Source organism: Schistocerca americana, chromosome 6 (assembly GCF_021461395.2).
Source record: "Schistocerca americana isolate TAMUIC-IGC-003095 chromosome 6, iqSchAmer2.1, whole genome shotgun sequence".
NCBI classification, from domain to species: Eukaryota; Metazoa; Arthropoda; class Insecta; order Orthoptera; family Acrididae; genus Schistocerca; species Schistocerca americana.
This window is the reverse complement of record NC_060124.1, coordinates 487,302,630-487,446,808: the sequence shown is the minus strand read 5'-3', so window position 1 is coordinate 487,446,808 and position 144,179 is coordinate 487,302,630. Positions and strand designations below refer to the sequence as shown.

The 144,179-nt window shown below is 44.4% G+C and overlaps 1 protein-coding gene across 1 annotated transcript; it reads right to left on the bottom strand.

Annotated features, from left to right (window-relative positions):
- Positions 1–24,565: 24,565 nt before the first annotated feature.
- On the bottom strand, positions 24,566–134,688 carry LOC124620239 (putative odorant receptor 85d). The gene is made up of 8 exons (XM_047146907.1): positions 134,425–134,688; positions 100,246–100,386; positions 71,519–71,840; positions 71,311–71,395; positions 47,825–47,924; positions 40,125–40,238; positions 31,396–31,551; positions 24,566–24,665 (listed from the first exon to the last, which is right to left on the bottom strand). The coding sequence occupies exons 1-8, from the start codon at positions 134,686–134,688 to the stop codon at positions 24,609–24,611; spliced, it is 1,239 nt and encodes a 412-aa protein (XP_047002863.1). The 3' UTR covers positions 24,566–24,608.
- Positions 134,689–144,179: the final 9,491 nt, after the last annotated feature.

Genomic DNA, 144,179 nt, shown 5'->3' with positions numbered 1-144,179 from the left:
AGCAGTTAATTCCATAAATTATCTGGGAGTAGGCATTAAAAGTGATTTAAAATGGAATGACCATATAAAATTAATCGTCGGTAAGGCAGATGCCAGACTGAGATTCATTGGAAGAATCCTAAGGAAATGCAGTCCGAAAACAAAGGAAGTAGGTTATAGTATACTTGTTCGCCCACTGCTTGAATACTGCTCACCATTGTGGGATCCGTATCAGATGGGGTTGATGAAGGAGATAGAGAAGATGCAACGGAGAGCAGCGCGCTTCGTTACAGGATCATTTAGTAATCGCGAAAGCGTTACGGAGATGATAGATAAACTCCAGTGGAAGACTCTGCAAGAGAGACGCTCAGTACGGGCTTTTGTTGAAGTTTCGAGAACATACCTTCACCGAAGAGTCAAGCAGTATATCGCTTCCTCCTACGTATATCTCGCGAAGAGACCATGAGGATAAGATCAGAGAGATTAGAGCCCACACAGAGGCATACCGACAATCTTTCTTTCCACGAACAATACGAGACTGGAACAGAAGGGAGAACCGGTAGAGGTACTCAAGGTACCCTCCGCCATACACCGTCAGGTGGCTTACGGAGTATGGATGACGATGTAGATGAATGATTCCTTCCATGATTTCGTACGATTTTACGCAACCACATTCCACTTAAGTCGATAGTCCCTGTCCGTCAGAAGCTGACGTCTGTCTCATCTTGTTTTACATGTGGTTGCTCGTTCATATTTCCACTTCACCATCACATCACCAACAGTCGACTAGGGATTTGTTACTCAGTGGACGTCCCATGGCTAGTCCACCTTCCAATTCCTGAGCTCTCCCGACTGACTCATGTTCCTGTTACTGCTTCTCTACTGACAACACAATACTCCCCGCCTGGTTTTGTACTGGTGGACACGCTTTTCATGACATCTTGTGGTCAGTTCCGCACTACATAAGGGTCTTCGGGCACTTTCGATCATATAGTGTGTGAGTATTTAAATGTAGAATGTACGAATGTGAAACCTACCCGTCTCTTCAGTATCTCTATTGTTACGCAACCTTCCCTTCTAAAATAACCTATGAAACCTTCCCTTAGGATTTCTGTCTCTTGCTTAATAATAACAAACGAAATTTTCCCTTTGAAATCAATTCTCTTTCTCAATAATTGTTGTTGTTGTTGTGGTCTTCAGTCCTGAGACTGGTTTGATGCAGCTCTCCATGCTACTCTATCCTGTGCAAGCTTCTTCATCTCCCAGTACCTACAGCAGCCTACATACTTCTGAATCTGCTTAGTGTATTCATCTCTTGGTCTCCCTCTACAATTTTTACCCTCCACGCTGCCCTCCAGTATTAAACTGGTGATCCCTTGATGCCTCGGAACATGTCCTACCAACCGATCCCTTCTTCTAGTCAAGTTGTGCCACAAACTCCTCTTCTCCCCAATTCTATTCAGTACCTCCTCATTAGTTATGTGATCTACCCATCTAATCTTCAGCATTCTTTTGTAGCACCACAATTCGAAAGCTTATATTCGCTTCTTGTCTAAACTATTTATCGTCCATATTTCACTTCCATACATGGCTACACTCCATACAAATACTTTCAGAACCGACTTCCTGAAACTTAAATCAATACTCGATGTTAACAAATTTCTCTTCTTCAGAAACGCTTTCCTTGCCATTGCCAGTCTACATTTTATATCCTTTTTGCTTTGACCATCATCAGTTATTTTGCGTCTCAAACAGCGAAACTCATTTACTACTTTAAGTGTGTCATTTCCTAATGTAATTCCCTGAGCATCACTCGACTTAATTCGACTACATTCCATTATCCTCGTTTTGCTTTTGTTGATGTGCATCTTATACCCTCCTTTCAAGACACTGTCCATTCCGTTCAACTGCTCTTCCAAGTCCTTTGCTGTCTCTGACAGAATTACAATGTCATCGGCGAACCTCAAAGTTTTTATTTCTTCTCCGTGCATTTTAATACCTACTCCGAATTTTTCTTTTGTTTCCTTTACTGCTTGCTCAATATACAGATTGAGTAGCATCGGGGAGAGGCTACAATCCTGTCTCACTCCCTTCCCAACCACTGCTTTCCTTTCATACCCCTCTACTCTTATAACTGCCATCTGGTTTCTGTACAAATTGTAAATAGCCTTTCGCTCCCTGTATTTTACCCCTGCCACCTTCAGAATTTGAAAGAGAGAATTCCAGTCAACATTGTCAAAAGCTTACTCTAAGTCTACAAATGCTAGAAACGTAGGTTTGCCTTTCCTTAATCTTTCTCAGTATTGCCTCACGTGTTCCAACATTTCTACGGAATTCAAACTGATCTTCCCCGAGGTCGGCTTCTACCACTTTTTGCATTCGTCTGTAAAGAATTCACGTTAGTATTTTGCAGCTGTGACTTATTAAACTGATACTTCCGTGATTTTTTATTATATTCTTCTTGAAGTCTGAGGGAATTTCGCCTGTCTAATACATCTTGCTCACCAGATGATATAGTTTTGTTAGTCCTGGCTCTCTCAAGGCTGTCAGTAGTTCTAATGGAATGTTGTCTACTCCCGGGGCCTTGTTTCGACTTAGGTCTTCCAGTGCTCTGTCAAACTCTTCTCAATAATAATAAGTGCAATCTTCGCATACAAATTTAAATGCTGCTTATTAAAAGTGATTTTCTGATTATTTCGACGAAACGTAGAATGTGTCGTCGTCGTGGCCCTCAGTCGTTACCTGCAATAACCCAAAACTGTTCCCTACCTTTTTTACTGTTATTGGATCGCCATCTGACTGCTACATCGAACTGCGACATGAATATACTTACTCTGTTTTACTGTACTCTATTAGATGCTGGTGGGCTGTCATAATAAGTGGCTGTATTTATTACCAAAGCTGACGTTGTTGTTTAATAGCAAAGCTGACGTTATTCTTTAATTAATTTGACTGAAGTTACGTAATTCATAGTTAAACTTTTTCTTGACAGCAATAAAATTTTGCAAAGTTTTACGTTGATGGTTTTTGGGATGGTTTATAATCAGTAATGCAATATTGCTGACAAAAATTAATTATATTCTGAAATCGATTCTTCAAATATTTACTGTTGGTAATGAAATGATTTTACAAACGTTCAAATGGGACTTACTTTTTACAATAATCTTACAACTAGCATTGCGGAAACATACCTTCAGAAGTCTTGAGTTTCTCAAAAAACATAATTCGATAATATTAGTTCCTCTTATGATAATAGTTACCTGATGTCTCTGTACATCCGTTTGTTATCTGGCCGGCCGGAGTGGCCGAGCGGTTCTAGGCGCTACAGTCTGGACCCGCGCGACCGCTGCGGACGCAGGTTCGAATCCTGCCTCGGGCATAGATGTGTGTGATGTCCTTGGGCTAGTTAGGTTTAAGTAGTTCTAAGTTCTAGGGGACTGATGACCTCTGAAGTTAAGTCCCATAGTGCCCAGAGCCATTTGAACAATTTTTTTATTTTTGTTTATAATCTCTTGTAAATCATAGCTGGTGGCTGGCAGGCACACCACTCCTCTCAGCCTCTCGCTCCAGACCTGCTACCGACTCGCTTCACATCTCGCTTACTACTGACTTCCTACGAACGCTAAAGTGCGGTCTCTCCCGCCAACAATGCTTTATGGTGCAGACAATCCCTGCTACCACAATTATTTCCAAAATGACAAGCATTAATTATTCCTACTTAATCCTATTAATAAAATATAAACATCTTTCATAAATTGTGGTTTGACAATAGACAATAGAAATATATACGTCTTACGAATGTCAATACAGAAGTGTATTCTGCACTATGTTTAATTGTTTAAAACCTATTCAAGTACCTACCTGTACCACCCCTTCAATCAGAATTGTTGTATACGATTTTGTCTCTGATGTAAGCAGTTCTCAAAGGCAAGAACGTGGCTGCCAAACGCCTCCTTGCCCTTGGTCGATAAATGATTTTTCAGGTGCGAAATGGTATTATGTGCTACGTGGCAGTGCCTTTGTGACAGAGGGCATATATTAAAGGTGGATCAGAGCGACCACCAAGCAGAAAATGTTCTACGTAAGTATCAGTGACGTATCGATTTAGATGCTACTTTCAGCTCCTTGCCTTATTCTCCGTTTCGTAGCAGTCGGCAAAATGTTCTCACGCCATTTACGTTGTCAGTCATCCAGAGCAGAGAGTTCGTGACATTCTGAATTGTGAAAATTAAATGTTTCACTCTGTGTCACATTTAGCCGTCATCTTCTTTTGTACGCTTCTCAATTGAATCACGCCAACTTCACATCTCAAATGAAATTTATTTCACTTTATACCGTCAATAGTTCATTCTTGGCAGCTACCGTTTCCTACTTCAACACGTTTTTGATATACAAGTATTGATCAATTTTGCATTTCGCTCTCCGATAAGAACTTGTAGCTTGTCTCGTAGCCGTTACGGTAGCTGTAATGAAGCTGCAAAAATCTTAGTGGATGTCGGAAGACTTCTATTCAATAGCGTACACAATTCAACAGTTTTATTTTCACCGATTAACACTTTTATTCGTCATGAGCAGAGTTCGTTGAGTCGATGATCAGTTTACAGGATGTGTAAAGAATATTAGTGCACCCCTCAGGATAGTCCTTACAATACCAAACAGTTACACTGACGAAGTTGGATGTTTTATTGTGGCATAAACAATGTTCATATGTGTTGTTGTTGTGGTCTTCAGTCCTGAGACTGGTTCAAATGGCTCTGAGCACTATGGGACTTAACTACTGAGGTCATCAGTCCCCTAGAACTTAGAACTACTTAAACCTAACTAACCTAAGGACATCACAAACATCCATGCCCGAGGCAGGATTCGAACCTGCGACCGTAGCGGTCGAGCGGTTCCAGACTGCAGCACCTAGAACCGCTCGGCCACCCCGACCGGCAGTCCTGAGACTGGTTTGATGCAGCTCTCCATGCTACTCTATCCTGTGCAAGCTGCTTCATCTCCCAGTACGTACTGCAGCCTACATCCTTCTGAATCTGCTTAGTGTATTCATCTCTTGGTCTCCCTCTACGATTTTTACCCTCCACGCTGCCCTCCAATACTAAATTGACGATCCCTTGATGCCTCAGAATATGTCCTACCAACCGATCCCTTCTTCTAGTCAAGTTGTGCCACAAACTCCTCTTCTCCCCAATTCTATTCAATACCTCCTCATTAGGCATGTTCATATATATACACGAAAATGTCACAGTTTGTACTTATCATTGCAGTGTAGTATTTTATTGAAGAAGATCACACTGTGATAATTCAGGTCTCGAGCTTTGCGTTTGTCGGTGCTCGTAATTTTGCGTACAGTAGATGTGTAATTCCGGCTCTTACTCATGTCGGCATAATAATAAACCATACTTCATAAATCACAAAAAAAATGTTCAAATGTGTGTGAAATCCTATGGGACTTAACAGCTAAGGTCGTCGGTCCATAAGCTTACACACTACTTATCCTAAATTATCGTAAGGACAAACACACACACACACGCCCGAGGGAGGACTCGAACCTCCGCCGGGACCAGCCGCACAGTCCATGACTGCAACGCCTTTTAGGCTTTGAAAATCGGTTGGGCTAAATTTTACTTTAGGTGAACTACAATAACTAGTGTGATTTTAGCTTAGAGAAAAATTTTGCTGGTCAGAAATTAAAAAAAATACATAGTCACTACTGTCCTTACGCAATGCGGATCCCTTACTTCATGTATGAGCGCCATACTGCAAATATTGATAAATTACATGAAATTATTAGCTAGTGAATTTATGAGTCAATGTTCTATGTTATTTTGTACAGAAAAATTAAGATAAAAAAGAATGTAGTCAGAATGCAGAATCTGACAGGGTTACGTCGAAATCTGCAATGAAAACCGGCAGTGGCTCTGAACTTCAATTTTAATTATTTCGGAAGATAATTAGTTTTAGGTAATTTACAGTGCTTTATAAGAAAATCAGAATTCTTAACTTTCTGTTGGTGTGGATCATTATGTGGAATTGTGTTCATTAGCCCCCAAAACTTTTCATTTATTGAACTTTTAATTAACCTGCTCTATAGTCAAACTAACGATATCTATGGGGTCAGTACAATGAAAATAAGATTTGAACAATAAATACCAGTAAAATTAAGTGTAAATTAGAACTTGAGACTTTTATGTAAATTTTATATATCAATGGGATAAATGCATTGAAAATAATATAAAAACCAGCGAAAAAATTGGTTATTTGTGAGAGTAGAAAAAACAGATCGTGAAAATCCGTCTGCTACATCACAACCTCGAAGTAACGTTTTAGAGAGATGTTTGAATGATACAACTGTTGTGAAGATATGGTACTGAATTATTTATTGCTCATCGATTAGAGTTCGAAACTCGATGTGTTTTCATAAGAAGATTTGAAGAAGAAAAACCATACTCTTTGACATCTCTGAAATTTTGTTGAAAACTGTGCTTTGGATCACATTTCTGTTACTCATTAAAGTAAACTAATAAACCAATTGGTCTCTCTAATGTAATGATATTTATGTAAAAGAAATGAACTTTAAGCTCATACCTGAGTAAACGACCGTTATATGATACTTGGGTCACTGACATCTTCGATACTTGGCACAAAAGCCAATTTCGTGACCACCGAATCTAGTGTTACCATCATGTACACTTAGAGGATTAGTTCAGTGTCCTCCGTAGAGCATTTACGGCACCTCACTTGCTTCTGTTACCAGTTACAGACTCGTTTGTACGAGGGCAGTTCAATAAGTAATGCAACACATTTTTTTTCTCGGCCAATTTTGGTTGAAAAAACCGGAAATTTCTTGTGGAATATTTTCAAACATTCCCGCTTCGTCTCGTATAGTTTCATTGACTTCCGACAGGTGCCAGCGCTGTACAGAGCTGTTAAAATGGCGTCTGTAACGGATGTGCGTTGCAAACAACGGGCAGTGATCGAGTTTCTTTTGGCGGAAAACCAGGGCATCTCAGATATTCATAGGCGCTTGCAGAGTGTCTACGGTGATCTGGCAGTGGACAAAAGCACGGTGAGTCGTTGGGCAAAGCGTGTGTCATCATCGCCGCAAGGTCAAGCAAGACTGTCTGATCTCCCGCGTGCGGGCCGGCTGTGCACAGCTGTGACTCCTGCAATGGCGGAGCGTGCGAACACACTCGTTCGAGATGATCGACGGATCACCATCAAACAACTCAGTGCTCAACTTGACATCTCTGTTGGTAGTGCTGTCACAATTGTTCACCAGTTGGGATATTCAAAGGTTTGTTCCCGCTGGGTCCCTCGTTGTCTAACCGAACACCATAAAGAGCAAAGGAGAACCATCTGTGCGGAATTGCTTGCTCGTCATGTGGCTGAGGGTGACAATTTCTTGTCAAAGATTGTTACAGGCGATGAAACATGGGTTCATCACTTCGAACCTGAAACAAAACGGCAATCAATGGAGTGGCGCCACACCCACTCCCCTGCCAAGAAAAAGTTTAAAGCCATACCCTCAGCCGGTAAAGTCATGGTTACAGTCTTCTGGGACGCTGAAGGGGTTATTCTGTTCGATGTCCTTCCCCATGGTCAAACGATCAACTCTGAAGTGTATTGTGCTACTCCTCAGAAATTGAAGAAACGACTTCAGCGTGTTCGTAGGCACAAAAATTTGAACGAACTTCTCCTTCTTCATGACAACGCAAGACCTCACACAAGTCTTCGCACCGAAGAGGAGCTCACAAAACTTCAGTGGACTGTTCTTCCTCATGCCCCCTACAGCCCCGATCTCGCACCGTCGGATTTCCATATGTTTGGCCCAATGAAGGACGCAATCCGTGGGAGGCACTACGCGGATGATGAAGAAGTTATTGATGCAGTACGACGTTGGCTCCGACATCGACCACTGGAATGGTACCATGCAGGCATACAGGCCCTCATTTCAAGGTGGCGTAAGGCCGTAGCATTGAATGGAGATTACGTTGAAAAATAGTGTTGTGTAGCTAAATGATGGGGAATAACCTGGTGTATTTCAATGCTGAATAAAACAACCCCTGTTTCAGAAAAAAATGTGTTGCATTACTTATTGAACTGCCCTCGTAGTACTGTTACACGCTACTGGAAGGTGCAGTCTAATACCATTGCATGTCACTAATTGATCCAATAGTCACAGTGCGTTTCCGTGACTCTAGACAAGGAAAATGTCAATTTAAGTGGTTCACAAATAAAAAAATGAACAGTTAGGAGAGTAAATTAGTTAACTTAGAACAGGGTGTTCACACACTGCCCCATAGCGTGCAGGCACTGCCAGACATGCCTCGCTCACCTTGCAGACGCAGCTAGTACAGGCAACCCGCAAGGCAGGCGCAGCTGTTATAGGCAACCTGCAAGGAGTCCCTATTACACACAGTCTGCAAATGCCCTAACCACATGGCAACTCTGCGCTCAGTTGTTGCACAACTCTTGCATAGGTTCTGGCCTGGCTTCTTGACTGCCCGAATGTCAGGCTTTTGCCCACCCCTGCTTATCTGTGCCGGTGGGTGTCCAGTTGCCTGCTGGTGGGCACATGAGCTTGAACAGCCTAATTTAACATTTATCTACTAAAGAAATGCGGTTTAGCAATACAATCTTTTTTTCTTTTTTTATTTCTTTTTACTGTCCATACTTGTTTTGGAGAAGTTTCTCCATCTTCAGTGGGTTTTATTTATTATCTGTTGAACAAGGTACAAAGAATTTATGCATTATGATATTTATCAGGTTTCTGAGACTACAGTATTTACATTACTATAAGCACTGTCAGAAATATTAACATGAAGAATAAATACATACCTTATCATTACATGTTGGTATTCACATGTCAGTTACATATTTGCCGCACAGATACAATTATTGGCTTCCAGTATGTCATCTGCAATTCTTAAGCACTTATTATATCTTGTTACATAATTTCTCAAAAAAATTTTAAGGCATTTTCTTCATCCTGTAGCGCTACTGCCGTTATATTACATTTTTTTGTAAACAAAGATTCGCTACTTCACTCTTTGACAGGCATTTTTACGTGTTACAGCACCATTTCTCTAAAAATGTGTTGAAATGTATGTTGATTGTAATTAGGATTTATGAAATGCTGATTAGGGTGGGGTAACTGACTAGGTACATAAATGCATATACTCGTTTTTGTGGAACTCGCTTTTTCGTGCTTCTACAGGGTGTTCGATTGGAGCTTCCTACACACACTCTTTCGCTGTTTGCATGATGTTCCATTTTTCCGCCCTCTTTATCTTTGGGTAGGAATTTTGAATTTTGTAGTGACATTAGGCTGTGTGGATGTGTGTCTCTGTGTGTCTGTGTGTGGTATGGTGTGGTGTGTTGTGGTGTGGTGTGCTGTGGTATGGTGTGTATGTTTTATATGTCTTGGTTTTCTCACAATTGCTTTAGAACTGAGAACAAGGTTCCATTACACAGTGCTGGGTATGCACTCATCATTGCTTTTCCTTTCACTATGGCTTTTTGTGTATGGTAATTTTCTTCCATTATAAGTTTCTGTGCATTTAAGAATTTTTAAGTTTGTGTTTATGGCTATTGATCCCTGTATCTTGTCCTCGAGATGATCGGCGAGTGTGGAATGACTGCTGTTACTCTTAAGTCCCCTTCTATGTTCATTGTATCTGACGTTGAAATTTCTTCTTGTTTGTTGAATATACATTGAGTTGCAGTCTTGACACATGAGTTGGTAGATTCCAGATGGGTTGCGTTTTTCTGTGTTAGTATTAGCTGGCCTCTGTTGCTTTTATAGATTGTTGTCTGTTCTGCAGGCAGTTTTCAGTCCTTGTTTTTATAAATATTGTTGTTGTGAGTGTGTGCCATGTTTTTGTTGTTGCAGATGCTTCTTTTTCTGGATATACACTTGGTTCTATGTGTTTCTGTTCTGTGTGTCTGTGGTTCTATATTTGTGTTGATCTGTTTGGTTCTATGTGTTGAGTGTACTTTTCATTTTTGTTTTAATTTTTTGACTTGGTTTGTCTATCACGTTTGTTTTGTGTCTATTTTCAACTGCTGTTTGTTTATTTGTAGCTAATTTTTGTAACTGTCCACACGGAGAGGAGTTTCATGCAATCCATGTAGCATGTGTTGCAACCCAGCTTCCTTGTAGGTAATGGGATGGGTTGATTGTACAAGTATTGTTGTGCCAGTGCAGGGCACCACGGCAAAATCAAGCATAGCGAGGCAGTTCAGAAACTTTAAAGGGACAGACTGGGGCAAAGACAACCCCCAAAGCGGAAGTCCCTTTGTGTCTCAAGTAGGAGTTGAGAGAGTCCAAGCTACATTTCAGAGTAGCCCCATAAGTCAATTCGTCGTACATAATGTGAATCGCAGGAAACTAAATCAATTGTCCGTAAAATGTTACATATTGTGGCGTCCCCACACTGCAACCGCGTGCTGATATTGTCGAAGCCGTAGAGCTGCTACTGCCACAGCTCTCGCAGTGGAGTTGAGACACGATGTGCGATGACGTAGGTCCCCGTTGGTGAACGGGGGAGGATGTGCTGAAGACACATATCCTGAGAGGGACTTGATATCACGCCATCAGACTTGTTTTTGGGAGTTACGCCAAGAATCGCGAGTACACGATACCAGTCGGGTTGGGTTGTTTGTGGAAGGAGACCAGACAGCGAGGTCATCGGTCTCATCGAATTAGGGAAGGACGAGGAAGGAAGCCGGCCGTGCCCTTTCAAAGGAACCATGCCGGCATTTGCCTGGAGCTATTTAGGGAAATCACGGAAAACCTAAATCAGGATGGCCGGACGTGGGACTAAACCGTCGTCCTCCCGAATGGGAGCACCAGTCGGTGATACAGCTACCCTTCATGCACGAATCAGTGCACAACCCAGAACTGTTGATGCTGCAATCTTGACCCGTACATGGGCAGAACTCGAATATTGGCTTGATGTTCTACGAGCAACAATGGGGCACACTTAGATCTTCTCGCATAAAAAAATTGAGATCTAGTAAATGTTTTGTAATAAACCGATGATTCTTTTAAATGATATCGAGATTTCATTGACACTTTGCGTACAGGTTGTTTACGTAAGAGCGTGCAAAAATTTAACAGGACGTACAGGATGCTCCCCTCAATAATTTGAGGTAGGGAACCTGGGATCGGAGAAGCCAGCTTAAGGAGATGTTGTTGTTGTTGTTGTGGTCTTCAGTCCTGAGACTGGTTTGATGCAGCTCTCCATGCTACTCTATCCTGTGCAAGCTTCTTCAACTCCCAGTACCTACTGCAACCTACATCCTTCTGAATCTGCTTAGTGTATTCATCTCTTGGCCTCCCTCTACGAGTTTTACCCTCCACGCTGCCCTCCAGTGCTAAATTGGTGATCCCTTGATGCCTCAGAACATGTCCTACCAACCGATCCCTTCTTCTGGTCAAGTTATGCCACAAACTTCTCTTCTCCCCAATCCTATTCAATACTTCCTCATTGGTTATGTGATCTACCCATCTAATCTTCAGCATTCTTCCGTAGCACCACATTTCGAAAGCTTCTATTCTCTCCTTGTCCAAACTATTTATCGTCCATGTTTCACTTCCATACATGGCTACACTCCATACAAATACTTTCAGAAAAGACTTCCTGACACTTAAATCTATACTCGATGTTAACAAATTTCTCTTCTTCTGAAACGCTTTCCTTGCCATTGCCAGTCTACATTTTATATCCTCTCTGCTTCGACCATCATCAGTTATTTTGCTCCCCAAATAGCAAAACTCCTTTACTACTTTAAGTGTCTCATTTCCTAATCTAATTCCCTCAGCATCACCCGACTTAATTCTACTTCATTCCATTATCCTCGTTTTGCTTTTGTTGATGTTCATCTTATATACTCCTCTCAAGACACTGTCCATTCCATTAAATTGCTCTTCCAAGTCCTTTGCTGTCTCTGACAACCTCAAAGTTTTTATTTCTTCTCCATGGATTTTAATACCTACACCGAATTTTTCTTTTGTTTCCTTTACTGTTTGCTAAATATACAGATTGAATAACATCGGGGAGAGGCTACAACCCTATCTTACTCCCTTCCCAACCACTGCTTCCCTTTCACGCCCCTCGACCCTTATAACTGCTATCTGGTTTCTGTACAAATTGTAAATAGCCTTTCGCTCCGTGTATTTTACCCCTGCCACCTTTAGAATTTGAAAGAGGGTATTCCAGTCAACATTGTCAAAAGCTTTCTCTAAGTCTACAAATGCTAGAAACGTAGGTTTGCCTTTTCTTAATCTTTCTTCTAAGATAAGTCGTAAGGTCAGTATTGCCTCACGTGTTCCAGTATTTCTACGAAATCCAAACTGATCTTCCCCGAGGTCGGCTTCTACTAGTTTTTCCATTCGTCTGTAAAGAATTCGTGCTAGTATTTTGCAGCTGTGGCTTATTAAACTGATTGTTCGGTAATTTTCACATCTGTCAACACCTGCTTTCTTTGGGATTGGAATTATTATATTCTTCTTGAAGTCTGAGGGTATATCAGGAACAAAATCATGTTAGTGACGTAATGAACGTACCATATGTACTGTATCTTACAAAATGTCCTGAAACTGACAGCTATCAAACTCAATGCAAGCATGACATCGGTGAATAATATTCTGGCTCACCCTGACAAATATCCCTGGTGTGTTTCGAGTTACACCACAAGCAGCTACAATTCTGGCAACTACTTCCACCTTCGTAACCACTGGGGCCTCATACACAAGTGACTTTAAATATCCCAATTTGAAATAATCAAGGGGATTCAGGTCAGCGACCAGGAAATGCAGCATTGAGATGGTTGCGGACATCCACACTGAAGTCAGGCGCTGCACCATCGTGTTGTATCCACGTCCTCTCACGAACAGCCAAGAGTACGTTCTCCAACAACCCAAGTGGAACTCTCCACGAACCTCATGTGGCCATTCAGACGGCCAAGTACAAGATACGGCTCATTGAGATCATTGCCTGCAAAGTTGGCCCAGATATTCACAGCGCAACGTACTGATGGTGTCACTACTACAGAGTGACAGTCTTCCTTACCCCACACCTGGCTGTTCGAAATGCCATCACGATCAAATGAGGCCCCGTCAGTAAATAGCTCGATTTGGCGGAAATCCATTGCTGGAGCAACAACTGACGCCATGCGTCCCTTGGTGCAACTCAGTCACAAGTATTGCATGGACTCATTGTGGGTGTAATTGTACAGGGCTATTACAAATGATTGAAGCGATTTCATAAATTCACTGTAGCTCAATTCATTGACATATGGTCACGACACACTACAGATACGTAGAAAAACTCGTAAAGTTTTGTTCGGCTGAAGCCACACTTCAGGTTTCTGCCGCCAGAGCGCTCGAGAGCGCAGTGAGACAAAATGGCGACAGGAGCCGAGAAAGCGTATGTCGTGCCTGAAATGCACTCACATCAGTCAGTCATAACAGTGCAACGACACTTCAGGACGAAGTTCAACAAAGATCCACCAACTGCTAACTCCATTCGGCGATGGTATGCGCAGTTTAAAGCTTCTGGATGCCTCACGGTTTAAAGTTTACGGCCCCTTTTTCTTCTGCGAAAAAAATGTTACAGGACACGTGTATCTGGACATGCTGGAAAATTGGCGCATGCCACAACTGGAGACCGACAGCGCCGACTTCATCTTTCAACAGGATGGTGTTCCACCGCACTTCCATCATGATGTTCGGCATTTCTTAAACAGGAGATTGGAAAACCGATGGATCGGTCGTGGTGGAGATCATGATCAGCAATTCGTATCATGGCCTCCACGCTCTCCCGACTTAACCCCATGCGATTTCTTTTTGTGAGGTTATGTGAAAGATTCGGTGTTTAAACCTCCTCTACCAAGAAACGTGCCAGAACTGCGAGCTCGCATCAACGATGCTTTCGAACTCATTGATGGGGACATGCTGCGCCGAGTGTGGGAGGAACTTGATTATCGGCTTGATGTCTGCCGAATCACTAAAGGGGCACATATCGAGCATTTGTGAATGCTTAAAAAAACTTTTTGAGTTTTTGTATGTGTGTGCAAAGCATTGTGAAAATATCTCAAATAATAAAGTTATTGTAGAGCTGTGAAACCGCTTCAATCATTTGTAATAACCCTATAGTTCGTGGAGTACTCGGCACAAGCTAGTATGTGCAGTACCCATTTCACGTGCAATACGGCGAGTATTTGTAGTGGGATCCGTTGAAACACGTTGCAGCACCTCCTCTTCAAGATCGGGTGTGCGAGTGATCCTCATGTTGCCAGGTCCCTCGTATCTTCTTTCCAATGAAATAAAGACTCGTCTCGACGGATGATGTCTGTTAGGAAATCGTTCCCTGTACAGCCTTTCAGCAGCAACAGCATTGCAATATACTTCCTCATACACAAGGTACATGCCAGTGAGTTCTGCGAAACTGTCCCGGTACTACGCCATCGTATTGCACTGAAGGTCTCTGAATTGCACTGAGTAATGGATGGTCTGTCATGGGAAAATGTAAATACGAAACAATAGTGCCACCTTATGGACGAGTAAAGGAAACAAAACCTGCATCATGACTTCCTAGTAATCAGCCTCTTCCCCCTTGTTTCCTTACGGGAAATAGTGTGAATGTAAATAAACAGTACACTTGCCCGCGAAAGGCAAAGGTCCCAAGTTCGAGTCTCGGCCCGGCACACAGTTTTAATTTGCCAGGAACTTTCATATCAGTGCACATTCCGCCGCAGAGCGAAAATCTCATTCTGGCTGTGGCTAAGCCATGTCTCCGCAATATCTTTCTTCCTGGAGTGCTACTTCTCCTAGGTTCGCAGGAGATCTGCGAAGTCTGGAAGGTAGGATACGAGATACTGGCAGAAGTGAAGCTGTGAGGACGGGGCGTGAGTCGGGCTTGGGTAGCTCAGATGGACGCCGGCACGGTAGCTCAGCGTGTTCGGTCAGAGAGCCGGTTGGCCTCTGTAACAAAAAACTGAGTGGAAGGATCAACAAACGAACGGAAGTCATGTGACGTCCGCAACGACTAAACACAACGATCAACAACGAACAAAAAAAGAGGAGCACGGTGGTGTAGTGGTTATGATACTAAACTGTTCCGTGAAGGGTCGTGAGTTCCAAACTCACCTGGACTGTACGATTTGCCGCCACGGTAGCTTAGCGTGTTCAGAGGGCTAGCTACCCTCTGTAATAAAAAAAAATGAGTGAACTGATCAAGGAACAACCTGAACGGGTGTCGTGGGACGTCCGCCCTGAACGAATACAACGAACAATTTAGAACAAAATGAGATCAACGAAGAATTAAAAAAAAATTGTAGAGCACTTGCCCGCAAAAGCAAACGTCCCGAGTTCGAGTCTTGCTTCGGCGCACAGTTTTAATCTGCCAGGAAGTTTCATATCAGCGCACACGCCGCTGCAGAGTGAAAATCTCATTCTGGAAACAGTACACTACATGTAAACTTGTACACATGTTAGTTGTAAACAAGCTGGAAAACAGTCCTGCTAGACAAAGCGGTAGACAAGTTTACTTCCATATCTTCTTCTCCGACCCTAGGTTCCCTACCTCAAATTGTTCAGTGGAGCATCGTCTATGACCTGTTAAATTTTTGCACGCTCTTACGGAAACACCCTGTATAACTCAATCTACAGAAACGAACTCGGTGTCATACATAGGCAGGTATAAACGTAAAAATTATTACTTACGTCATTAAGTTTTCCACATTGTCCACTACAGCTCAGCAAAGGGGAGGAGAAAACGAAATGGAACATATCGAGTTGAGAGGGTAAGTTATTTCAGTGATAACAGAATCCGACCTAATTTATAAAGAAACTGGTAGTAGGAGCCGACCTATCTGTAAGACGTTGCAACCCACTCTGATTTGGATGTACTCACTGATTCTGATGGGAACGGTTCATAAAGCCATTGCACATTCTCCTCAGGCAGGCTAGCCCACAACTGTTGCAACAGATCCTTGATATCATGGGTATTGGGACTGGCATGGTTTGGACGTCCTGGATGGTCCCACACATGTTCTATCGGGGACAGATCTAGGCTATTGCTGGCCACAGGAGTACCTCAGCATCAAACAGGCAGTTCGCAGAAGGAAGCAGCACGTGGGAAAGCGCATTTTCCTGTTGAAATGAGGCGCCATGAGAAGCAACAACTGAGGACGCAAGAATCCGTCAAGAAATCGTTTTGCAACTAGACACAAACCTACACCTATAAATATTTCTGGTTCCATATATTAAACAAATTATCATAAAACAAGATACAGCTCTACAGCCAATCCTGACTCCCATCACTTGGTGTTAGTTAAAAGGAATAAACCTCTTACCCCTTCAACAAATTTTCATATTACGGACAAACTATAATTACTAGCACTATTAGCAAGAGACAAAAACTTCCGTTTAAAAGACAAAAGAAAAACAATGCAATCAAGAGCTCACAGGTTCGTTGTGCGTGGCCGGTTATGACAGCGCAAGCCGCTTAGCAAACCTTCTCACACAACCTAACTTAAGATTTCGGTCAATCCTTTCAGCAAACGAGGGCTGAGAGTTATAAGGCGTAGTGGTGATATGTGTTCTTCACCGGCCAAAACAAAACTTCCTAAACTCCTTGTAGGGAAAGGCTGGGGCGTTGTCACTTACTACGACCTTGGGAGGACCGAAGCTAGTGAAGACCTGCTCAAAGTGCTTACACTGACAGCCGCCGTGGTACTATTGCTAGGAATAAACCATAAGAATCTGGTGAACGTTTCATCACAGCCAAAATATAGCGATTTCCTCTCTGTGTATGGGACGATGGATCTGGATAGTCGATAAAATTTTGTCCGTAGGTCAGCGTTCGCAGGTGGACTTCCGCGAACCTCGATTAGGGCCAGTATCAGGTTTCGTAAATGGCTCACATACCGCTACCAATCTGCGAATATCGCCATCCGTACCCTTCCCAGTCAGTTGTTCCCTCGTTATGAGCTGTGTTTTATTATACCCCAAATGCCCTCTACACACAGACTGACGGAAGTACTTTAACACACCGGGGATTAAACTACTGGGTACACACAGCTTAGGTCTCTTGCTACCATGGAGTGAAAACATAGCAAGCCCTTCTGCTCGGAGTAGCCTAACTTGCCATGGATGTATTGTAATTCTTGATCATGTCGGTGCTCCCCCTTGAGATTGACAGACAAGGATGGTATTTCTGTTATACGCTTATAGTACACTTCGCTTCCCCTGGAGACTGGCTCTTGCTCGGCCTCAGCTTCTTGAAACATGTGGCTTGAGACATCGGAAACTTGATTTTCGTCACCTCTGATATGGAAGACATCAAACTGAAAGGAGAAAATCCTCTCCGCCACCGCTCTATCCATCAGGTCTTACAAGGGCGGACCAACACCCTACTCAAGGCCTGGTTGTCCGTTTCGAGGCGAAACTTGTGATATTCCCAATAAAATTTGTACCTTTCCAGGGCCGAAAGGACAGGCCATGGTTGTAACTCATATACAGAATATTTAGACTCAGCACCCAATAACGCCCTGAACACATACGCAAGAGGCCGTCTCTCGCCATTCTGTTCTTGTAATAGCACAGCTGCCAGCCCTACGTTGGACGCAGGCGCACTTAAGGCCAGCTTCAGTGTTTCGAACGCTATCTGTTGTGACCCTCCTCAGATAAACTTGACGCCCTTCCTACGCAGCTGGTTAATCGGTGCCACCAACTGGACGAAATAGGGTACAAACTTTCGAACAAAATTACCATACCGACAAAACAGCAATGGCTTCTTTATTCTAGGGCATGGGTAACTGTGGGATATCCGTAGTCCAAATCTGATTCAAAGTGACTCCCTTTTGCTAGACAATGTGTCCTAAGAAGGAAATCTCGCTATGAACCAAGGTCATTTTGGTAGGTTTTACCGTCAAATCAGCTTCTCTAAGCCGTTCTAAAACTTGGCGTAAGTGACCAAGGTGCTGCTCAAAATTGCCGCTGTACGTAACCACATCATCCAAATAGTTTTACAGGAACTTAAACTTGATGTCGCTTAGAAAAGGATCTAAAAGACGCCACAAAACGGTCGCACCGGTGGCCACTCAAAAGAGGGCTCTGTTAAGTTCAAGAAAATTATAATCTGTTCAAAGTATCGTAACCGATTTAGACTGTTCCAAGAGGGGAATCTGGTTGCAAATCTGATTTAAATCCTGGACCGAGAAACCTTTGGCTTCCGCAAACCAGGTAAAACAATTACGTATCTCCTGTAGCGGAACAAATTCCAAAACAATCTTCTGGTTTAGGGCATGGTAATCAACCACAGGCCTAACTTCTTCACCATGAGACTTAGAGACGAAGAAAATTTGGGTTGCGTAGGACGAAACTGATGGTCGAATCACATGTCTGCCAGCAACTGATTAATAATTCCGTACAGTTTCTCCATTTCAAGCGGAGACAACCGATACAGCATCTGGCACACGGGGTTCTGATCACTAAGTCTTATGTGACACTTAATTTTATTGGTCACCCCTAAGCGATTCGTAAATACTTCTGGAAACTCACCCAACAAATCAATCAACTGGGAGACTTGGCCTTCTGGCAAATGACAAATGTCGACCCTAGCAGCCTGAACGCCCACTTTACACGCCTTGATTTCTGCCCATGGGGACACATTTTAAAACTTTCCCCAGTCCTGAACTTAAAGGAAAACTGACTACTTAGCGTAGTCCACCAAACACTTAGTCACCTGCAAAAAATGGCAACCTAGAATAAGGTTAGCCGACAAACTCTGGACAACCCAGCACTTGAAGGGCCATGTAAAAATCAGAATTTTAAACTTAAATGCGAGCCTGACCTACTACGTCGAGAGGCCACCCATAAGCAGCGATACAAAGTTGATTCTCCAATTTTATCCCCGGCAAAAATTTTTACGACTCTTAACACTAATCTCACAGAAATAAATACGTACCTAAAACACAATAAGAAAGCACACTCACTTTCCTTTCTATATTCTTAGCGCTTTGTTTGGAACACTCACAACTAGTGGTGGGCTGGAAATCGCGTATCTGTTAGAAATCGCAGTGACTGAGAAGTCACAGATATCACAGTAGCAACTTTACAGAATCTAACTGCGATTTCAGTCACAGTTAGCAGTCGTAAGTAGTATTTCACATTCACAGACGTGAGCCATCTATTGGTCGAATTTAGCACTGCTTTCTGCGATTTCAGTGACAAGTCGCAACTAAGAGTCGCAAGTAGCAACTAAAAAGCGCGGTTAACAGTGGCATCTGTTGGCCAAAGTTCGTACTACGTCCATCTCTGCGGTATGCTATGGAGTCTAACTGCGATTTCCGTGACAAGTCGCAACTAAGAGTCGCAAGTAGCAACTAAAAAGCGCGGTTAACAGTGGCATCTGTTGGCCGAAGTTCGTACTACGTCCATCTCTGCGGTACGCTATGGAGTCTAACTGCGATTTCCGTGACAAGTCGCAACTAACAGTCGCAAGTAGCAACTAGAAAGCGCGGTTAACAGTGCCATCTGTGGGTCAAAGTTCGTACTACGCCCATCTCTGCGATACGCTATGGAGTCGAACTGCGATTTCCGTGACAAGTCGCAACTAAGAGTCGCAAGTAGCAACTAATAAGCGCAGTTAGCACTGCCATCTGTTGAGCAAAGTTCATACTACGCTATTCGCTACCGAGTCAAACTGCGATTTCTGTGACAAATCGCAACTAAGAGTCGCAAGTAGCAACTAAAAAGCGCAGTTAACATACTTTTCCTAGTGTCATCTGTTGCCCGACGTACGTACTTCGTTATGAGAGCCTTGTGCCTCACGAGATCGATGTGCTGTGTGTGCAGATGAAGGGCTTATTTCAATAGTGGTACAAGTCCATTTTTGTTCATTTTGAGATATAGAGTCGTAAAGTTAAATGAGTGCTGAAAAATCTGCAGTTGAGATACCAGAAATATTCAAGCATATGGCTTCTTGCTAGAGATGAACCTTTATTTATGTTTGTTTGGATCACTAATTTCAGAAGCATTATAGACAGAAAAGTGTAGGTAATGGACTTGTACCACTATTGAAATAAGCCCTTCATATTATATGACGACATGCACATTCAGCATCAGTTATGGTTGGTCAAATACTGCTGTGACTCTGAATGTATTATATTAATAAGAAGCAACATTGCCTTTTTCTCCTGAAAATGTCAAGTAACGTAACAAATGTGTTTGATTCTGCTTCCAATATGACAGTTTTGGTTAATACTCCACATGCCTACAGGACTTTGCAATGTTAACACAGCAGAACTCAGACATCTGTATAAGTGTAGAGAAATGAAAACAGTCATATGAATGCCTCACTTTTCTTCCGACACAGTTCAAGACTCGGGAGAAAAGTTTTACACCTGGTGTTCTACATGGCAACTTCACACACAAGAACTTTTTGCCGACACTACTACCACCTACATAAGTAAGCTTTTCCTGTGTCACTTTCAAGTAATGCACTTAAGCTATTCCTGATTTAACTGGAAGATCTGTACTTCCCACTTTCATATCAACAGCCTCAAAATGCATATTGTAGACTTCGGGATATGTTACAGGTCAGTGTCACACCAAGATTGTGGAGAAAGGGGGGGGGGGGGGGGGGGGGCGGCAAGTCACTCTCCAACAAGTGTTTACCAATAAATAAGTGGCGGAAAATTACGGGTATAGGACGGCTTAACATGTGGAAAATGAGATTTTTATTATTCACTCAATGTATTTAACATTTATTATTCCTTTAAAATCGCACAACAACTTCAATAAAACACTTTAATCAGTCACACACTTATTTCATAATTATTTCACTTTTAAACTTCAAATCCTCTAAGAGCTGTCTTGAATCTTCACGAGTCTCTCTCAACAGCCTTGATGTGGATAGATATGTACAGCAACCAGTAATCAGTCAGAACTGCGTCTGCAAAAACACAAGGATTATTAAACAATTTTTGCTGTCACTAATTACTAGCAATATAATTGACAGAGTAGATTGCTAATATTTGCTATATCACATTTGCTAATATTTGCTATATCACATTCGCAAGAACGATCTCACTGAAGTAATTAAGTCCATCAAAACGCTTAGAAACTAACCTTTCGTCTGACGAAAACGGTCTAAAGACTGGCAATTTCTTCAGATCTGTTGACAATGATATTTTGAATTATCACTTTACTGAGTGACTGAAATGTAGTTCAGGTACCTATGAACATAACAATATGTTAAAATTCATTTTCTAAACACGAACTATTACGGTACTGTGCGGCTACTTACATATTAATTACACTATTAATATTTTCACAGTTGTTTCTTTAATACAAAATTAAGGCCAACGGAAGAATAAACGTAAAACATACTTACCAATGACAGGTTTGTTGAGATGCAATTTTCTGTGTGGACAGATGTAACTTTTTCATACGGTGGTACGTCGCAGAAATCGCAGGAATCACAGAAATCGCAGAAGTAGCAGAAGTCACAGAAATCGCAGAAGTAGCAGAAATCGCAGAAGTAGCAGAAATCGCAGAAGTAGCAGAAGTCGCAGAAATCGCGGAAGTAGCAGAAATAGCAGTGGCGGAGGGATACGCGACTTAGGTTCCTTAACTGCGACAAATCACAGTTAAGAATAACAGATACTGAAAAGTAGCATTCACAGAAATCACTGATATCGGAAAATCGCAGTTTAGCCCATCACTACTCACAACCAAACAACGAGCACGGATCAGGCTCCAAATCGATACGACTATTAATGCTGGATACAACGGCCTTAACACCCTAACAGCGTAGAGCACGACCCCACTACGTCGTCAGATGTGGAGCATTAAATGCGGCTCGCTGTTTAATATCCATTCGAGCAGCGCAGCAAGACAACAACCGCACCTCCTACACCGAACCTGTGGGCACAAACAAACACCGAGAGCCCTTGTTAGCAACCACGTCTGCTAAAGGCCTCCAGCCAAACCAGTTCCGTTATCAGGAAGACGCCACGCCAAGATGCACCACAGAACGATGCCGCCAAACTAACCGCCATGCCACTCTCTGCCCAATGCTCGGTACCTGCCCTCATCGCCAGCCGCGGCGGCCCTCTCTTTAAGCCGCTGCCAGCCAACCGCAGCGGCTCCGAGCAAACATCTACAGTCTCGCAGATAAACCAGCGCAAACCAAGGATATCGGCTCACAGTGTTCACTCTACATCAGACGTCCGCAGCTCGTGGTCTCGCGGTCGCGTTCTCGCTTCCCGAGCACCGGGATAGATTCCCGGGCGGTCAGGGAGCCTCGAGATGACTAGGTGTTTGTGATGTCCTCATCATTTCATCATCATTCACGAAAGTGGCGAGACTGCGATTCCCCACCGTCACCCTTTTTACTTTACATGCAGTTTATATGGAATAATATTTTAATTAATTTTATAGTGTTTATTGTTGCGAGCACGACAGATAAAATACGATTTTCACTATTAGTTTCTGCAGTTGAAAATATTTTAACTTTATGCACTTTGACGTATTGTGTGGGGATACGCACAACACTGAAAGATTTCCTGCTGTGGAAGTACGATCTTTAATTTGCAAACTACTTTTATATAACACTGATCTGGCTTGTTAGATATGGAACATGTTATGATTACTGTAACTAATCACGGAATAAAAAAATGCCCTTCGCTACTTTCATCTCTTGAATGCACAGAAAATTACTCTTATTACCTGTACGGAAGTTACAGTATTTTATGTTCACTAAACGTAAAAGCTGCAGTGGAAATTTTTTAAGTATATGAAGACTATTATCTGCCACGACTAACATGAGAGCATGAAACAAAAAAAAAATGAAATTTAATGATTATGTTATTAGCCAGAACAGGTTTTGCACAGCAGTCTTTGATCACCCACAAGTAAAATTTTATCACTCATGAATTATTTACGTAACTGATAACATAATAGCAGCTGCCCATGTCCACCTGAAAATGACATAATAAAATCCACAATTTCCCTCTGCAGTCTCCAGGAAGCTGAAAGAGATAATTTTAATGTACCGTTACCTACCCGCTATATTACCTGCTTTCATTCAATTTAATTTGAATTTGCCGCGGCAGCGGTTCCACAATCGCCGCCCGGCTCTGCGTCATGAAAAATTCCTAATATGCTGAAAACTGCTAAGAATATGGAATGAAATCTTGGGCAAGCTAGCAATAAATTATTACAGGTAATAATTTCAACAATTTCTATATTCAAAAAATCAGCATAAATTGAAAGTACACACCTTTTACAAATATTAACCTCCAATGGCGTCTTTCTCTATCAAAGGGCAAACGAAGGCTACCTACGCGTTCAAGCTCAACAGATCTCTTACAACTTTAACGGCTACAAGAAGACAGAGAGTGTAATATTTTAATCTCCACTATTAATAGGCAATTTAATAAGCATCTTTGTAATTATTTTTCATTATTTGCTTTGATACATACATTCGCCGACCGCAGACGTTATTTGTGAAATGTAGATACATAAATATTGCACAAACATAAAAAATGAAAAATTATTTCCTTTTATACATAACCTACAACCATTCATATAGTAATGAAATAATAATAATATAGATAAATGTTTATTTTTATTATTTTTTATAGTCTTCCGATTTCGTAAATGTCTTGCCAGGAGACGTCACACTGAGCAAAGATTGGGAATTTGTACAGACGCTGATAACCGCGCAGTTGAGCGCCCCACAAACCAAACATCATCATCATCTCCATCAGACGCTGTTCTCGCCTCTTACATAGTCTCCAGGTCTGGTAACAGCATTAAACAAGACTAATAGTTATCCATTCTGCCGGTCGTTCTACCTGTCACAGAGAACTGCAACTATCATTTAGATACCCTCCGATGGCATATACGACTATGATGTTACATTGACATCCGGTCATGTCTTCCGGTGGGCTTCACTTTTTCGTCAAGAAGTGTATTAGGTGATTACTGAGGTATAATTAAGTTCTCCTTATTGGATCTCTGGCTTGGAATGTCATTATCTTTGTTTTCTGAGTTGAAATACCCAAAACGCTTTCTTTACTAGTCTGTAACAACTGGTAACAAGTTCTTTGTGGGTTATCATATTAATATACAACACAGTAATTTAGCGCACAATCGATAGATAGTCGAGAGATGTTTTAATTTTTTTAATAACTAAGTGTATGTTCGTTTCATGGATGGGACACAGTGTTTGGTACAGAGGTGGGACGTAATATGCCAACTTAAGCTGAAGTATTAAATGCTGAATCAAATCATTTATTTTTAATACAGAGTGTAACACAGAATTCTTTTTAAAGTAGTATGAAATATAGTATCGTAAGTATCACTTAGAACTTTAAGGAAGAATGGAAATGTTTAATTTGCCTAATGTTTGACGTGCAGGTGAAACAGTGTGCAAAGCACTTACAGCAAAGCGTTTTTGTCTAGGTGAGAAGGATACTCCAAAGTGCAGTGTCGTGCAGCCACGACAGTAGTACCCGTCGATATTCCACTGCAAAATCCGTTGAAGAGAGAAGCTGTTCGTCGGAAACGGTAATACTGCCGAGCATGATCGACCGTTGTTCCACTCCTAGCTGCTCTGCAATTGGTACACCAAGTTGAAGAGCTGGTACGATAACTTCATCAGCTGCAAAAAAACCACACATTTGATGCCAATGAAAAGTTCCATTGAATCAGTGCAAAGAAGCATTTTAAAGATTAGTTATACATTTCCTCGACCTGTAGGGTTGATCCAACTTTGCAATAATAATTATCTCCTCCAGAGTGAAGTATGTCATGTGACCTGCTTTATAGCGCGATTAGTCGCAGTGAATTGTGAATTATGGTATCTAAATTGAATGCTGTTGTCTTGTTTTTTTTTTCCTTTATTGAATTTCGATTCCCCCGAAGGGGGCGGGCTGGCAGCAGCTTAGTACGCTGCTTGTCAGCCTACAGAATTTTTAAAACATCTGAAGATAAGAAACAATAAAAGCAGGCGATAAAACGGTGGCTTAAACTGTGAAACGGCGGAAAATTGTGGAAAGTTAAAACATAAAACAAAGGGTGGGCGATGCTAATAAAATACACAGGAAGCAGACAGGTAAAATAGTAGACAGACAATTAAAAAACACGGGGACAGTCTGGTTTCTGTTCGCAAGAGATATAAAAATCACACCAAGTGACTGTATGATGTCCGTTCGCAACTCTTCGGAAAAGACGCACAACACTTAACAATCACTGGAAACACTGCACTAAAAAGTCGGCACGAAGATGACACACCACAGCCAAGGGCAGATGGGGAGGGGGGGGGGGACCTGGACAGATGGGGGGAAGAAAAAGGGGGGAGGAGAGGAAAAACGAAAGGGGGGGAACCGACGGAGGGAAAGGACTCAAAAGGGGGGGGGGGGGTTCTTGTTTGCCTGCCTTTCCTTTATATAGGAAAGACAGACAAAATATACTATATATATATACTACGTAAAGTTAAGGTGGATTGGGGGGGGGGGGGGAGGGCAGGAAAAGAAAGGACTTATGAGATCAGCTACATCGGGATTTTATGCGGAATCAGCGGCGACGAGTGAAACTCTGTGCCGGATCAGGACTCCGGCTTACGAAGCAGTTGCGTTATCCAGCGCGCAACCCAGCTACAGTGTTTATCGCAATTGCGCGAAATATCTCGGCACGCTCCCCGGCCTATTCACACTCCTACCTAGCGCCACCTGCTCGCAGTCCCCGTCTATGCCATCCGTGCTCGCTAATTTTAGATTACCGCTGGAGGACGACGCAAATCTGCATCTGCACTGATGTTTGTGAATTCATATGCCATCAAGGCGTATCAGTTACATTATGTGATCAAAAGTATCCGGACAATTCCAAAAACATACGTTTTTCATATTAGGTGCATTATGCTGCCACCTACTGCCAGGTACTCCATATCAGCGACCTCAGTTGTCATTAGACATCGTGAGAGACCAGAATGGGGCGCTCCGAGCAACTCAAGGACTTCGAACGTGGTCAGGTGATTAGGTGTCACTTCTCATATGTCTGTACGCGAGATTTCCACACTCCGTACCTTGTAACGGCCTGCGCGGCTTCCCCCGTCGGAGGTTCGAGTCCTCCCTCGGGCATGGGTGTGTGTATTGTAAGCTAGTTTAAGTTGGATTAAGCAGTGCGTAAGCTTAGGGATCGATGACCTCAGCACTTTGGTCCCACAAGACCTTACCACAAATTTCGAAATTTTCCACACTCCTAAACATCCCCAGGTCCACTGTTTCCGATTTGATAGTGAAGTGGAAACGTGGAGGGACACGTACAGCGCAAAAGCGTACAAGCCAACCTCGTCTGCTGACTGACTGAGAGCGCCGACAGTTGAAGAGGGTCGTAATGTGTAACAGGCAGACATCTATCCAGACCATCACACAGGAATTCCAAACTGCATCAGGATACACTTAAAGTACTACGACAGTTAGGCGGGAGGCGAGAAAATTTGAGGGCCGGCCGAAGTGGCCGTGCGGTTAAAGGCGCTGCAGTCTGGAACCGCAAGACCGCTACGGTCGCAGGTTCGAATCCTGCCTCGGGCATGGATGTTTGTGATATCCTTAGGTTAGTTAGGTTTAACTAGTTCTAAGTTCTAGGGGACTAATGACCTCAGAAGTTGAGTCCCGTAGTGCTCAGAGCCATTTGAACCATTTTTTTTTTTTTTTTTTTTTGAGAAAATTTGAATTTCATGCTCGAGCGGCTGCTCGTAAGCCACACACCATGCTGGTAAATGCCGTACGACGCCTCGCTTGGTGTAAGGAGTGTAAACATTGGACGATTGAGCAGTGGAAAAAAGTTGTGTGGAGAGACGAATCACGGTACACAATGTGGCGATCCAATGTCAGGGTCTGGGTATGACGAATGCCCGATGAACGTCATATGCCAGCGTGTGTAGTGCCAACAGTAAAATTAAGAGGAGGTAGTGTTATGATGTGGTTGTGTTTTTCTTGGAGGGGGCTTGCACCCCATGTTGTTTTGCGTGGCACTATCATAGCACAGGCCTACACTGACGTCTTAAGCACCTCATTTCTTCCCACTGTTGAAGACCAATTCGGGGAAGGCGATTGCATCTTTCAACTCGATCGAACACCTGTTTATAATGCACGGCGTGTGGCGGAGTGGTTAGACGATAGAAACAACGCCGTGCTGGATCCCAACGGTCTCGTATCACTAGCAGTCGAGATGGCGGGCATTTTATCCGCATGGCTGTAACGGATCGTGCAGCCACGACTCGATTGCTGAGTCAACAGATGGGGGCGTTTGCAAGACAACTACCATCTGCACGAACAGTTCGACGACGTTTGCAGCAGCATGGACTATCAGCTCTGAGACCATAGCTGCGGTTACCGTTGACGCTGCATCGCAGACAGGAGCGCCTGCGATGGTGTACTCAACGACGAACCTGGGTGCACGACTGGCAAAACGTCATTTTTCGGATGAATCCAGGTTCTGTTTACAGCATCATGATGGTCGCATCCGTGTTTGGCGACATCGCGGTGAACGCACATTGGAAGCGTGTATTCGTCATCGCCATACTGGCGTATCATCCGGCGTGATGTTTTGGGGTGCCATAGGTTACACGTCTCGGTCACCTCTTGTTCGCATTGACGGCACTTTGTACAGTGGACGTTACATTTCAGATGTGTGACGACCCGTGGCTCTACCCCTCATTCGATCTCTGTGAAACCCTACATTTCAGCAGGATAATGCACGACCGCATGTTGCAGGTTCTGTACGGGCCTTTCTGGATACAGAAAATTTTCGACTGCTGTCCTGGCCAGCACATTCTCCAGATCTCTCACCAATTGAAAACGTCTGGTCAATGGTAGCCGAGCAACTAGCTCCTCACAATACGCCAGTCACTACTCTTGATGAACTATGGTATCGTGTTGAAGTTGCATGGGCAGCTGTACCTGTACACGCCATCCAAGCTCTGTTTGACTCAATGCCTAGGCGTATCAAAGCCGTTATTACGGCCAGACGTGGTTGTTCTGGGTACTGATTTCTCAGGATCTATGCACCTAAGTTGCGTGAAAATGTAATCACATGTCAGTTATAGTATAATGTATTTGTCCAATGAATACCTGTTTATCATCTGCATTTATTCTTGGTGTAGCAATGTTAATGGCCAGTAGTGTACGTGAGATATTTTAATACTGGCGACCTCACTCGTCCAAACCTATATGGAACTTCCTGTTTGCCTACAATCATGAAATTTGGCAAAAAGGAGGGTTTCACGGTACAACCAACGCCAAAAATGCGAAAACCCTTTAATAATAATTTTTGTCATTTCTTATTTGACTCTATTTGTCCGTTCGTCTGTTTTTTTTCTCAGGAATGGGTTGACGTATCAAGTTGAAATTTATGTCACATGCCAAGGTCTATAGGTTCATGACGGTGTAATAAATACAAGCTTCTAAGTCACTGCAACCAAAAGCTAGGACCACTTAGGTCATTAAAACCTACAATGTGCTTCCCGTTAGCCTAGAATCATGAAATTTAGCAGGAAGCAAGGTACTGCAATAAAAGTAAAGGGAAAAAAATCCGAAAACTGTTAATTTATCTATAGGAAGAATGTTTCTTTTTTTATTTGTTATCCGATGTCTAACTTGAAATTAAAACAATCAGTAGTTCTGCATTCAAGCTGGCTGGATCGCAATGATAAAAGTCAAACATCAGGTTAGGAATGACGTTATTGCTGACATGGTGCGTTGTGAAATTTATCCATCACCAGATATCCAGGAGTGATTACTTCACGTAGATATGGCGTTTCAACTTGTATATGAAACAAACATTCGCAGATCAGTCTGCGAATGTTAATTTCATCCATCATCAGACATCAAGGAGCGATGCAGAACTGTTGATTGTGATAATAATGGTCGCCTGCCTCCTGCATGACTTTTTTTACATTTATAGTTCTAAAATTAAAACATTCTCAAAATCTTCACATCCCTGGGACTGATATCTTGCCAGTATCAATGTTGATAACAGGTAAAAACGGTCGAGATTCTCTATTTCCAGAATGGGTAAACTATGTACACGTAATTAAGTTCGTGCGGACCCCCCAGTGCATGAGTCCTACTCATGCATGGCCAGTTTCTTTTTATTTTTTTATATGTCCCTTTTTCATTTACCTGTTCCTTACACGTTCCATGGCTCGTTAAATATTCTACTTCGGATTTCATACAGCTCTCGGGAACGTTTTTAATTCTCCGTCCCATAGTCTGGGTCTCGGCCCCATGATCTGGGTCTTCCCCCCACGCACATCCACCTTTCCCCTTTCCCTTGCAAGTGATGAAGCATCTGTGTGGTAAACAACTGAAGAGTGGTAGTGAGATGTAGATGGTTTTCACACATTGGCTCCAACACAGTGCAGAATACGTTTGTTAGAAAAAAAAATGCGAATCTTTATCTGCCTAAAGGAAAAGTGACCCAGTTCCAGTGGGGAACATGTCGAGATGTACCTCAGTGATTACTGTAACAGTCGCTGTACGTTTTCCCAAGGTTCCTGTTCTCTCTACAACGCAGGTGAAAACCAGCTTCTACAAGGGGCGTTCAAGATGTAATGCAATACTTTTTTTCTGAAACCAGGTTGCTTTTATTCAGGATTACAACACACTGTATTAATCCTCATTCTTTTCGCTACAAAATCCTTTTTGTCAACATAATCTCCGTTCAATGCGACGGCCTTACGCCACCTTCGTGGGAGTACTGAATGCCCGCATAGTACCACCTTACTGGTAGTCGTCGGAGCCGACATATTGCAGCATCAGTGACCTCCCCACCATCCACAACATACTGCGTCCTGCGGAATGCATCTCTCATTGGACGAAACATATGTAAGTCGGACGAGGCGAGATGGTGGGTGTAGGGTGGATGAGAAAGAACAGTCCAATGAAGTTTTTTGAGCGCCTCTCGGTGCGCGCACTATTGTGAGGCCTTGCGTTGTCATGGAGAAGTTCGTTTCCATTTTTGTGGTGACAAACACACTGAAGTTCTTTCTTCAATTTCCTCAGGATAGCATAACACAATTCAGAGTTGATCGTTGCATCATGAGGGAGCACATCAATAACCCCTTCAGAGTCCCAGAAGACCTTCGCCATGACTCTATTGGCTGAGAGTGTCGCTTTGAATTTTTTCTTCGTAGGAGATTCTCGTTTTGTTTCCGGTTCAAACTGATGTTTCGCCTGCGATGATGACAAAACATTGTGCACGATGAGTCTCATAAAGCGCAACCAACGTCGCACGCACTGTCCCTTGTTGCTCTTTACGGTCTTCTGTTATGCGGCGAGGAAGACAACACGCACATACCTTTGAGTAGCCTATCCCAGCAATGGACGTGTGTGTCACCACTACCAACAGAGACGTCCAGTTGTGCAGCGAGGTGTTTGATTGTAATGGTTCAAATGTCTCTGAGCACTATGGGACTTGCTGAGGTCATCAGTCCCCTAGAACTTAAAAGTACTTAAACCTAACTAACCTAAGGACATCACACACATCCATGCCAGAGGCAGGATTCGAACCTGCGACCGTAGCGGTCGCGCGGTTCCAGACTGTAGCGCCTAAAAACGCTCGGCCACTCCGGCCGGCTTGATTGTAATCATTTGATCTCATCGAATGAGAGTGTCCACACGTTCCAACACTGCAACAGTTACAGATTCGAGAGGCTTGCCGGCACGTGCAACCTTGTTGCGATGATGACAGGCACTTTGTTTTTGTTGACTGCCAGGTCTCCGTAGACGTTCTGCAAGCGCCTATGAATATCAGGGATGCTCTGATTTTCCTCCTATAGAAACGCAATGACATCTTTCTGTTTGGAACGCACCTCCTTTAACAGACGCCACTTTGACGTCTACGATGGCGCCTCTACCAATCGGAACTTCATGAAACTAGAGGGGTTGAAGCGGGAATATTCCACGATATCCCACAACAAATGTTGCATTTATTTAACCGAAACTGGCCGAGAAAAGAATGTGTTGGTTTACTTATTTAACGCCCCACGTAGTTAACACTCGGAGAATGTGTTTGTGTCTGTGTGCCGGCCGGGGTGGGCGAGCGGTTCTAGGCGCTACAGTCTGGAGCCGCGCGACTGCTACGGTCGCAGGTTCGAATCCTGCCTCTGGCGTGGATGTGTTTGATGTCCTTAGGTTAGTTAGGTTTAAGTAGTTCTAAGTTCTAGGGGACTGATGACCTCAGCAAGTCCCATAGTGCTCAGAGCCATTTGAACCATTTTGTCTCTCTCTCTCTCTCTCTCTCTCTCTCTCTCTCTCTGTGTGTGTGTGTGTGTGTGTGTGTGTGTGTGTGTGTGTGTGTGTGTCTGTGTCTGCGTGTGTGGAACTGACCTCCTGGTAAGTCTCCCTGGAGATGGTGATGAGCTTCCCCACCCTGAGGCGGAGGGGCTGTCCTGCACGTACCATGAAGATGAGTAGCGAGCTCTTGAAGCGGCCGTCGGCGTCTGGCCAGTGGCAGCTGTATGCCGAGTGCACGAGTCGCTCACTCTGCAACAGACCAAGATAGCTCAGGAAATCATATGAGCACATGAATGAGCAGTGTAATTGTGGGACATTCTTCTCTTACGTGCCTTGAAATCTTGTTTTTGTTTAGGTCTTAAGCTACAAGTAAGGTTCTTTACAATTATTTTTATTTAAGTACACTACTCGCCATTAAAAATGCTACACCAAGAAGAAATGCAGATGATAAACGGGTATTCATTGGACAAATATATTATACTAGAACTAACATGTGATTACATTTTCACGCAATTTGGGTGCATAGATCCTGAGAAATCAGTACCCAGAACAACCACCTCTGGCCGTAATAACGGCCTTGATACGCCTAGGCATTGAGTCAAACAGAGCTTGGGTGGAGTATACAGGTACAGCTGTCCATGCAGCTTTAACACGATACCACAGTTCATCAAGAGTAGTGACTGGCGTATTGTGACGAGCCAGTTGCTCGGCCACCATTGACCAGACGTTTTCAATTGGTGAGACATCTGGAGAATGTGCTGGGCAGGGCAGCAGTCGAACATTTTCTGTATCCAGAAAGGCCCGTACAGGACCTGCAACATGCGGTCGTGCATTATCCTGCTGAAATGTAGGGATTCGCAGGGATCGAATGAGGGGTAGAGCCACAGGTCTAAACCTGAAATGTAACGTCCAGTGTTCAAGGTGCCCTGAATGTGAACAAGAGGTGACCGAGACGTGTAACCAATGGCACCCCATACCATCACGCCGGGTGACACCAGTATAGCCATCACGAATACACGCTTCCTATGTGCGTTCACCACGATGTCGCCAAACACGGATGCGACCATCATCACGCTGTAAACAGAACCTGGATTCATCTGAAAAAATGACGATTTGCCATTCGTGCACCCAGGTTCGTCGTTGAGTACACCATCGCAGGCGCTCCTGTCTGTGATGCAGCGTCACGGGTAACCGCAGCCATGGTTTCCGAGCTGATAGTTCATGCTGCTGCAAACGTCGTCGAACGGTTCGTCCAGATGGTTGTTGTCTTGCAAATGACCCCATCTGTTGACTCAGGGATCGAGGCGTGGCTGCACGATCCGCCATTCGGATAAAATCCCTGTCACCTCGACTGCTAGTGATACGAGGCCGTTGGGATCCAGCACGGAGTTCCTTATTACCATCCTGAACCCACCGATTACATATTCTGCTAACAGTCATTGGATCTCGACCAACGCGAGCAGCAATGTCGCGATACGATAAACCGCAATCGCGATAGGCTACAATCCGACCTTTATCAAAGTGGGAAACGTGATGGTACGCATTTCTCCTCTTTACACGAGGCATCACAACAACGTTTCACCAGGCAACGCCGGTCAACTGGTGTTTATGTATGAAAAATCGGTTGGAAACTTTCCCCATGTCCGCACATTGTAGGTGTCGCCACCGGCGCCAATCTTGTGTGAATGCTATGAAAAGCTAATCATTTGCATATCACAGCATCTTCTTCCTGACGGTTATATTTCGCGTCTGTAGCACGTCATCTTCGTGGTGTAGCAATTTTAATGGCCAGTAGTGTAACTGTCCGTGACTAAACACTGACCATGGACCTCGTCGAGGAATGGGGCTTGCGTGTCTCAATAACACAGGCAGCCGTACAGTACGTGCAACCACATCAGAGGAGTACCTACGAAGAGTGTGGGACAGCTAGTGTGGCTGACAACACTGTGAGAGATCTGGCAACGCGGTGTTGTTCTACCTGTGTAGAACGGTGTGTTCATTCATTCCAGTTGCTCAATCCAAGTTTCAGCCCAAGTTTCAGCTCTACAGCCATCACGTAATTATTGAGTGCCTCTTCAATAAAGCTGTGTTCTTATTGTGTGTTACGAAAATGAAGCAAAGGAATTCAGAGCAATGAACGTTATGCCATAAGGTTTTGTGTTAAGTTGGGGAATCCGCAAGTGTGTCCTTTGAAAAGTTGAAACAGGCTTATGGGGAACATTCCTTATCAAGAGCAAAAGTTTTTCGCTGGCGCAAATCATTCTTGGAGAGGCTGAGAACACAATGAAGATGAACCTCTCTAATGGAGACCTTCAACTTCAAAAACCGTTGAAAATGTCGTACGTGTGCGTCCTCTTATGGGATCAGAGCAGTTCTTAACAATAAGGATAATGGATAACCTAAAAAATTTAAACGCTTTCACCGTACTTCAAATGTTGACCGAAGTTTTGCACATGTGGAAGTTTCGTGCCAAAAAATTATGCCGAAAAACCTCACAGCTGAGCTGAAGGAGAATCGAAGAAACGTGTGCATTTATCTTCTTGAGATGACTGCCAGTGACAACGAATAGTTGTCGTTATCACAGGTGAAGAATCTTGGATTTAGTAAGATCCTGAGGCAAAGTGGCAAAGTGAGGATTGGCACCTGAGACATCTCGACCAAAGTAGGGACATCGTTGCATAAAGAATTTGTTCCTCCAGGACGAACTGTAGATCAAGTTTTTTTAGAAAAATGTCCTTGAAAGCCTCGCGAAAAGGGTGCATCGAGAGAAACTGGACATTGCAAACAAGTGGATGCTGCATCATGACAACGCTCTATTTCCCACGGCCACTTCCAACACGGAATTTTTGACCTCAAAAGGCATTTCTGTTGTTCCACAGCCCCCCTGTTCTACGTCCATGTGACTTTTTTCTTTTGCCGATATTGAAAAATGTATTGAAAGGACTTCATTTTGGGACTCTGAAAATCATTCAAAAGAATCTCACCGACATGATAAAGACTCTACCGTTACAGCACTGCTACCAAGACTGGGTAGCAACGATTCGTCGGTATGTAGCTGTCGAAGGTAACTGCTTTGAAGGAGACAATATTGTTGTTTGAAAAAATATATATAATAATTTCACAGATAAAAAATCGGTCTCATTACTTTCCTCATATACCTCATATGAAGAGTCCAGATTGACGTGTGTTTCCTGAAGGGGGTTTAAGCCTTTTTCGTAGTTTCTAGAGCAATAGTCTGGATGACGGAAAGAAACCATCATGTAACATTAGTCAACATGACCTTGCAGTGTTGGTACTCCAAACGGATGAAAACAAGGAGAATCTACAGCAGTTATTTTTCCTGTGGTCGAACAGGTCTACTGTACCGCTGGCCTAATAATGACAGTATCCTCTTCGGTAAAATATTACCAAGGCAAAACATTTCCCCAAATGGATCTGAGGACAGGGGCTAGTCGGGAGGATGTTGTAATAAAAACAAAAAATCTGCCATTCCACGAATCAGAGCATATAAAAGTACCGGGTGATCAAAAAGTCAGTATGAATTTGAAATCTGAATAAATCACGGAATAATGTAGATAGAGAGGTAAAAATTGACACACATGCTTGGAATGACATGGGGTTTTATTAGAACCAAAAAAATACAAACGTTCAAAAAATGTCCGACAGATGGCGCTTCATCTGACCAGAATAGCAATAATTAGCATAACAAAGTAAGAAAAAGCAAAGATGATGTTATTTACAGGAAATTCTCAATATCTCCACCATCATTCCTCAAAAATAGCTGTAGTCGAGGAATAATGTTGTGAACAGCACTGTAAAGCATGTCCGGAGTTATTGTGAGGCATTGGCGTCGGATGTCGTCTTTCAGCATCCCTAGAGATGTCGGTCGATCACAATGCACTTGCGGCTTCAGGTAACCCCAAAGCCAATAATCGCACGGACAGAGGTCTGGGGACCTGGGAGGCCAGGCATGACGAAAGTGGTGGCTGAGCACACTATCATCAGCAAACGACGTGCGCAAAAGATCTTTCGCGCGTCTAGCAATACTTTTTTTGTTGTTGTAATAAAACCCCATGTCATTCCAAGCATGTGTGTCAATTTTTACCTCTCTATCTACATTATTCCGTGGTTTACTAAGTTTTCAAATTTATACTGACTTTTTGATCACCCCGTAGATTCCTTAATCGCGTAGGTAAGTTACAGAATTTGAAGAGAGAAATGTATGAGTTGAAGTTAGATATGGAAATAGTGAAGTGCAATGGCAGGAAGGATACAGTATTTTCAGTAAAAAAAAATCAGATTGGTGTAATGCAAGAATAGGTCTAATAGTGAACAACAATACAGGGTGTCACAGGGAAAATGGTCAATAATCAGGGCTATGACAGGACAGACCACTCCAAGCAAAAAGCTTACTAGACTTCGGACTCTAAAATGAATACCTTATGGGCAATGAGCACTTCTTCATCTTCGAGCAAGCTCTTTACTTTCCATAATTTGGAAGGAAGAAGTACGGTACCAAAATAAAAAAAGTCTAGTGAACATGGGCTCCAAAAACCATACCTGAAGAGCTATGAGAACTTGTTCACCAGAAGAGATGTGTTTCACAGTAGCGATGACCAAGAAGTGCTTATAGCTCTTAGGGTAAGCACTTTAGAGTCCATGTTCACTGGACCTTTTCCCTTGTTTTGGTCCACACTAGCCCCTCTCAAAACATGGAAATCAAAGAGCTTGCAGTGGAAGAGATTTGTTTCACATTATCGAAGATAAAAATTCGCTCAAAACTCCTAAAGTGTGGACTTTGGAGCTCATGTTTACTATATTTTCTTTGCTTCGAATGATCGTTCCTGTCATATCCTTGAATATTTAGTATTCCTACTGAAATACCCTGTATATAAACATCGAGTGAACTACAATGTAGAGCATAGTCAACGAATAATCATAGGCAAGATAGGCACAAAACCACGACCCTTTACTATTGTACATCACAGTTTTCTTCTGGGTGGACAACACTGTCTTTGATAAATTTGAAGAAAGACATTCCACGGGCCAGTATTTCAAAAGTGCACTTCATTCAGCACTACTAATGTCGGGCATGGCCCGTTTCCAAGTGCATCTAAAACCATAATCATACACCATAATGAAAAGAAAGTTACAACATCAAAGCGATTGTAATTAACTATAACAAGTGTTGATATGTCGTCCTCGTCTCGTCATGCAAGAATCACGTGCTTTGCGTAAGCGTGCATAGCATTGACATCCGAATACATGGTCTAAAATAAAAAAATGATAATGGCTTCAAGAATTGCAGCATTAACACATTATTAAAACGCCACATCTAATGAGTAACGACAAGAAGACAAATCTCTTGATGCATAGGTACGAAACACGCCTACACACAGCTCTTTGTAGTACTGACACATGGCTACAAATGTGCACAGGAAAATTGTAACTGTCAGTCAAAGAGTGTAAATATAAAGGAACTTACAGAGCTGTCGATATACAGTTTCAGCACATCTTATGCTTTATACTGTAACATGGAAGAAGGTAGGACATATCATAATAATATTTACTGAACACCGATAATATTTACTGAACACCGATACAGAAATATTTATATACGTATCAGGACGTAATTCTTAAACGGATAGTAGATATATACAGCATATAAATTCATCACAATTTCACTAAGTGCCAATAGTACAGTACACCGTTGTACTGAGGAGAAATTAAGTGCTGGTAAAATAATGTTTTCTTAGCTATCACAAATAACAGTATGTCAGTATACAGATAAATTTAGATAATATTATAGCAGCGGAACAAGAGAGAAAGTAAAAACGCTAAGAGGCCAGTATGTAGAAGATACATAGCATTATACAGCATAAAAATGTGTTTATAGGTATCGTGACTGTACTCGGTCGTTAATAGTACAGTAAATACATCATATATGATTTAACCTTTGTTTATAAAACTGTTAATGATTTAAAATCAAGTTCTCCTTGCAAAGGCATAAAATTAGACATTGTTTAAGAAGTTGCCCATCTGGAAAATACATTCGAGTCAAGGAATTAAATTTTATATCGTTCAGCATAAAGTAAATATACATGCCTACCAGCTCGTCAGAGGATAAAAAGATTGAATGAATGTATGGTGAGATAAAAGAAATCGTTCGAAACGTTAAGGGAAACGATAATTTCATTTTGATGGGGACGTGGGGGGCGGAATACGATAGTAGGAAAAGGAAAAATATAGGAACCGACTGCAGGGGAAAGGAATGAAAGGGGGAGCATCCTATAAATTTTTGCACAAAGCAGTTTAATTACTGATAACACTTGGTTTAAGAATCATGAAAGAAGGTTACGTACGTGGAAAAGAAGTCCCAATGTTTCATTAGATTATATAATGGTAAGACGGAGATTTAGAAACCAGATTTTAAACAGCGAAACATCTCCAAGTGTAATTGTGAACTCTGATCACAATTTATTAGTTACGAATATGAAATGCAGATGAAAGCTGAAGAAACTGCAGAAAGGTAGAAAATAAAGGATATTGGATCCAGATAAGTCGAAACAACCAGATGTTCTTGTGAGTTTCCAAATGGTTATTAGGCAACGACTGACTGAAATTGTTCAGGTGGTGGCAAATACTAACATTACCGTACCACCAGTCTGATAAGTCATAGTTGCAAAATACTGTAAAATATCACCAGAGGATGAAACGACTGATAGAAGCCTACCTGAAAATGGATTACTTAGAGCTCTGAAAAAGAGTAGGAAAACGAAAAAGTGTAATGACCCTACGAATTCTCTTAGACGATAGGTTGAAGAAAGACAAATCCTCATTTATTGCACCGTTAGCTTTAGAAAAAAAACTTCTGACAACGTTAACTGGAACACATTATTTGAAATTCTATACTTATCAAGAATAAAATACAAGGGGGGGGGGGGGCAATGGCTATCTGTAACTTGTACGAAAATCAAATTGCAGTTGTAAATCGAACACTAACAAAATTAAAACAGGAGCAATGGAATGTAGACGGATTAAGAGACGATATCCTGAGAGAATTTGATTATGAAATGAGATACTGAAAGCAGTAAGTGGTTATGCTATTTAGGATGCAAACTAAACGACGTAGCAGAATACAGTGTGTACAGAATGTGTACAGGAAATAGCAAGAAAAGCTTTAGAGATGAATTCTTTATTTAATTTGTCAGGCTTGCACGTAATTTACATGACAGGTGCATTCAACACATGAAACAGCCCTGAATCAGTGCAGTTGCATCTGTTGAATGTATCACGCATGTAATAAGATCACTCCACATCTGTCGTATGCCTGTTTGTTATGTGGACGCCACCTAAGTATTTCAGTGGAATTTTGCTTTGATAAACAATTTCAGTGCAGGCCTGATTCGAAAATGAACATCTACGTTCGAAACTACTCGCCAGTATAAATTATCTGCAACGGTCACAGAATTATCGCATCAGTGTTGGTGATCGTTCCCAACAAAATGTTGGAACTACATTTTCAGGTAAAGGTACGTATTTTAACATATAAAAAGTATTTTCCTTTTTGAAACGTGCATTGAAGCACTGTATTAGACATTTTTCTTCCAGATTAACATCATTATCTTCCTCTGTCATATTTCTCCTAAATTCTTCCATCTCATACAGGTTTTGTTGTATTCTTTCAATCAGCCAGTTCTCCATTTGTATGTAACAATACACTATTATCTGCATATCCCACATACTGACACTGCATTTAGTACCCTACATGCTGTAGTTTCTTCTTCAGTATAATCAAGTTTTCTTGGTAGCCTTTCTATTTTGAATTTCGTTTTATTTGTCTTTATTTTCTCCTATTTGCTAAACGATGTTCCTACCATAGAAGTTTGTATATATTGTCTTTATATCAATAATTCAATGATTTGGTTTGTTTCTTCGCTTTCGGATTCTTTACCTTAGTTTTCACGAACTTCCAGTCATTTCCTTGTCCTTTGTTACACTTAGTTTTTTTTCTGCATGGTAGTCATTCTTTTGGTTTACTCTTTTTGAATCTAAGCCTACTTTTCATCATTACTAAGTAAATTCCATTGTGTATGTTTGCATCAATGGCTATTTAACAGTCGAATATTTAATTTCTAGATGCTGCTCTGGTGATGTAGTACCTTTCGTTCCGTCAACTGTGAACATAACAGAGTTTATTACAAGATGGGAGTCCATCCTCATCACACATCAGTTTTTTACTAATATAAAAAATTTTATATGATAAATCTGAAATGTTAAGTCGTAATAGCTCCTGTCTAATCACTATCTTTCTTATTCACGTTCCACAATAATTTCTATAAACTATGCCATTACTAAAACATTTTCTCCCTCTTTTAATGTTTTATCGATTTCCCAATTTTCTATTACCTTTTGTCACATCACAGTTCTGATGTTAGCTGAATCTGTATTATAACGAATATCAGGAACTCAATTTCAAACTTGTAAATAATAATTTTTTATTGCTATTCAATTTAACGCTTTTCGTACCTTGTTTTCTCGCCCATAATTATTCCACAATGTGATGTCGCTGTAACACTGTAGTTAACTGGCTAGAATTCTCTTTTCTCTCTCTATTTTATCCAAACAGACGCAAAATTTTACTATTCTAGAAATACCACGGAAACAAATACAGTTTTTGGAAACCTAACTCGTTACAATCCTTCATTTCGTTAGTCAAACGTCTGTAGTTCATTTAGCAAAATTTAGTATTTTGTGTTTATACTATAACAGTCATCCAAAGGTACATACTTAGTGTTAACCATTTGTGGAGATATACTAACCTGATCTATTATCATCTGTCCTGGAAGGCAGTATATTGCAGTCTCGATCACAAATCCCAGACAGCCGACCAACGATTTGACTACAGTAGATGCACGTGGGTCTTTCTCCAACAACTGTGTTAATAAAAGAAATAGATATTGAATTTAGAAAATCAGAAACTAGATTCAGTGAATGAAGGTAGAAATTAAAATAGGTTAGATATAAGAAAAAATGGAAATGTAAGACAGATGTACAGGTCATCGAATTCAGTGAGGTTTTCTACACAAGATTGACCAGCATGACTAGTCAACACCATTGATGCTTTTATTCGTCGTAAAGCATTTCTTTAAATACTCTTTGATCTCAGACACAAGATAAGATGCTAAACTTCCTTTTGGCTTCTATCTCAGGTTCTTCAGCCGACGTTTGTGTGATGATTTTTCTGACGTTTAGCCAGCACCAGTGGCCGGCATTGTCAAAACTTCACTCTCCATTGATGGTGGTCGACTGGAGTCGAGCTAACGACCTCATATCATATGTACCTGGCGCGTCAGCTTCTAAAGGCTTTTCCGTGGTCGTTACCGGTGCGATTCTCCCCTTGCTACCAGCAACGGTCGTTCGGTGCAGCACGGGAATCCAGGAACCATTCTTCTCGAGGCTTTCTTCTTTGCTGTTGAACCTACTGCCGTCTTTGTGTGTTTCTACAGCTTCCTGAACAAGCGGGTGTGATATCTCTTCTCTAAGCAAGAATTTCCGTAGCGGCGAATTTTACTATGTGGTCGGTCTCACACAGCACGTGCTCCGCTACGGCCGATTTCCCCACCTGTCCCAACCTGCAATGCCGCTTATGTTCGGTGATCCTGGTGTTGACTGATCGTTAAGTCATTCCAACGCAGATTGTTCTACATGTATATGGTATTTGGTATGTTGAAAGTCTGCTGCCGGATCCTAAAATAAACTCCATTCAATATTTCGGCGATCCAACTGTTCGCCATCTTCAGGAAAACACTGCAGCTGCTACTGCTAAGTCCCACTTGGAACTGATGCCAAGGCTGCAAATCGATGTCTTATATAGGACTCCGCACCGTATCCGACGCCGCCCCCCACAGTTGCTACCCTCCAAAACTGGGCAGATTGCAGCGCCCTTAACAAAACACAGGCGGCAACGATATAACGACTCAGAGACTATTTTCGAACACTCGGACTGGCCGCACCAAAGAACGTTCTGTTTTGATGCAGGATAGCACAGAGCTCCAAGTCCTGCTACGAGGAAACTCATTGTCTCTATTAATTTCTCTAAGCACGTCCGACGTTACCTGGATGACACCATTCCAAAACGTTGGATTAGAGAGGAGGAGCAGGTCTCCAGACCTCACACCTTGTGACGTTTACTGTGGGGTTACGTAAAAGACCCCTATGCCTGACACTCTTAAAAGTCTGCGACATCACACTGTTGAAGCTGTGAATTCGATAACGAAAGACCAGCTGTTTCGTGTGTGGCAGGAAATGAGCCGCTGTTTTGATATTTGTCGTGTAACACATAGTGCTCACATTGAATGCACACAAATTTCAACTTTTCTCTTTCCAGAAACGATGGAACTGTTTTCCTACTTTTTGTAGTCTGGGAGCAATTAATGTCTAAAGCCTGTTCCTTCTTTTTGTATAACCCTCTACTGCCGATTCTGTCCGTCACTCAGGAATGGTTGTCAAAAAGGCAGTACCCGACATTTATTTTTCCGATGTGTCACGTTGCCGAATGGTTGATTCTGTGACACTTCTTATGCAACTGATGGAGTACCCAGTACTCCTCAGAAAACTTTCTAGGTGTTTCACTTCGCGTCTGAGGTGCTGCGGCTAACATATTCGTCTTGATCGCGTTGCGAGCGTATTGATCACACCAGTTTTCTGGCTCGGGCGGTGATCTGAAAGTTTGTGCATGTATCGGTCAGGGTGTGTCGGTTTTCGATATACGCCGTACCCCATGTTTTAACCATCTCTCGTGGCACCAGCACATCTAGAAAGGGTAACTGTTGGTCCTTTTCTACCTCCGTGATAAATTTTACTTTGACTGTTCAGGTGTCTCAAGAAGTCATCGACTGTTCTTCACAATGGCCCCACACAACGGAGGTATCGTCGACGTATCTGTACCACACCTTAAGTTCAGGTGCGAAGTCCTTCTCCTGTGCTTCAACATTTTACGTTAAGAAGTTGGCCATAGCTGTACTAAGTCGACTACCCAAGGCTACGCCGTCCAGATATTCTCAGAAGTTGCCATTCCACGTGAAATAACTCGTAGTGAGACAGTCTTGAAACAGCTCGGTGCTGTCTTGCAGGAAAATAGAACAGGTATACTCCGGAGAATCACTGAGAGGCACTTTGTAAACAAAGAAACAACATCAACGCTGACAAGGGTGTCGTTTGGTCCAAGTTCTATTTTCTTCAGTTTCTTAATGAAATGTCCTCGAAAACCGACAAACACGGACCGATACCTCCACCACCCGAGCCAGAAAAGGGGAATGATTAATACGCTAGTAACTTGAGCAAGACGAATATGTGAGCCTTAGCACCTGAGATATGAGATGTAACACCTAGATAGCTTTCTGAGGAGCAGAGGGTAGTCCACCAGTTACGTAAGAAGTGTCACAGAATCGAAAATTCGGTGAAGTGACAGATCGGAGAAAGAATGTCGAGTACGACCTTTTTGATAACCATTTCCAGAGTGACGGACAAAATTGGCAGTATATAGTGCAGTCACGGCGTAGAGACAATATATAAACCGACAAAGAAGATCAAAAAGTATCTCAGATCGGAAAAGGTGAAGAGGGATCCAGTTGCAATGTCGGAAGTATACTGCATACCATACACATGTGGAAAAATCAATGTTGGAATCAATCAACAAAAGGATCATGCAAGGATAATGTAACATATTAACTAGTAGGTGGAAATGAATGAAATTGCAGCAATATGTTTCCGGAGGCTTCCCACTCGTGCATGGAAAAGTGGACATCACATGGCATGAGGCCAACGTGACCGTAGCGCCAAATGGGGCTGCCAGTCGAAGGAATAGGAAAAGACAGTGTGCGCCAATCAGTGAGCAGTTACGGTGCACTGTGGTGGTGCTCTCCATTACCACGTAGCCCAGAGACAGTATCTGGATGTCTCCACGCGGAGAAGAATCATCGGGAAACTGGATGAAGGACGAAGTATGACGAGTGTAGCCCAGAAGTTTGGTTTTGCTCACAGCACTGTTTCTCGTGAATGGGGAGCGTTCCGAACGACAGGCACTGCTGCCCGGAGGAGAGGAGGTGGTCGACCACAGACAACTACAGCAGTCGATGACCACTCCATTATGCAACAGGTAATAAGGGACCCATGTCAAATAGCGGATGCAATTGCAACCACATTTAACAGGACTGCAATGCACGCAATCTCATGCTCCACTGTGGCACGTATACTGCACAGGTAGAGGTCTCTTTGTTCGACGATCAGTACGTTGTGCTCCGCTGAAACTAGCACATCGGCGGCACCCTTTGTGATGGTGTCAAGAGCATAGCGATTAGAGCAACGGGAAAGTGGCGTCGTGTGATCTTCTCGGATAAGAGCAGATTCGGTATGAGTAGTGATTCTGCACGTAGAGAGACTGGGACACGTAAGTCGCCCAAAAATATTGTCGAACAAGTTACTTTTTTGTGGTCGAGTTGTTAAGGTGTTATGGTGCGGGGAGGGGGGGGGGGGGTGATATCCAAATCTTTGAACACGACACTCACTGGTCAACATTATTTTGACACTGCGATCCCTCATGTGCTTCTTTTTCTCTTAAGGATACATTCGGCTCTGACTTCTATTTTATGGATGACAATGCGCAACTGGATCGAAGAGAGCAGGTGGGGGAGCTCTTGGAACGCGAGGATCTTCAGCGAATGGACTGACCACCTCATTCCCCCCAATTAAATCCCGTAGAGCAAGTGGGTGACGCATTGGATTGACGTAATGTAGAATGTCCAGATGCACTATCGACCCTCCGGCAGTTGTCAACCGGGGCGCCCTACCACAGCAACTCCTTACCAACCCTGTGGCCAGTATAGGAGCAAGTTGCAGAGCATGCATTGGTGTCCGTGGTCACCACACGCCATAGTAAGAACCATTTCACGCTTTAATGGCCAAGGGACCACCATGAATCTCGATGACTTATTGTCATTGAATAAAAGTTCGTCTTTCGGTTGCCCTATATACTACAGCAGTTCTTTCTACGTACGCTACCTTTCTTCGAGTTATGTTACTTGGCAGTGACACATCATACGAAAGCAACTGCCGTCGTTAAGTTTTAGACACCATTGTATTATCCTTAGATGCTTTACTATGTGACTGCGTCTAGAAGTGTACCATTGATTTCGCAGTAGGATGTTACCCCGTTCTGTCTCCTCGTTGCGAGTATTACTTTGCATCTAAGAGGGGCGTTCAGTAAGTAAGGCAGCATTTTTTTCACACCAATTTCGACTGAAAAAATGCAGACTTTGTTGTGGGACATCGTGGAATATTCCCGCTTCTGCCCTTATAGTTTCATAAAGTTCCGGTAGGTGGTGGTGCTTCTTGTAACCTTCAAAATACACTACCGGCTATTAAAATTGCTACACCAAGAAGAAATGCAGATAATAAACGGGTATTCATTAGACAAATATATTATACTAGAACTGACATATGATTACATTTTCACACAATTTAGGTGCATAGATCCTGAGAAATCAGTACCCAGAACAACCACCTCTGGCCGTAATAACGGCCTTGATACGCCTGGGCATTGAATCAAACAGAGCTTGGATGGCGCGTACAGGTACAGCTGCCCATGCAGCCTCAACACGATACCACAGTTCATCACGGGTAGTGACTGGCGTATTGTGACGACCCAGTCGCTCAGCCACCATTGACCAGACGTTTCCAGTTGGTGAGAGGTCTATAGAATTTGCTGGCCAGGGCAGCAGTCGAACATTTGCTGCATCCAGAAAGGTCCGTACAGGACCTGCAACATGCGGTCGTGCATTATCCTGCTGAAATGTAGGGTTTCGTAGGGATCGAATGAAGGGTAGAACCACGGGTTGCAACACATCTGAAATGTAACGTCCACTGTTCAAAGTGCCGTCAATGCGAACAAGAGGTGACCGAGACGTGTAACCAATGGCACCCCATACCATCACGCCGGGTGATACGCCAGTGTGGCGATGACGAATACACGCTTTCAATGTGCGTTCGCCGCGATGTCGCCAAACACGGATGCGACCATCATGATGCTGTAAACAGAACCTGGATTCATTCGAAAACATGACGTTCTGCCATTCGTGCACCCAGGTTCGTCGTTGAGTACACCATCGCAGGCGCTCCTGTCTGTGATGCAGCGTCAAGGGTAACCGCAGCCGTGGTCTCCGAGCTGATAGTCCATGCTGGTGCAAGCGTCGTCGAACTGTTCGTGCAGATGGTAGTTGTCTTGCAAACGTCCCCATCTGTTGACTCAGGGATCGAGACGTGGCTGCACGATCCGTTACAGCCATGCGGATGCCTCTCATCTCGACTGCTAGTGATACGAGGCCGTTGGGATCCAGCACGGCGTGCAGCATTGCTCTCCTGAACCCACCGATACCATATTCTGCTAACAGTCATTGGATGTCGACCAACGCGAGCAGCAATGTCGCGATACGATCGATGAACCGCAATCGCGGTAGGCTACAATCCGACCTATATCAATGTCGGATACGTGTTGGTACGCATTTCTCCTCCTTACACGAGGCATCACTAAAACGTTTCACCAGGCAACGCCGGTCAACTGCTGTTTGTGTATGAGAAATCGGTTGGAAACTTTCCTCATGTCAGCACGTTGTAGGAGTCGCCAGCGGCGCCAACCTTGTGTGATGCTCTGAAAAGCTAATCTTTTGCATATCAAAGCATCTTCTTCCTGTCGGTTAAATTTCAGGTCTGTGCGGAATCGCTTGGGCACTACGAGGCTGATCCTGAGAATTTCTTGTCGAAGAACGGGCACAGGCGACAGTTCATCACCGGAAACAAACGGGAAACCTGGAACAAAGTGGCAGCCCATGGAGTGGCGCCAAAACACCTCTTCTCCGACGTAAAAGTCCAAAGTCGCATCCCCAGCCGATAAACTCATGGTGAGGATCTTCTGAAACTCCGAATGGCTTATTCTGTTTGATGTCCTCCCTCAACGTAAAACGACCAAATCTGAAATGTTTCAAATGGCTCTAAGCACTAAGGGACTTAACATCCGACCACCAAATCTGAAGTGTACCGTGTTACCCTCAGGAAATGGAAGAAACGTCTTCAGCGTGTTCGTCGCCCAAAAATGCAAACGAACTTCTTCTCCATGATAACGCAAGGCCTCACACAAGTCCGCGCACCCAAGGGGAACTCACAAAACTTCATCGGACTGTTCTTCCTCATCCACACTGCAGCCCCAACTTCGCACCCGATTTCCATCCGTTTGGTCCAAGCAACTCGCGTGAAGCAGTACTTGGATCTTGGTGACGTTGTTGATGGAACAAGAACTTGGCTCCGACGTCGACAAGTAGAGTGATACCATGCGAGCATAATGGCCCTCCCAGTAAGATGCGTTAGGCCATCGCATTGAACGGAGATTATATTGAAAAGTCGGGTATTGTAGCCAAAATAGTGGGAAATATTATAGTATTAGGTTAGGTTAGGTTAGGTTAGGTTAGGTTAGGTTAGGTAATGCGCTGCTTCCTGGACTCGGGTAGGCGCACCGACCCCGTATCGAGTCCGCCCGGCGGATTACCGTCGTCGGTCGGTGTGCCGGCCAGCCTGGATGTGGTTTTTAGGCAGTTTTCCACATCCCGCTAGGTGAATACCGGGCTGGTCCCCATGTTCCGCCTCGGTTACACGACTCGCAGACATTTGAACACGCTCGCGCTATTCCATGAATTACACTCGCCATAGACAGCAGGGGTACACTAATTCCATCCCGGGGTGTATGGGGTGGCGGCAGGAAGGGCATCTGGTTACCCCTTTCCACTAACCTTGCAAATCCGTTCCTAACAATGCCGACCCTGCGTCAGCGCGGGAGATGGCACCTGTGAAAGAAAGAATGAAAGAGTTAGAATGCTGAATAAAACCAACCTGCTTTCAGAAAAAAAGTGTTGCATTACGTATTTAACGCCCCACGTAATTTTAAACAGCGCTCCGGTCAGTACACTAAGTCGTTCTTCCTTTCCTTACTGTCATCTGACGATGGTACTTGTAGACCACAGCGACCTCAGTGGACAAATCCGAAATGCTGCTAACGTTGTCTAGTAGATGGTCTACGTCCTGTTAGACTTCCTTGGCGCCGGCCGAAGTGGCCGTGCGGTTAAAGGCGCTGCAGTCTGAAACCGCAAGACCGCTACGGTCGCAGGTTCGAATCCTGCCTCGGGCATGGATGTTTGTGATGTCCTTAGGTTAGTTAGGTTTAACTAGTTCTAAGTTCTAGGGGACTAATGACCTCAGCAGTTGAGTCCCATAGTGCTCAGAGCCATTTGAACCATTTTTTTTAACTTCCTTGGCACACAGTCAGTGTTACCTTCAGTTCTAACAATTTCTTATACCTGTCAATATATTTATTAGTTGAGATTTGACATTTGAAACCATGACGTTTCATGACAGCAGAAACAACTATTAGAATTAGTTACGTCTATAAACGTTATGTCTCCCGTATTATACTTACCGCTGCTAGAGAGATGATGTTCGAGCACAGATTCAAAACATTAATGGCAACTACAAACAGGACTGGTGTCCCAGTAGCCTTCTGGAACTCGTTGACACACCTGCAACGATATGAAACATTCCACATGAAGGTTTTGTTGATTACACTTCTATTATCTTTTGTCATACGATCAAACATATACACGTTTCCATGGATCTAGAAAAAATTTTGAAAAAACAGCTGGAACAAGTTATTGTCGTATGTGATGGTGTTGGCCAAAGCCAGAACACAGTTTTCTTCAAAGAATATAAATTCGAAATCAGAAATTCTGTGAAAGATTCCAAGTAGGTGTGTCACTTGAGTATGACGTCAAATGACGCCAATACGACGTAACTTACATCGTAGCTACAATACTGCCACACATCACAAGTAATTCACATTACACGGTTTTGGGTTTGTAAAACTTTAGCTTGGGTTGATAAGTTACCCCAAGATATGATAACTTATAATATTGTGGAACGAAAGAAAGCCAGCTTTCCTGTGTCTGACCTGTACAAATGACCAAGTACCGAATCACAATGGGGAGAAAATAAGCACTGAAAGGGATATCTGATTTTCCTCTTCATCCGGGCACAGTTTATTTGCTATTTTTAACATTGTATTGGATCGATGCAGCTACGCTATCTTTAACAGCGATGAGTAACAAGGCGGTTCCCGCGATGGGTACACCGAGAGCGATACTGACATTGTCGTATTACGGTGCTCAAAATACGCCACTGGATGCGGAGCTTGAAGAAGGCATGAGAGCCGACGTAACTAGGCGACCTTAAACGAAGGGCAACCACAGACATTTAGGTGTGAAACTAAGACCTTCCTATATCAGATATTAACTGTCAGAGTCAACTTTGGCGAGCGGGATGGCCGCTCGGTCTAGGCACCTTGCCTCGGTTCGCGTGGCTCCCCCCGTCGGCGGTTCGAGTCCTCCCTCGAGCATGGGTGTGTGTGTTGTCCTAGGGACCGATGACTTCAGCAGTTTGGTCCCATAAGAACTTGCTACAGACTACCAACTGTTAGAGTCAACTTTCGAGATTAGAAATGCTGGGTGGGAGCCTAAGTGTCATTAAAGGTGTGTTGCCATAATTCCACTATCCTATTCACTTTTGTCTGTGCGTTATGGAATACGAGGACTAGCTCACAATTTATTCACCTCTTACTTTAAGAACAGACAGCAAAAGGTTATTCTCCACAGTAATGAGAGTGGCGATGATATAGGGTCTGTGTGGGGCACAGTTAATTGGAGGGTGCCCCAGGGGTCAGTCCTGGAGCCACTCCTGTTTCTCATTTATATAAGTGGTAAGCCTTCTAGTATTACAGATGATTCTAAAATATTTCTGTTTGCTGATGACAATAGATTGGTAGTACAAGATGTTGTGTGCAACACTGGCACTGTTTAAAATAGCGCAGTTGAAGACATAAGCTCATGGCTTCTAGAAAACAAACTAACTCTAAATCAGTAAGACTCTTTTACATATCAACAAAACCTGACGTTCTTTTTACACAGAATGGATGATTAGTGGGACTGAACAGTTCAGATTTATAGTGTTCAGATTGATAGTAAACTTTCGTGCAACGCCCATGTTCAGAATCTAGTCCAAAGACTGAATGCAGCCAGTTTTACTCTTAGAACAATATTTGCTTATTTTCATTCGCTTATGACGTATGGCAGTATATTTTGAGGTTACTCTTCCCATTCTCAAAGCGTATTTTAGGCTCAAAAACTGGATGTTCTGGCAATAAGTGGTGTAAGTTCGCGAACCACTTCTCGACCCCTGTTCATTATTCTGGGTATTCTGACATTGGCCTCTAAATATATGTATCCTTTAATCGCGTTTCTTGTTAACAGTATCAGCTTATTCCCAAGTATTATCAGTTTTCACTCACTTAATACTAGGCACAAATCCAATCTGCATTTGTATCGCATCTCCTTGACTGTTGTGCAGACAGGCGTGCAATATTCTTCTCCATCCATTTTCAGTAAGCTGCCATCAGAGTTCAAAAATCTTATCAGTAACCCAAGCGCTTTCAAATCTAAGCTGAAGAGTTTCCTCATGGGTCACTCTTACTTTTCTGTCAAAGACTTGTCAAAAATTAATCTAATGCCCGCGTTACATTGTTGATTGCGTTATGTAAATGCTTGTCGTTCTTTTATGATTCATAAACATTTCATTTTATCTGTTATTACTTTTCTGTTACAATTTCATGTACTGACACGTTTCATGATCATGGACATTTGCCCTTCAGTTTCGTCCTACGGAACTAGACGTGTGATATAAAAAAAGTATACTGAAACTTCCTGGCAGATTAAAACTGTGTCCCGGACCGAGAATCGAACTCAGGACCTTTGCCTTTCGCGGGCAAGTGCTCTACCAACTGAGCTACCCAAGCACGACTCACGCCGCGTCCTCACAGCTTTACTTCTGCTAGTACCTCATCTCCTACCTTACAACTTTACAGAAGCTCTCCTGCGAACCTTGCAGAACTAGCACTCCTGAAAGAAAGGATACTGCGGAGACATGGCTTAGCCACAACCTGGGGGATGTTTCCAGAACGAGATTTTCACTCTGCAGCGGAGTGTGCGCTGATATGAAACTTCCTGGCAGATTAAAACTGTGTGCCGGACCGAGACTCGAACTCGGGACCTTTGCCTTTCGCGGGCAAGTGCTCTACCAACTGAGCTACCCAAGCACTGGCGGAAGTAAAGCTGTGAGGACGGGTCGTGAGTCGTGCTTGGGTAGCTCAGTTGGTAGAGCACTTGCCCGCAAAAGTCTAAGGTTCCGAGTTCGAGTCTCGGTGCGGCACACAGTTTTAATCTGCCAGGAAGTTTCATATCAGCGTACACTCCGCTGCAGAGTGAAAATCTCATTCTGAAAAGTATACTGTTTACATCAAGGAACAAATGACGATTAATATTTTGCTGACAGCGCAGGTATCGTTCTGGTGTTACACGGAGCATGCTAGAGATTTTTGCTCCAAGGTAGGTGCTGCAATCAGCGTTATGATGCACTTCAGATCTGAACTCTCTGTTGCACACGCCCTCACTTTTCCGCAATCTTTGGAATTAATTGTTTTAAACTTAGGAATTTTGATTAATTTTTAGTGTTTATTAATAAATGCATTATAACGGCGTCCCGGAATTTTATTTAAAGTAGATTAGATACCGATCTATCCAGTCATAAAAACGTAGTTAAACTCGTAGCAGCTCTAAACGATTCCAATATGCTACAAGATCTGCTATGAGGGTTTAGGTCAGTAAGAGTAAAGCACAGAGCAGACTGGACAGGTAATAGGAGTTTCTAAGCACCGATTCCCAAAGGTAATACAAAGCAGTAAGGAACAACAAGTTTTACTACATCTCTACTGTACCACTTTCTACGGGCTTGTGGCAAGGCTGAGAAATATTTATCGAGGTTTACAACCGAAACCGATCTTGCAATATGGCAGCCCTTGAGCGGACTAAGTTCTCTCTGCCACCTCCCCCAACCCTCATTCTCTGTCCATATCCTCCTCTCCTTTCCTTGTCCATCGCCGTCCGCTGTGGCCTAGTGGTTCTAGGCGCTTCAGTCTGGAACCGCGCGACCGTTACGGTCGCAGGTTGGAATTCTGCCTCGGGCATGGATGTGTGTGATGTCCTTAGGTTAGTTAGGTTTAGGTAGTTCTAAGTCTAGGGGACTTATGACCTCAGATGTTAAGTCCCATAGTGCTCAGAGCCATTTGATTTGAACCTTGTCCATCTACTCCTGCCCCATCTCCATCTCCACTCTCTCTGTCCATCTCCTCTTCTACATTTCTCCCTTCCCCTCTCTCTGTGTGTCTCCTCCTCACCACTATCTGTGATCTGTGTCCTTCTCCTCCTCGCCCCTCCCCCTCTCAGTCTGTCCGTAACATTCTCCCCCTTCTCTACCCACACTATCACCCCCGTGGTTCCTGGCTCTTGCCCCCACAATACTTGTTTCCAGATAATAAGCAATATGTGTACAGGTTTTGGTTTAAATTGATCCATTGGTTTAGCAGCAGCTTATTACCCGCAGCTTTGCCTGCGAACGCACTTGTCACATACGTTCACATCCATTTGACATATTTCACTCTTACTTGTACACATGTATTTGTATCTCTAGCTAATTTCGCCCTGCAGTTTCGTTTTCATGCAGCTCTATGTTTGTGACGTCGTATCTTATGTACTACATTCATGTTCAGAAGATTGGTTCAAATGGCTCTGAGCACTATGGGACTTAATATCTGAGGTCATCAGTCCCCTAGAACTCAGAACTACTTAAAGCTAACTAACCTAAGGACATCACACACATCCATGCCCGAGGCAGGATTCGAACCTGCGACCGTAGCGGTCGCGCGGTTCCTGACTGAAGCGCCTAGAACCGCTCGGTCACAGAGCTTGGCTGTTCAGAAGAAACAGAACACCTTGAACACCTAGAGATAGGACGTTCATATTCACAGGACATGAATATAAGTATATTCTGCAGAAATGACTATAATTTCAGTCACCTCGGTTCAGCACGTGTCATGTTGCTTAGCAGGCACAGGGTCCGCCGTCGGCCCTCATAACTTGTTCCACGCGTAATTGCATCCGCGGGAATGGCGTCCTGTTGTATAGCCGACCATGCTGCACTCACTTGGTTCCAAAGTTCATCTGTAATGACTGACATTGGGTCACAGCACTGCACCTGTCGTTTCACCACATTCCACAGATTTTCAATTGGCGACAAGTCTGGTGATCTGGGGGCTAGGGCAAAAGGCTGACATACTGTGACACCAAGAAGGCACGAATTTGTGCTGCAACATATGGCTGTGCATTGTCTTGCTGAAAATGGCGTCTATAGTGCTGTGCAAAAAGGGTACGGCTACGGGTCGCAGGATGTCATTCAAGTAGTTCACACTGTTCACAGTGTCCTGGACATGCACCATCTGTGATTTGTAGTTGCATACAGTAGCATCCCACACCGTAAGACCTCGCGCGGGCGCTATGTGTCTTGAGCAGATGCAGTCAGTGTGATGCAACTCTCCCTGCCTGCGGCGAACCTAAATGCAGCCATCATTTTCAAACAAACAGAACCTGGATTCGTCGGGAACCACTATCTGATACCATTCCTTTCCCCAGTAACGTCATTCCACACACCATCGCCGTCTAGCATGTTTCCGCACATTCGTCAAAGGTAGGCGGAGAAGTGGACATCGCGTACGTAACCCATGCTGCAATAAACGGCGACGGACTGTTATCCCCGAGAGTGTACGATGTGTTACACTGTTCCACGGTTGCGCCAGAGCCGAGGACGACGCATGTCTGTCCTACAATGCCATTTGGATGAGATGTTGATCATCTCGAGGGAGTGGTCTGGGTGGCGCGACATACAGGATGGTCGGAAATTCCCGTTACAAACTTCTAGGACTTGTAGAGGGGAGTGAGTACGTAATATTTTGAATAGGAATACATGTCCGCAAACGTACCGTTTTCGTACCGTTTGAAGACATGTTTGCTAGGTAGGTTTGCAACAGGATAGTCATTGCGATGGGTGCTTACGTCAGATCGGCCGATGTCATTTGACATCCTACCCTACCTCACTGACCTGGTTGAGCCTAATTCACGCGTCTGTCGGCGTTGGAGCAACATGGTTGAGCACAAGTTTGCAGAGAACACCGACATGATCTTCCTGAATGGCGAAGCTCACGGCAATGGAAGAGCTGCTCGTCGTCTTTATCAAGATAGTTCTCCACAACTTCGAACTACATCGCGTACCCTTTTCGCCACAATCACGCAGCGGCTTCGAGAGACGGTGTCTTCACCAGCAGCAGGCGTGACTGTGGCGCTCCAGGGAGGCCCCACACGCCCGAACTGGAAGAGGCGTTAGTGCATCACGTTGATGAGAATCTGTCAACAAGTAGTCATTGTCTATTAATGAGTGGAACTATAGAACACGTGATTTATTGGATCACACCCAGTCAACTACTTGTAAAAATGGTCGCATTAGTAACACGTTTTCAAATGGTTGTTGCACGGAAATGGTACCTTTCTGAACATGGGTTCCTATTCAAAATATTATGTACTCACTCCCCACTACAAGTCCTACGGCCTTCAGTGAACCATCCTGCGCTACCGAAACATTTCGTCCCACACGAGCAACGGTTTCCCGGATGGATGCATCACATTCTCTCATGGCAATAATGCGCCCTCTTTCAAACTCGACGGTACGGTTTTGCGCATACGTCTGCGAGGCATCCTGCATGTCTGGTCAAGTCACACTGACGCATTACCTTCAGTTTACGACGACAACGAGAACGGCAGGCACATTTTGCCGGTAGGTGGTCTTGCGCCGCGATATTGATGTTGACCCTGAACCCACAGGCCGACATGGTTCAAATGCTAATCAGTTCTGCAGAACACATAATGTACATGTCCTGTGAATATGGACGTCCTATCTTAATCGTTAAAGTGTTCCGTTTTTTTCTGAACATAAGTTTATGTATAATACAATGACACAGTTTTGCAGCTACATCCAGTGGCATATGTGGATACCGTCTGCAAAATGTGTTGGTAATAAAGAAGCAGTAAATTAAAACTTCATGCTTGTTGCAGCAGTTTTACTACATGAACAGCTAAACTGTATTACGCGAAAATCTTTTTACCTTTCGTCATTTTATGGGGGATGACAGCGAAATAGAGTCTCATAAGGATTTGGAATTATGTGTCAAGTTTGTTGCAAGTCACTAAGTGCTCTCGTTCTCACACACTGGATGAATATAATCCGGCTATTTAGGGGTCGTGAGCTACGGTAATTTTTGCCCCCACTCTTTTGAGAGGGAGATGGTTCTTTCCCTCGCAGTGTTTTTTCCCAGACAGTAAATGATACGTGTACCAAGTTCGATTGAAAACCACCCAGTTGTTTAGGAGGAGATGTGGAACGTACATACATACACATTTGTAATATGTTTGGATAATGCCTCGAAACCAGAAAGAAAGCGCGTAATACGCTATGTCTGCCGCTTCCTTTAATCCGTGGCAACTGTTATGGACAACACGTTCACACGCCCTTTGGCTTCTTTAACAGTAAGTTTGAAGTCTGAAAACAATAGGACTTCATGAAGGGTACAGGAACATACACTGAAGAGCCAGAGAAACTGGTACACCTTTCTAATATCGTGCAGGGCCCCCGCCAGCACGCAGAAGAGCCGCAACACGAGGTGGCATGGACTCGGCTAATGTCTAAAGTAGTACTTGAGGAAACAGACACCATGAATCCTGCAGGGCTGTCCATAAATCCGTAAGAGTACGAGGGAGTGGAGATCTCTTCTGAACAGCACGTTGCAAGGCATCCCAGATACGCTCAATAATGTTCATGACTGGGGAGTCTGGTGGTCAGCGGAAGTGTTTAAACTCAGAAGAGTGTTCCTGAAGCCGCTCTGTGCCAATTCTGGACGTGTAGGGTATCGCATTTTCCTGCTGGAAGTGCCCAAGTCCCTCGGAAAGCTTAATAGACATGAATGGATACAGGTGACCAGGCAGAGAGCTTACGTGCGTGTCACCCGTCAAGAGTCGTATCTAGACGTATAACGGGTCCCATTACCTGTCAGAGTCGTATCTAGACGTATCACGGGTCCCATATCACACGAACTGTACACGCCCCACACCATTACAGAGTATCCACCAGCTTGAACAGTCCCCTGCCTACATGCAGAATCCATGGATTCACGAGGCTGTTTCCATATTCGTAAACGTCCATCCGCTTGATACAATTTGAAACGAGACTCGTCCGACCAAGCAACATGTTTCCAGTCATCAACAGTCCAATGTCGGTGTTGACGGGGCCAGGCGAGGCGTAAAGCTTCGTGTCGTGCGGTCATCAAGGCTACACGAGTGGGGCTTCGGCTCCGAAAGCCCTTATCGATAATGTTTCGTTGAATGGGACGCACGCTGACATTTGTTGATGGCCAAGCACTGAAATCTGCAGCAATTTGCGGAAGGGTTGCACTTCTCTCACTCTGAACTATTCTCTTCAGTCGTCGTTGATCCCCTTCTTGCTAGATCTTTTTCCGGCAGCAGCAATGTCGAAGATTTGACGTTTTACCAGATTGCTGATATTCACGGTACACTTGTGAAATGGTCCTACGGGAAAATCCCCACACCACCGCTACCCTGGTGATGCTGCGTCCCATCGCTCGCACGCCGACTGTAGCAACACGTTCAAACTCACTTAAATCTTGATATCCTGCCTTGTAGCAGCAGTAACCGATCTAAGAACAGCGCCAGACACTTGTTGTCTTATAAAGGCGTTGCCGACTGTAGCACCGTATTCTGGCTGTTTGCATATCTCTGTATTTGAATATGCATGCCTATACCAATTCATTTGGCGTTTCAGTGTATAACGAAAGCCTACAGAATTATGCGTGACCTTGTCACCGCACAGCACAGTATTGTTCTACTACTCATTAGCTGATTACACGTCGTTTCCCGGTTACTTATTGATCCCAATCTTATACTGGGGTGAAAGTATCACCCCAGTATCATCTGTCAGCCTAATGACCTCTACAATTGTTAATTTGACACTAATGTCCGTTATTTTCAGTTTGTCGAAATATTTTTTGTCTCTTAAGACCACTGTACGCTATTCAGTATAGGAGTGGCAGGAGTAGCCTCTAACCTTACCTTTGGCAACCGCAAAGTTGCGCAAATGATTCGAAGAAATCGTCATTATTTAGAGACCAATAGTTAACATTCACGAAAAACATTTACTGTTTCTATTTTAAAACTACCCTCACTGATCAATGCTGTATTACACAACAAGAAATATGAAGTTACTTTCATAATGTGCTTTTTCCATTATTCATTTTTGCTCTGTGAACTTGAAAGATGGTTGCTAAACGGCGCTTTCAGTTTATTCACAGCTTTGTTTTCTTTGGCTCGCGAAATAGTCTTCAAAAACTTTTTTTGCAAAGATATCCTGTAATCGGTAGTCGAGTGCAAACTGTTTCAGTTGTCTCTCTGTGAGACACTGCTGTAGTGACGTGTTTCACTTCCAGCGAGTTCCACTTGCTTCCAGCCAGTGGGAGTAACGGTCAAGTAGGCCACGTGGCCGAGAGTGTTCGTATTCGCACTCCGTTATGGACACTGAAGCATGGAAGTTGGAGCAGTTCGGAGGTAGCGGCTAAAGTTTTGGAGACTTTTTGGTGAGGCCGTTTCAGTTATTTGCGGCGGCTTAGTTGGCAACGATTAATACGTTTGAACCGTGGTGATATTCTTGTTGTTTTCTGTATTGGTGAAGACTAGTGAACATGACCTGGTACTTAAGCTTCAGGTGTTGCAGGTGGACAGACGTAGTTTGTGTTTCTTAAGTTGGTAACTGATGGCAGGATCGTGTCTTAGTGACCCAGTCCTGTGAATTACGCTCTCACGTTTATCATTCCTCTTGCATTTCAATCTATTCAATGCATTACTGAAAGCCGTGTGTAGAAGACTTGTATTTTCGTGATTGCTAGACATCTGATTCATCTTCAAGTGGATTGTGATTCCCACGTAGTGTATGTCATTTTTCGTCAGTTTGAAGTTAATACAGAGTATCTATTTAGTACCACTGTCATTCGGTTCCGTTCTCCCGGCTCACTTATTTAACGTTCGTGTGTAGTTCTGATGCACGCTTCGTGTGACGCGTGTTGAGCACACCTGTTGCAAAAATCCCCCTTTGTCTACTCAATAATTATCCAGGCTACTGAGATCGAAATAACTGGTGGAAATAGAATTGTATACAGCTTTCCCACATTGTTAGTGACAAACATCCTGTTCTATTGTACGACTAGTACTCAGGTTGTGAAAGGTAGACTCAAATGCTTTTCCAGAATGCAGATTACTGTGACAGATTTATGCAATACGTGTATCTTTGTAGCAGCGAAATAACTTCCACGGGACATGGTAGGAGTGCCTTCAGCTTTTGAAATAGAAAAAACAAAATTTTGATCTTGAATTTGCATTCTTTCAAATTAATAAATGATGAAATGGTGGCGGCCCTCAAATACGTACCCTCTGACTCACTGTTGAAATATTAAAAGTTTTGTCTGGTTTCGTTGTCTAGGGGCTGGGATACGTAGTTGCCGCATTACAAGCCAAATACTGCTGAGTCTACAGTATACGATATGAATATACACATGAATCGAATGGTCGAAGGTTCCTATCACTCGGCAATTACGAATTGTGAATGTAACATATAGATTTATAAATGAAAGACTGCAATTAAATAAAATCTGCAGGTACTATCTTAACGACTTTAATTGTTGAGTGCAATAGTAGAAGTACTTTTAAGAATGTGGTATATTTCTGCCAACACTTCTTGGTGTCGATGATCCAGCAATTAAACAGATTATAAGTTGAATAACAGGGAAACAATAGATCCCTACTGCACGTAATTAGTTATGAACAACAACACAGCTCACTAGATACGCACTTCTAAACGCACACTATGTCTTCACTGTAGAAGCCACAGAAATCTCACAAGTGCACAAGTCGGCAGTCCGAAGTATTTCTATCTGCCGCGACCACGCGCAAACCGCTCCATACTCTCCAAGTCTCTCTCTCGACCATGCGTCCGTTGTGCCGTACCGTTCCAGACTCTCTCCGTGTCCTGTGCGACTGTCCCTCTCGCGCACTGTCCCGAACTGCCTCTCGTGTCCTCTCCAGTACTCCATGTTCCTCCCCCACTTCCATACTGTATCTCCATTAACGAACGCTATGATTGGCTAGAGTGCTCCCGCCATGTCTTCAAGCCAACACACACTCACAAACATATTAAAACTCATTCGAAATACTGGATTTAGATTTAAATAACTTGAAATTAAATAAATATTCCTACAGCTGGACCATAAACACGCTCTAACACACATTATTAAATACATAAACAAATTGAATAAACAAGTATCAAAGGAACAGCAACAAAAGGTAGACCAGAAGCCTAATGTCTCTGTGCTTTCTAAACCACAGCAAATATTTAACCAATGTCTTCATGAAAAGAATATATATCGGATATAAACAAAGACATAGACGAATAAATATATTTATAAGCATGCTGCTACCGTTTTTTCGCGTAACTGTGGAGTACTTACAGCCTGACGCGATAGATAGTAATTGGCCATTTGACCTCCAATAACTCTTGTAATATTCAAGTTACATGCCTGTAATTTATACAAATTTATGTTTACACTAATAGCTTTCTAAAAATCGGATGAACCGTTTAGATTTTGGAAATATGTTGCTTGTATAATTTACAGTCGGATACTAAAGTTTAAACTTATAAAGATATTGAAAATCTGATTACACCATCAGAATAGTCGTGCAAATATCATGATCCATCTGGCTAATGTTAATTTCTATACAAACTGTGAAATGTCTGCCATTAAGGTTTCACAAAGTTCGCCATCTTCGGCACTCCCGGCATGTCTCCTTCATCGACACAGCGTCACCATGGAATTCCCAGCCATGTGGCTGGACCACGAGCTGGGGCTACCCCGTCATGAGCCGGCCGGAGTGGCCGAGCGGTTAAAGGCGCTACGGTCTGGAACCGCACGACCGCTACGGTCGCAGGTTCGAATCCTGCCTCGGGCATGGATGTGTGTGATGTCCTTAGGTTAGCTAGGTTTAAGTAGTTCTAAGTTCTAGGGGACTTATGACCACAGCAGTTGAGTCCCATAGTGCTCAGAGCTATTTGAACCATTCGGACTACCCCGTCATGCTCAGCCAACGTTGGGCACCACGCCGTTGCTGCCGGGGCGCGGCCCGCTGAGAGGCTCCCGCGCGGCCACGCCAACTCCGAACTTAAGGGGCTCCGGAACGCCCTATACTTGCAATGTTAAAATAACGCTTATAAATTACATCTTTCCTCACAAAGTATTTGAGGTAGGAAGTTGAACTTTTTACAGATTATTTATTGGAATATGGGCTACAACTTAACACAGGGATTTTACAAAATTTTAGTTCAGTTATTAAAGATGATTTTTTTTTCAATTGTAATGAAAATTCACAACATTTTTTTTGCAATTTTTTATTTATATATTCAAAAATATACAGTTTTTTTTGGAAAAAGGCTGTGTTAAATTATGCAGAAAGTACTGTGTAACATTTACTGAAAGTTTGAAACAAATATGTTTGGAAGATCCTTAGAAAACATGTAATTAGTATGAGAAAATAAAAGTTTTGGGAATCGAGCGACAAAGATTGGATTAACTTTTTAGTGTATTCCAGGTCCATAGGATGGATTATCTTCATCCTCCGCAAACTCCTCCTCCAGCTTCCTCTTGTTCCTCCTCCTGTTTACTCTTGCTTGTATTTCTAGACTCTTTACAGCCCTGTCTGCAGCCCGAAGGCGTTCCTTGTCTAAAGCAAGCATCGCTCGTTGTTGTGTTCGTAGATTTTGCTACCATTTTCTTCAGTTGCAGTTACTGCAACACTGTCCCAAAAGGTGGTCATGTATGAACACTTATCACATTTCAGTTGTATTTCACTAGCAAGTCCTACGTGCTTTATTATGGAGAGTTCCAGACCAACTTCACTACAATGAATACATCTTACACAGTTTGAAAAAATTCCTTTGAGAACCGACATATCAAATATTTCATTCACATCCGATTCGCCCATAAAACATTCATAGTTTTCACTCATTGAACCAAGCTTCTTCTGTGAAGTATTTTCTTTCCCACTTTGACTGCTATGGGCAGCTGTACTTGAGAGGTTAGGTTCACTCACTTGGTTATCGTCTTTATTGTTTACAGTAATAACACATACCTTTGGCTTTCCAACATTTCTCCTTTTCTTAAAAACCTTCAGAGGATTTCTAATAACTTTACTTTTACTCATTATTATACTTCAACAAAACAGAGACCCAAGAAACAGAATTAATTACGAATATTTTCGAGATAACGACAGAGTAAATAAACATGAAACAATCGACAATCACACCAGCGATATATATTGAACCATCACAGGTTAGCCACAACACATACTTTATGTCACATCACTAAAATGTACCTGATGAACACGGACGTTAATAATAACACCATTTGACAGCAGTTTAACAGCGCCACAGTGGGTCACGCCCATGTAGAACACATTTCAAAAAAAAATTAAAAATAGTTGTAGTCTTCGGAATTGAATAAATTATATATCTATTAAAAGGTAATAGTCTGCAGATTCAGAAAACGCAAAAAAGTAAAAATTGAACTTTTCATGATTTTGAGCCTTTCCGGGGCCCCTTAAGAGTATTTCCAGGGCGCCACAACTTGCTCGTTACGTCACAAATTATATCATTACTCAGTTGCTTTGGTGAGACATTTTCAATGAGAGATAGTTTTCGAATTACAGTACTGTGATTACATTCACAAAGAATTATCCCCATGAAAAAATGGTTCAAATGGCTCTGAGCACTATGGGACTTAATTGCTGTGGTCATCAGTCCCCTAGAACTTAGAACTACTTAAACCTAACTAACCTAAGGACATCACACACATGCATGCCCGAGGCAGAATTCGAACCTGCGACCGTAGCAGTCGCGCGGTGCCGGACTGTGCGCCTAGAACCGCTAGACCACCGCGGCCGGCTATTATCCCCATGAACTGGGTTTGGCTACAAGTCGACCACATCAGCACTTTGTAACTTTGATTACATTTTCAGAATTATTTCGAGATCGTGTGGCGTTCTATCATATAAGCCAAGCCTGAAAATTTGAAGTTGCGCGGTTTATTATAGGTGTGATTGCTTCTTTTCTTACTACTCAAGGTCAGTCTGCCTTATGAAACTGATAGTTTGGTCACGAACATTCACAGAACAAAGCGTTACTTCAATAAATCAAGGCTTAGTCTATCTACACACGTTAGCAGATCATTTTTTAACACAGTAGATCACTTACAAGCTCTTTGCATCATGACCGATAACTCCTGACAGCAGATCGCTCAGTTTCACTTAGATGTTCGTCAGTATGTTCAGATCGAAATTAAGAATTACGATGAGCGTCGGGTACCGTCATCCAAAAATTGAGCCCAGTCTCTTGCCTCACACTTTTATTTTTAATGGGGAACCTTCTTTGAAAATTCAACAGCTGAACAAGCACCTTATTTCAGTCTTTTCAGTCCTTCAACTTTTTCCAGTTCTAGTAGCTCCAACTCTATCGCTGCTGACTTCCGTATAATTGGGAGCGAAACGGAACAGCATCTTCTCTAAGTGCTTACCTAAGCAAACTGTATCCTAATTAGTTATAGTGTTCTCACTCTCTCGTTTCGTTGATATTTGGAATAACTTTTCTTTTATCTACGAAACCTTCACATTTCTTATTTTCATTCGACAGTCTAAGATATTATCAAAGATTTTGCCAAATATTTAATTAATTATGTTTTTCATGAGTAGGATGATGGTGTAGGACGTAATGAGTTTTACAATGTTAGTTATAATCCGTCTTGATTGCAAAATTTTTATTCATATGACCGTTTTCGGTTCATCTAGAACCATCTTCAGATCTGATATTTCGGTTACAGGAGTACCCCGTCCTTATCCAGCAATTTTCACATGCTGCCTCACTCCTGTAACCGAAATATCAGATCTGAAGATGGTTCTAGATGAACCGAAACCGGTCATATGAATAAAAATTTTGCAATCAAGACGGATTATAACTAACATTGTAAAATTCACTGATTGCTGCTATCCTATTAGGCATTATGTCTGTTTTTGCAACGTAATGAGTTTATAGTAGTTATAAGTTTAAAGATGGCTGACTTTTTGTACTTTCATATGAAGATATCGCTTGAATTCCTGCTGTTGAGTGACTGTGTACCATTACTTTCTGGAAATTGATGCAGTGCAACAGTTATGGCCAGAACTTCGGCATCAAAATTTCTGTAGTACACTGACGGAAAAAAATCGCAATACCAAAAAATAATTAATGTACAGTAATGAAATTTCGGAAATACACTTGTCTACATAATACAGGGTGGCGCAGGGGAACGGGAAATTTTGAACGTTACAGTTGGCAGCACTGTAGCGCCGGCAGATGTTCGAAACTTTGCACAATTGATGTGAACGCATTGCCATTTAGTAATCATGGAGAATTGGACTGGTGCGGAACGTGCAGTAGCTGTGAGAGCGTTTTACAAAAATGGTGATAGTGCGACTGCCGCGCAGAGAACATTTCGACAGCATTACCAGCTTTGACGTCATCTGCGCATGCGATTACAACGTGGGTGCGTAATTTTGTAGAAACAGGATCTGCCTTGAAAAAGAAATTTCCAGGTGGCATTCCAACGGTACGTACCCCAGAGAACATTGCAGCTGCTAGAGCTGCAATCGAGAGAAGTCCTCGCCGCTCCGTTCGACAGCATGCATCTTCGCTAGGGATTAAGCGACGAAGCTTACAAAGAATACTGCACGAATTAGACTTCCATCCCTATAAGTTGTAGATTGTGCAACACTTACATGAACGAGACCCAGCGTCACGTATGGAGTTTAGTAGCCAGATATTGGCTAAAATCATCGAGGACGCGAATTTCCTTGGTAACTTATGGATATCAGACGAAGCCCATTTCCACCTGAACGGATTCGTGAACAAACAGAATTTTCGTTATTGGGCACAGGACAAACCTTGTGAGTTTCACCAGCGACCACTACATAGCGCCAAGGTCACAATATGGTGTGCTGTATCATGTCATGGTGTTATCGGCCCTTATTTTTTTGAACGTGAGGATGGTAGTGCAGTGACAGTAACATCCGTTCGATATGTTGAAATGCTTCAAACATTCTTTACACCGAGACTGTAGGAGCTTAATCTTAACGTCGAAAACATGTGGTTTCAGCAGGACGGACCCACGTCACACACTGCTCGACAATCGATGGCAGCAGTTCGTCAATTGTTTGGAAGACGCATTATTTCACGTAACGGTGACATTGCATGGCCTGCGAGATCCCCTGATCTTAGTGTGTGCGACTTCTTCCTGTGGGGATATCTTAAAGGCAAGGTGTACCGTACACGTCCTGCAACGATCCATGAACTGAAGGAGAACATTGAAAACGAAATCACTGCCATTCGCCAAGATTTGCTACACCGCGCATTCCAGAGTTTTCGTAACAGGCTGTTAGAGTGTGAACGCCGAATGGGAGCACATCTTTCCGATGTCATCTTTAAAAAGTAAAGAGACGCTTTTGGACATTTTGATTGTAAAGACATACTGAATAATGGCATACTGAATACGTTCACTTTCGTTAATAAATTACTAGTTTTATGAATTTATTCATGGAAATGACGTTATTTCGAAATTTCCCGTTTCCCTGCGCCACCCTGTATATTTGATTAACATTGCAAGAACATAGATTCACGCAGGCACGAGATAAACTGTTGTAACCACGCCAGTTTGAGGCGCAATGTCACAGACTGTGCGGCCTTTCCCGTCGGAGGTTCGACTCCTCCCTCGGGCATGCGTGTGTGTGTTGTTCTTAGCTAAGTTAGTTTAAGTTGTGTGTAAGTCTAGGGACCGATGACCTCAGCAATTTGGTCCCTTAGGAATTCACACACATTTTATTTTTAAACTGCTGTAAATTGAAATGCTAGTTCATTAATAACCGTATAACCACAGGAATGTTGAATACAAACATGCCATTCTGTTGCACAGGTGGTGGATGTCAGTTTGCGGGACGGAGTACCGTGCCTGTTGCACTTCGTCGGTCAATACGAGGACGTTTAATGGTACTTGTGGATGACGCTGGAGTTGTCGCCCGTGCTGGATTGGAAACAGATCTCGTGATCGAGCAGTACAAGAGACACTCTGAAGAGCATATGGGACTACAACAGATGGATGTGGCCGAGCTGTTGGGAAACACTCCTCAGAATGCGGTTCATGAATGGCAGCACAGCAGGTCGAGTCACGAATATGACGCACGAATTCGCAGTCACGGTACCTGGGATAGCCACGGGAGTTCTCCTGCTGTCATACGAAATCGCACCCCTGACCATAACTCCAGGTGTAGGTCCGGTATGTCTAGCGCGCAGACACGTTCGTTGCAGGCCTCCATCTTACCAACACACAGCCGTCGCTGGCAGTGAGGCAGAACCTGCTTTCATCAGAAAACACAACAGTCCTCCGCCTTGCCCTCTAATGAGCTCTCGCGGTAGTTTGGGGACAGTTGAATGCACGCTACAGGGCGTCTGGGTCTTCCATCTCGGTAGTGTCATCTGTCCGCCTGGAGCTTGGTCTTCTTCCACTCTACATTCTCGTGGCCACTGCTGCCAGCAAACATGTACAGTGGCTACATTCCTGTCGAATCTTCCTGCAATATTACGGAAGAAAAATCCAGCATTACATGACGTTGTTCAAACTCAGTGAGGTGTTGATAATGGCGTCTTTGTCGTCTATAAGGCATTCTTGACTAACATCATCGCACCATGTCCAATCTCAAAGGTAACAAACGCTCACGACCGTTACAGCGTGTTTTTCAAGCAAACCTGATTTCTATCCTTGTAGTGGCTATTTTCCTGTCGGATACTACCGATAAATTGGGTTATTCCAGAACAGGGTGTAGCAATGCAATTCTGTTATTTTTCAACTTCTCCCAGCGTAATTCATGACAAAACAGGTCACAGATGAACGGCCAGATGTCAGGACCTAATGGGCACAATATTTTGGCAAGCAACCATTTTGCTATCATCAGATTTGCTGATGAATTCACTGCAGAGGAGTCGGCATGGGGCTTATATTTCCTCCTTGATCCACCTGCCACCCCTACTCCCCGTCTCCCCCGACGTCAGTTCATTCTGGGATACCTCGTTCCTCTTTGAAACGCCTGGTTAAATCCGCAGGACAGAACAGGTAGTAGGAATTGTGGAAAGGGGACAAAAATGAGCGGCTGTCAGTTACACTTGAACACATATAATTGTGTTTATTTTTCCAAAAATTACAGCGCAAATTTCCGAGCTTAACTATCGACTGAGGCACAGCCTCTTTAATTTTTAAAACGGATGACGGCCCATGATTTAAAAACACAACTACAATAAATTTTCAAAGGCAGAAGGTCCAAAGCTTTATCCTTAAATAATTTTAAAAAAGGAGGCTGAAGGCCCAGACAATCTAAGACTTAACAATAAGGAATTTTACCTTTAAAGCGGCTGAAGGCCCATGATTCAAAACACAACTACAATAAATTTTTACAAGGCAGAAGGCCCAAGTCTTTACACTTAAAATTTTTTTTTTTAAATGAGGTTGATGCCCCAAACAATCTAAGACTTAGCAAGTAAGGAATTTTAATTTTAAGAATGCTGAAGGGCCATGATTCAGAAACACAACTACAATAAATTTTCAAAAGGCATAAGGCCCAAAGCTTTATCCAAAAATATTTTAAATGAGGCTGAAGGCCCAAACAATGCAAGACTTGGCAAGTAACGAACTTTCATTTTTAAAACGGCTGAAGGCCCATTATTTAAAATCCAACTCAAAGCACACAAATTCAAATTATCGGTTATGAGCCATTAAAATACACAATCAAACATCAATAAGAAAAGGTAATACAGCCAGAGGCGTTCTGAAGTTTCCGGGGGTCGGACTGCACTTGAAATATTAACCTTTTCTTAGGGGAGACAGGTAGTCGGCCCAATTATATCCGATCCGCCGGCAACCCAAACAAGAGACAGTCAACGGACCCAACGACAAGACGACTTGCTTTCCACCCGACCAGTACATAAGGAACTCCAATGTCAAAACGTAAAAGGCGTAGCCGCCCACAACCAAGTATGCATAAGCTGTCAAAACTACATGCACGTGTTGGACAGCGACAACACCTTGAGGAAAGGACACCGCCTGAATTTTACGTCAGCGGCCAGGGCAGGTAACCGGAACGCTAAAGGCCACAAGGCAGAAAATTCCACTGGTGCACTTGGACTTCAAATAACCAAAATACAGTTAAACTCCACCAGATGGTCGCCAAACTTTCGCCAACTCGAACACTCGCTGTTGCTCATGGGAATACCCCCAGTAGCCAACCATGAAAACCAGCGGTACAATGTGAACAGACCGGCTTCGGTAATTAAATCACCAATCAACTTTGATGTCCCAGGTTGGTGAGCCACGAGCCTCGTAGCAATCAGAACAGTTGCCCCACACTCTGGCACTGCGTAGAGACCGCCAGCAGGCCCGGCCCACTGCGCCACGCGAGATTTCCGGGCTGATCCACACCAACCGACCGACTGCTCACAACCAGTACGCCGACAACATTAAAAAAACTTGTCAGTCAAAATCACACAAACTACACACAGTTTCATGAACACCTGCACGAAGAATTAGACAATGCTAACGGCAGTGACTGTACAATAACAGGGATGAATCACGAGTCGGCACACACAGCCAATCCATCAACCATTGCCGGCCAGATACATATCGTCCGGGAAGACGACCGACCGACGATCAACCAAAGTCGTCCCCACTTAAATCACGTGTGTCGGCAACCGTCGAGAGAGTCATGGCGGTCCGGACCTCACTGCTGCCGCGCCCCGACTGAACTTGTGCCGCGTACCTACTCAAACACTGCCAGCCCGAACTCTACTGCTGGCGCGTTGCAGCTGACTGCCAGATACGAACTAACTCGAACACACGACAACCGGGAAGTAATAGCAGTCGGCAAAGATAATACGCCAGAGCTTATATCAATAAGCGCCAGGCAGGCAAGGCGGCAACTCAGTGACACAAGTAATTAAAATTAACATAACGAGGTGGTAGTACAGTAAAACAGGATGTCAAATGAGATGTGGCACGAACACGAGCCACGCACGGCTCACTCCCCTTAAGCAGACTAAATGCTGGTTCCTTGGCCCTACTGAGGACATAGCCTCTGTCACGATTGTTCAACTGTTCCCCTACTTAAATCTCGATAGATTCATTACTCTTCACCAGTCTTCTACAAAATTCTTGGAACTTATTCGCCAGCGATTTGATCTAGATACTACCAACAGTTTTAGGCTTCTCTTGAGGTCGACATAGCTGCTTTTCGATGATAGTTACTTCGAGCAGGTGGATAGAGTAGCTTAGGGAGTCCACTTTCACCAACTGTTGCCAACACAGAACGTTTCGAGTCGATGAGGAAGCCGTGGAATCAGCCCAAAGGAAACCAAACTGGTTTTTTTCGATACAGATAATTAATCGGTCAATTAATTACGAGAAAATTGGTCCGATATCCACACCGCTGAACGACTAAAACGGTAACCCGGTCACCTTTTCCAGTTGTAGGTTACCTGGGTAATTACTTCCAGGGGGCAACAAAAATTTTGCTTTTAGTATTTCATGTAATTATTGACCAAATTTAAATATTTGAAATGCTGTCATGGCCTAATCATTAAGGATTAGTCTTACGTTAAAAGTTTAACACAGTAAGTCTAGTATTAGGAATGCGTCTATGTCAAGAGGCAGCTGACTCATGGCGCGCAAATTACCCAAATTATATTCGTCCAGTATTTGAGGAGGAGAGCATTTAGCGACTTCCGAAACACATCACACAATTTCAAACTTTTTCTGAACTGTTCCTAGCCTACAGCCCAAAAAAATGAAAGGAAAACACTTGTAAAATACACTACTGGCCATTAAAATTGCTGCACCAAGAAGAAATGCTGATGATAAACGGATATTCATTGGACAAATATATTATACTAGAACTAACATGTGATTACATTTTCACGCAATTTGGGTGCATAGATCCTGAGAAATCAGTACCCAGAACAACCACCTCTAGCCGTAATAATGGCCTTGATACCAGTGGGCATTGAGACAAACAGAGCTTGGATGGCGTGTACAGGTACAGCTGCCCATGCAGCTTCAACACGATACCACAGTTCATCAAGAGTGGTGACTGGCGTATTGTGACGAGCCAGTTGCTCGGCCACCATTGACCAGACGTTTTCAATTGGTGAGTGATCTGGAGAATGTGCTGGCCAGGGTAGCAGTCGAACATTTTCTGTATCCAGAAAGGGCCGTACAGCACCTGCAACGTCCACTGTTCAAAGTGCCGTCAATGCGAACAAGAGGTGACCGAGACGTGTAACCAATGGCACCCCATACCATCACGCCGGGTGATACGCCAGTGTGGCGATGACGAATACACGCTTCCAATGTGCGTTCACCGCGATGTCGCCAAACACGGATGCGACCATCATGATGCTGTTTCAGAACCTGGATTCATCCGAAAAAATGACGTTTTGCCATTCGTGCACCCAGGTTCGTCGTCGAGTACACCATCGCAGGCGCTCCTGTCTGTGATGCAGCGTCAAGGGTAACCGCAGCCATGGTCTCCGAGCTGATAGTCCATGCTGCTACAAACGTCGTCGAACTGTTCGTGCTGATGGTTGTTGTCTTGCAAACGTCCCCATCTGTTGTCTCAGGGATCGAGACGTGGCTGCACGATCCGTTAGAGCCATGCGGATAAGATGCCTGTTATCTCGACTGCTAGTGATACGAGGCCGTTGGGATCCAGCACGGCGTTCCTTATTACCCTCCTGAACCCACCGGTTCCATACTCTGCTTACAGTTATTGGATCTCGACCAACGCGAGCAGCAATGTAGCGATACGATAAACCGCAATCGCGATAGGCTTTATCAAAGTCGGAAAGTGATGGTACGCATTTCTCCTCCTTACACGAGGCATCACTACAACATTTCATCAGGTAACGCCGGTCAGCTGCTGTTTGTGTGTGAGAAATTGGTTGGAAACTTTCCTCATGTGACACGTTGTAGGTGTCGCCATCGGCGCCAACCTTGTGTTAATGCTCTGAAAAGCTAATCATTTGCATGTCATGGCATCTTCTTCCTGTCGGTTAAATTTCGCGTCTGTAGCACGTCATCTTCGTGGTGTAGCAATTTTAATGGCCAGTAGTGTAAACAGACGTTTGAAACTGTATTATACACTCCTGGAAATGGAAAAAGAGAACACATTGACACCGGTGTGTCAGATCTACCATACTTTCTCCGGACACTGCGAGAGAGCTGTACAAGCAATGATCACACGCACGGCACAGCGGACACACCAGGAACCGCGAATGGCGCTAGCTGCGCAGCATTTGTGCACCGCCGCCGTCAGAGTCATCCAGTTTGCCGTGGCATACGGAGCTCCATCGCAGTCTTTAACACTGGTAGCATGCCGCGACAGCGTGGACGTGAACCGTATGTGCAGTTGACGGACTTTGAGCGAGGGCGTATAGTGGGCATGCGGGAGGCCGGGTGGACGTACCGCCGAATTGCTCAACACGTGGGCGTGAGGTCTCCACAGTACATCGATGTTGTCGCCAGTGGTCGGCGGAAGGTGAACGTGCCCGTCGACCTGGGACCGGACCGCAGCGACGCACGGATGCACGCCAAGACTGTAGGATCCTACGCAGTGCCGTAGGGGACCGCACCGCCACTTCCCAGCAAATTAGGGACACTGTTGCTCCTGGGGTATCGGCGAGGACCATTCGCAACCATCTCCATGAAGCTGGGCTACGGTCCCGCACACCGTTAGGCCGTCTTCCGCTCACGCCCCAACATCGTGCAGCCCGCCTCCAGTGGTGTCGCGACAGGCGTGAATGGAGGGACGAATGGAGACGTGTCGTCTTCAGCGATGAGAGTCGCTTCTGCCTTGGTGCCAATGATGGTCGTATGCGTGTTTGGCGCCGTGCAGGTGAGCGCCACAATCAGGACTGCATACGACCGATGCACACAGGGCCAACACCCGGCATCATGGTGTGGGGAGCGATCTCCTACACTGGCCGTACACCACTGGTGATCGTCGAGGGGACACTGAATAGTGCACGGTACATCCAAACCGTCATCGAACCCATCGTTCTACCATTCCTAGACCGGCAAGGGAACTTGCTGTTCCAACAGGACAATGCACGTCCGCATGTATCCCGTGCCACCCAACGTGCTCTAGAAGGTGTAAGTCAACTACCCTGGCCAGCAAGATCTCCGGATCTGTCCCCCATTGAGCATGTTTGGGACTGGATGAAGCGTCGTCTCACGCGGTCTGCACGTCCAGCACGAACGCTGGTCCAACTGAGGCGCCAGGTGGAAATGGCATGGCAAGCCGTTCCACAGGACTACATGCAGCATCTCTACGATCGTCTCCATGGGAGAATAGCAGCCTGCATTGCTGCGAAAGGTGGATATACACTGTACTAGTGCCGACATTGTGCATGCTCTGTTGCCTGTGTCTATGTGCCTGTGGTTCTGTCAGTGTGATCATGTGATGTATCTGACCCCAGGAATGTGTCAATAAAGTTTCCCCTTCCTGGGACAATGAATTCACGGTGTTCTTATTTCAATTTCCAGGAGTGTATATAAGAGTGCAATTCTTTAGAGACCGGGATAAAAGGGGTTACTGGTTTATAACTGACATTCTTGACTCCCATCAGACCTAGAACACAATTACTTGAATATTGTTCTTTAAGACACGTAGTACGTTTACTTACTTGATAATGAGTTGGTGATGCTGAATGTTCTTGACAAGCAGTCGATACGTATCGTTGCCTTCACTTCTGTACACTTCGAAGTACCCTGGAGTGTAAGCAGGTGTCAAAAGTTTCACTGCAGCGAATTGTGCTGAAGGGAAATTTGGGATGACCGCCGAACCATCGTGTGTCGCTCCGGCACGAGACGCGCCAACGTGGTGAACCTCACCAATCTTTCTGTTAGAATGTCCGACCACATCAGCTCCGTTCCCCGTTATTTCAACGTTGTCATTGAGGACGTGAAGCTCCGCAGCGACGTTGATAATGAGCGTGATGTAGAGCACGTCGACGCACATCGCAGAGAACACGACCCAGGCGAAGACGACGGCCTCCAGCGCGAACGTTAGGCTGTAGGTGTCTGGTGCGTTCCCGTCGAAAGGCAACCAAACTGGTAGCGGCAGTGCAGGATCCGGAGACGTCCCGTTTAGCGGAGGCGGCTCACTGAGCAGGGGGTCCACAGCCCATATCATTCCCGCCAAGACACCCATAATCTGCGGCAGAAGACAGTGTCAAACATGGATCTGACTTACTATTCTGTAATTTAACGCTATATTTTAATAAAACATTTAATATGTTTTTTATCCTCAGTAGCTTGTTTCAAAAAGGAGACCTATTATAAATGTAAACACGTATTCTCGTGCATAGAACCACACTACTCGGCGAACTGGAGAATCTGATGCGTTTCTTTAGTTACCAGTTTTCCCCACCCAGTACGGCAGCACAGGCCGAGAGAAGAAAAGACCAAGATGAAGAGTTTACCGTAAAGAGACTTTTTTCTGAAACTACCAGACGGAAGGGTACAAGCTTGAAAGATATATTACTGCATAGTTCATCTACTAGGACATCCTGTGCTCCGGAATAGAGTTATCTACAAGTGACAGAAGTCATGGGTTAGCGATATGCACATATACATCTGGCAGCACTATAGCGTACTCGACGTATGCGAGGGTCACTCCAAAAGAAATGCACACTATTTTTGTAAAAATACAGTTTTCATTCGGCATGTGTGAACGTTTTACAGTGAGTAGATACATCCTTCCCGCTTGTTTTCAAACTTAGTTCAACCTGTTCCCGTGAGTGGCGCCGTCACAGCATGTCTTCAAGATGGCTGCTACACTTGACGTTCGTCACAAGCAACGTGCTGTCACAGAATTCCTGTGCTCTGAAAACGAGACAGTGGAAAACATCCACAAGAGGTTGAAAAAGGTGTATGGAGATTCTGCTGTCGATCGCAGTACAGTTAGTCGGTGGGCAAACAGGTTACGTGATGAAAGCGGGCACGGTAATATTGAGGATTGTCCTCGCAGCGACAGTCTTCGTACTGCACACACTCCAGAGAATGTGCAGAGAGTTAACGATTTGGCGACTGCTGACAGACGCATCACAGTGAACGAATTGTCACACTACGTTGGGATAGGGGAAGGAAGTGTTTGCAAAATACAGAAAGTGTTGGCGTTAAAAAATTTTGTTCCAGGTGGGTTCCCAGGACGTTGACAGTGGCTCAAAAAGAAACAAGAAAAACGGTATGCAGCGAACTTTTGGAACAGTACGAGAATGCTGGAGATGAATTTCTTGGAAGAATTGTGACAGGTAATGAAACATGGCTCCATCATTTTTCACTAGAGAGTAAGAGGCAATCAATGGAGTAACATCATACAAATTCACTCAAGAAAAAAATATTCAAAACCACACCTTCTGCTGGAAACTTCATGGCTACGGTGTTTTTCGATTCCGAAGGACTCTTGCGTAAGGACATCATGCCAAGTGGAACCACCATAAATTCTGATGCATATGTGACGACACTGAAGAAACTTCAAGCTCGACTGAGTCGTGTTCGACCAAATCGGCAAAAGCAGTATGTTTTGTTGTTGCACGATATTGCACGGCCACATGTCAGTCAAAAAACCATGAAAGCGATCACAAAACTCGGATGGACAACACTGAAACACCCGCCTTACAGTCCTGAACTGGCTCCATGTGACTATCATCTCTTTGGGAGACTGAAAGACTCTCTTCGTGGAACAAGGTTTGAAGATGATGACTCCCTTGTGCACGCTGCCAAACAGTAGCTCCAACAGGTTGGTCCAGAATTTTACCGTGCGGGTATACAGGCGCTGGTTCCAAGATGGCGTAAGGCAGTTGAGAGGGATGGAAATTTTGTGGAGAAATGAAAATATTGTTCCTAAACGATGTATGTACACACTGAAAAACTTTCAAACACGTAGAATAAAAGATGGGTTTAAAAATAATAGTGCGCATTTCTTTTGGAGTGACCCTCGTAAAGGGGCAGTGCATCGGAGTAGCTGTCATTTGTACTCAGGGGAGCCGTATGAAAAGGTGTCCGGCGTGAATATGGCCGCACGAATGGAATTATCAGATTTTGAAAGAGGAATGGTACTTGGAGCTAGATACAAGGGACTTTACACTTCGGAAATCGTTAGGGAATTCCGTATTCCGAGATCCAACAGTAAGTGGAGAATACCAAATTTCAGACAATACCTCTCACTGTGCCCAACCCAGCGGCCGACGGCCTTCACTTAACGACCGAGAGCAGCGCCGTTTACGTAGGGTAGTCAATGCTAACAGACAAGCAACATTGCGTGAAATAACCGCAGAAATCAATGTGGAACATGCGATGAACGTATGGTACGACAGCACGGCGAAATTTGGGTTTAATGGGCTATGGTATCAAACGACCCACTTGAGTGTCTTTGCTGACGACATTGCCTGCAGCGCCTCTTCTGGGCTGGTGGTCATATCGGTTGGGCCCTAGACGACTGGAAAACAGTGACCTTGTCAGACGAGTTCTGGTTTCAGTCAGTATGAGCTAATGACAGGTTTCGAGTATGGTGCAGACCCCACAAAGCCATGGACCCAAATCGTCAACAAGAAACAGTGCAAGTTGATGGTGTCTCCATAGTCCTGTGGGCTATGTTTACATGGAATGGACTAGGCGCTTTGGTCCAACTGTTCCGATCATTGATTGGAAATGGTTATGTTCGGGTATTTGGAGACTATTTGTAACTGTTCATGAGATTCACGCTGCCAAAAAACAATGGAATTGTCATGGATGACAATGCGCCATGTCACCAGACCACAGTTATTCGCAATTGATTTGAAAAAGATCCTGGACAATTCGAGCCACTGATCTGACCACCCAGATCGCCCGACGTGAATCCCATCGAACATTTATGACCCATAATCGAGAGGTCAGTTCGCACACAAAATTCCCCACCGGCAACACTTTCGCAATTATGGGCGGCTGTGGAGACAACATGGCCCAACATTTCTGCAGGGGACTCACAACGACTTGTTGAATACAAGTCACGTTGAGCTGCTGCTCTATGCCGGGAAAAGAAAGTCCAACATGATATTTCGTGGTGTCCCATCACCTCTGCGTATTTCTCCTTCTTATGGTGTGGTTGGTTGGTTGGTTTAAAGAGGAGGGGTGGGGGGAAAGGGACCAAACTTACGGTGTGATCGCCATTGAAAAATAAGTATTGACTTTGGTTCCAATAGATCTCTTCCATTATGAGGTGATTCTGGACGCACTATTAAATATTGTGAAATATACAGTAGAAAATAATGTAAATTCTGTGATAGAGCAGGGAGGATATACAGGGTGCTTCAGAAGACATAGCAAATATTTTAGATTTTAGTAGTATAACATTAACCCACCAGGGTAGCCGAGAGTGCTAATGCGCTGCTTCCTGGACTTGGGTAGGCACACTGGGCCCGGACCGTATCCGCCCGGCGGATTAACGACGAGGGCCGGTCTGCCGGCCAGCCTGGATGTGGCTTTTAGGAGGTTTTCCACATCCCGCTAGGTGAATACTGGGCTTGTCCCCACGTCCCGCCTCAGTTACACGACTCGCAGACGTCTGAACACGTTCGCACTCTTGACACTAACATTGCCAAATCCGCAAGTAACACGGCCGACCCCGCGTTGGAGCGGGGCAAAGGCAGAAAGGGAAGGAAGGGAGTATAACATTAACTGAATTTCCCATCGGTGCTAGACAGAACATGATAATAATATTAAGTACACTCTCATTAAAACTGCTTGTTGGTTGACATCTGTCACTTGCTGCTCATTGGCTGCCACTCGAGTATAGGCGACACACAAGCATAGAGGGTAACTTCACAGGTGCTGTTGGCAGTGGCCGACGTGACGTATGATGCGAACGCGCGCTACTTGTCGGCAGCTGATTTCAAGTGACCAGTGAATGAACTACGGCAGACGATGCGTTTTGTAGCCTTGAATTTAAATCCATGATCTAACCTAACCACAATCTTGTGATTTGCACTGCATCCGAAAAAATGGCGATCAAGAACCTGAGGCAAAACTATTGAAGCTTACTTCCACGAAGAAATTCAAGATAGAAGTAGTTCCGTGTCAGCGACAAAAGCTTACTGTAATTTCTCGCTTCCGTTGGTTTCAATAGACCTCTTCTATTCCCATAACGTTCTAATACAGCATTAGTGTTGTGCTTCTTGACATAGTCACGTCTGTCAAATATCCAGGCCTAACATTGCAAAGCGATATAAAATCGAACGAACACGTGAGTTTGCTAGTACGGTTGGCGAATGGTCGACTTCGTTTTATTTTGAGAATTTTGAGAAAGTGTAGCTCATCTACAAAGGAGATGGAGTATAGAACACTAGTACGACCCATCCTTGAGTGCTGCTTCAACGTTTGGGATCCCATCCAGGTCGGATTAGAGGAGGACATCGAAGTAGTTCAGAGGCGTGCCGCCGGATTCGTTACCATTAGGTTCGATCAGCTCGGAAGTATTACGGAGATGCTTCTTGATTTCAGATGAGGATACCTGGACGGAAGAGGTAGTGTTACGGAAATTTAGAGAACCGGCATTTGAAGCCGACTGAAGAATGAGCCTACTGCCACGAACGCACATTTCGCGTAAGGACCACAAAGCCTACTACGGAGACAGTCGTTTTTCTATCTCTTTATTTGCGAGTGGAACAGAAGAGGAAATGACTTGTACTGGTACTAGGTACCCTCCGCCACGCACCGTACGTAGGCTTGCGGAGTGAATACGTCGATGTATATGTATAAGAAACTGTACTCACACTGCCCACACGAGCTGGAGCGTTACCAGATAATCAGGAAACGTGGCTGGCAATTGGTAACTGGTTATAGGCTGTAGAGCCACAGCATGTAGAAACAAAACATAATTTTAAAAGTAAGGAAAATTTTTTGTGTATTTTCCTCCACCTATTGCTAGCTGCAGGCAATTGCGTTTTCCATATTAGCGTAGTTACTACTCATTTCAGAGTCACTGGGACTTTCCAAAGCGGATGAGCAGTTTGAAGCAATAATAAGTTCCGTAACACTACCTTCGAGAAGATCTTCATTATTCCACGCTTCGTCAAGTACTCAATTTGCATGCCGTCACAACAGTCCTCCAGTGCTTTTCGGAGACATTTTCCAGAACGTGAATAGTTATTTTCTCTACTTCACACACAGTAAGGCTTTCCATTCTCGCGGACAACATATTATTTTACTTGCGGCCAAATACGTTCAATTGCAAAATTGTTAAGGCTTTCGTGGCCACTTGTTGACAAACTGCCTATTGGCTTCTGTCTCGGGTTCTTCGGCCGACGTTCATCTAATGATATTTCTGACGTTTCGCCCGCGAGCTCGGCTCCAGTTCACCACCGGCAATGGAGGGTGAAGCTTTGACAATGGCAGCCACTCGTGCTGGCGAAACGTCAGAAAAATCATTAGATGAACGTCGGCCGAAGAACCCGAGACAGAAGCCAATACACGTTCAATTGCGTTCGTTAAAGTGGCAGTGATAAGGTGGGAGTCATATGACATTATGTCCGCATAACCTGACACGGCAGAAATTGTGTTCAGTTTTTGACGGGCTGTGTACTGGGCCCTGTTACCTTTAAATCTAAAGGGGTTGCAATCGGGGAGTTTCCCTCGTAAGTGTCCAAGACAATGGAAGAATGGAGTGTTTCAAGTTTACTCGTACATTGGTTACAAAATGGATGGAATTCTGAGTGTCCGACAAAATGGAACCTTATTGCTCGAACAAAAAGATAACGCACTGTGGGTTAGAAAAGTTTTACGCCACGGGTACCATGGAAAAAAGATCTTACTTTTGTTAAAGTGAATGATGTTGTCGCCGTGCAAAACAGAGGAATGATTCAACCGTAAGAAAAGTGCCGAAAAATGTTGCTACATTGACATATATACACACGGGTATTCTGCAGACCACTGTGAAATCCATGGCAGAGGGTACTTCCCGTTGCACCAGTTACTAGGGCTTCTTCGGGTTCCATTCAAGTACGGACCACGAAAAGAATGATAGTTTAATGCCTCTGTGCGCGGTGGGCTTCATCTAACCTTTTCCTCACGATCCTCACGCGCGCAATACATAGGAGACTTGTAGCATATTCCTAGAGCCATCATTTAACGCCATTTCCTGAAATTTTGTAAGTAGGCTTTCTCGGGATAGTTTGCGCCTGTCTTCAAGTGTCTGTCATCTCAGTTTCCTCAGCGTCTCTGTAACACTCTCCGCCGAGTCAGACCAACTTGTGAGCATACGTGCTGTCTGTCTCTGTATACGTTCAACATCCCCTATTAGTATTATTTGGTACACGTCCCACACATCAGCAGTATTCCAAGATGGGATCCACAAGTGATCTGTAAGCAATCTTCTTTGTAGACTGATAGCATTTCCATAATATTCCACCTATAAACCCGAAGTCTGCCATCTGCTTGATATACGACCGAACCTATGTGATAATTTCATATTCCTATAAAGTATTACACCCAGACACATGTATGAGTTGACCGATTCCAGCTGTGAGTCGTTGATAATGTAGTCGTAACATACTACTTTTTTTCATTTTGTGAAGTGCACGGCTTTTACACTCTGAAATCTTACCAAGATCTGGCCGAATATCTGAGCAGCATTTTCAAGCAATACTTCATTATACAGGGTGTTACAAAAAGGTACAGCCAAACTTTCAGGAAACATTCCTCACACATAAAGAAAGAAAATATGTTATGTGGACATGTGTCCGGAAACGCTTACTTTCCACGTTAGAGCTCATTTTATTACTTCTCTTCAAATCACATTAATCATGGAATGGAAACACACAGCAACAGAACGTACCAGCGTGACTTCAAACACTTTGTTACAGGAAATGTTCAAAATGTCCTCCGTTAGCGAGGATACATGCATCCACCCTCCATCGCATGGAATCCCTGATGCGCTGATGCAGCCCTGGAGAATGGCATATTGTATCACAGCCGTCCACAATACGAGCACGAAGAGTCTCTACATTTGGTACCGGGGTTGCGTAGACAAGAGCTTTCAAACGCCCCCATAAATGAAAGTCAAGATGGCACAATGTAGGGGAGATTCAACGGTGACAGCAGAGGTGAAGGCTTCCCAGTCTGCCTCGTCTAAACCCCATCTGGGTAGGCGTCCATGTGCACGACGGTGGGGGAGTTACAGGAAGATGAGGAAGTGGTCACTACCACACAGGTCGTCATGTGTTCTCCAGTGGATACATGGCAGGAGTCATGGGCTGCAAATTGATAAATCAATGGCCGAGTAACTACCATGAGCCACACTGAAAATTGTGGCGGCCCAGTATTTAAGAAGCAGAGGTCGAATTGGGACAGTAAATTTTCTACTCCTCTGCCTCAGCCAGTAAGCAAGGTACTACCCCACAAGGGGTTATGGGCGTTAAAATCTCCCAGAAGTAGGAAAGGTATAGGGAGTTGATCAACCAGGACAGCCAGGATGTTCAGGGGTACAGCACCATCTGGAGGAAGATATAAGTTCCAGACAGTTATTTCCTGCGTCGTCCTTATCCTGACAGCAACAGCTTCAAGTGGAGTTTGAATGGGTGCAGGTTCACTACACACCGAGTTCAGGACATAGACGCAAACGCCACCTGACACCCTATCGTATTCGCTACAGTTCTTGTAAAACCCCCTATAGCTGCAGACTGTAGGGATTCGCATTCCCAGGAACCAGGTTTCCTGGAGGGCAATGTAGAAAGCTGGCGTCAAGCATAACAATTGCCGTAGTTCATCAGGTGGTGGAAAAAACCGCCGAATTTCCACTGGAGGACGACGTCATTGTTAGGCTGGGAAGGCATGAAGCGCTCAAGGAGGCAAGTTACACCTCAGGGTCACCTACTGCCACCGATTGAGTATCTGTGCGATCGACATCCATTGTGTCTGAGGGTCTGATGAGATCTAGGTCCTCAGCGGACGCCAGAATCTCCACCACATCCTCAGATGCAGAGCTTGTAGGGAGCGGTGGTCTGGATTCTTGGGTGACTTCTTCTTTTTTGGTTTCTCTCGCTGTTCCTTTGGTGTTTCTGGCTGGGAGGGCTTCACTGCGTCAGTCTCAGGGACTGAGGAGGACATGTAGTTGCTTCAGCCACTGGTGGGTATTCACTTTTCCACTGGTCCAAACCTGGGAAGGGAATGACCCAAGGAACCCCTTCCTAGCGAGAGGAGCCAAAGAAAACTTACGCTTCTCTGACTGAGAAGTGGGGACTGATGTACGCAATGGTTGGGGATGGGGGGTGTTGCTCTGAAGTAGGTGGTGCAGGAGCAACAGGGAGGGAAGTGGCCCCCATCATCAAGGGGGCAGGCGGAGTCTGACAGCTCTGAGAGCCAACTGTATACGGTGACACGGAAGATGGTAGAACCTTTGTCGTAGTGTCGGTGTATGTTGATGTCATATTCACAGGATGGAGCCTCTCATATTTTCACCTAGCTTCAGTGTAGGTCAGATGGTCCAGGGTCTTGTATTCCATTATCTTCCATTCTTTCTGTAGAATGCTCGCCACAGTTGACACAGATGGGGGGCGGGGAACATGCAGTACTGGGATGTGAAGTAGATGCACAATCTCGACAGATGGCGCTGGAAGTACAGCAGGAAGACATATGACTGAATTTCCAGCACTTAAAGCACTGCATTTGGGGAGGGATATATTGCTTGACATCACAGCGGTAGACTATCACCTTGACCTTCTCGGGTAATGTGTATCCTCGAAGGCCAACATGAAGGCATCAGTGACAACCTGATTATCCCTCGGACCTGGATGGACACGCCAAACGAAGTGAACATCTCGCCGCACTAAATTGGCTAGCAGCTCGTCATCAGACTGTAATAGAACCTATGGAATATAATACCCTGGATCGTATTTGAGCTCTTATGGGGCGTGATGGAAAGAGAAACATCCCCCAGCTTGTCACAGGCGAGTAATGCCCATGACTGGACAGAAGATGCTGTTTTTATTTAGACTGACCCAGAGCGCATTTTGGACAAGCCCTCACCTCCCTAAACTTGTACTCCAAATGCTCCACAAAAAAACTGAGCCTTTGTTGACATGAATGAGTCCCCATCAATTCTCATACAGGGGAGGTACTGGGGTGAGTAAGCTTCACTGCCATCCTTAGCCACGCAGTCCGTCCATGGTGTGGCCAGGGAGGGAAACGATTTGGAATCATAGTTCTGCGCATTTAATTGAGCCCTGGAACGCTTAGTGACTGCTGGTGGGTTGCCACCAGCAAGAGATGACGTACCACACTTCATTGCATGTCATCTGCCCTGATGCCTTCCACTCCGATCAAGGGCTCTCCCCACGGGCGCCACCCAGGCTCAGCAAGGGTCACCTGGCAGGATTGCCATTGCGAGGAGTCCCGACGCCCCAGAGAGATAGGCATCTACTCCTTGGCATCCGTGGGGAGTGAACGGCGCAGGCATCAGCAAAGCAATTGCTGTGTTATCAGGGGGCTACAACCAACAGGGTACATGGCGGCCCATTACAACAGACTGGCTGCCGTGCTGGATATCAGGTGCAGAGAAGTCCATGGTCATCGTCGGCGCAGAAAGCGACACTTATAGTGCATGGTGGAAAACGCATCCAGGAAGGTGTCTGTCCTCTCTAAGGGGCTGCAATCATGGACTGTGCGGCTGGTCCTGGCGGAGGTTCGAGTCCTCCCTCGGGCATGGGTGTGTGAGTTTGTCTTTAGGATAATTTAGGTTAAGTAGTGTGTAAGCTTAGGGACTGATGACCTTATCAGTTAAGTCCCATAAGATTTCACACACATTTGAACATTTTTTTAAGGTGTCCTCGCCCAAAAGACGGAGAAGGAGCGGGACTGCAATGCAACGACGGGAAAAGGTAAGGTAACGAAGGAGAATGTTCTCTGTGGAATCGGCGAGGAAAGGAATATACAGGGTGTTACAAAAAGGTACGGCCAAACTTTCAGGAAACATTCCTCACACACAAAGAAAGAAAATATGTTATGTGGACACGTGTATGGAAACGCTTACTTTCCACGTTAGAGCTCATTTTATTACTTCTCTTCAAATCACATTAATCATGGAATGGAAACACACAGCAACAGAGCGTACCAGCGTGGCTTCAAACACTCTGTTACAGGAAATGTTCAAAATGTCCTCCGTTAGCGAGGATACATGCATCCACCCTCCGTCGCATGGAATCTCTGATGCGCTGATGCATACCCTGGAGAAAGGCGTAGTGTATCACAGCCGTCCACAATACGAGCACGAAGAGTCTCTACATTTGGTACCGGGGTTGCGTAGACAGGAGCTTTCAAATGCCCCCATACATGAAAGTCGAGAGGGTTGAGGTCAGGAGAGTGTGGAGGCCATGGAATTAATTGGTCCGCCTCTACCAATCCATCGGTCACCGAATCTGTTGTTGAGAAGCGTACGAACACTTCGACAGAAATGTGCAGGAGCTCCATCGTGCATGAACCACATGTTGTGTCGTACTTGTAAAGGCACATGTTCTAGCAGCACAGGTAGAGTATCCCGTATGAAATCATGATGACGTGCTCCATTGAGCATAGGTGGAAGAACATGGGGCCCAATCAAGACATCACCAACAATGCCTGCCCAAACGTTCACAGACAATCTGTGTTGATGACGTGATTGCACAATTGCGTGCGGATTCTCGTCAGCCCACACATGTTGATTGTGAAAATTTACAATTTGATCACGTTGGAATGAAGCCTCGTCTGTAAAGAGAACATTTGCACTGAAATGAGGATTAACACATTGTTGGATGAACCATTCGCAGAAGTGTACTCGTGGAGGCCAATCAGCTACTGATAGTGCCTGCACACGCTGTACATGGTACGGAAACAACTGGTTCTCCCGTAGCACTCTCCATACAGTGACGTGGTCAACGTTACCTTCTACAGCAGCAACTTCTCTGACGCTGACATTAGGGTTATTGTCAACTGCACGAAGAATTGCCTCATCCATTGCAGGTGTCCTCGTCGTTCTAGGTCTTCACCAGTCGCGAGTCATAGGCTGGAATGTTCCGTGCTCCCTAAGACGCCGATCAATTGCTTCGAACGTCTTCCTGTCCGGACATCTTCGTTCTGGAAATCTGTCTCGATACAAACGTACTGCGCCACGGCTATTGCCCCGTGCTAATCCATACACCAAATGGGCATCAGCCAACTCCGCATTTGTAAACATTGCACTGACTGCAAAACTACGTTCGTGATGAACACTAACCTGTTGATGCTACGTATTGATGTGCTTGATGCTAGTACTGTAGAGCAATGTGTCGCATGTCAACACAAGCACCGAAGTCAACATTACCTTCCTTCAATTGGGTCAACTGGCGGTGAATCGAGGAAGTACAGTACATACTGACGAAACTAAAATGAGCTCTAACATGGAAATTAAGCGTTACCGGACACATGTCCACATAACATATTCTCTTTATTTGTGTGTGAGGAATGTTTCCTGAAACTTTGGCCGTACCTTTTTGTAACACCCTGTAGATTACTGTTTATCTTTCAGAAGTCTGAGACTATGATTAATATGTTTTTAATATTACGTGCATTGTGCTGCCACCTACTGCCAGGTACTCCATATCAGCGACCTCAGCGACTCCATATCAGCGGAACTCACGGACTTCGAACGTGATCAGGTGATACGTGTCGTACGTCTGTACGCGATATTTCCACGTTACTAAACATCCCTAGGTCCACTGTTTCCGACTTGATAGGGAAGTGGAAACGTGAAGGGACACTTACAGCACAAAAGCGTACAGGCCGACCTCGTCTGTTGATTGACAGAGACCGCCGACAGTTGAAATGAGTTGTAATGTGTAATAGGCAGACATCAATGCAGACCTTCACACAAGAATTCCAAACTGCATTAGGATCTACTGCAAGCCTATGACAGTTAGGCAAGGGGTGAGAAAACTTGGATGTCATGGTTGAGCGGCTGCTCATAAGCCACACATCACGCCGGTAAATAGCAAATGACGCCTCGGTTGATGTAAGGAGTGTAAACATTGTACGATTGAACAATGGTGAAACCTTGTGTGGAACACAATGTGGCGATCCGATGGCAGGGTGTGGGTATAGCGAATGTCCGATGAACGTCATCTGCCAGCGTGCGTAGTGCCAACAGTAAACTTCGGAGGCGGTGGTGTTACGGTGTGGTCGTATTTTTCATGGAGGGGACTTGCACCCCTTGTTGTTTTGCGTGGCACTATTACAGCACAGCCCTACAATAAGGTTTGCTTCCCACTGTTGAAGAGTAATTCGGGGATGGCGATTGCATCTTTCAACACGATCGAGCACCTGTTCATAATGCACGGCCTGTGGCGGAGTGGTTACACGACAATAACATCAATGTAATGGACAGGCCTGCACTGCGTCCTAACCTGAATCCTATAGCACACCTTTGGGTTGTTTTGGAAAGCCGACTTCGTGCCAGGCCTCACCAACCGACATCGATACCTCTCCTCAGTGCAGCACTCCTTGAAGAATGGGCTGCCATTCCACATGAAACCTTCCAGCACCTGATTGAAGGTATGCCTGCGAGAGTGGATGCTGTCATCAAGGCTAAGGGTGGGCCAACACCATACTGAATTCCAGCATTACCGATGGAGGCCGTCACGAGCTTATAAGTCATTTTGAGTCAGGTGTCCTTATGCTTTTGATCACATTGTGTACAACATACACAGCAAGGGTATCAACACACTTCCCTGTGGTTCAGTCTCGATCCAAGACAACATGCTGCGACCTCCCAACCAACATTTGTAATTTTTTTCTGTTTGCAGATTTGTAACGTAAAGCAAATATTTCTGTGAGGACCGTAATTGTTAATTATAATGAAGAACATATAATTCTGAAAACCAAGGAAAATTAATGTTTAGCTTTTGTATATACTAAGATGGTATCTGTTCATTTGGACATGACCATGCAACTCGTTAGAATAAATTACAATGAAATGAACACACTTAGCTGCTTACAGGCGCTGACATACGTCAACGGCGACAGATGAAAATGTGTGCCCCGACCGGGACTCGAACCCAGGATCTCCTGTTTATATGGCAGACGCTCTATCCATCTGAGCCACCGAGGACACAGAGGATAGTCCGAATGCAGGGATTTATCTCTGGCACGCCTCCAGCGTAACCCACATTCTCAACGTATTGTCCGGCACTACATTCGTAGTGCCCCCGCTCAGGATTGGCATCATGTTCCCTTCACCGATGAGGGATGCGTATAGTTTCAACCAGACAATCGTCAGAGACATGTTTGAAGGCAACCCAGTCAGGCTGAACGCCTTAGACACACTGTCCAGTGAGTGCAGCACGGTGAAGATGCCCTGCGGTTTTGGGGTGGCATTATGTGAGGCCGACGTACGCCGCTGGTGGTCATGGAAGGAGCCGTAACGGCTGGACGATACGTGAATGCCATCCTCCGACCAATAGTGCGACCATATCGGCAGCATACTGGCGAGGCATGGACGACAATTCGCGCCTCCATCATGCACATCTTGTGAATGACTTCCTTCAGGATAACGACATCGCTCGACAGAGTGGCCAGCATGTTCTCCAGACATGAACCCTATCGAACATGCTTGGGACAGATTGAAAAGCGTTGTTTATGGGGAACGTGATCCACCAACCACTCTGAGGGATTTACACCGAACGTGATCCACCAACCACTCTGAGGGATTTACGCTGAATCGCCTTTGACGAGTGGGACAATCTGGACCAACAGTGTCGACGGTTCAAAGTTAAGTATTCCAGTGCAAAAACTACATCACTCTCATACTACTATGAATGTCTTGTAATGAGAAGTATTTTAGCCAGAACTGCAGTTGGAGTAATACTAGAAACTTCATACGGTTAAGTGATCTCATACTGCCAAGTTTTTTGTAATTTTACTCTTTATTGTAAATATTGTTAAATTACTTCACACACCCTCTATCCCTGTGAAGTTTCATTTTGTTTCCATCTCGTCTTGCGTCTGCTCCACTTTTCTGGCCAGGCAATTTAAAGTGTTAACTCACAGCCCCTCCTGTTAAGCGCAGCAGCTTCCACCGTAACTGATGGTACAATTTTTGTCTTCCTCTGTTAGTGGCAGCCGTATTTTGCAACGTGTTACATGTGTTTCTACCTACCCCCATAATGCTTCCCTACGTCACGCATGAATCAGTGAGGAAGCTATTCATCAACCCACTAAACACTGTCTCTGCTCCGTACATAAACGAAGTACATTTTGTGCTACTTCCATCAGAAGCAACCCTTTCCTATCCGATTATTTTTACGAAAGGCTTTTGTTCTGGGACAAGTCTCTTCCAGTGCAACAGAGCAAGTCCTTTAAAAGCTACAAGCTGCCCATCCCAGCGTCTTGTTAAAGTGCCTTTACACTGCCATATTTTACAACAATATTTGGCTACAATGGTGTTGCCATTAACACTGCTACAATGTCGCTGCAGTACAAGGCAATTGCCGGGGAATTTTTCTGATGTCGAAGACGGTTGCAGGTAGTTACCGGCGTAATGTCGAGGGATTACCGGTGTTGTCCACCGATAGTGGAGGGTATTTCGAGTGTACGTCAACGGCAGAATTATACTACTTCCTTTTAGGACAGAGACTATTACACCCACGGAGATGCAAATATGGGAACATGGTGCTACAGACTTACGCTGTACGTTGGTTTGAAGCCGGCCCGCTATGTTAGCTGCATTTATGCGTTATGTTATTCTGCACACTTATGTTCATGTCTGTAACGATCAAGGTCCATCAAAATTGAAAATTAGGTTCATAACGTCGTCTTATAGAGGAACAGAAGTACTGTAACGTGGCAAAGTTTGTTTTTTATAAAAATGATCAAGCTGCTCAAAAATCTTTGCTAAAGTATTGCCTTTGTACACCACTTGCTGCTGAGGAAGAACAGACAAGATCCATTTTTCACTTACATTTAGAGCTTTTCTCTTCTCCTTTTATGTTTCATCTTAAAAATGCTGTAGCTTCATGTTACTCATGTTACTGGCTTTTCAACAATACTTACCACCCACGTATTGTAAACGAATTTCGAACTGTGACATTGATTAGTAATAAAACGAATACCGATATGAAATTGTGCCACATTCAAAGCATGCTGGAAAAGCGGTATTTCTCGGTAGGTCTAGCAGAAACATTCATGTGTTACTGTTACCGAGAATGTCCATTAGGTTGTTTCTTAAGTGAAACGAAAGCATCAGCAATGTCAGGGAATGAAAATGAACAATCCAGTCCTGTGCAGATACAAGTACAAGGAAAAGAAAAGCGCTGGGGCGTATTTCTGATTCTTGACAAACATTACGGGCCATGAGTCACGTCACAGGACATGATTTTAAGTGCTTACGATCATGTCTTCAGAATGTTCCATTTATAGAAAGCAACAGATTGACGAAAGAATTCTATGAAACTGCTTCCTATGACAAAACCTACCTGACTGGACTAATCAGTGTAAATCCTGTGATGCGAAGAAGACCAAGAAGAAGTCCAAATGAAACGGCATGTCATAATTTCTTTCTATGTATGTAAGGCGCAGATAGGTAAACAGGATGTTCATATATGTCAACCAGCATTCTTGGCATTGCTTGGTATCGCCAACAAACATCTTATTGCTCTTAAAAGGCATTGGCTACTACAGGGAAAGCACGTGTGCAGATCAGAGGAAAACGTACCACTAGACCAGTGACACAATTAATAAAATGATCCGAGCTGTTATGCCGTGGTCGAATGGATTTCATCCTAAAGTCTGACGTTTAGTCCTCATCTGCGGAGGACATTTTCAAGGGGAATCGGATTCGCATATCAAGATTTCGGCATATTTTGTAAGTAAATTAAATGGCATAGTGGTCCAGCCGGTGGAATTAGTTCTGATGTCGTGTCGCTATTCACAGTAGTTCCATTCAATGAATTGTTACAACAGATGAATCGGATTATTCCTCCCGATGTTTCAGAACTGTTTAAATATTGTCTCACAACCGTTTATTTCAAATGGAACGAAGAGTTCTATGAACAGACGGATGGTGTTGCCACGGCGAGCCCTTTAAGGCCAGCTATAGCGAACTTTCTTATGGAAGTATTCGAGTAGCAGGCACTGGAAACTGCGAACAAGAAACTGAATATTTAGTTCCGTTATGTGGATGATTCGGTTGTTTTGTGGCTACATGGCAGGGAAGAACAGGATCGTTTTCATAAACATCTGAACGGGATCAATCCGAAGATTCAGATTACCAAGGAGGAAGAGGCAGGCGGAAGATTAAATTTTCTTGATGCGCTAGTTTTCGAGGAAGAAGACATTAGCTTGGGCCACACGGTTTACCAAAAGCCCACGCACTCAGACCGTTACCTGCACCGGGACTCGAACCACCGCCCACAACAAAAGCGAGGCGTCCTAAAATAGTTGGCAGATAGAGCAAGGAAAATCTGCAAACCAGAGCTGCTTGACGCAGAATTAAAACATCTCACAAACGCGTTGCTCAATATTGGTTACTCGTTCACAGAGGTGAACAGAGAGGAAAGACCACCGCGTAGAAATTTGAGCGATGCTCAAACGTCAGTGAAATCGAAAGTTTTCCTGCCATTCATTGAGGACCTGACTGACAGCATAGGGAAAAATCCTGCAAAAGCGGAACATCGCGGTAATCCACAAAAAAATGGTTCAAATGGCTCTGAGCACTATGGGACTCAACTGCTGAGGTCATTAGTCCCCTAGAACTTAGAACTAGTTAAACCTAACTAACCTAAGGACATCACAAACATCCATGCCCGAGGCAGGATTCGAACCTGCGACCGTAGCGGTCTTGCGGTTCCAGACTGCAGCGCCTTTAACCGCGCGGCCACTTCGGCCGGCGCGGTAATCCACACACCCACACGGAAGATACAAGATCACCTAAAATCGGCCAAGGATGTTCGCCAACCGCTGGAAAAAGCTGGCATTTATGGGATTCCATGTAATTGCGCTGAGGTGTACTTATGTACTACAAAAAGAACTGTCAAAGGACGGCTAGAAGAGCACAAGGGCAATTGCAGAAGAGGGGAGATTGACAAATCAGCCGTTGCGGAACATGCTTTACAGCCAGGAGACCATCACATTCATTCTGGTAGAACTCTAGTTCTGGCAGCCACAAGCGGATACCATGAAAGGCTATACAGGGACGCCAACCAGATTGTAAAACACACCAGGAATTTCAACAGGAAGGAGGACGACGTGAAACTGAATGGCAGTTGGATTCCGGTGCTGAAGAAGAAGTGTACCAGTCTTCCACCGTGGGACAAAGCAACAGCGGACGAAGGCAGTCGTTAACGGCCAGTTGTGCTCGTGTATTCAAGACATGTGACGTCAAGCCATGCGCAGAAATGTAATTTTGCTGTAGTCAGTAGCGAGGGAGAGTGTGCATAAGACATTCAAAAAAGCTACGATCCTCCTTGAAAATGGCCTCCACGGATGGGGACGACACTTCGGGGTTTAAGGTCAAATCCAGTCGTCCACGGCGTAATAGCCCTGAACATTTTATCAGTCGTGACATTTCCAGCCGTGTAAGTTTTCATGTTACACTAGACCAGTGGTAGGTAGGAAGCGGATCGCGAGTCCCGTGCAACTCTTTGGGCCCTTGAACGTGGCTCTCCACGTGCGACTGCGCGCGTACAGTGCAACTGTGACCTGGTGGTCCATTTGCAGAAATCGGTTTTCGTTCTGGACAAGTCTATTTTAAGGAAGTGGCGTTAGACAGGAGTGTGAATGAAACTGCCACTTTCTCTTGGCACTCAGACCACGCGCAACCTGCCACATGCACCGCCTTTGTTGCTTGTGATGATGTCCTCGATAGTAGTGGTGGTAGTGGGGGTGGGGGGAGGGGAGGTGGAGGAAGGTGTGTAATACTTCGAAGCTAGGTGCGTGGGACTGAAGTTCCTTATTCGAGGCACGTTGCGACCGGATCGTAGGTGCGCAACTGTTCAGTACTCAGGAAATTGGATAATTTTTTATTTCGTCCGTCTCAGTTGCACTGATATAAAATTCGTTTGTAATGCAATGGCGTTTATAGTCGAAAATGTGTTTCTAACTGTTGACATTTATTATATACATTAACAAATTATGGTGTTAACGTTTCCCGTAATGGCAGCTAATTTCCACTTGACCTGTTGTACGTTTTAGAATAAGTAAGACGTATAGTGTAAGATCAATGAGGGTACTTGTTGCCCACTGTATACCTTGCTGCGCCTTTTGATACCATCTCGTAGGAATAATTACGGTTAATAGTAAGGTGTGTGGTTTGAAAATGGGCGTGTCAGGCCGAAACCGGCAACCAATACATCTGAATTTTTTATCAGTGCAACTGAGGCGGACGAAATAAAAAAGCATCCGCTTTCCTCAATACCAAAGTTCTTCCAAAACGAAGCAGTCGGTGGAACAATTACTCTGCTGACGAGTGTGGAACTGTTTCTCGTGAAGTTTGGGGAAAAAGTGTGCGATCTAACGAAAAAAGAAAAAGATAACTGTGTTAATAATGAACTAACGAAAAAAGGAAAAGATAACTGTGTTAATAATAAACTAACAAGGAAATATTTGGGGAACGATGTAATAATAAGTCCGAGTTCAGCGGAAATAAGTGAAATCGACGATAATAGTGACAAAGATATATAACAGCAAATAAAAATATTTGTAGATATGACTGGTTTTCTTATTCCCATTTTTCTGTGTTTCATCTGTATTTATGTATCTTCAGCCAAGTGTTCCGAAGCGACTTGTTGGGAAAACATTTTCGGAAAGTAAAAATGTCAGTGTGCATCGTCAAGGCGTATCTTTCCTGTGTATTACAGTACTTCGGAGCGCGTATTTCCGCAAAAAAGAAGTTAAAATCCGCACCCCTGCGCGTGGCAGTTCCATCTGCCTCTGTCCGAAGCACTTCGCTTCTCCTTCAAGGTTCCCCCACTCCGACATCGCCATGATTTAATTTTATGGATAACTTACAATTTAATTTTATCAGTAAATAATATAGATGTCAAATTTGATATCAAGCTTTATTCAGATTACCTATAGTTTAAATAAGAATTAAAACATTACGTAAAGTACATTAAGTTAGTTTTAGGGAGTGTTGTTGTGTGAGAAAAGGTGTAGTCTCGAATACTGGGAAAAGTATGTTGAGATAGATTGGATAATACAGACAGAGAGGATGAACAAAAGAAGGTAGACAAGTACACAAGTCGAGCGTGGATGGATGAATTGGAAGAGGTAGACCTCAGCGAATGTACCTAAATGAAACTGTGGACTTTTAGCGAGACTTATTTATATATACTCATGTTCATAAATTAAGGATAATTACAGCATGTGGTGCACACAACGTGGCACTACACAAAACTGGCGCTAATATCTTAGGCACATAGGGAGCACACACGACAGAGACCTGTAAGTCCACAATATTGGTGATAAGTTGAAAAAACCGCCCCAAAACATACGTGCTACAAAACGCCACTGTTTCCTGCGCATCATCAATATAGGTTATGATCACCATGCATAAGTACACAGGCCGCACAACGGGTTGGCATACTCTGGATCAGGTGGTCGAGCAGCTGCTGGGGTATAGCCTCCAAATGGTTCAAATGGCTCTGAGCACTATGGGACTATGGGACTTAACATCTGAGGTCATAAGTCCCCTAGAACGTACAACTACTTAAACCTAACTAACCTAAGGACATCACACACATCCATGCCCGAGGCAGGATTCGAACCTGCGACCGTAGCGGTCGCGCGGTTCCGGACTGAAGCGCCTAGAACCGCTCGGCCACACCGGCCGGTCGGTATAGCCTCCCATTCTTGCACCAGTGGCTGTCGGAGCTCCTGGAGTGTCTAAGGGGTCTGAAGACGTGCAGCGATACGTCGACCGAGAGCATCCCAGACGTTCTCGATGGGGTTTAGGTCTTGAGAACAGGCATGCCACTCCATTCACCTGACATCTTCTGTTTCATGGTACTCCTCTACGATGGCAGCTCGGTGGGGCCGTGCGTTATCATCCATCAGGAGAAACGTGGAACCCACTGCAACCCTGAAAAGGCGGACATACTGGTGCAAAATGACGTCCCGATACAAGTGACCTGTTACAGTTCCTCTGTCAAAGACATGCAGGTGTGTACGTGCACCAGTCATAATCCCACCCCACACCATCAAACCACGACCTTCATACAGATCCCTTTCAAGGACTTTAAGAGGTTGGTATCTGATTCCTGATTCACGCCAGATGAAAACCCGGTGAGAATCACTGTTCAGACTATACCTGGACTAATCCGTGAACATTACCTGGGACCACTGTTCTAATGACCATGCACTGTTCTTGACACCGGGCTTTACGGGCTCTGACCAGGGGTCAGTGGAATGCGCTTTGCAGGTCTCTGGGCAAATAAACCGTGTCTGTTCAGTCGTCTGTAGACTGTGTGTCTGGAGACAACTGTTCCAAAGGCTGCGATAAGGTCCCGAGCAAGGCTACCTGCAGTACTCTGTGGCCATCTGCAGGGACTGATGGTGAGAGATTGGTCTTCTTGTGGGTTGTACACTGTGGACGTCCTGTAGTGTACCGCTTGGACACGTTTCCTGTCTGCTGGAATCGTTGCCATAATCTTGAGATCACACTTTGTGGCACACGAAGGGCCCGTGCCACGACGTGCTGTGTTTGACCAGCCTCCAGTCGCCTTAGTATTCTACCCCTCAGAACATCATCAATATGTGGGCCATTTCAACACACAGTCACCATTAGCACGTCTGAAAACGTCTGCACACTTACTCGCTGCACCGTACTCTGACATGCACCAACACACCTCTGCGTATGTGGACTGCTGCCAGCGCCACCGTGCGATCACTGCAGGTCAAATGCACCGCATGGTGATACCCCGAGGTGATTTAAGCCCGCAAACCACTCACCAGAGTGTCGTTTCACCATGTATCGGCATTATCCTTAATTTATGAGCATGAGTGTAGTTAAGAATTTGAAAAATGACTCCTAAAATATATTTCAGTCGTTGTACTGTTCATATTTGCATCTGTTGACTAATAAGTTTCCCTGCACTAGACCAAACGAACTTGAAGGAGAAATCTAAACAGCAGCAACAGTCACTGAGATGCGGCACGCCACTTCATAACATTTATGGTAGCAAACGGCTGTACTTATCAGAATAACTTAATATTCGAAACTTACAGAAACAACCTCACGACTCAAAACAATCAAAACACCTGAAGGTAATGTTTTGGGGCAACTAAGATGGCGAAAGTTTTAGACATAATGACAACTCCCCTTATCTTTACTTCCACGAGTACACCGTACTGGTGTACTGTCCTTGACTCGATGAAGCACATACACTGATTTTGGCATATTTAGCTGTTTTGTATTATAATTTGCAGTATTCTGTTTCAAGGCATCGATGCATTGAAGATTTATCACACGCGCACACTCTTCGTCAGTGAATGACACGTCAACGGTATAAGCCTTTGAGAGAAAGTATGATGACTTAGATATGCTTAAAACTGGTTTTGAAAGGACTGGCATAGGGTAGTAACAGCAACAATAAATAAAAACAAATTTTATGTGACAAGTTCTCTGGCATTTTTTAAATCTGCTCCTTAATTTAGATCTAAAAGTAAATCGAAACAACATATCAACATAGCACAGTAAGTACGTTCTGGAAGATGTTAAAATCTGTGGATATGTATATTTGATTTTTATTTGATTTAAAAAAAATTAATTCTTTGATAAATGTAACAATTTCAGGGATGGTCTGATACTGATTCAGTTTGTATCACCTCCTATATAACATTCTAATTCACCGTGTTTCAGTATAATAAAAGATTCCAAAACAAGGAAAGGCGTAGTAGACATGGTTGTGGACTGCAGAGTTAAAGGACGTAGGTTCACATTCCACTCTGAGCAACTTTCTCTTTCATCTTAGCGTTTTTAACACATTCTGGGACTTCCTTAAGACCACAATAAAAGTATATTCTGCAGTATTCGATGTTATTTACATTTCCATCTGATTACAAAGCGAAGGATGAAATAAATATTTTGCTGTTTATTTCCGAATACATGGCGATTTCCGAGTGTGGTCAGACGGAATCCTAGAAAAGCATTCCGTGTTCAGGCCACAAGTGGCCCATCGGGACCATCCGACCGCCTTCTCATCCTCAGCTGAGGATGCGGATAGGAGGGGCGTGTGGTCAGCACACCGCTCCGGGACCCTAGAAGGACAGCTTAAATTACTGCGAGAGAAAAGAGGGGCACAAATATTTGGCCGATTACAAAGAGGTGCATAATCAGTATAGGTCGTTGGTTATTTCCTTGCGTGCACAAAGATAATGAAGAGCCAGATAATTCACATGTAACAACCAATGGCACATCCGGTTGGGATATTTTTTGCCGCTAACGTCATGTGATATTTCGTATGGGATATCAATAACTATTTCTGTCTTTGTTGGCAAATGCCTCCCTCTCACTCTCGCCTTTGTTTCCTAGTTCTCTCACCGCCAGCCCTGCTGTCTGTTGACTGAGCGGAAACAGTACCATATTGCTTTTGTGGGCAAGCATAGATCACAGATGTTATTTATAGTCTGTATGCCTTCGACCATAGATACTAGTAGACTGGCCTTGCTGTGCAGAAGCTATAGGGCTGGTGTGGCTCTAACATAAACCACGTGACTGTTGGCAAAACGTGGCGGGATTTCAAATGAGCGGTCTGCCATCCTGTGTTTGTATCGTATTTTACCCACATTTCTCAATTGACTGCCAACGCTTCCAACAAAAATTACTTTTTTATTTGGGAAAAATTATGTCAGAACTACATTTGACCTTGATTTGTTCACAGTACCATTTATAAAATCTAAAAAATATATCGAACGCCCATCTGGTGGGCAGCGGGACTAAATTACTATAAACTATCAGTTAAAGTAAAATGTCGTTAAAATTCTTTTAAACAGTAAGAGTGGCCTCGTGTCAAAACTTTAAATATTGGATTCGCCGCGTTTTGAGCTCTAGTCACTTATAAAAGAAAATGGGATATGGGAATTATGTCAACTATAGGTCCCAAAATTGTCGACTTTAGGAGCAGGTCCATTTTAGAGTATCAATTTTAGGTGCACTTCAAAGGTTCATTTCCTACTATTTTTACAAAAGTTAAACTATCAGTTTAAAAGAAAAATGATATTTTTGATGAAAGGTGAGACTCTTAAGTTTCAGAAAATAATTTTGGAACCTACATTTATTTAATAGTATTATAAGGCAGAAAAAAATGCTCTTCATGTGTCGACTATAGGTGCTCTTACCTTATTATAATCTCACTTGTATATACAAAAAGGCACGTATGTGCAGATGGCTTAAAGTTTTTCCGTTTCAGGGCCTGTATCCAAAGCTGTCTTCGGTTTTCATCCTTAGGGAACCTATGAGTAGGAACGAGAAACACTTATACTAACTTCTGTAACCGAATTATCACAGGTACCTTCCAAAATGTAATATGAGTCTGACTTTACAGGCATCACTTTCAACACCTTAGGCCGTTGTGGCCGTGCGGTCTAGGCGCTTCAGTCTGGAACCGCGTGACCGCTCCGGTCGCAGGTTCGAATCCTGCCTCGGGCATGGATGTGTGTGATGTCCTTAGGTTAGTTAGGTTTAAGTAGTTCTAAGTTCTAGGGGACTGATGACCACAGATGTTAAGTCCCATAGTGCTCAGAGCCATTTGAGCCATTAACACTTTAATTTACGTGATACTATATTTCAAGTGTAAAAAACATATAAAAGTTACTTCAGCAGATTTCAATAAACGCATCTGCATTATCATAGAAACACACTTGAAATATAATGCCATTTCCCCCGACAAAACACTGAGTACAGCCATAAGCGCAACACGAAACAACCATGTTTTGCCAACATTCACGTGACTTTAGCCCAGAGATGTTGGAGCCACGAAAATGACGTCAGGGCCAGTCTATTATATTTATGGTCGAAGCTGTATGCCTAAGTTGTGAGTGTGTTATGTTATTTGTTGGTGTGAGTTTATTGTGCACAGCAGCAGTGAAGTGAACATACGAGCGAACTATGAATTTCGTAAGAGCGATTTGTCTAGAACCAGGGCTATGAAATGTGGAAGGTAATGTATATACGGACATCATTCTGGCAAAGGACGGTCGGCAAGCTGTTGTCGATTAAACCAGAATTACGCTTGATTTTTCTGTGGGCTTCCGTGCAAAGTTGAACATAAATAAAGTATAAATAAAAATTGTATTCTTATTTCAAACTTAAGCTAATGGAATGGTTCAAATGGCTCGAAGCACTATGGGGCTTAACATCTGAAGTCATCAGTCCCCTAGATTTAGAACTACTTAAACCCATCTAACCTAAGGACATCACACAAATCCACGCCCGAGGCAGGATTCGAACCTGCGACGGCAGCAGCAGCGCGGTTCCGGAATCAAGCGCCTAGAACAGCTCGGCCACGGCGGCTGGCACTTAATGAAATCATTTAGTCATTCTACCAAATCATTCTGGGACCAAAAGGTTTATTAATGAATAGTGTGCTTCAAAGAGATTCATCGGACTTCTGTATCAAACACCAGTAGCTAATAAGGAATTATCTCCAATCTGATTATAACTGTCATACATACTCTCATATTTGTATCGGTTCTAGCGGTTCACGAATCAATTGCTTATACGAGATAGCTGGAATCGTGTTTCCGACATTCAGTAAAAATTCTGGAAAAAGGTATATATCCAGCATCAATTGGCGAGCTAAATTTCCAAGGCATTCCTTTTACTTAAAAAAAGAATGCATACGCATTTCCTCTATCCCTTGTTCGTCTATACTGAGTTATTAGTCTGGCCCCTGTAAACACTTCTCGGCCGGATATGTATTGCGTAACCATTGCCTTGCGCCGGCCGAAGTGGCCGTGCGGTTAAAGGCGCTGCAGTCTGGAACCGCAAGACCGCTACGGTCGCAGGTTCGAATCCTGCCTCGGGCATGGATGTTTGTGATGTCCTTAGGTTAGTTAGGTTTAAGTAGTTCTAAGTTCTAGGGGACTGATGACCTCAGATGTTAAGTCCCATAGTGCTCAGAGCCATTTGAACCATTGCCTTGCAATAGTGGCCGGTAATTTTGCAGTATCTGTGGCTGCAACTCATGTGATGGGAATGTTGCCGGATAACATTTTCGAAATATATTGTTGACCATATACATTTTTATGGTCCCTGTAAATGTAGCTTAAGACAGGCCAACACTGCAACAGCTGTTGCGACAGATGGCCGGCGTGTGAAATTACGTTGAAAAGAACACGCCGGTCCTAACTGCACACTCGCCGCAGCTGCTGAACATAAAATACATGAACGTAACTACGAGTATATTCACAGTAAAAAACAAAGACTTATGGACAGAACAGAAGTGATATCTGGCGTTCCGCAAGGTGGTGTCATAGGCCCTCTGCTGTTCGTGATTGTATAAATGATCTAGGTGATAACCTGAGCAGCCCCCTTAGTTTGTTTCCAGATGACGCTGTAATTTACCGTCTAGTAAAATCATCAGACGATCAATTCCAATTACAAAATGATCTAGAGAGAATTTCTGTATGCTGCGAAAAGTGGCAATTAGCACTAAACAAAGAAAAGTGCGAGGTCATCCACATGGGTACTAAAGGAAAACCGATAAATTTTGGGTATACCATAAATCGCACAAATCTAACGGCTGTCAGTTCGACTAAATACCTAGGAATCACAATTACGAGCAACTTTAATTGGAAAGACCACATAGATAATATTGTGGGAAAGGCGAAAGAAAGACTGTGCTTTGTTGGCAGAACACTTAGAAGATGCGACAAACCCAGTAAAGAGAGCCTAAATTGTACTTGTCCGTCCTCTGCTGGAATACTGCTGCGCTGTATGGGATCCTTACCAGATAGGATTGACGGAGGACATCGAAAAAGTGCAATGAAGGGCAGCTCGTTTCGTGTTATCGCACAATAGGGGTGAGAGTGTCACTGATATGATACGCGAGTAGGGGTGGCAGTCACTGAAACAAAGGCGGTTTTCTTTGCCGCGAGATCTATTTACGAAATTTCAATCACCAACATTCTCTTCGGAATGTGTAAATATATTGTTGACACCCACCTACGTAGGGAGAAATGATCATCATAATAAAATAAGAGAAATCAGAGATCGAACGGAAAGATTTAGGTGTTCCTTTTTCCCACGCGCCATTCGAGAGTGGAACGGTAGAGAAGTAGAATGAAAATGGTTTGATTAACGCTCTGCCAGGCACTTAAGTGTGAATTGCAGAGTAACGATGTAGATGTAGATGGAAAGTCTCAATATTAATAAAAAAAAAAAAGACGTCACATTGCTACAGAAATTAATTACAAACAATTTTGCTGTAATAAGTGGGTTTCGCCTTGTTTTCCGATCAATGACGAAAATTTACGAAGATGTACGAGGAGCAGTTCGAACTCATAACGGCACTGATTTGAAAGTCGATCGAGATGGGAATTCTGTAATCAGCGGATGCAATAGAGTCGAAAGGTGGCCTCCTTCCAAGCCGGGTGCATTTTAATTGAAATGTTCAGCGAAAGAGAGTTCAATCTATAATACGAGCAAGGTGGTTCGTCTCAAGGAACTTTAGTCACCTTTAAACATACTTTGTTGTAACTAACAACAGATAGCAGTGATCTGGCGTTACCCAGTACCTTAAGCCTTCGGGTCTATTAGCGAAACTTCTCGGAACAACATCGCTCCCGTGTAAGGATGTTTTAAATACGTGGTTTTCACACAAGAAACAAGCGTGTAACCCTAATTATGTCTCTTGTATCCTCAACAGTCAGTCCTACCTTAAAAATGTGTGAATTTGTTTGGAACCCTGTAGAAGAAAAAGAAGAAGACGGTACTAAAGAAAGGAGATTAAACACTGCTGAGCGAAAACAGTTTGTTTTCCGGCCATCGTTAGATTCAATGACGCCTGGTTCGTTTTGGGACTTAACGATGTAATGAGTTCTGTAAGCGGAGCAGAGACGAATGTGGAATCAGTCTAGCGACGATACGGGCCGCATGTGAGGAAATCTACTGACATAAGATTATCTGACAAAGGGCACATTGCTACGGCCCGGTGCCTTGGAAAAAGCATTTCGGAAGCGACGAAGCTGGTTAGTTGTTCGTTTGCATTAATGTAAAATGGTTCAAGGACGGTGAAACCAGAGCAGGTGACAAGTCGTTGGACGTCCACACCTCGTCACAAAAAGTGAAGGTCGGACGCAGGCCTGTTCTGTCAGGACAGGCAGCGATCTGTGGCTGATCGACAGAGTACAATGGTGGTACAGCCAGAAGTGTTCCGGAACACACCATACGGGGCATTCCGCAGCAGACGACTCCTATTGGTTCCCATGTCGACCCAACGACGTATCCAGTTGTGACTGAAGTGGGCATGGGATGATAGAGATTGGACAGTGGATCGATGGAAACGTGTCACCTAATCGGATGAATCACATCTCTAGCTAGACCGGATCGACAGTCGTGTCCCGCTACGCCGTCATCGAAGCAAGCTGTTGCTAGAAACAAGCACTGCGCCGCGGAGGCAGACTGTTGGGGGAGGGGGAGGGGGGAGGGAGAAATTAAGCTGGGCTTCCATGCAACCTATATTAGTACTCTAAGGCTCCATGACAACTGAGGACTACATGAACATTATCTCGGACTATCGCCATCCCTTGATGGTTAATGTCTTTCCCAACTGTGATGGAATCTTCTAGCAGGATAACTGCACATGTCATGAGGCCAGAATCGTGGCACAGCGGTTTGAGGAGCATGTTTGTAAACTCACACAGATGTCTTGGCCACAAAATTCGTCTTATCTTGGCCTGATGGCACACAGCTGGGACGCTATCAGGCGTTAGCTCCACGACCACAAACCACCAGCCCCTAATTTATGATAATTGCGTGATCTGGACCTGTAGGATATCTGCTGCCTCGGACGTCAGTAAACCTACAAAGGACATATCGTATCCATGCTATACAGAATCACTGCTGTATTTCGTTCCAGAGGTGGGCCAGCACACTATTTTGCAGCTGGTCATAAGGTTTTGGGTCAATAGTACAGATATTTTGGAATAATATCATAGTTATTAATATCTAGGCAACGGCCTTGCCGCAGTGGATACACCGGCTCCTGTCAGATCACTGAAGTTAAGCGCTGTCGGGCGTCGCCGACACTTGGATGGGTGACCATCCGGGCCGCCTGAGCTGTTGCCGTTTTTCGGGGTGCACAGCCTCGTGATGCCAATTGAGGAGCTACTCGACCGAATAGTAGCGGCTCCGGTCACAGAAAACCATCATACCGACTGGGAGAGCGGTGTGCTGACGATACGCCCCTCCTACCCGCATCGTCAGGTGAGGATGACACGGCGGTCGGATGGTCCCGATGGGCCACTTGCGGCCTGAAGACGGAGTGCTATTAATATCTAGAAACAAATAACAAAGAGCTTCATTTAAATAAAATTCTGTTAGTCGCACAAGTATATATGTAAGTTTAGATACAACTGCTGACCATCCACATGTTGCCGACGAGGTTGGCGCTGCGAGCGTAGAGGCGGCGTCTTCCAGCACCATCCTGGACGGCTCTCCTCATGACCAGTAGCCAGGCCACGACCTGCTGCAGCCGAGTCCGCTGTCGGGTCAACGAGATCCCCTGCAGACATAGCCGACAATGAGAGCATTCTTTATTGGACACTGATTGTTTACAAGAGTGCCTGCATGTGGAAAATAGCCACGTCAGCCGTTTGGATATCACACCCTACGACAAAAAAAAAAGCGACGCACCACGAAGGGATTATCCGAATGGGACGAAAATCGGCAGACAAACAGACGTTTACAATTTCGGAAAAAATTGGATAATTTAGTCGAGAGGAAGAGCGTCACAAATTGAGCAAGTCAGTAACGTATTCCTCCACATCTGGCCCTTAGGCAAGCAGTTATTCGCCCTGGTATTAATTCATAGAGTTGTCGGATGTCCTCCTGAGAGATATCGTGTCAAATTCTGTCCAACTGGCACATTATATCGTCAAAATACCGAGGTGGTTGCAGGGCCCTGCCCATAATCCTCCAAACGTTCTCAGCTAAGGAGAGATTCGGTGACCATGCTGCCCACGGCAGCTTCGGCAAACACGAAGACAAGCAGTAGAAAGCCACGCTGTGTGCGGGCTGACATTATCTTGCTGAAATCTAGGTCCAGGATGGCTTCCCATGAAGGGCAAAAAAAGGTGCATGAAATTTCGCCAGCGTATCGCTGTGCTGTGAGGGTACCATGCATGACAACCAAAGGGATCCTGCTATGAAAAGAAATGGTACCCCCAAACCATCACTTCTGATTGTATGGCGGACGACACTGAGGATGGTTTTACACTGCTGTCCGAGATGTCTCCAGACACGTCTTCATCCCATTGAGTGGAGTCCAGATGACCAGCGAAGACGTGTCTGGAGCCGCCCCGGACACTGGTGGGATACCAACCTGACTGTCGCCTTCTATATAGCCCGACAACCAAGAGTGATGGCACAGCGTGCCACTTCTTTTCATAGCAGGACTTCTTTGGTTGTCAAATGGCTCAAATGGCTCTGAGCACTATGGGACTTAACATCTGAGGTCATCAGTCCCCTAGACTTAAAACTACTTAAACCTAACTAACCTAAGGACTTCAAACACATCCATGCCCGAGGCAGGATTCGAATCTGCGACCGTAGCTGTCGTGCGGTTCCAGACTGAAGCGCCTAGAACCGCTCGGCCACAACAGCCGGCCTTTGGTTGTCATCCGCGGCGCCCTTACAGTAGAGTGTTACGTTGACGATATTTTGTTGCCCTTCAAAGCAAGCCATATTGGGCTTATGTTTCAGCAAGATAATATGGCGAGAGTTTGTACGGCTTGTCTTCGTGCTTACCAAACCCTACGTTTGCCAGCAAGTTCGCTGGATCTCTCCTCATTTGAGAACATTTTGAGCAGTTTGGGCAGGGCCCTGCAACCATCTCGGGATTTTGACCATCTAATGCACCAACTGGAGAGACTTTGGCACGATATCCCTCAAAAGGACATCCAACAACTTCATCAATCAATGCCAAGCCCAATAATTACTCACATAAGAGCCAGAGGTGAACCAACGCTTTATCGACATGCTCAATTTGCGAAGCTGTTTCTCTTCAGTAAATCATCAAACTTTTTCTGAAACTGTAAACGTTTGTTTGTCTGTACATGTACATCACATCTAGTGATTACCGTTCCATTCGGATAATTCCTTCGTGGTGTGTCAAACTTTTTTCTTGTTTTTGTCTTAGAGTGTATACTGCCAGACATACAGGGTGATTTTTTTCCACCTGTAAGGTGTCAGGCAAATCCAACACCTTCCATGAAAACCCTGACATGATAGCAAATCCGACAGTATGTCACATAGCTCCGAATAAATCCTGGCATTAAATTAATCAAAGTAATACGATCAACGAGTGAGCAAATGGAATACCACAGACTAACACAAGAACGCCTAAATGCATGTCATACCTTCCCACCGTGAAACAGACGCAGTTCCGAGGGAAGAAACGAGAACACAAAACCAGAAAATAGCGGTTTGTTGCTTTAATTTTGGACACCAGTGTAGTTAACTCCACATTACATTTTGTACATCGCATGAACCAGAACGGCAATCGATAGTCAAATGTGCAACTCTGTTCTCTCTTGCTGGTTCCTCACTGCATTATTCAAGCCAATTCTTTGAAAATATTAATTCGCGAAGTTCTTATTAAATCAACATAATCAATAAAAAACAATAGTACAAATAATTCATGTGGTAGCTAACCTTTCGTGTAATTGTAGGTACTCTGTAATACTAGTTTCATTTATAACTTTATTTATAATCTTGTACCAGATGAAAATACAGTCGTCAGAACAGTTATGGGTTTTTTGGTTTGCTCCGGGGGGGGGGGGGGGGGGGGGGGAGACTGAGTTGATACTACACTGAAGAGCCAAAGAAACAAGTACACCTGCCTAATACCGTGTAGGGCCCCCGCGAGCACGCAGAATTACCGCAACACGACGTGGCATAGACTCGACTAATATCTGAAGTAGTGCTGGAAGGAACCGACACCATGAATCCTGCAGGGCTGTCCATAGCCCGTAATAGTACGAGTGCTGGAGATCTCTTCTGAACAGAACGTTGCAAGGCATCCCAGATATGCTCAATAATGTTCACGTCTGGGGAGTTTGGTGGCCAGCGGAAGAAATTAAAGTCAGAAGACTGCCCCTGGAGCACTCTGTACCAATTATGGACGTGCGGGGTGTCGCATTGTCACGCTAGAATTTCTTAGGTCCGTCGGAATGCACAATGAACATGAATGGATACAGGTGATCAGAAGGGATGCTTGTGTATGTATCACCTGTCAGTCGTATTTAGACACATCAGAGGTCCCATCCCATATCACTCCAACTGCACACGCCCCACACGATTACAGAGCCTCCACCAGCTTGAACAGTCCCCTGCTGACATGCAGGGTCCATGAATTCATGAGGTTGTCTCCATACCCGTAGACGTCCGTCCGCTCGATACAATCCGAAACGAGACTCGTCCGACCAGACAACATGTTTCCAGTAATCAACACGGTGTTTACGGGCCCAGGTGAGGCGTAAAATTTTGTATCGTGCAGTCATCAAGGGTACATGAGCGGGCCTTCAGCTCGAAAGCCAACATCGATGATGTTTCGTTGAATGCTTCGCAGGCTGACACTTCTTGATGGCCCAGCACTGAAATCTGCAGCAATTTTCGGAAAGGTTGCACTCCTGTCACGTTGAACGAGTCTCTTCAGTTGTCGTTGGTCCCGTTCTTGCAGGATCTTTTTCCGGTCGCTCGAGCGCCGACTATAACATAATGTTCATATTCGCTTAAATCTTGATAACCTGCCATTACAGCAGCAGTATCCGATGTAACAACTGCGCCAGACACTTGTTGCCTTATATAGGCGTTTCCTACCGCAGCGGCATTTTCTGCCTGTTTATACAGGGTGTTACAAAAAGGTACGGCCAAACTTTCAGGAAACATTCCTCACACACAAATAAAGAAAAGATGTTATGTGGACATGTGTCCGGAAAATGCTTAATTTCCATGTTAGAGCTCATTTTAGTTTTGTCAATATGTACTGTACTTCCTCGATTCACCGCCAGTTGGCCCAATTGAAGGAAGGTAATGTTGACTTCGGTGCTTGTGTTGACATGCGACTCATTGCTCTACAGTACTAGCATCAAGCACATCAGTACGTAGCATCAACAGGTTAGTGTTCATCACGAACGTGGTTTTGCAGTCAGTGCAATGTTTACAAATGTGGAGTTGGCTGATGCCCATTTGATGTATGGATTAGCACGGGGCAATAGCCGTGGCGCTGTACGTTTGTATCGAGACAGATTTCCAGAACGAAAATGTCCCGACAGGAAGACGTTCGAAGCAATTGATCGGCGTCTTAGGGAGCACGGAACATTGCACCCTATGACTCGCGACTGGGGAAGACCTAGAACGACGAGGACACCTGCAATGGACGAGGCAATTCTTCGTGCAGTTGACGATAACCCTAATGTCAGCGTCAGAGAAGCTGCTGCTGAACAAGGTAACGTTGACGACGTCACTCTATGGAGAGTGCTACGGGAGAACCAGTTGTTTCCGTACCATGTACAGCGTGCGCAGGTACTATCAGCAGCTGATTGGCCTCCACGGGTACACTTCTGCGAATGGTTCATCCAACAATGTGTCAATCCTCATTTCAGAGCAAATGTTCTCTTTACGGATGAGGCTTCATTCCAACGTGATCAAATTGTAAATTTTCACTGTCAACATGTGTGGGCTGACGAGAATCCGCACGCAATTGTGCAATCACGTCATCAACACAGATTTTCTGTGAACGTTTGGGCAGGCATTGTTGGTGATGTCTTGATTGGGCCCCATGTTCTTCCACCTACGCTCAGTGGAGCACATTATCATGATTTCATACGGGATACTCTACCTGTGCTGCTAGAACGTGTGCCTTTACAAGTACGGCACAACGTGTGGTTCATGCACGATGGAGCTCCTGCACATTTCACTCGAAGTGTTCGCACGCTTCTCAGCAACAGATTCGGTGACCGATGGATTGGTAGAGGCGGACCAATTCCATGGCCTCCACGCTCTCCTGACCTCAATCCTCTCGACTTTCATTTATGGCGGCATTTGAAAGCTCTTGTCTACGCAAACCCGGTACCAAATGTAGAGACTCTTCGTGCTCGTACTGTGGACGGCTGTGATACAATACGCCATTCTCCAGGGCTGCAACAGCGCATCAGGGATTCCATGCGACGGAGGGTGGATGCATGTATCCTCGCTAACGGAGGACATTTTGAGCATTTCATGTAACAAAGTGTTTGAAGTCACGCTGGTACGTTCTGTTGCTGTGTGTTTCCATTCCATGATTAATGTGATTTGAAGAGAAGTAATAAAATGAGCTCTTACATGGAAAGTAAGCGCTTCCGGACACATGTCCACATAACATATTTTCTTTCTTTGTGTGTGAGGAATGTTTCCTGAAAGTTTGGCCGTACCTTTTTGGAACACCCTGTATATCTCTCTGTTTGAATACGCATGACTATACCAGTTTCTTTAGCGCTTCTGTGTATAACACATAAAATTGTAGTACACTTTATTATAACGTAGATAAGAAGAATCACTTTGTACGATCCATTTCACAGGAACGACGTGAGTCTTGATAACTGACTCTGAACATTGACGTATCATTTGATACACACAAAATACAAGTCTCTTACTGAGAGTATTACTGACAGTAACTTTCACCTATAGTTCTGCCTAATACATTGACCACACAGCTAGAAGACGATGCTGTGTCGTCTTACGTGATGTTCACGCACTGGGCCGGGCGGTACTGTACTCGGCCGTACGTAAAGGTTGATTGCGGTGGCGTAACCAAACTCTTACTGGTGTGGCTACGTCATTGTCGCACATTCGTCTATGCGGCTTGAAGCGCTTGAAGCAACTACCTTCTCTTGTGGTTGCGTTACGAGGTAACAACCTTGCTTTGGCACCTCGCTCTTCGGACGACACAGCGTATAGCAAATTTCTGGTCTGTTTGATTTAAATAAAATTACTTTATAACTTATTTCAGTACTTGTTCAGCAGTGTACTGTATGCCTATTAAACGCGTCCGTAGTACACTACCGGCCATTAAAATTGCTACACCAAGAAGAAATGCAGATGATAAACGGGTATTCATTGGACAAATATATTAGACTAGAACTGACATGTGACCACATTTTCACGCAAATTGGGTGCACAGATCCTGAGAAATCAGTACCCAGAACAACCACCTCTGGCCGTAATAACGGCCTTGATACCCCTAGGCATTGAGTCAAACAGAGCTTGGATGGCGTGTACAGGTACAGCTATCCAAGCAGCTTCAACACGATACCACAGTTCATCAAGAGTAGTGACTGGCGTATTGTGACGAGCCAGTTGCTCGGCCACCATTGACCGGACGTTTTCAATTGGTGAGAGATCTGGAGAATGTGCTGGCCAGGGCATCAGTCGAACATTTTCTGTATCCAGAGAAGCCCGTACAGGACCTGCAACATGCGGTCGTGCATTATCCTGCTGAAATGTAGGTTTTCGCAGGGATCGAATGAAGGATAGAGCCACGGGTCGTAACACATCTGAAATGTAACGTCCACTGGTCAAAGTGCCGTCAATGCGAACAAGAGGTGGCCGAGACGTGTAAGCAGTGGCACCCCATACCATACCGCCGGGTGATACACCAGTATGGCGATGACGAATACACGCTTCCAATATGCGTTCACCGCGATGTCGCCAAACACGGATGCAACCATCATGATGCTGCAAACAGAACCTGGATTCATCCGAAAAAATGACGATTTGCCATTCGTGCACCCAGGTCCGTCGTTGAGTACACCATCGCAGGCGCTCCTGTCTGTGATGCAGCGTCAAGGGTAACCGCTGCCATGGTCTCCGAGGTGATAGTTCAAGCTGCTGCAAACGTCGTCGAACTGTTCGTCCAGATCGTTGTTGTCTTGCAAACGTCCCCATCTGTTGACTCAGGGATCGAGGCGTGGCTGCACGATCCTTTACATCCATGCGGATAAAATGCCTATCATCTCGACTGCTAGTGATACGAGGCCGTTGGGATGCAGCACGGCGTTCCGTATTACCCTCCTGAACGCACCGATTCCATATTCTGCTAACAGTCATTGGATCTCGACCAACGCGAGCAGCAATGTCGCGATACGATAAACCGCAATCGCGATAGGCTACAATCCGACCTTTAACAAAGTCGGAAACGTGATGGTACGCATTTCTCCTCCTTACACGAGGCAGCACAACAACGTTTCACCAGGCAACGCCGGTCAACTGCTGTTTGTGTATGAGAAATCGGTTGGAAACTTTCCTCATGTCAGCACGTTGTAGGTGTCGCCACCAGCGCCAACCTTGTGTGAATGCTCTGAAAAGCTAATCATTTGCTTATCACAGCATCTTCATCCTGTCGGTTAAATTTGGCGTCTGTAGAACGTCATCTTCGTTGTGTATCAATTTTAATGGCCAGTAGTATATTAGCTAAAAATATTCTGACCGGAAAATGGGATACCAGCTACATAACTCACACCCACTAATCCATCGCTGTAAGTCGCCCTTATCTATCGACTTCCACACGCCCATTCTCATTCCCTCATTCAGCCCAACTCATTTTCATTATCTCTTTGAGACTCTCTGTCCCTGTCTCCTCTTTCACAACCACAGTCTCCTTCGTTCTGTCCCACGACGACTATATCCTCTGTCTGTCACTGTATCTTTCTTGCTCTCTCTTACTGCTATTACCTCATTCATTCCTTACCACTGCCGCTGACGCCGGCCGCTGTGGCCGAGCGGTTCTAGGCTCTTTAGTCCGCAATCGCGCTGCTGCTACGGTCGAGAGGTTCGAATCCTGCCTCGGGCATGGATGTGTTTGTTGTCCTTAGGTTAGTTAGGTTTAAGTAGTTCTAAGTCTAGGGGACTGATGACCTCAGATGTTAAGTCCCATAGTGCTTAGAGCCATTTTTTTTATCTGCCGCTGACACCTTCACTGTTGCATCTCTCTCTCCTCGCTGTCATTTCCATAGACACTGTATCTCATCATTGGCTCCCACCCACTTCCACTTTCTCCTCCTCTTTATTCTTCCACCTTCACTCATTTCCTAGCACTGTTCTGTCACTGTCAACTATGTTCCACTGCCACTGTGACCCTCTCTTTCATCCACTCTGCCACTGTCTCCTTCACTCTTTCTACACCGCAACAACTATTTTCTTCCAGTATTTATTACTTTTCCTCCTCTTTCCCACTGCCACTGCCTCCTCTCTCGCCACAAAAAAGCTCGAATACGTTCGCAAGCTAAAATTTCTGGGAAAAATCTTAATGTTGCCGAGGAAGATAGAAAAATGTAGCTGTACCCCACATTTCAGTCAGTCTTTTAAAGAGAAGCATAATAGCCTTTTTGTGCCCCAATAGGAGTATTTTTCCGCTGGTTCACTTCACTAAATGCCACCTGAGTAATAAATACATCAGCGACATTTCAACCCTTCTGAAGGTGCCCAAGTCGACTGTTGGTGATGTTCTTATGAAGTGGACAACCACAGCTAAAGCGAGATCAGGCAACCGTTATGTTCTGACACACTTGTAAAAAAAATGCATGAAATCAGCAGAAGGAACCACGTGCTACCAGCAGTCCAGCTAGCTCAATGACTGTGAGTAGGGAGTTTAAAAGAATGTGGTACAATGGTGGAGCAACTCCTTATTAGCCATATCTTTATATAGTCAGTGCTGTGCAATACTCACTGTGGTGTAAAGAGTGACATCACTGGAGAGTGGATCACTGGTAACTAGTGATTTGGAGTGATGAAACACGCTCTATCCTGTGGTTACTCTGTGGAAAGGTTTCAGTTTGGAGAGTATCTGGAGAACTTTACCTGCCGTAGTGTTTTGTGCCAACTGTGAGGAACGGAGGAGGTCGTGTTACGGTATGGGGGTGTTTTTCGTGGTTAGGTTGTGGTCCCCTTAAGAAAACACTAAAGCTGGAAGATATGGACACGTTTAACAGCAGTGAGCACTGAGTATAGTAGAGAAACAGTTCAGAGAGAATGATTGTTGTATAAACGTGAAATGCGCCCTTTCGTAAGTAGGCTGTCTAGGTTTTTAAGTTGGTGACGCCATGTAGCGCTCTGTATTAAAACCGCTGACTGCGCTGTGTGCAGTCTGTGACTGGTTGGACTCATTGTTGGATTATTCACTAGTGTAGTGTTGGGCAGTTGGATGTGCACAGCGCGTAGAGTTGGGCAGTTGGAGGTGAGTCGCCAGCAGTGATGGATGTGGGGAGAGATATTCCAGTGTTTTGAGATGTTAATATGAGAGGACGATCTGGACGTGAAATTTGTTTCTGGATGTCACGAATATATATATATATATATATATATATATATATATATATATATATATATTCGTGACATCCAGTTTCACAAATTTCCTTTTCCTCACGGACACACGTCCAGATCGTTCTCTCATATTAACATCTCAAAACACTGGAATATCTCTCCCCACATCCATCACATATATATATATATATAATGACTTTTGAGCATTATTAAGCTAATTACATTGTTTGTTCTCCATCAAAATCTTTCATTTGCTGACTATATGCCTATCAGTAGTTAGTGCCTTTAGTAGTAAGAATCTTTTACTAAGCTGGCAGTATTGGCGCTCGCTGTATTGCAGTAGTTCGAGTAACGAAGATTTTGGTGAGATAAGTGATTCATGAAGGATAGGTTATTGTTAGTCAGGGCTATTCTTTTGTAGCGATTATTGAAAGTCAGATTGCGTTGGGCTAAAATATTGTGTATCAGTTTAGAAATGATCAGGATAAGTAAACAGAAAACTGTCTGAGTACGTTCAGTTTTACTCAGCTGTTTCAGTATCAAACAACGTAGAAGTTTACCAGCACAGCCTTCCTTGACATTCAAAGGGGAAGCTTCACTTTGATCACATCTGTGAGACAATGGCTTGTGGACAATAACATTGCTTAAATTGACTGTTCTACTCAAAGTCCCAACCTGAAACCAGTGGAACACTTTTGAGATGAATCAGAACATCGACTTTGCTCCACAACCCAGCGTCCAACATCACTACCTCCTCTGGTTTCGGCTCTTGAGGAAGAAGGGACTGCCATTCCTCCAAAGACGTTCAGTCATCTCACTGAAAGCGTCTCCAGCAAAGTTTAAGCCGTCATAAAGGCGAAGGACGTGCACACCCCATATTAATGTCCACTAACAGGTGATCAAGACCCGTGGTCTAGGGGCAGTTCCGTAATGCGCGTCGAGCGAGCATGTTGTTCCTACTTCCGCCTGTGTAGCAGCTCCGCGTGTGTCGATCTTTTATGTACTCAGTCTTGTCTGTGTGTCGACCAGTGTCGCATCGTTCTTGCTTAGCCGAGTTCGTTGTTCGTTTGTTCTCTGTCGGCAACGTTCTCTACCCGCGCCATGATGTCTGTGAGTCTCCCAAGAACATTCCTCGGCGGGTTACCGTTCGTTTCAGTTTTGATGCGTCATGTTCAACCGGGTTCCCTAGAAATTCAGTGTAGGATAGTTGATACGATTCGAGCTACATCTGATCAGGTAGATACCGCTTATTTTGATTCTGATCTGTATGCTTTCTTTGGGAGCTTTCAAGATCCCTGAAAGGCTTCTCTCTCGTGTTGGTTCTCAGGTGATGTTTACACATCGAGATAGTTCCGTTAATCCAGTTCATCTTGCAAATGCGGCAGTCTAGTATAAATGGTGGTCCATTGATAGTGACTGGGCCAAATATCTCACGAAATAAGCGACAAACGAAAAAGCTACAAAGAACGAAACTTGTCTAGCTTGAAAGGGGAAACCAGTTGGCGCTATGGTTGGCCCGCTAGACGGCGCTACCATAGGTCAAACGGATATCAACTGCGTTTTTTTTTAAATAGGAACCCCCATTTTTATTACATATTCGTGTAGTACGTAAATAATTATGAATGTTTTAGTTGGACCACTTTTTTCGCTTTGTGACAGATGGCGCTGTAATAGTCACAAATATATGGATCACAATTTTAGACGAACAGTTGGTAACAGGTAGGTTTTTTAAATTAAAATACAGAACGTAGGTACATTTGAACATTTTATTTCGGTAGTTCCAATGTGATACGTGTACCTTTGTGAACTTATCATTTCTGAGAACGCATGCTGTTACAGCGTGATTACCTGAAAATACCACATTAATGCAATAAATGATCAAAATGATGTCCGTCAACCTCAATGCATTTGGCAAAACGTGTAACGACATTCCTCTCAACAGCGAGTAGTTCACCTTCCGTAATGTTCGCACATGCATTGACAATGCGCTGACGCAAGTTGTCAGGTGTTGTCGGTGGATCACGATAGCAAATATCCTTCAACTTTCCCCACAGAAAGAAATCCGGGGACGTCAGATCCGGTGAACGTGCGGGCTTCGACAACCAATCCACCTGTCATGAAACATGCTATTCAATACCGCTTCAACCGCACGAGAGCTATGTGCCGGACATCCATCATGTTGGAAGTATATCGCCATTCTGTCATGCAGTGAAACATCTTGTAGTAACATCGGTAGAACATTACGTAGGAAATCAGCATACATTGCACCATTTAGATTGCCATCGATAAAATGGGGGACAATTATCCTTCCTCCCATAATGCTGCACCATACATTAACCCGCCAAGGTCGCTGATGTTCCACTTGCAGCCATCGTGGATTTTTCGTTGCCCAATAGAGCATATTATGCCGGTTTACGTTACCGCTGTTGGTGAATGGCGCTTCGTCGCTAAATAGAACGCGTCCAAAAAATCTGTCATCGTCCCGTAATTTCTCTTGTGCCCAGTGGCAGAACTGTACGCGACGTTCAAAGTCGTCACTATGCGATTCCTGGTGCATAGAAATATGGTACGGGTGCAAACGATGTTGATGTAGCATACTCAACACCGACGTTTTTGAGATTCCCGATTCTCGCGCAATTTGTCTGCTACTGATGTGCGGATTAGCCGCGACAGCAGCTAAAACACCTACTTGGGTATCATCATTTGTTGCAGGCCGTGGTTGACGTTTCACATGTGGCTGAGCACTTCCTGTTTCCTTAAATAACGTAAGTATCCGGCGAACGGACCGGACACTTGGATGATGTCGTCCAGGATACCGAGCAGCATACATAGCACACGCCCGTTGGGCATTTTGATCACAATAGCCATACATCAACACAATATCGACCTTTTCTGCAATTGGTAAACGGTCCATTTTAACACGGGTAATGTATCACGAAGCAAATACCGTCCGCACTGGCGGAATGTTACGTGGTAACAGGTACTTATACGTTTGTGACTATTACTGCGCCATCTATCACAAAGCGAAAAAAGGGGTCCAACTAAAACATTCATATTTCTTTACGTACTTCACGAATATGTAATAAAAAATGGGGGTTCCTATTTAAAAAAACGCATTTGATATCCGTTTGACCTATGGCAGCGCCATCTAGCGGGCCAACCATAGCGTGATCTGGGTTCCCCCTTCAAGCTAAAACATTCATATTTCTTTACGTACTTCACGAATATGTAATAAAAAATGGGGGTTCCTATTTAAAAAAACGCATTTGATATCCGTTTGACCTATGGCAGCGGCATCTAGCGGGCCAACCATAGCGCGATCTGGGTTCCCCCTTCAAGCTAGAGGAGTTTCGTTCTTTGTAGTTTTTTCGTTTGATGCTTATTTCGTGAGATATTTGGCCCAGTCACTATCAATGGACCACCCTGTATATATTCGATTAGAGTTTACAATCTTCCATCCAAAGTACGCGATTCATTTCTTAAGTCGGCGTTGCTTCCCTTTCGGAGTCGTTTGGCGTATCCGGAGGGAACACTGGTCTGCTCAACATCGCTTGCAATGATACAGTGGTATCCGAGCCGCAGAAACGTATGTTCGAAAGAATATTCCTCTACACCTGAATACCTGTAGTTAACGAATTTGTTACATATGCAGAGCAAGAACAACCCGTTTCCTTTGTAAAGAAAATGGTCATCTAAATCCAATTGTCCGCTCAGTGTTACTGTTTTGAAGCCATCCCATGACAAGCGTCGTCCGTTGACATTAGCTGAATTACTGTCTTCGCAGTCTGCTGTCAGCACTTCTTCAGCTTGAGAGGGCATTTGGGAGTCATTGCAACCCCACTCCGCGCGACTTTCCACCGTTACCGGAACTTTCAGATGCGGCCGTTCTGCAGTTAAGGCGCCAGCAGTGGTGGTACAATTCAAACCCCGGCGGACTCGTGATGGTGAAGGTTTTGAAGACACTCCCCCTCCAGTCTCGCGTCTCCGAGAAGGTAGTGGCGGAGTGCGCTTCTTCCAGCGGTGATGCTTTGAGTACTGACGTTAATTACGGTTCTTGTCTCGTCAGGAGTGCCGAGGCGGTTCTGTTGATGTTGAAATGACTGTTGCATCTGCGTCCTCTCGTCCGCCGTGGGAACGTCTGTTCCGGTGGGTGGCGATGACTTAATGGGAACATTGTCTGCCGTTCTGCCTTTCCAGTGCCCTAGCGAAATGCCATCCCTTCCTTAATCTGATACGTTGGTTTAACAGGTTACTGCGGATTCTCTTCCGAGTAGTCAGATGATTCAGCCGGCTGCAGACGCTGCAGTGCCTGTCTCTTCCTTACCTGATGGTAATGTGTTTCTCGCATTCCGTTGAGTGGAGTGGGGACGCCTCCCTCTCTGCGGCGGCGGACCTTGATGAGCCCCCTACCCTTCCGCGACAAGAAGTTACGTTGTCACGGAGTGACGTGATACGTTTTCAATCAGACCGTTCAGCGTCGCGACGAAAAAAAAGAAAAAAGAACAAGAGAAGGGATCTGTACCATCCGATGGAGAGGATTCAAATCCGGTATCATCGTCTCTGCCGTCTGTCGGCAATGTAGAGAGCGAGACGTAACGTGTACATTTTTTTCTAGTTACTACTTTCCTACCTTCAGCGTATTAAATAATACTTGTGTATACGTTCGTTACACTAAATGTTAACAGGACAAGCTCTCCATTACGGCGTTCTGCGTTACGAAAGTTTATTTGTGATCCCCAAGCTGATGTCTGTTTGCAAGAAGTGTTATTTGATGTGTTTTGTCTCTCTGGGTATTCTATGCTTTTTAATGTTGCGCCAGAAAGTTCTGCTGGCGTGACCGTGCTTTATAGAGACGGTATTCTGTTGACAGATTTCGAAACGCTGGTCGACGGTCAGGGTTGAGGGTGTCGTTTTCATGATCTCGCCTTAATTTTCCTTTATGCTCCATCTGGATCTGGTCGTACATATGTCCGCTCGCGCTTTTATAGAAAAGATGCCATTTATTTACTTCGTCAAAATCCATGAAAAATTTTGGTGAGGGAGAGATTTCAACCTCGTCTTATGTCCTTACTCCCAACTGTAACTACTGTCGTGAACCTAATTTACAGGATCCTTGGATCTGCGTACATCCCACATTAGTGCGTTTTACGTATTTTACAGCTACTTCTAGTACTCGACTGGATCGTTGCGATTTGTCTGCTTCCCTATGTAACAAACTTTTGTCAATTGACGTAATTCCTGCCAGCTTCACTGACCATCGTGCTATTTCAACGACTCTCAACTCCGTATCGCAGAAGGTATATCTTTCTCGCCCTATTTGGGAGCTAAATACTTTATATCTGACGAACCCTCTCTGGAAGACGTCATTGCTGCCATGAGGGAGCGGGCAGGCTGTTCCCAAGTGCATTGTCCCTCAGTTATGGAATGGTAGTTTGCCATTGCCAAACCTCAGCTGCCGCACTGCACTCATGCGTTTTAGCGATTGCAAAGCGCCTGAAATGAGAAGAACTCGGGAATTTTATTGTGCTGTCCTTCGTGATCTTCATAACAGTGCTCGAGACGTCCCTTTAAGAGTCATGGAAATGCACCGCGTGAAGGCAAAACTCCTGCAACTCAAAAGACTACAATTATATTGTCTTAGTCTGCGATCCTAGCCTTGTCCGAGTTTCCAGGATGAGCAGAATGAATTAGCGTCTCTGTATCATCTAATTCGACTTCGAACGCGATCTGGAAGGCTACGTCTCACTACCATTCGTTCTACGGATGGACGTGAGTCGTCGTCCCAAACAGATAAAATAACTCCATATTTAGCAATTATACACAACCACTCGCTCACAGAAAGATCCGTACCTAAAGACTGGAAAACTGCTCAAGTCACACCAGTACCCAAAAAGGGAAGTAAGAGTAATCCGCTGAATTACATACCTATATCACTAACGTCGATTTGCAGTAGGGTTTTGGAACATACACTGAATTCGAACATTATGAAGTACCTCGAAAAAAACGATTTATTGACACACAGCACGGTTTCAGAAAATATCGTTCTTGTGAAACACAACTAGCTCTTTACACTCATGAAGTAATAAGTGCTATCGACAGGGGATGTCAAATTGATTCCATATTTTTAGATTTCCAGAAGGCTTTCGACACCGTTCCTCACGAGCGTCTTCTAACCAAACTGCGTGCCTACGGAGTATCGCCTCAATTGTGCGACTGGATTCATGATTTCCTGTCAGAAAGGTCACAGTTCGTAGTAATAGACGGAAAGCCATCGAGTAAAACAGAAGTAATATCCGGCTTTCCCCAAGGCTTATAGGCCCTCTATTGTTCCTTATCTATATTAACGATATAAGAGACAATCTGAGTAGCCGTCTTAGATTGTTTGCAGATGATGCTGTCATTTACCGTATTGTAACGTCATCAGATGATCAAAACGACTTGAAAAATGATTTAGATATGATATCTGTATGGTGCGAAAAGTGGCATTTGACCCTGAATAAGGAAAAGTGTGAAGTTATTCACATGAGCACTAAAAGAAATCAGCTAAATTTCGATAACGGGATAGTCACACAAATCTGAAGGCTGTCGCCTCAATTGTGCGACTGGATTCATGATTTCCTGTCAGAAAGGTCACAGTTCGTAGTAATAGACGGAAAGCCATCGAGTAAAACAGAAGTAATATCCGGCTTTCCCCAAGGCTTATAGGCCCTCTATTGTTCCTTATCTATATTAACGATATAAGAGACAATCTGAGTAGCCGTCTTAGATTGTTTGCAGATGATGCTGTCATTTACCGTATTGTAACGTCATCAGATGATCAAAACGACTTGAAAAATGATTTAGATATGATATCTGTATGGTGCGAAAAGTGGCATTTGACCCTGAATAAGGAAAAGTGTGAAGTTATTCACATGAGCACTAAAAGAAATCAGCTAAATTTCGATACCGGGATAGTCACACAAATCTGAAGGCTGTAACTTCAACTAAATACTTAGGGATTACAATTACAAATAATCTAAATTGGAACGAACACATAGATAATATTGTGGGTAGAGCAAAACAAAGACTGCGATTCATTGGCAGAACACTTAGAAGGTGCAACAGGTCTACTAAAGAGACTGCTTACACCACGCTTGTCCGTCCTATTTCTGGAGTATTGCTGTGCGGTGTGGGATCCGCATCAAGTGGGACTGACGGATGACATCGAAAAAGTACAAAGAAGGGCAGCTCGTTTTGTATTATTGCGAAATAGGGCAGATAGTGTCACAGACATGATACGTGAATTGGAGTGGCAATCATTAAAACAAAGGTGTTTATCGTTGCGACAGGATCTTCTCATGAAATCACCAGTTTTCTCCTCCGATTGCGAAAACGTTCTGTTGGCACCCACTTACATAGGGAGAAATGATCATCACGATAAAATAAGAGAAATCAGGGCTCGCACAGAAAAAAATTAAGTGCTCGTTTTTCCCGCGTGCCGTTCGAGAGTGGGACGGTAGAGAGACAGCTTGAAGGTGGTTCATTGAACCCTCTGGCAAGCACTTTATTGTGAACAGCAGAGTAAACACATACATGTAGATGTACATGTAAATATAATGCGTGAACTTTCCAGGTATTTTCTGATCTTTACACTGGAGTGGCATCAGCTGCTATAAGGTCTACTGACTTTGCTTCCCTCCTTGATAATGTTGTTACGCCAGCTCTCCATAAGAAGTTTTTGGCAGATTTTCAGCGTCATAAGATATCTGACATTGTAGTTAGCTCTCCTTCCCGCAAATCTCCATGTTTGGATGGACCTTCCAAAAAATTGTATGTTCTGTTTTGGCCTCTGATAGGAGATACGATAACACCTATGGTGAGTGATTTGGTGCAAGGGGTCGTCTGTCCGTGGATCAGGCACTACCGGTAACGTGACTCAATTTTCATCATAAAGTCGTAGAGCGGGCGATAAATAGCCGCTTGTCGGGTTTTCTTGCTGTCGTCGCGCGTTATCAAAGATTTCTCCCGGGTCCTACACTCCTGATTCCCGTTGCTGAAAGTCGTGATCTTATCGTGATTGCTTCCACTGTTCCTGTGTCCAAAACTACACTTTTTATTGAGTTTAATCATGCGTTTGACCGAGTTAGTGATGGTTTTCTGTTGCGAGTGTTGACGGTTGTTGATTTTAATGATGCCGCACGACAGATCTTCACCTCTATTTTCTACACTACTGGCCATTAAAATTGGTACACCATGAAGATGTGCTACAGACGCGAAATTTAACCGATAGGAAGAAGATGCTGTGATATGCAAATGATTAGATTTTCAGAGCATTCACTCAAGGTTGGCGCCGGTGGCGACACCTGCAACGTGCTGACATGAGGAAAGTTTCCAACCGATTTCTCATACACAAACAGCAGTTGACCGGCGTTGCCTGATGAAACGTTGTTGCGATGCCTCGTGTAAGGAGGAGAAATGCGTACCATCACGTTTCCGACTTTGATAAAGATCGGATTGTAGCCTAACGCGATTGCTGTTTATGGTATCGCTACATTGCTGCTCGCGTTGGTCGAGATCCAATGACTGTTGGCAGAATATGGAATCGGTGGGTTCAGGAGGGTAATACGGAACGCCGTGCTGGATCCCAACGGCCTCGTATCACTAGCAGTCGAGATGACAGGCATCTTATCCGCATGGCTGTAACGGATCATGCAGCCACGTCTCGACCCCTGAGTGAACAGATGGGGACGTTTGCAAGACAACAACCATCTTCACGAACCGTTCGACGACGCTTGCAGCAGCATGGACTATCAGCTCTGAGACCACGGCTGCGGTTACCCTTGACGCTGCATCGTAGACAGGAGCGCCTGCGAAGATGTACTCAACGACGAATCTGGGTGCACGAATGGCAAAACGTCATTTTTTCGGATGAATCCAGGTTCTGTTTACAGCATCATGATGGTCGCATCCGTGTTTGGCGACATCGCGGTGAACACACATTGAAAGCGTGTATTCGTCATCGCCATACTGGCGTATCACCCGGCGTGATGGTATGGGGCGCCATTGGTTACCCGTCTCGGTCACCTCTTGCTCACACTGACGGCACTTTGAACAGTGGTCGTTACATTTCAGATGTGTTACGACCCGTGGCTCTACCCTTTATTCGATCCCTGCGAAACCCTACATTTCAGCAGGAAATCCACGACCGCATTTTGCAGGTCCTGTAAGGCCTTTCTGGATACAGAAAATGTTCGACTGATGCCCTGGCCAGCACATTCTCCAGATCTCTCACCAATTAAAAACGTCTGGTCAATGGTGGCCGAGTAATTGGCTCGTCACAATACGCCAGTCACTAATCTTGATGAACTGTGGTATCGTGTTGAAACTGCACGGGCAGCTGTACCTGTACATGCCATCCAAGCTCTGTTTGACTCGATGCCCAGGCGTATTAAGGCCGTTATTACGGCCAGAGGTGGTTGTTCTGGGTACTTATTTCTCAGGATCTATGCACGCAAATTGAGTGAAAATGTAATCACATGGCTGTTCTAGTATAATATATCTGTCTAATGAATAACCGTTTATCATCTGCATTTCTTCTTGGTGTAGCAATTTTAATGGCCAGTAGTGTAGTTGGTTTGTTGTTTGATTTTGGGGATGGGACAAAACAGCGAGGTCATCGGTCCCGTTGGATTATGGAAGGATGGGGAAGGAAGTCGGCCATGCCCTTTCAAAGGAACCATCTCGGCATTTACCTGAAGCGATTTAGGGAAATACTGGAAAATCTAAATTAGAACGGCCGGACGCAGATTTGAACCGTCGTTACTTTCTAGTAATAAGGCGTCTACTGACGTGAATGGTCGTCTCAGTCCCCCCATAGAGGTGTGTCGAGATGTCCTATAGTCCCGTTTCTATGTTATTCGTGCTATTTCTGGAACCCTTACTGGTGTCCATAAGCTCCTAGATTGGGTGTCCGGTCGTTGTTGAGAGAAAGATTCATAGTTCGCGCATATGCCAATGACGTTATGGTACTTCTTCGTACTCATGACGACATATGCATTTTGTCGTCCTACGGGAGCACAGACGAAAGGAAATGTGTGACGAGGGCCTCCCGTAGGGTAGACTGGTCGCCTGGTGCAAGTCTTTTAAGGTGACGCCACTTCGGCGACTTGCACGTCGATGAGGGTTAAATGATGATGAAGACAACACAACATCCAGTACCTGGGCAGAGAAAATCTCTGACTCAGCCGGGAATCGAACCCGGGCCCCCGGCAAGGCATTCTGCGGCGCTGACCACTCAGCTATGGAGGCGGGCGGAGCACAGATGAACGACCGGAAGTATCGGTTACTTAGTTTGTGGGGATTTGACGCGGTTGAGATTCCATGGGCTGTAGTGGTCGCCTGCCATCGATCGTTCGGTGTCATAATTGATTGTTGTCCGATTAAGATGGCTGCGTTAAATTGGAAATCCGTCACTGACAGGACTCAAGGAACACTAGCGTCGCTTCCTCTCTTTACTTCATAAGACTCGGACCTTGGAATCTTATGTGTTGAGCAAAGCCTATACTGTTGCCCAAATTTTTCCCCTTCCTGCGATGATGCCCTGGAAGCTACAACGATGAACCAGCAAGTTTATCTCACGAAACTCTATTTTTCGGGTGCGCTATGAGGATATGCCCCCCCCCCCCCCCCCCCCCCCCTCCGCCGCCGCCCCACAAGAACCATGGACCTGGCCGTTGGTGGGAAAGCTTGCGTGCCTCAGCGATACAGATAGCCGTACTGTAGGTGCAACCACAACGGAGGGGTATCTGTTGAGAGGCCAGACAAACGTGTGGTTCCTGAAGAGGTGCAGCAGCCTTTTCAGTAGTTGCAGGGACAACAGTCTGGATGATTGACTGATCTGGCCTTGTAGTTCTACCCAAAACGGCCTTGCTGTGCTGGTACTGCGAACGGCTGAAAGCAAGGGGAAACTACAACCGTAATTTTTCACGAGGGCATGCAGCTTTACTGTATGGTTAAATGATGATGGTGTCCTCTTGGGTAAAATATTCCAGAGGTAAAATAGTACCCCATTGGGATCTACGGGCGGGGACTACTCAGGAGGACGTCGTTATCAGGAGCGGAGCGTGGAATGTCAGATCTCTTAATCGGGCAGGTAGGTTAGAAAATTTAAAAAGGGAAACGGATAGGTTAAAGTTAGATATAGTAGGAATTAGTGGCAGGAGGAACAAGACTTTTGGTCAGGCGAATACAGGGTTATAAATACAAAATCAAATAGGGGTAATGCAGGAGTAGGTTTAATAATAAATAAATAAATAGGAGTGCGGGTAAGCTACTACAAACAGCATAGTGAACGCCTTATTGTGGCCAAGATAGACCGAAGCGCACGCCTACTACAGTAGTACAAGTTTATATGCCAACTAGCTCTGCAGATGACGAAGAAATTGAAGAAATGTGTGATAAAATAAAAGAAATTATTCAGATAGTGAAGGGAGACGAAAATTTAATAGTCATAGGTGACTGGAATACAACAGTAGGAAAAGGAAGAGAAGGACACGTAGTAGGTGAATATGGATTAGGGCTAAGAAACGAAAGAGGAAGCCGCCTGGTAGAATTTTGCACAGAGCATTACTTAATCATAGCTAAAACTTGGTTCAAGAATCATAAAAGAAGGTTGTATACATGGAAGAAGCCTGGAGATACTGACAAGTTTCAGATAGATTATATAATAGTAAGACAGAGATTTAGGAACCAGGTTTTAAATTGTAAGACACTTCCAGGGGCAGATGTGGACTCTGACCACAATCTATTGGTTATGAACTGTAGATTAAAACTGAAGAAACTGCAAAAAGGTGGGAATTTAAGGAGATGGGACCCGGCTAAACTGATTAAACCAGAGCTTGTACAGAGTTTCAGGGAGAGCATAAGGGAACAAGTGACAGGAATGGGGGAAAGGAACACAATAGAAGAAGAATGTGTAGCTTTGAGAGATGAAGTAGTGAAGGCAGCAGAGGATCAAATAGGTAAAAAGACGAGGGTTAGTAGAAATCCTTGGGTAACAGAAGAAATATTGAATTTAACTGATGAAAGAAGAAAATATAAAAATGCAATAAATGAAGCAGGCAAAAAGGAATATAAACGTCTCAAAAATGAGATCGACAGGAAGTGCAAAATGGCTAAGCAGGGATGGCTAGAGGACAACTGTAAGAATGTAGAGCCTTATATCACTAGGGGTAAGATAGATACTGCCTGTAGGAAAATTAAAGAGACCTTTGGAGAAAAGAGAACCACTTGTCTGAATATCAAGAGCTCAGATGGAAACCCAGTTCTAAGCAAAGAAGGGAAAGCAGAAAGGTGGAAGGAGTATATTGAGAGTCTATACAAGGGCGATGTACTTGAGGACAATATTATGGAAATGGAAGAGGATGTAGATGAAGATGAAATGGGAGATACGATACTGCGTGAAGAGTTTGACAGAGCACTGCAAGACCTGAGTCGAAACAAGGCCCCGGGAGTAGACTTCAAGAAGAATTTTATAATTCCAATCCCAAAGTAAGCAGGTGCTGACAGATGTGAAAATTACCGAACTATCAGTTTAATAAGTCACGAATGCAAAATACTAACGCGAATTCTTTACAGACGAATGGAAAAACTGGTAGAAGCCGACCTCGGGGAAGATCAGTTTGGATTCCGTAGAAATATTGGAACACGTGAGGCAATACTGACCCTACGAATTATCTTAGAAGCTAGATTAAGGAAAGGGACACCTACGTTTCTAGCACTTGTAGACTTAGAGAAAGCTTTTGACAATGTTGACTGAAATACTCTCTTTCAAATTCTGAAGGTGGCAGGGGTAAAACACAGGTAGCGAAGGGCTATTTACAATTTGTACAGAAACCAGATGGCAGTTACAAGAGTCGAGGGACATGACAGGGAAGCAGTGGTTGGGAAGGGAGCGAGACAGGGTTGTAGCCTCTCCCCGATGTTATTAAATCTGTATATAGAGCAAGCAGTGAAGGAAACAAAAGAAAAATTCGGAGTAGGTATGAAAATCCATGGAGGAGAAATGAAAACTTTGAGGTTCGCCGATGACATTGTAATTCTGTCAGAGACAGCAAAGGACTTAGAAAAGCAGTTGAACGGAAAGGATAGTGTCTTGAAAGGAGGATATAAGATTAACAAAAGCAAAACGAGGATACTGGAATGTAGTCGGATTAAGTCGGGTGATGCTGAGGGAATTAGATTAGGAAATGAGACACTTAAAGTAGTAAAGTAGTTTTGCTATTTGGGGAGAAAAATAACTGATGATGGACGAAGTGGAGAGGATATAAAATGTAGACTGGCAATGACAAGGAAATCGTTTCTGAAGAAGAGAAATTTGTTAACATCGAGTATAGGTTTAAGTGTCAGGAAGTCGTTTCTGAAAGTATTTGTGTGGTGTGTAGCCATGTATGGAAGTGAAACATGGACGATAACTAGTTTGGACAAGAAGAGAATAGAAGCTTTCGAAATGTGGTGCTACAGAAGAATGCTGAAGATTAGCTGGGTAGATCATATAACTAATGAGGAGGTATTGAATAGGATTGGAGAGAGGAGAAAGCTGTGGCACAACTTGACTAGAAGAAGGGATCGGTTGGTAGGACATGTTCTAAGGCATCAAGGGATCACAAATTTAGTGTTGGAGGGCAGCGTGGAGGGTAAAATCGTAGAGGGAGACCAAGAGATGAATACACTAAACAGATACAGAAGGATGTAGGTTGCAGTACGTAATGGGAGATGAAGAAGCTTACACAGGATAGAGTAGCATGGAGAGCTGCATCAAACCAGTCTCAGGACTGAAGACCACAACAACAACAACATGAGGTTATGGCGAAACTTCACGTTCCCCGACCACTTACAGCTTGCCCTTTTGCTTTTCTCCGACCTGCGACCTCCATTGATGTTATAGGCATATTCATAAATTTTTTTTTATGTCAGTTATTTGTGGGTAGATATTCTTTCCTAGTCGCACCTCTCTGTCAAAATTCTGTTATGTCGCTGGAAGTATCCAAATCGCGCTTCATCAGTGGAGCCCCTATCGCCAGAGACAGATTGGAAGCTTGTTTGGTCCAATGTCAGCCTACCAATATCTGCGATGGAAGTGGCTTCCTCATGGTACCAAGTCACTCATAGCCTTCTCCCCACGAACGTTCGACTTTTTCGCATTGGCCTTAGTGACTGATGCAGTCATTTCCATGAAGCGGATACATTATGTCATTGTTTGGTCGCCTGCGGACACAGATATTCTAGTTGACTCCGCCGACAGTTTGCCTTTCTTGCCAGGACGACGTTGTGGCAATCTCCAGTGAGATTCCCCTGCGTCCCGATTCACTTTCTTTCCAAGAACGAGGGACAATATGCTTGTCTGGCATTATGTTCATTACGTGGTGGGAAGCGGATGTGACCTGGACCCTTGTGCCAATATATGGTTAAGGTCCATTGGACATTGCAACGGATGCCGCGCTATCTTGAGCTGTTTTTGAGTATGCTGTATCCGGTATTTAATCATCAAGGAGCTGTATGAAGTGCAGAAACCCTTTTCTGTTCGAATGTTTCACCCTTGTTACCTTGCTTTAGGTAAACTTGACAAAACCAAAAACAAAAAAGCAAGGTGTTGAGTTAACTGGTCCTCTTGGTACTTTCGTCATGGTCTCTTTTGATGTGTATTGTTAAAGAATTTATTTCACTTTTGTCGCCCTGTTAGTCTATTTTTTTTGTTTCATTAATAAAAAATAAGCAAAAATTGTTGCAGGCCGCGACGAAATGATTTTTCTTTTTAGGATGGCAGAAATCAAGTAGGATTAAAGCTTATTTTGTTCCTTTCCTTTCAGAGTCGAAAGTTGTAAAGTTTAACAAAAAACAAATAAACAAATAAAGTTAAAAATTTCACTTGAGACCAGCACAATGACACGGGGGGGGGGGGGGGGGGGGGGGAGAGGCGTCATGGCCAGGCCTCGGGATTCGACACCTGCCCACCTTGTCTCCACCCAGCCTGAAACTGACTTGGACCGTCCTTTCCTGACGCTGCAGGAAAAAAAATCGGATAGCGTCTTTGATCAGTAATCAAAACGTCCTCGGTCCCTTGTTCGAACAACAACAACACTGCTTAAATTTTGAATAAAAATCATCAGCGACGGAGGCCAAAGATTTTCGGCATAAGAAATTACTCTCACTCTGCCAACGGTTTTGTCAAAGAGGGCGGAGGACTGGACAGAGGTGCAGGGTAGTCTCTTGCCTCTTGGGTGGAAACTGCCCCTAAAAGGCGGAAGAATCAGCAGTGACTGACGGCATAAGGATGCAGAAGGCAAGGGAAACCACTGCGTTAAAGAGACATACTGTGTATCCACAGTGCATGTGGCCTGTAATTGAAAAAGTCTCAGGATGATCTCCATATTGGCAAAAGATTCTACACTAGTCCCTCATTCAGGTATTCGGGAGGTGACCGCCAAGGGCAAAGTGACCTTGAGGAACAAATTGAATAACCATCTAAAGGATAACGTTCTACGAGTCGTGACGTGGAATGTCAGAAGTCTTAATATGGTAGGGAGGCTAGAAAATCTGAAAAAAGAAATTCAAAGGCCCAGTTTACAGTGGGGGTCAATGAAGTGAAGTGGAAAGAAGACAAGGATTTCTGGTCAGGTGAGTATAGGGTAAAATCAACACTAGTAGAAAATGGTATAACAGGAATAGGATTCATTATGAATAGGGAGGTAGGACAGAGAGTGAGTTACTGTTTTCACATCAGAATGGCACCAAACCAACACTTACAACAGTAGTTCAGGTATACATTCCAATGTCGCGAGCTGAAGATGAAGAGAAAGAGAAAGTACATGAAGATGTTGAACGGATAATTCAGTAAGTAAAGGGAGATGAAAATCTAAATCATGAGGGATTGGAATGTGGTTGTAGAGTGCGTAGTCGAATAAATATTTACGGAAGTATTTGGGCTTGATGGTAGAAATGAGAGAGGAGAAAGACTAATTGACTTGTGCAATAAATTTCATCTTGTAATGGCAAATACTCTGGTCAAGAATCAAAAGAGGAGAAGGTACACCTCGAAAAGGCCGGGTAATGGGAGAAGATTTCTGTGATATTACGTCATTGTCAGGCAGAGATTCCGAAATCAGACACTGGAACGTAAGCCATACCCAGGAGCAGATATAGACTCAGATCAACATTTAGCAGTGTTGAAAAGTCGGCTGAAGTTTAAGAGAAGACTCAGGAAGAATCAGTGCGCAAAGAAGTGGGATATGATGTACTAAGGAATGAAGAGATGCATTTCTAGTTCTCTGAGGCTATAGATACTGCAATAAGGAATAGCTCAGCAGGCAGTTCATTTGAAGAGGAATGGACATCTCTAAAAAGGGCGATGTTGGAGAGAAAAACATAGGTAGAAGGAAGGTAACTGCGAAGAAACTGTGGGTAACAGAAGAAATAATTTATTTTATTGCCGGAAGGAGGAATTAAAATAATGTTGGGATAAATTTAGCAATACATAAATACAAGTCACTTACGAATGAAATAAATAGGAAGTGCAGAAAAGCTAATGCGAAATGACTACATGAAAAATTTGAAGAAATCGAAAAAGAAATTGCTGCCGAAAGGACAGCAATTTCCATAAGAATCAAAACAACCTTCGATGAAATTAAAAACAAGGGTGGTAACGTTAAAAGTAGAGTGGGAATTTCACTGTTAAATGTAGAGGAGGGGACAGATAGATGGAAAGACTACATTGAGGGTCCCTATGAAGGGAAAGACTTGATTGATGACGGGATTCAAGAAGAAACAGGAGTCGATAGGAAAGAGATATGGGATCCTGCATTCGAATCATAATTTAGAATTTCTAAAATCAGTGGGGGAAGCAAGAATGAAGGAGAATCATGACACGTTAACACGATTTGTCGACCTGGAAAAAGGGTTCGAGATGTTAGAAATCCTTAGAAAAATGGGGGTAAGCTTTAGAGAAACACCGATAATATACAATATGTACAAGAACGATGAGGGGGCAATAAGAATGGGAGACCAAGAACGAAGTGCACGGATTAAAAAGGGTGTAAGACAGGGAAGGGATATAGTCTTTCGTCTCTGCTGTTCATTCTCTATGTCGAAGAAGGAATGACGGAAATAAAAGAAACTTTCAAGAGTGTGGTTAAAATACAACGTGAAAGTATGACAATGTTAAGATTCGCTGTAGGCATTTCTATCCTCTTTGAAACTGAAATAGAATTAGAGAACCTACTGAATGGAATGAACACTCTAATGAATACAGAATATGAACTGAGAGTAAATCGAAGCAAGACGAAAGTAATGAGAAGTAGTACAAATTAGAACGGCGAGAAGGTTAATATTATATTGCTGATCACGAAGTAGATGAAGTTGAGGAATTTTGCTATCTAGGCAGTAAAATAGCCCATGACGTACGGAGCAACGATGATAGATAAAGTAGACTAGAACTGGTAAAAAGAGAATTCCTGGCCAAGAGAATTCTACTAGGATCAATCATAGGTCTTAATTTCAGAAAGAAACTTCCGAGAATAAACGTTTGGAGCACAGCATTGTATGGTAGTGAGGCATGGACTGTGGAAATTCCTGAAGACAAGAGAACAGAAGCATTTGAGATGTGGTGTTGCAGAAGAATGTTTAAAATTAGGTGGAGTGATAAGGTAACGAATGAGAGTGTTCTCTGTGGAATCGACGTGGAAAGGAATTTATAGAAAACACTGGTAAGACAAAGGGACAGGACTATAGGACATCTGTTGAATGACTCGCATTCGGGAGGACGACGGTTCAATCCCGTCTCCGGCCATCCTGATTTAGGTTTTCCGTGATTTCCCTAAATCGTTTCAGGCAAATGCCGGGATGGTTCCTTTTGAAAGGGCACGGCCGATTTCCTTCCCAATCCTTCCCTACCCTGAGCTTGCGCTCCGTCTCTAATGACCTCGTTGTCGACGAGACGTTAAACACTGACCACCACCTGACCACCACCACCATCTGTTGAATGGTTGGTTGATTGGTTGCTTTAAAAGAGGGGGGAAGGGACCAAACTAGGAGGTCATTGGTCCCTTGTTCCTAATAAAACAATGCCACAAGCGTGAGAATAAAACAGAGGAGACATATAACACACAAAGGAAAGAAACTAAAAACCACAAGAACGAAGAAAAGGCAACGAACACTAAAAGGAACAAAGGAGGACAAGAAAACAACAGAGAGTTGTAAGAAACAGGTACAAGAGAGTAATATAAGGAAGCAGATTACAGTGCCTGGCCGACCACGAAAATAAAAAGGAAAAGAGAGCCTGTAAGTAGGCTGTTTAGGTTTTCTTATTGGTAACGCCACGTAGCGCTCTGTTTGAAAATCACTGGCTGTGCTGTGTGCAGTCTGTGGCTGGTTTGCATTGTTGTTGACTATTGTAGTGTTGGGCAGCTGGATGTTAACAGCGCGTAGCGTTGCGCAGTTTGAGATGAGCCGCCAGCAGTGGTGGATGTGGGGAGAGAAATGGCGGAATTTTGAGAGCAGATGATCTGGACGTGTGTCTATCAGAAACAGTACATTTGTAAGAATGGATGTCATGACCTGCTATATATATTATGACTTTTGAACGCTATTAAGGTAAATACATTGTTTGTTCTCTATCAAAATCTTCAGTTTGCTAACTATGCCTATCAGTAGTTAGTGCCTTCAGTAGTTTGAATCTTTTATTTAGCTAGCAGTTTTGCCGCTCGCTGTATTGCAGTAGTTTGAGTAACGAAGATTTTTGTGAGGTAAGTGATTTGTGAAACGTATAGGTTAATTTAGTCAGGGCCATTCTTTTGTAGGGATTTCTTAAAGCCAGATTGCGTTGCGCTAAAAATATTGTGTGTCAGTTTAAGCACAGTAATGTACAATTTTTCAAAGGGGATGTTTCAAGCCACCCTGCAACACATTAAAACCTCCGCCCTAAAAACACTAGGGTGGAGGTCACAGAGGGACAAAGGACATGCACTAAAACTCAGATCGAATGATAAAACCCACCCTCATGGATGAAACATGAAACAAAATCAGCTGATGAGATGTTTTCTGCTAAAATCAATGACAACGAGTCCGGCAACCGAAGACGAAGTCACAGGGCAGCCAAAGAAGGACAGAGCTGAAGAATATAGGCCACTGTCAACCGGGTGCCGAACAGACACTGAGATGGGACTTGACGGCGCAGGAGGTAGCTGTGGGTCGCCCAGGCATGGCCAAAGCGGAGCAGGCAGAGAACAACGGAGTCCCTGCGAGAGGCCCTCATCTAGGACTTCCACAAATTCGTATTCCCCTTAATGGCCGCAGTTTGTTGTGCGTACTGAGATTTCGCCACCCCGTCTCCCAAAGCTGAAAAACCGTGCAGCGTAATAACGAATGTAGGGCAGTTGCGGGGATGCCGATCTCCAGAAGTGGTTTTCGTGTAGCCTGTTAGGCCAGCGTGTCGGCAAGTTCATTTCCTGAGATTCCGACGTCATCAGGGGCCCAGACGAACACCACTGAACGACTGGACCGTTCCAGGGCATAGATGGACTTCTGGATGGACGCTACCAAAGGATGACGAGGGTAGCACTGGTCAACAGCTTTCAGGTTGCTCAAGGAGTCAGTACATAAGAGAAACGACTCCCCAGGGCATGAACGGCGATACTGAAGTGCACGAGATATGGCCACCAGCTCTGCAGTGAATACGCTGCAGCCATAGGGTAAGGAATGACGTTCAATATGGCCGCCGTGAACGTAGGCAAAACTAACGGGACCATCAGCCATCGAGCCGTCGGTGTAAACCACTTCAGAGCCCCAAACACGTCAAGAATCGAGAGGAAGTGACAGCAGAGAGCCGCAGGGTTAACGGAGTCCTTAGGGCCACGTGAGAGGTCCAGAGGAAGCTGCAGCCGAGGCGTACACCACGGAGGCGTACGAGAACGGACCGCAAGTAGAGGTAGTAAAGGGAATGACTCCAGTTCGGAGAGAAGCGACCGCACGCGAACCACAATCGTTAGCCCCGACCTGGGCCGCCGATGCGGGAGATGGACTGCTGCAGGCGCGGAAAGGAGACGGTGATTCGGATGCTCAGGAGAACTACGAATGTGTGTAGCGTAACTCGCGAGCAGTTGTGCACGTCTGATCTGCAATGGAGGAACCTCACCCTCCACCAGTACGCTGGTCACTGGTCTCGTCCTAGAAGCTCCTGTCGCCAGTCGAACCCCGAAGTGTTGCATAGGGTCGAGTAAATGCAACGCTGAAGGCGTTGCCGAACCATAAACCACACTCCCATAGTCAATTCGGGACTGGACAAGAGCTCTGTAGAGCCGCAGCAGCGTAAAGCGATCTGAACCCCAAGTGGTGTTGCTCAGACAACAGAGGGCACTGAGGTGCTGCCAGCACTTCCGCTTAAGCTGACGAAGATGAGGAATCCAAGTCAACTGAGCGTCGAAAACCTGTCCTAAGAATCGATATGTCTCCACTACAGTGAGTGGATCGTCATGAAGGTAAAGTTCTGGGTCCATATGAACGGTACGACGCCGACAGAAGTGCATGACACACGACTTTGCGGCTGAAAACTGGAAGCCATGGGCTAGAGCCCTTCACTGCGCCTTGTGGATGGCTCCCTGCAGGCGCAACTCAGCAACACCAGTACTGGGGCAGCAGTACGAAATGCAGGAATCGTCTGCATGCAAAAACGGTGAGACTGAACGCCCTACAGCCGCTGCTAGACCGTTAATGGCCACTAAAAAGAGATAGACACTCAATAAAAAGCCCTGCCGGACGCCATTCTCCTGGATATGGGGGGAACTATGGGACGCACCAACTTGGACATGGAAAGTACAAAGCGACAGGAAGTTTTGGATAAAAATCGAGAGCGAACCCCAGAGACCCCACTCATACAATGTGACAAGGATATTTCGCCAGGTCGCGTCGTATGTTTTATGCAAGTCAAAAACGATGGCAACCAGATGATGGCGTCTGGAAAGGGTTGTTCGGATGGCAGACTCGAGGGATACCAGATTATTAGTGGTGGAGGGACCTTGGCAGAAGCCACCCTGACATGGGGCCAGGAGGCTACGGGACTCCAGGACCCAACTCAACCGCCGACACACCATATGTTCCAGCAGCTTACAAAGAACGTTGGTGAGGCTAATGGGCCGGTAGCTACCCACGTCAAGCAGGTTCTTGCCGGGTTTGCGCACCGGAATGACGGTGTTATCACGCCATTGAGATGGAAAGACTCCGTCGCACCAGATCCGGTTGAAGACGACGAGGAGATACCGTTTGTAATCAGGCGAGAAATGTTTCATCCGGCCCAGGAGCTGTGTGGGGGCAACATGCAAGGGCGCTAAGAAGCTCCCACTCTGTAAATGGGGCGTTATAGGGTTCATTGTGGCGTGTAGTTAACCAGAGAAACCTCCCTTCCATCCACCGTTTGAGGACGCAAAAGGCTGGGGGATAATTCGACGCAGAGGCGCGAGCATAGTGCTCAGCAAAGTGCTCGGCAATTGCGTTTGCGTCGGTAGACAATACGCCATTGATGTGAACACCAGGGACACCCGTTGGGGTCTGGTACCCGAAAAGACGTTTGATCTTGTTCCAGACTTGGGAAGGTGACGTATGGCATCCAATGATCGAGACATGCCTCCCCCAACACTCCTGTTTCGATCTTTGTATAAATACGGGCACGGAGCCGTTTAAAGGCTATGAAGTGCTCTAGGGAAAGGTGCCACTTATGTCACTGCCGAGCTCGCCGACGCTCTTTAATGGCCTTATCGACTTCCGGCGACCACCACGGGCCTGTCTTTCGCCAGGGGACCCGATAGAACGAGGGATCGCGTTTTCTGCCGCAGAAATGACTGTTCTGGTGACCTGGTCAACCACAACATCGATGGCACAATGTGGGGGAGATTCAACGGTGACAGCAGAGGTGAAGGCTTCCCAGTCTGCCTCGTCTAAACCCCATCTGGGTAGGCGTCCATGTGCACGACGGTGGGGGAGTGACAGGAAGATGAGGAAGTGGTCACTACCACACAGGTCGTCATGTGTTCTCCAGTGGATACATGGCAGGAGTCATGGGCTGCAAATTGATAAATCAATGGCCGAGTAACTACCATGAGCCACACTGAAATGTGTGGCGGCCCAGTATTTAAGAGGCAGAGGGCGAATTGGGACAGTAAATTTTCTACTCCTCTGCCTCAGCCAGTAAGCAAGGTACTACCCCACAAGGGGTTATGGGCGTTAAAATCTCCCAGAAGTAGGAAAGGTTTAGGGAGTTGATCAACCAGGACAGCCAGGATGTTCAGGGGTACAGCACCATCTGAAGGATGATATAAGTTCCAGACAGTTATTTCCTGCGTCGTCCTTATCCTGACAGCAACAGCTTCAAGAGGAGTTTGAATGGGTGCAGGTTCACTACACACCGAGTTCAGGACATAGACGCAAACGCCACCTGACACCCTATCGTATTCGCTACGGTTCTTGTAAAACCCCCTATAGCTGCAGAGGGTAGGGATTTGCATTCCCAGGAACCAGGTTTCCTGGAGGGCAATGCAGAAAGCTGGTGTCAAGCTTAACAATTGCCGTAGTTCAGTCAGGTGGTGGAAAAAACCGCCGCATTTCCACTGGAGGACGACGTCATTGTTAGGCTGGGAAGGCATGAAGCGCTCAAGGATGCAAGTTACACCTCAGGGTCACCTACTGCCACCGATTGACTACCTGTGCGATCGACATACATCGTATCTGAGGGTCCGATGAGATCTAGGTCCTCAGCGGACGCCAGAATCTCCACCACATCCTCAGATGCAGAGCTTGTAGGGAGCGGTGGTCTGGATTCTTAGGTGCTTTCTTCTTTTTTGGTTTCTCTCGCTGTTCCTTTGGTGTTTCTGGCTGGGAGGGCTTCACTGCGTCAGTCTCAGGGACTGAGGAGGACATGTAGTTGCTTCAGCCACTGGTGGGTATCCGCTTTTCCACTGGTCCAAACCTGGGAAGGGAGTGACCCAAGGGACCCCTTCCTGGCGAGAGGAGCCAAAGAAAACTTACGCTTCTCTGACTGAGAAGTGGGGACTGATGTAACCAATGGTTGGGGATGGGGGGTGTTGCTCCTGAAGTAGGTCATGCAGGAGCAACAGGGATGGAAGTGGCCGCCATCATCAAGGGGCAGGTGGAGTCTGACAGCTCTGAGAGCCAACTGTATACGGTGAAACGGAAGATGGTAGAACCTTTGTCGTAGCGTCGGTGTATGTTGACGTCATATTCACAGGATGGAGCCTCTCATATTTTCACTTAGCCTCAGTGTAGGTCAGATGGTCCAGGGTCTTGTATTCCATTATCTTCCGTTCTTTCTCCGCAGTTGACACAGATGGGAGGCAGGGAACATGCAGTACTGGGATGGGAAGTAGATCCACAATCTCGACAGACGGCGCTGGAAGTACAGCAGGAAGACATATGACAGCACTTAAAACACTGCATTTGGGGAGGGATATATTGCTTGACATCACAGCGGTAGACTATCACCTTGACCTTCTCGGGTAATGTGTACCCTCGAAGGCCAACATGAAGGCATCAGTGGCAACCTGATTATCCCTCGGACCCGGATGGACACGCCAGACGAAGTGAACATCTCGCCGCACTAAATTGGCTAGCAGCTCGTCATCAGACTGTAATAGAACCTATGGAATATAATACCCTGGATCGTATTTAAGCTCTTATGGGGCGTGATGGAAAGAGAAACATCCCCCAGCTTGTCACAGACGAGTAATGCCCATGACTGGACAGAAGATGCTGTTTTTATTTAGACTGACCAAGAGCGCATTTTGGACAAGCCCTCCACCTCCCTAAACTTGTCCTCCAAATGCTCCACAAAAAACTGAGGCTTTGTTGACATGAATGAGTCCCCATCAACTCTCATACAGGCGAGGTACTGGGGTGAGTAAGCTTCGCTGCCATCCTTAGTCACGCGTTCCGTCCATGGTGTGGCCAGGGAGGGAAACGATTTGGAATCACACTTCTGCGCATTTAATTGAGCCCTGGAACGCTTAGTGACTGCTGGTGGGTTGCCACCAGCAAGAGATGACGTACCACACTTCATTGCGTGTCATCTGCCCTGATGCCTCCCACTCCGATCAAGGGCTCTCCCCACGAGCGCCACTCAGGCCCAGCAAGGGTCACCTGGCAGGATTGCCATTGCCAGGAGTCCCGATACCCCAGAGAGATAGGCATCTACTCCTTGGCATCCGTGTGGAGTGAACGGCGCAGGCATCAGCAAAGCGATTGCTGTGTTATCAGGGGGCTACAACCAACAGGGTACATGGCGGCCCATTACAACAGACTGGCTGCCGTGCTGGATATCAGGTGCAGAGACGTCCATGGTCATCGTCGGCACAGAAAGCGACACTTATAGTGCATGATGGAAAACGCATCCAGGAAGGTGTCTGTCCTCTCTAAGGTGCTGCAATCATGGACTGTGCGGCTGGTCCCGGCGGAGGTTCGAGTCCTCCCTCGGGCATGGGTGTGTGAGTTTGTCCTTAGGATAATTTAGGTTAAGTAGTGTGTAAGCTTAGGGACTGATGACCTTAGCAGTTAAGTCCCATAAGATTTCACACACATTTGAAGATTTTTTTTAAGGTGTCCTCGCCCAAAAGACGGAGAAGGAGCGGGACTGCAATGCAACGACGGGAAAATGGCCTAAAGATCTCAATGCACGATGGACAAGATGCACCATGTAAGGCGCCCTTCCCCAGTTGGCTCGCTCTTCGGAAAAATTTTGAAGAATGGAGGTCAAACCCTACAGGGGATCAACAGGCCGAAACGTGTGAGACTCCTTTTAGTCGCCTCTTACGACAGGCAGGAATACCTCGAGCCTATTCTTACCCTGGGACCCGCAGGGGACATCTGTTGAGATAACAGAGAATAACTTGCATGGTACTAGAGGGACTGTAGAGGGTAAAACCATTAGAGGAAGAGAGGGATTGGGATACATCAAGTAAATAATTGAGGACGTAGGTTGCAAGTGCTATTCTGAGATGAAAAGGTTGGCACAGGAAAGGAATTCGTGGAGGGCCGCATCAAAGCAGTCAGAAGACGGATGACTAAAAAAAAAAAAGGTGTCCAGCTACTTTTCATCAGATATTGCATTCTGATATACACCAAGTACACAGTTAATACAATGACTTCCCTGTGTAAGCTCAGTATTAAATTTATTGTAAGTTACTAGACACTCTAGAATAAAAATACCTACCTTCACTGCGTTGGGTATAGAGACTGTCAGCAGGAAAGCGGCTTGAGATGCCTTCTCAGTTTCTTCCGGAGGGTCCAAGTAGAATTTCAAAGCAGAGCAGACAGTGATCAAGAAGTTGGCTGCCGCTGTTGAAAGCAAGACGGCAGTTGTGGCACAGTCGGTCATCTGCGTTCTCAAGGAGCCGTCGCGCCAGGCCATTGACCTCCCGAGAAGAACACTCACCGAGCCCAGTAGCCGCTTCTCGTCGTCTGCTGATGGCAGCATACTGCAGGGGTGGCAGTGCCTTTGATCACTGCAGGGAGATCAAACAGTGAATTTCTACCACTCCGAATGAAGATCGAGTGCGTGGCTTCCTGGGGAAAAAAGAATGTGTGACAAAATAGTGAGAGGATGTAATATGGCTCGCTTTTTGGGCCATATTAGGATAAGGATGCTTTTATTGGATCCAGTTAGATTCTATATTCACTCCAGAAGGCGCAACGGCTTGTAGGCATGTCAGCTGGCGTTGACGCTGCAGCCTGAACTGTCAGTATTGGCTCACCTAACACCCTAAAAGTGAGATGGCCGCAAAGACTTTATTACTCATGTCGCACATGCGAACAGGGCACTTTCCTCTTACATTGTCCCTTGCCCTTCTGACAGCGGACTAGAAATTACTGACTGCTGGAATGGCGAAGTGTCCTCCTTTCATGCACGAAGCACGACTCCATACATACATACACACACACACACACACACACACACACACACACACACACACACATGGGCGCGCGCGCTCGCGCAATCCCTGATATTACCCCAAAAAGCAATTGTCCGTTTCCGACCGAGGTTATCGGGTTGTTTCCCTCTGTTAACAGATGACTGCCAGAACTGGAATTGCCCCACCGCCTTTGTCCTCAGCTGGGAACCCCAGATCCAGAATCTGAACCTACTGGGATATTTGGCTTAAAAATACGAACCCCTAAAATAGCCTTTCCTCCTCTCACTAGTAGCGAATAAAAAGTATGGAATTCTGAATCCCCTTTGACGCAAACACTTCTCATCAGTTTTGGCGAAGTACTGTCATCTTCTGCGGGTTGTCTTACTCTAAAACTTGAAAAATTAAGATCATTAGGTGCATTACATCACGAGAAAGCGTTATTATATGTGAACTGCTTGGTTTCAGATATATGTTTGTGTGAATGATGTTATTGAACATTTTTACATTAAAATCATTGCATAATTTCAATGTATGTCGCCGTTTCTTGGCAAATAGTATGTTACCTGCAAAGGTAAGAGCGGCTGTCATTTACAAATATGAAAATGGCAACTAAAAAGATTTGTATTGCGACTGGCACTTGCGGCTGTATCGTGCTATGACTCTGGTGTGACTGAGCTTGTAATGTACTCTGTCGTGTACCCAGTGCCCTCCAAAACAGCAGCACAATACGGCCGCAAATTCCGTCTTTAATAACACAGGCATTTTAAGCGTACATTTTCGCATTTGTTAATGACAGCCGCTCACACCTGCTGCGTGCCACAAGAAGAGCGCCCACACTTTTAAATAATTTTCTTGAAAGAAAGCACCTGACTGCACAATATTCTTTTTTTCCTTTTCCTGAGAGGAAGAGGGGGGGGGGGGGCTGCCCCTGGCCCCCAGGGTATGTACGCCCTTGTGCAGAACAAGGCAACAAATATATGCGTTATAAAATGACATATATGAAGGGCTTATTTCAATAGTGGTACAAGTCCATTTTGTTCATATTGAGATACAGAGTCCTAAAGTTAAATGAGCGCTGAAAAATCTGCACTTGAGATACCAGACATATTCAAGCATACGGATTGTTGCTAGAGATTAATCTTTCTTTCTCTTCGTTTGGCTCATTAATTTCAGAAGCATTATAGACAGAAAAGTGGAGGTAATGTACTTGTACCACTATTGAAATAAGTCCTTCATATCGGGAACCAAACGGTACACATATAGTAACGTTTTTTCGTAATGTAATGAACCTAACTGTCTTAACTTCTCCGGCTTTAGAATAAAGAAACCCATTGGTAGAGGTATTTCGCCGAAACTAGTTTGAGGAATTAAATACACAAAACATATTTACTTCAAGGCAGACCCACAACCTCATACTGATTTTCACACAGAGGTATATCAACCTAAGAATAGTTCAAGTTACTGTGAGTGTTGGGAAAAAAAGATGTAAATTTAATAAAAAATTCACGAAGTATCAGAGTACAGAAAATTCCAGAGGTGGAACGACATTGCGCACATACAGGAAGACCAGTACCGCAGCACGTTGCAGATTCTGCTCTACCTGAATTTTAAACATTAGACTACATCCTGATGCTCAGTGCTGCCTTCGGAGATTGACGAGCATTTCCATGACGTCCCTGGTGTCGATCCTGCATTTCGCTACATTCTCTGGCACTGAGACTTTCCTGTGTGCAGCATCCAAGACCACCCTCACGGAGTTTCCGACTGTATCTTCCAGATTTATATCCTGAACAGAACACCTGGCCTGCGTTCAGATTGCTGCAACCTAGTGTTAGTGACGAAATTGTGTGTGTGTGTGTGTGTGTGTGTGTGTGTGTGTGTGTGAAATCTTATGGGACTTAACTGCTAAGGTCATCAGTCCCTAAGCTTACACACTATTTAACCTAAATCATCCTAAGGACAAACACGCACACCCATGCCCGAGGGAGGACTCGAACCTCCGCCACGAGCAGCCGCACAGTCCATGACTGTAGCGCCTCAGACCGCTCGGCTAATCCCGCGTGGCAGTGACGAAATTCATGTACACAAACAATATAGTATCGCTTTCTATGTGCCCTGTAATTATAGTGCGGAATATTTAGAATTTCAGTTGTATTGAGGATCTGATTATATGTAATCGATTAAAACTGGAGTATTTGATTGCTGAGCACAAAAAAAAATTACTTTATGATCAAACTTCTTCTGGGTGTTGTACTGCGTCATTATATAAAATGCTTTAATTATAAACTTAAAACCTACGTTTCGACTGTAATACGACGGCCTTCCTCAGAGCGAGACTGGTTTTGGTGGAGGGAAGGTGGCTCTATTTGCTGCAGACGAACGATGTCAATATTTTTAAACCTTTTTTCGGCCCTAGAATATTAATAGGCTAATCATGACACAATGAGGAGGTCTGGAAGGAAGCTATTGGTGGGTAGCCGTCTTGTCAGTGGTTGACAGTCTGCAAATCAGCGCTTGGCTTCTGATGGCCACGTTTTCTTCCTGGTGCGCTCGGAAGTGCGCTGACAGTTGCCCTATAGGGCTATAGCTGCTTGTTTAGGCTGTCGCGTCCAAGCCCTGCGAGGCTTCTGCCCGCCACAGCTCGGGCCCGTTGGACAGAGATACCCGCCGCCAGGACGCCGTTAAGTCTGTAGCCGTCCTCTCTTACTGACGCTGTCAGGTGTCTTAATAATGTCAACTCTCGAATTTTACGTTGACACATCCACGACTCTTTCGCCAGCATACCGGCTTCCTGAAACAAGATAGGCTATCCACACTCACGGTGGTATTCCATTACAGCCAATTTATTATGCTCTGCTAATCGTACAGAGCCTCTTGACACCGATTGTCTGTAAGGCCGGTATTACACTATCAAATTTCTTTGTCAAAGATTTGATCAAAGATGTGATCCAATATTCCGTCCAATATATTTGACAAAGATCTTTGACGTAGCGGTACAAGGGGTATTACACTGTTATCAAATTTTTCGTCAAAGTTCAAGATGGCTGACAACAACTTGTTATTAACCACAGCAGTTCTACGTACTCCAATTGCGTTGTGTGCACATGCGGAAAAGAAGTGTGGCGAAACAATGGAACCATACACACGAGGTTGACAGTCTTAAAAGTCCTGGGATTACAACTTGATAATAAATTCAGTTGGGAGGAGCACACCACAGAACTGCAGAAAGGCCTTAACAAATCTGTATTTGCAATTCGAGTGTTAGCAGACATAGCCAACATAAAAATGAAAAAGCTTGCATACTTTCATTCCATAATGTCATATGGGATAATATTTTGGGGTAAATCTTGAAGTCAAACAAAAGTTTTCAAGGTCCAAAAGCGTGTAATACGTATTATTTGTGGAATAAATTCACGGCCTCCTGCAGAAAACGCTTCAAAGAACTGGGTATACTAACTACTGCCTCTCAGTTTATTTACTTCTTAATGAAATTTGTCGTAAATAATATATCTCTTTTTCCAACAAACAACTCAGTTCATACACACAATACCAGGAACAAAAATGATCTGCACAAGGACTTAAAAGCACTTACTTTAGTTCAAAAAGGGGTCCACAACTCAGGAACACTCATCTTCAGTAATTTGCCAGGAAACATAAAAAATTTAGTTAGAAATAAAGATCAGTTTAAAAGGAGCCTGAAAGACTTACTACTGGCCAACTCCTTCTACTCCATTGGCGAAATTTTTAATAGAAACAAATGATGTATTGTATTTATTTCATACTATTAGTATTGTTATTTCAGCTTATAAAAAGTCGACATGTTCCACATCCACGAGGATCTCCTCAGCACTGATCTATGGAACGAAAAACTAATCTAATCTGGGTGAAGCCGTGGATTTTACGACGACACGATAAAAGCATTCAACAAAACTTGTTACGTGAGCTTACAGTGGAAGACGTCAAGTCGTACATCAATTACTTAAGAATGGATGAGCATACATTTCTGTATGTGCTCAATGAAGTGTATCCTCATATCACAAAGCACAATATTCACTTAAGAACTGCTACATCTTCAGAAGACAGGCTCACTATAACACTCCGATTCCTTGCTACAGGAGAGGGTTATGTTACGTTAGGTCAGGTTAGGTCTCCAATCTTCTTAATCTATTTTTGAATTCAGGGTGCCACACGTTGTAAAGCGCCTCATCAGCTTCAGACATCTCTATTAATTTTGTAGTTGTCGGCACACACCAATTGAGTTTACTGGCAATGGTTATAAAAACACTACAGACGACAGAACGCTGCAGCGATGCTAGCGCTCCATGTGGTAACATGTCACATTGCAGTGAACAGAAGACAAGCGGTTTCTTTGATCAAATATACAGCGAGGCCCTGCCGCCGTTGGATAAGCAGCTGCAGCAGCAAGTCGTATACTCCTAGCTCACTCATTTGTTACATAGTTTAATTCTTAATTTCTTTGCGTGTTTTTGGTACTTGCATTGTTTAATTCATAAATTTCGGGCGTATTATAGTATTTGAGAGTTGTAGCATCGCGTTTTAGTACCTGAATAGTGTAAATTCGCGTAGTCGTTTGTCTTCTGTTTTTGTTTTGAACGGCCAGTGTCGGTTGGTCACAGTTTGTGTGCTCCCTGCCGCCGTTGGATAAGCAGCTGCAGCAGCAAGTCGTATACTCCTAGCTCACTCATTTGTTACATAGTTTAATTCTTAATTTCTTTGCGTGTTTTTGGTACTTGCACTGTTTAATTCATAAATTTCGGGCGTATTATAGTATTTGAGAGTTGTAGCATTGCGTTTTAGTACCTGAATAGTGTAAATTCGCGTACTCTCCTTCCGCCGCCGAGCAGTGTCAGCAATGCGCAAGTAGCAGCATTACTGCATTTACGGGGCAATCTTGTATTTTAATAACCGTTTAAATTTTGTCGATTTGTTTGCGCTCTCTGTAGATTAGTTCAGACGTTCTTTGCAAAACAGTTTTTAGCATGGATAGGGACTGCAACTGCTGTGTTCGGATGCAGGCTGAGTTGGCATCCCTTCGCTCCCAGCTTCAGGCAGTGTTGGCTTCGGTCACACAGCTTGAGGCTGTTGCCAATGGGCAGCACTGTGGGGGTCCGGATGGGGGTTTGTTGGGGACGGCCAGCTCGTCCCACGCATCCCCCGATCGGACTACGACTGTGGTTGCCCGGGATACTGCCCGCATTGAGGCTGATCCCTCACCTGTGGTAGAGTGGGAGGTCGTCACAAGGTGTGCCAGGGGGCGAAAGACATTCCGGAGGGCTGAACGGAAGGCCTCTCCAGTTTGTCTGACGAACCAGTTTCAGGCTCTGTCTCAGGCTGATACTGATCTTCGGCCTGACATGGCTGCTTGTCGTGTTCCAGAGGTTGCCCCTCTGTCTGCAAGATCCGGGCAGTTGCAGAGGGTGGGCTTACTGGTAGTTGGGAGCTCCAACGTCAGGCGCGTAATGGGGCCCCTTAGGGAAATGGCAGCAAGAGAGGGGAAGAAAATCAATGTGCACTCCGTGTGCATACTGGGGGGAGTCATTCCAGATGTGGAAAGGGTCCTTCCGGATGCCATGAAGGGTACAGGGTGCACCCATCTGCAGGTGGTCGCCCATGTCGGGACCAATGATGTGTGTCGCTATGGATAGGAGGAAATCCTCTCTGGCTTCCGGCAGCTATCTGATTTGGTGAAGACTGCCAGTCTCGCTAGCGGGATGAAAGCAGAGCTCAACATCTGCAGCATCGTCAACAGGACTGACTGCGGACCTTTGGTACAGAGCCGAGTGGAGGGTCTCAATCAGAGGCTGAGAAGGTTCTGCGACCGTGTGGGCTGCAGATTCCTCGACTTGCGCCATAGGGTGGTGGGGTTTCGGGTTCCGCTGGATAGGTGCGGGGCAAAGTCAGGACATGCGGGGACCAAGCAGCAATCGGTATTGTAATTGTCAACTGTCGAAGCTGCGTTGGCAAAGTACCAGAACTTCAAGCGCTGATAGAAAGCACCGAAGCTGAAATCGTTATAGGTACAGAAAGCTGGCATAAGCCAGAGATAAATTCTGCCGAAATTTTTACAAAGGTACAGACGGTGTTTAGAAAGGATAGATTGCATGCAACCGGTGGTGGAGTGTTCGTCGCTGTTAGTAGTAGTTTATCCTGTAGTGAAGTAGAAGTGGATAGTTCCTGTGAATTATTATGGGTGGAGGTTACACTCAACAACCGAGCTAGGTTAATAATTGGCTCCTTTTACCGACCTCCCGACTCAGCAGCATTAGTGGCAGAACAACTGAGAGAAAATTTGGAATACATTTCACATAAATTTTCTCAGCATGTTATAGTCTTAGGTGGAGATTTCAATTTACCAGATATAGACTGGGACACTCAGATGTTTAGGACGGGTGGTAGGGACAGAGCGTCGAGTGACATTATACTGAGTGCACTATCCGAAAATTACCTCGAGCAATTAAACAGAGAACCGACTCGTGGAGATAACATCTTGGACCTACTGATAACAAACAGACCCGAACTTTTCGACTCTTTAAGTGCAGAACAGGGAATCAGTGATCATAAGGCCGTTGCAGAATCCCTGAATATGGAAGTTAATAGGAATATGAAAAAAGGGAGGAAGGTTTATCTGTTTAGCAAGAGTAATAGAAGGCAGATTTCAGACTACCTAACAGATCAAAAAGAAAATTTCTGTTCCGACACTGACAACGTTGAGTGTTTATGGAAAAAGTTCAAGGCAATCGTAAAATGCGTTTTAGACAGGTACGTGCCGAGTAAAACTGTGAGGGACGGGAAAAACCCACCGTGGTACAACAACAAAGTTAGGAAACTACTGCGAAAGCAAAGAGAGCTATACTCCAAGTTTAAACGCAGCCAAAACCTCTCAGACAAACAGAAGCTAAACGATGCCAAAGTTAGCGTAAGGAGGGCTATGCGTGAAGCGTTCAGTGAATTCGAAAGTAAAATTCTATGTACCGACTTAACAGAAAATCCTAGGAAGTTCTGGTCTTATGTTAAATCAGTAAGTGGCTCGAAACAGCATATCCAGACACTCCGGGATGATGATGGCATTGAAACAGAGGATGACACGCGTAAAGCTGAAATACTAAACACCTTTTTCCAAAGCTATTTCACAGAGGAAGACCGCACTGCAGTTCCTTCTCTAAATCCTCGCACAAACGAAAAAATGGCTGACATCGAAATAAGTGTCCAAGGAATAGAAAAGCAACTGGAATCACTCAATAGAGGAAAGTCCACTGGACCTGACGGGATACCAATTCGATTCTACACAGAGTACGCGAAAGAACTTGCCCCCCTTCTAACAGCCGTGTACCGCAAGTCTCTAGAGTAACGGAGGGTTCCAAATGATTGGAAAAGAGCACAGGTAGTCCCAGTCTTCAAGAAGGGTCGTCGAGCAGATGCGCAAAACTATAGACCTATATCTCTGACGTCGATCTGTTGTAGAATTTTAGAACATGTTTTTTGCTCGAGTATCATGTCGTTTTTGGAAACCCAGAATCTACTATGTAGGAATCAACATGGATTCCGGAATCAGCGATCGTGTGAGACCCAACTCGCTTTATTTGTTCATGAGACCCAGAAAATATTAGATACAGGCTCCCAGGTAGATGCTATTTTTCTTGACTTCCGGAAGGCGTTCGATACAGTTACGCACTGTCGCCTGATAAACAAAGTAAGAGCCTACGGAATATCAGACCAGCTGTGTGGCTGGATTGAAGAGTTTTTAGCAAACAGAACACAGCATGTTGTTATCAATGGAGAGACGTCTACAGACGTTAAAGTAACCTCTGGCGTGCCACAGGGGAGTCTTATGGGACCGGACCATTGCTTTTCACAATATATATAAATGACCTAGTAGATAGTGTCGGAAGTTCCATGCGGCTTTTCGCGGATGATGCTGTAGTATACAGAGAAGTTGCAGCATTAGAAAATTGTAGCGAAATGCAGGAAGATCTGCAGCGGATAGGCACTTGGTGCAGGGAGTGGCAACTGTCCCTTAACATAGACAAATGTAATGTATTGCGAATACATAGAAAGAAGGATCCTTTATTGTATGATTATATGATAGCGGAACAAACACTGGTAGCAATTACTTCCGTAAAATATCTGGGAGTATGCGTGCGGAACGATTTGAAGTGGAATGATCATATAAAATTTATTGTTGGTAAGGCGGGTACCAGGTTGAGATTCATTGGGAGAGTGCTTAGAAAATGTAGTCCATCAACAAAGGAGGTGGCTTACAAAACACTCGTTCGACCTATACTTGAGTATTGCTCATCAGTGTGGGATCCGTACCAGATCGGTTTGACGGAGGAGATAGAGAAGATCCAAAGAAGAGCGGCGCGTTTCGTCACAGGGTTATTTGGTAACCGTGATAGCGTTACGGAGATGTTTAATAAACTCTGCAACAGAGGCGCTCTGCATCGCGGTGTAGCTTGCTCGCCAGGTTTCGAGAGGCTGCGTTTCTGGATGAGGTATCGAATATATTGCTTCCCCCTACTTATACCTCCCGAGGAGATCACGAATGTAAAATAAGAGAGATTAGAGCGCGCACGGAGGCTTTCAGACAGTCGTTCTTCCCGCGAACCATACGCGACTGGAACAGGAAAGGGAGGTAATGACAGTGGCACGTAAAGTGCCCTCCGCCACACACCGTTGGGTGGCTTGCGGAGTGTAGATGTAGATATAGATTTGATCAAATACTGGACGACATTTGACAAAGTCCCTATTACACTATCAAAAATCTTTGACAAAGATATTGGACAAAGAAATTTGACAGTGTAATACCGGCCTAATAAACAGAGCCACCTTTCTTCCACCAAGAACAGTCTTGCTCTGAGGAAGGCCGTTGTAATGCTGTCGAAGCGATATTTCTAACGCTGCAGTTGAAGTTTATATTAGATTAGATTTACTTTCGTTCCAATTTATCCGTAGTGAGGAAGTCCTCCGGGATGTAGAACATGTCAAAAAAACAATAATACATGGCAAATATTTACAACTAAAACAAATAAGTTTT

Excerpts from the sequence above, each read along its gene's own strand:
- LOC124620239 (XM_047146907.1), bottom strand. The coding sequence starts at position 134,688 with ATGCTGCCATCAGCAGACGACGAGAAGCGGCTACTGGGCTCGGTGAGT. Across the intron at positions 71,396-71,518 it reads ACATTCTAACAGAAAGATTG|GGTACTTCGAAGTGTACAGA; the intron begins GTGAGGTTCACC and ends CTTACACTCCAG. Across the intron at positions 24,666-31,395 it reads CCAGGGAGACTTACCAGGAG|CTGATGAAGTTATCGTACCA; the intron begins GTCAGTTCCACA and ends GTTTTTTTGCAG.